The sequence below is a fragment of the Furipterus horrens genome, unplaced genomic scaffold, assembly GCF_987537825.1.
Source record: "Furipterus horrens unplaced genomic scaffold, mFurHor1.1.pri manual_scaffold_4, whole genome shotgun sequence".
In the NCBI taxonomy this organism is placed as follows: Eukaryota; Metazoa; Chordata; class Mammalia; order Chiroptera; family Furipteridae; genus Furipterus; species Furipterus horrens.
The window spans coordinates 41,852,587-41,996,765 of record NW_028327174.1 but is presented as its reverse complement, the minus strand read 5'-3'; the positions used below and the strand labels follow the sequence as shown (position 1 = coordinate 41,996,765).

Sequence of the window (144,179 nt, the reverse complement as noted above, 5' to 3'; positions counted from 1 at the left end):
GTGGTTTAATGGAGGAATTGGGAATTCCAATCAATAATGCAACTGAATGGCAACTATTCACTGAGATAGCTCAAAGCGGGGCTTGAAGTTTGTCCTCCTCCACAACAGCAATTTATTTGGTGCAGTCCCAATTGGCCATTCAGTTTGTTTTCGTGAAGAATATGAAGACATAAAGAGAGTCATTGATCTGTTGCAATATCACAAGCACAATTGGATCATCTGTGTTGACCTTAAAATACTCGGCCTCCTTCTTGGTCAGCAAGGCAGATATGCCAAGTATCCTTGTTTTCTGTGTATGTGGGACAGCAGAGCTCATGAGAAGCATTGGGTGGAGTTGAACTGGCCTCCAAGGTCTGACCTCAAACCTAGTGATCCAAACATTTTACATGAGCCACTTGTTGACAGAAAGAATAGTATATTCCCACCTCTGCATGTAAAACTGGGTCTCATGAAGCAATTTCTTAAAGCTTTGCCAACTGAAGGAGACTGTTTCAAGCATCTCATTTTGGCATTTCCTAGTCTGTCGTTTGAAAAGATAAAATACCTTAATACGTATGTTTGGTAACAGAACTTTACTACTTGTACACAATTTGACTTACAGTAACAATATATAGCCTTTATATGAATAAAATAACTCTAAAAAAACAGTCTATTCAGGTAATTTTTTTTCCTTTGCATGTACATTTTGTATGATTTTTGGACAAAGGGAGGGTATCCTATACCTTAAAAAGTCGATGTGATAGAAGAAAACTGGGGTCATTTTTGGATTCAGATGCCAAAAGTTAGTCAAAAACAAGTGTCATATCTAACTCAACAAAAATTGTGTTCCCCGGCGTACTATATCTAAAAGCCCAGCTTTAGTTACAGCGCAAAGTCCTTCCCACCACTGTGTTTCAGCATGTTGTCTTAAAGTTGGTTTTGGCTGATAACTTCATTATCAGACCATGGAGCTTACTAGCTTTTGCTGTGTTCCTGGAATAGTATTTCCTCAAGGCACTCTATTCTAGCATGAAGGTCTTTTCCCTCTGAGTGTCTCTATTCATTAAATGACAAGTTATGTTTGTTCTCACATTCCTAGGCCTGATCCTATTTCTTCCAAGACTTTTTTTTGCTGTTCCCACTGTGTGCTAATTGCCTTGATACATAAGTAAAACATAATTTGTACCCCAAAATATGTGTTCTTGAGGAAAAGGTCACATAGGTAGTGGTTACTCATAAGTGTACTTTTGTTTGTGTGTGTCAGAGGGTCTTCCATAGGCAACTTCTTTAGATTTCAGAGGTTTTGGAATCCAGTACATGAGCCCACCATATGATCCCTCATGGATTGAGTTGATTGAGCTCTATAACCCACATTTTTTTTTGTTTTTGTTTGTTTTTTTCCTGACAGCTACAAAAACATGGCAAGAAACTATCAATATGACATGTTGGGCAAGCTTGGATGGCTTTTTACATTTATAACTTAGTAATTTTTTTAACACTTCAACATTAAATTCATAGTTACATCAGGATTTTAGCTCCATTCCAGAACATAATATTTAAAGATTGATCTGGGGAAAGAAATTTTTGTGGGTAACACCCCAATATAGGTCCCTGATAGTAAATGTAATTCATCAAACAAGAGCCAACAGAGCCATGTTAGAGCTGTTCCATTTGACCACCATGAGGGTTTCCATCGTCTCATTGAAGTGTCAGTCATAAGTCATCCATGTAGCCATGGTTCTCAGGCCTGCTGCCTCCCTGGTCATGGGATTTTGTATTAGAAATAGCAGCGAATTTGGCAGTGCTTCATACTTAAGTGCTTCACATTTATGGACAGCTGAGTGAATGCTATGAGAGAAAATTATTTTTGCTCTAAAGCTCTCTCAAGGCACCAAAGTTACACTTGATTTTCCATTTCTAACTATTCTTTTGTTGACTCCTTCCATCTGGGCCATTATTCACCTTTTTTCCATTTATTGTTTATTTCAACCCAAACTTTCCCTACGTAGGCATATCAGCTTCAGCCACTAAACTGGTCTATATTTCTGGAATACAAAATGCCTCAACAACTGTATTTCCTGAATTTAGTATCTCATCTAAGGAAGGCAACATTATTATGAGAGCAGATTTCCATTTGATTAAGTCTAGAACCTAGGCACCTAAGAACAACAAATGACTATAGCCTGGCTACTATTAATCAGAGTACTGATACAATGATTTAAAAGAATTATAACAGTATATTATAAAGAACTTAAGCTATTTTAGAGTTGAGAAAATTTTTTCCCATCCCCTCCCCTCCCTTCCCTTCCTTTCTTTTCAAAAAGAACCTAACCAAGTTTGTGGCAGAATTAACAAAATCCCAGAAAGTTTTCTTGATAAATATTCTGATAAGATACGGGTCACTTTAGCATACAACCCATGCAAAGAAAGATGAACAAAAAAATGAATCCCTGCAAGTGGACATGAAACAGAATCCACGGGATGCCCCAGTTGAAACAGAACCCATAGGTTGTTCAGTTATGAGGGGCTTGATTGCCTGCCACCAAAAAGCATAACTCCCAATACCAGAGTTTGGTGAAAAGAAAAGGAATTGTTTATTTAAAAGTTATGCAGATTTAGATTAATGGCGGATTTCTGCCATTAAGTCTTACTTTCTTTAAAACACCCACAAACACATAGTTCTGCCTCCCCCTGCCAAACCAGGCTAGTTTTAGAATAGAAAAGTCAGAGGTACCATTTCCCTCTAGGAAAATAGAAATCCGTGGCTTTGTATTTCCCAGACACAGTTCAGCATTACTGGCAGCTCCCATTCATTTGTGCCTGCTTGGATAGGTTTTGCCTGTGTCACGGTGTTTTTCAACTCTTAATCCAGAACCACGAGGCACCTTCTTACCCACCCAGTCTTATGGCCAGCTGCTGGGGTGCTTTTGCTCTCTTTCAAACCACACAGGTCTCTGCTTAATGGCTGCCGCCTTATTTTTACATGCCTGATTGGGCCTGTGACGCAGTCCATGTGTGGTGACCAGTCTCCGCCACTTGTAGAATTTTATGCAGGCCCTGTAAGCTTTTCATCACCATTCGAGGGTCAAAACCTCTCCCATCTCCTTGACATGTGGAATGGCCATAGCTATTTACATGTTAAGAAACTGGGTATCTCTCAGGAAAATGGCTGTGCTCCGCTGAGTCCCATTCCCATCCCCAAACCATGGGCTGTGGGGAATTTTGGGGATCCCACTCTGTAACAGACAATCCCCTAAAAATGGATGATTACCTTAATTATTTTTTAAATGAAAGTAACCATCCCATCCTTCAGACATGCAGATAGCTGCGGCCAGACTCCCCTATTTACTCAGACTTTCACACTTTCGACCTATGGAATTCCCTAGATTAAAGAAACACACCTGCTTTGCTTTGCTTTACATTACTTCACCTTTCCAAGTTTCTGCAGAAATACCAGTACCACAGCCAAGGCATTATGCACAAATTTCCAGTCTCTACACTGAAGACAGATGTTTAACCAAGTCCTCTAGGCTCTTGTCTGAATATAAGGTAAACATCACAACTTCAAGTGACAACCCAAAGAGAGCATTCAGATTCTCCCTGTGGAAGATAATAACCTGAATAACCATGCTTTAACTGAAGTTTCTAAATATATCCTAACGTGACATATAATTATATTGTTCAGTTTTTAAATTTTGAAAGGTAAAGACATCTTAGGTAAATGGCTACATGAGAGTCTAAAAATGAGTCCAATCTGCTATATTGTAAACAAACAACAAAAACCTCCAAACCCCACAGATGATTCATAGCAGCCTAGGAACCCAGAAACTCAGGGAGACACAAAGGCAGTTCTTGAAACCATGTGTATCATGACATTCTTTGATCCGTATTTCAGTGGACTTTCTAGAACTGCCACGGTGCAGTTTTAGAAATGTTATAAAACATAATTCTTATACATAATGAACATACATCAAAGTTTCATTTAATTCTTAATGAAGGGACCAGACAGTTCAAAAGAGTATAAGATAAACCTATGTATGTATGGTCATAAAAAGAGAAAGAGAGAGGTGACAGGTGGGAGAGGGAGAGGGAGGGGGAGAGGGACCGGGAGAGGGAGAGAATGAATGAGAGAGAGAGAGAGAGAGAGAGAGAGAGAGAGAGAGAGAGAGAATTGGTTAAAGATCTGCAGGGCATTACAAGTATAAACTTTGGGATTATCTTCTCTATCAGATGAAATAATTTGTATTTCTAACCAAGAAAACTTATTTTTATCTTGCCAGTTTTCTACAAATTGACACCTGACATTATAGAATTATAATGTCTGGGTCCTAATCCATGGTAAGTAAAACCAAGTTTCAGTTCTTTACAGTAACACAACACTTAGGCAGGCTTATTAGAAAATCCTTAGATTAACACTGAAGGCAATACAGTCATCTTTTTGTCTTACAAGTTTTGGATAATTTTTCTTAACAACCCACAATGCTCCAGGCAAGCCTGGAAGAGCTGGACTTGTCCCTGTCATGGAGTGGGGGAGATGTACGCCAACGGTAAAGGAAATAGTGCACACTTAGGTGGGGAGTTAGTATTTTCTGTTTTAGGTAAAATTAACCTTTGATTTAATTATTTAAGCTTCAATATCTAGCAAGTAAGTACTATTTCATCAGAATTATAGGCTGATAAAAGGTACATGTTTCTTTAATGGTGAGAACGTAATTTTGTTGTTGAAGACTCTTCCATAATAAAACTGATTACAAATTATGTCATTTCCACTGTTGAGTTTTCCTAGTCTTTCTACAAAATGGCAGATTTTAGCATGGTTTCTAGAATTTAAGTTAAAATTCTCCAAAATGTTTTAATTTTAAATAGAGAAAATAGTAAAATATCATTACTGTCTTTAAATCCTATGGTAAATTATACTTTAGGTTTTTCAATATTAATGAAATCTATAACAATGCAATTCTTTTAAGATTATTTCCTCATATTCTTAAGTGTTAATAAGTTGTGAGAAAAATCGCATGATCATATGAATACATGCAGAAAAAAACTTTGATAAAACCCAGCACCCACTTATAATCAAAACTCTCAGCAAAGTAAGAATAGAGGCAAGTTACCTAAACATAAAAAAGGCCATATATGACAAATCCACTGGCAGCAAAAACTACAAGCATTCCCCTTAAGTTTGGGAACTAGACAGGGATGTCTGCTTTCACCTCTCTTATTCAACATAATACTGGAAATCCTAGCCACAGAAATCAGACAAAAAGAAAAAAAAAAGCATCCAAACTGGAAAGAAAGAAGTAAAACTGTCTTTATTTGCAGATAACATGATACTGTACACAGAGAACCCCAAAGATTCCACCAAGAAACCACTAGATCTGGTAAATTAACTCAGCAAAGTAGCAGGGTACAAAATTAATATCCCAAAATCAGTTGCATTCTTACATGCCAATAATAAACTAACAGAAAGAGAAATTAAGAAAAAATCCCATTCACAGTTGCTTCAGAAAGAATAAAATACCTAGGAATGAACCTAACCAAGGATGTAAAAGACCTGTACTTGGAAAGTTATAAGATACTGAAGAAAGAAATGGAAGAAGATAGAAATAAGTTGAAGCACATACAGTGTTCATGAATAGGAAGAATTAACATCATTAAAATGTCTATACTACCCAAAGCAATCTATAGATTCGATGCAATTCCTATCAAGATTTCAATGATGTACTTTATGAAACTATAACAAATATTTCAAAAATGTTTATGGAACCACAAAGGGCCCTGCATAGCAACAGCAATTCTGAGAAAGAAGAACAAAGTCAGAGGAATCACACTACCTAATATAAAACTGTACTACAAGGCCATAGGAATCAAAACATCCTGGTACTGGCATAAAAACAGATGCGTAAATCAATGGAACAGAATAGAGAGCCCAGAAATAAACCCATACCTTTAATAGTCAATTAATATTTGTCAGAAAGCAAGCATATACAATGGACTAAAGATAGTTTATTCAATAAGCAGTGTTGGAAAAACTGGACAGATACATGCAGAAAAATGAAACTAGACCACCTACTATGCCTCACACAAGAACAAATTCAAAATGGATCAAAGACTTAAATGTTAGACCTGAAACCATAAAAATTCTAGAAGAAAACATAAACAGCAAAACCTCGGACAATGCCCATCGAAGTATTTTATTGGACATGTCTCCCCAGGCAAGGGAAACAAAAGAAAAAAATAAATGAATGGGACTACATCAAACTAAATAGTTTTTGCACAGCAGAGGAAATCATCAACAAAATAGACAACCCACAGAATGGGAGAACATATTTGCTAATACATCTGATGAAGGGTTAATATGCAAAATTCATCAAGTACTTACAAAACTCAGCACCAAAAAAACAAACAACCCAATGAAAAAATGGGCAAAGGACCCAAATAGACACTTCTCCAAAGAGGACATACAGATGGCAAATAGACATATGAAAAGATGCTCATCACTAGTCATCAGAGAGATACAAATTAAAACCACAACAAGATACCATCTCACACTTGTCAGAATGGTTATATCATTTATTAATCAACAAACAGCAAGTGCTGGCAAGGGTGTGGAGAAAGGGGAACACTTTTGCACTATTGGTGCAGTCACTGTGGAAAGCAGTATGGAGATACCTCAAAAAATTAAGAGTGGATCTGCCTTTTGACCCAGGATCCCACTTTTGGGAAGGTATCTGAAGGAACCCAAAACACTAATTTGAAAGAACATAAATATCGCTATGTTCATTGCAGCATTATTTACAATTGCCAATTATGGAAGCAGCCAAAGTGTCCATTAATAGAGTGGATAAAACCACTATAGGACACTTACACAATGGAATTCTACTTGACCATAAAAAAGAAGAAAATTTTACCTGGAAAACTTTATGCTAAGTAAAATAAGCCAGTCAGAGAAAGACAAATACCATATGATTTTACTCATATGTGGAATCTAATGAACAAACTGAACTAACAAGCATCACTGAGACTCAGATGGAGAGCAGAAGATAGCTAGTGGGTGGGATGGGGGGGTTAGAAAGTAGAGGGATTGAGCAAAAAGGATAAAGGACTCATGGACACAGACAAAGTGTGGTGATTACTGGGGGGGAGGGGGGCATAAGGGGACTAAATGATGATGTAAAAAAAAATACAACGAAGATTAAATTTTTTTAAAAACTCCCTTGCCTCCCACAATGATGTGTTTTCTGTCCCTCAGACTTCTCAAGTTCCTTATGCCACCCAAGAATTTTATATTAATCTATTTGAGCTTGGGATACTTTCCTGCATTCTTTTAATGGTTGCACTATTCTTGTAGCTAATGTCTCAGTTCAAGTTAATCAGAGCCTTCTCTGTTCACCCTCTCTCCCGTGTACACCTCCTTCAGTTACTATCACACCAACCACACTGCTTATTTTCTATAATTCGTATCAAACTCTAAAATGGACTAATGTATGCATTTACGTATGTCTCAGTTTGTTTACTTCACTACAATGTAAGTTTATAAGGCAGGCATATTTTCCATTTTGTTCATTTCTGTATTTATAGCACATTGCTTGGCACAGAGGAGAGATTTAGTAAATGAATGACTGTTATGTACCAGGAGGAAGAAAATGATGAGGAGTGTAAAGGGATGAGAGAAAAAATTCTGCCTGTCCACATTTCCTTCCCTAGTCAAAGCCTCACAAAGATGTGTATCTCTGCTTCACCTTTCCTGGCTGGCCTCCCCACAGTGAGTAGAAATGGTTCCACATGTATCAGTGTCCTGCATCTATGTTTGAGCTCCAGTAGCATTTTACTTTTTCATTTATCATTTCAGAGAAGCTCTACTCTCAATGATATCTTTGATTTATGAAGAATCATTGTAATGTCACCAGATTTATGACAATTTTTCAAGTGTTTATTCTTTATCTGCCCCTTCTGCCTTTAAAAATTCAAGCTTGTTTTTTTCTTTTTTTTCTTATAATAGTTTTGATGCAACCTGCATTGTTTCCTTCTGTTCAAATGATTACTTATCATTAAATAGGGGGCATTTTTTGGACCAATTATTTGCTTACTCCCTATTGCATATTTTTTCTGTCTGAACTGCCCATTCTCTTCATGGAGAGCAGGAGCTTAATATCCTGTATTGCTTTGTCTCATTAAGTTCTGAGGCATTGACTCATTTTCTGGTTCCATTTAAAATAATTAAGTACTCCTGAAGCAAGGGAAAAATGCTTTGGTTAGAAGACCATTTTGGTTAATAGAATCATGTCTGATTTCCAAATTGTACAGTTTCAGAATTAAATAAGGACTTAGATATCATTTACCACAAAACTTGACCCATAATATGCATCTTCCACAATATCATAAGCACCGTGAGGACAGAGTCCTGCCCAGTATGTCTGCCACTCTGTCCCCTGGATGCCATCATGATGATGCCTGGTACATAGTGGGTGCTCATCAAACAGTTTTTGAATAAAAAATGAAAATTTTCATTTGGGCAACATAATTTTCAAATTAAGAAAATATAAACAGAAATTCTTTGGGAAAATTTTGGCCTAAGGAAACAAGCACAAAGATGTATACAACCTTTTTCTTGAAAAGCAAAATACTGTGGCAGCATCTGCTGGTAAGAGAATGGATACGTGTTATATTTTCATTGGAAAGAATCTTATATACAGTAGTCAAAGCAGATGAAGTAGTGATACATTCAGCATGGATGAGCTTCAGAAGCATAATTTTGAGGAAGGAAAATAAGACATAGAAGAGTAACTAGGAATTATTCTACTAAATGAAGTTTAAAAAAATGCCAAACTTATAAAATATATGTTTTGGGAGCCATACATATGCAAAAGTGTAAACGAATGCTTGATTATAGTAAACAAGAAATTCAAGGTAATGTTTTCCTGCTGCTGATGCGTATGAGCAGGTGGGAACCACCTAGGAAAGCTTCACAGGGCTCCATGGCAATACTTTATTCCTTAACACTGAATGTTGGGTACACATGTTTTTTGTTTTATTTTTCCTATTCTTTTATATGCTTGAAATATTTCATAAAAGACACAAAACCCCAATGGACTGTAATAAAATTGAACAAGAAGAAGATATTCTTTCTTAAAGAAAGTTGACTATGAAGCTCAGGGAGATAGCCATTGCATATTGGATAGATTCCCTAATGACATAAAGTGTAAATTTTATAAGTAATATATGAGAAAATAATTGAAAATTTTTGTACCTTAGAATTAAACTAGTATAATTTGACATTCAGTATTTTCCCCCTAAATTATTTATTCCAGTTGTTGAAAACATCAGTCACCATCATGCTTTAGTCTTTGAAACTGTTTTTTGAAAGAAAACAAGACAAAAATGCATACAGTAAAATGTAAATGTAGCTTGATGGCTTTGTAAGAAGGCGGAGTTTCTGATAAATTTGCATAGAATTTGAATTATAAAAGTTACCTGGTTAAAGGTAAATTTCTACATTTTATAAATGCTTACATATTTTATAGTAAATATTATAAATTAATTGCAAATATTAACTCATTTAGTCCTCTTTAACAACTGTTTCTATCTCATTTTACAGAATAAATAATTGAGATGTAAAAGGTAAAGTGACTTGTTTAAAGTCATGCATCCCGAAAGGGGTGCAAGCACAGTTGCAAACCAGATTGCCCAGTGCCAATCAAAGTCTACCCACTAACATTAATTTCCCACCCATCTCTAATAGACAATTTGGCAGTGTAGCAGAAAATCGTATTCTTGGAGCTCTTTTAATTGTGATCCATTATAGTTTTGTGAGGAGGAGCTCTCTGAACCCATGCTATGTGCCAGGCAACTTGTCTTTGCTCTACCACTAAATCTTCGTCATACCCATCTGAGGGAAGTGCTGTTATTATCCATGTTGCATAGGTGAGAAAAAAGGGAGGCACAGAGACTAGAAATACATTGCCCATTCCCTCATGGGCATCTTAAGCCTTGTGTGTCAGGGCTATTATCACATACAGAAACAAAACAAAAATGTTTGAAACAGAAACCTAGATTGGGGAAAATACAAGAAGAAGAGGACCTTATATGTAGGGTAGCAAGTGGGACAGAAGCAAGCGTCTGAGTGGTTTACAAATATTACCATTTAAAACTCTAGCCTTCAGATTTTGAGAGTGCATTTCCAGCTCTAGTTTGAGAGCATTGGATCAAGATGGCGGAATATAGATATAGATAACCTCTGAGGTACCTACTCTCCATTGTCTCCTGGTGTTAAAGCGCAGGTGCCGGAGGCAACCATAAGAATGCGACACTTGTGGGCTGTTCAGAATGTGTGTCCTTCATGTCTGGACCCAGTGCCAGACCAGGATACAACCTCCTGTTGTATGTGTTTCGTCTGATCTCCCTGGTGCTGGGTCGTATTTCCAGCCCTGAGATCTGGCAGTCACAGCATGTGAGACTTTAATGGGAAGCGCGACAGGAGCATGGCTCCAGGACAAGTGGAATAAAGCTGAGGCATTCCCTGTGTCTGGTGCTTGAATGAGTATGTGTGTGTGCTCACCCTGAACAGGTGGGCACCCCGCGTCTCCGGTCTCCTGGCTGCCAGGTCATCAGAGTGTGGCTGACTCCACCTGGCTCTGGAGTTCAGGGTGGAGGATGGAAATGACTGGGTACTAAGTGCTCCCTTTGCTGCAGCCCCTTACAGTGAGAACAGCAAGTTGGCTGGTGCCTTTCCCTTCCATTCCAGTTTGAATCGAGTCCCGGCCTGGAGGTGGGAACAGGCAGGGAAAACAAGTAACAAACCAGGGACCCCTCCCCAGAACCTTGGCGGGGGGTGAGGGGGAGTGGAGCGCGAAGTTGGCTGCAGCGCTGTTTCCGCTGGTATTTCCCAGGGTTTGGGAACTGGTTTGGTTACCCAGGCCCACCCGATCGTCAACTACCTGTGGTCCGGGGCCCTCATGGGCACGGATGTGGTAACATCTGCCAGCTAGGGCATGCATGGAGGTGCAGGGATCCTGCCTGTCGGAGGCTGCCTTCTCCCTACCCCTAGCCTTCCCACGGGAGGGGCAGGCAGAAAGGGCCACCCCACCCCAATAGCTCTATGGTGAGTGAGGACCCTGTAGCTGCTGGCCCTCAGCTACCCTGAGACAAAGGTCAATCTCAAGTGGATGGACATGTTCTGGAACCTGTCAAAGTTCCTGGAAACCTCATAGTCCCTGGAATCCACTGCTCAATTTCCCTCACTCATTCTTTAGATCTTCTTTTAACTATCCCACATCCCATGCTTAATACTGTATTGTACAATTAAAACATTTGTTAAGAGGAAACATCTCAATGTTTAAATATTCTTATCACAATGCAACGATAAATTTTTAGTTACTTGACTTTCTCATCTGCAATATCATGGTTCTTATATACAACTAAAACATTATTCCTGGTGCATAGTCAAAGGGATGTATGTACTCCTGGAGCATTGCGATGACTTGTCTATGTTACAGTCTGTGGAAGACACAGTTAAGGATTCCTTTGTACAAACCCAAAGCTGGCTGAGAGGTACCCTGGAAACCAATACATAGTACATGCCAGTGTGTGATTACAAAGACAAATTGGAATGACTGTGGGGAAGAAAGAGATTACGATGGATGATGCCTTCTGGGAACGTGCCAAAGATGGTAGGGACTTGAACGTGGGGCAGCAGGCAGCGGGGATGTGTGCATAAATTGATTCCAGCACCGGAGAGCAGGTCCTAGGAGGATGACCTGTGTGGAGGGGTGACCTTGAACACCATGCATTTGGGTGACTGTAAGAAGGAGTTTGGTCAGAGTGTTTCCTACTCCTCCACAGCCTTTTTTTTTTTTTTTTCCAATTAAAGTTTACATTAAATATTATTTTGTATTAGTTTCAGGTGTACAGCATAGTGGTTAGATACTCATATGCTTTACAAAATAGTCCTTCCCCATATTTCAAGTTCCCACCTGGCACCACACATAGTTATTATAGTGTTATTGGCTATATTCCCTATGCTGTACTTTACATCCTCATGACTACGTCGTGACTACCAATTTGTATTTCTTAATCCCTCTACTTTTGTACCCAGCCCCCCAAGCACCCTCCCCTCTAGCAACTATCATTCTGATCTCTGTATCTATGAGTCTGTTTCTATTTTGTTTGTTCATTTATTTTTGCTCTTTAAATTACATATATAAGTGAAACCATATGGTATTTGTCTCTCTCTGTCTGACTTATTTCACTTAGCATAATACCCTCTAGGTCCATCCATGCTGTTGAATGTTGAAAATGGTAATACTTTATTCTGTTTTTTGTGACCATTGTATGTATCACAGCCTTTTAATCCACTCACCTATTGATGGGCACTTGGGTTGCTTCCATATCTTGACAGCCATTTTTTTTTTCTGGTAAACATTTTTGCTTTGTCCATTTCTCTTTATAGCTGTAATCTCTGCCCACAATCAAAAGCAACTTTACATAAAGAATTTAAGAGGACAAATGGTTATCTTTACACTCTGCATCAGTTCTTGGTTGAAAAAATAAATGTAGCAAGTTGTTCATTGTAAGCAGAAGCATTTTTCAGTATTCCCCTAGGAACTTGGCTTTGGTATTTGTTCTTCAATATTTCCCCTCCATATTCCTTATAGGAAAGCTGTAAAGAGATACAAGACAGAGTAGATTACTGCTTTGGGATAGCTTTTGATCTGTTTGTGGAAACATATACACAAATAACAGATTAATTGTACGACAGCATGTGTGTGTGTGTGTGTGTGTGTGTATGCACATGGTACAGTATAGATTGGAATGTATAAATGGCAAGGGAAAATAAAATAAATGAGTGAACAGAGAAAAATGGATCTGGATGCCAAACTACATTTACCATATGGCTTTCTTTTCTAAAACATCCATCTGGGGTTTGACAATTTGGCCAATTAGAGGTAGTGTGTATCAACAAAGTTTTTAGAGTGGCATTTCCACCCTGCATCAGAGCAGTAAAATCAATGGCCTTGCTTAGATCTCAGCTGTTTGTTTTGTTTCACAGCTCTAGAGGCAGAAAACAAACCAGCTGAAGCAGGGTTTCAAGGATACCAATCAATAACGTGGCTAACAGGTATGTTATCCCAGTACCAGAATTGCCTGCTACACATTGAACTGCTCTCACAGGACACCTCTCCAATTCTTCCCAGCCAACCAAGGTCAGCGAATCCACAGGCTGTAATGTTGGCCATACTTTTATGGGATATTTCCAATTATAAGACATATTGTCTATTTTATTCTTTATTTGCTACAAGAATTTTTTGAAGCAAGTGTAAGGAATACCATAAAGTAATATGGTACTCCCATCACCATTTGAGAAACTTTTCTGTTGAATAGATTAGTGGTTCTCAAAATGTTTTTTCTGGATGAGCTGCATCTTCTCAGCTAAAAATGACATTCAAATTTGTCACTTACAAATTCTGCTTTTCATTCAGCAGAACACATTTCAACTATGTCCTCTGCCACTTTATAACAAGGATTGCCTTTCCTCCAGTTCCCAATAACATGTTTATTATTTCCTTCTGAAACCTCATTGGAAACATCTTTAACATGTGTATTTCTAGTTTCATTCTGTTTATGACAATATATATGTTCTCCAACATGATAGAAGCTTTCTCTACAGCTCTCCAGGGTTCTTTCTGGGCTCTCATTAGAATCTCATTAAATGCCTATGTCTTTACCAACAATTTGTTCAAGGCCACACAGGCTTTCCCTTTAATGTACCTCAAAAACTTTTCCAGCATCCATTCATTGCCTAATTTCAAAGCCACTTCCACATTTTTAGGCATTTGTCACAGGGGCATTCCACTTCTTGCTAAAAGTCTGTATTAGTTACCTAGTGCTGCTGTAACAAAATACTTAAAACTGGGTGGTTTAAAATACTTATTATCTTGCTGTTCTGGAGGTGAGATGTCTGGAATCCAGGTGTCAGTAAGTGGTTCCTTCTGAGACTTGTAAAGGAAATGTGTCACTCCCAGCTTCTGATAGATTGCTGGAAATCTTGGATATTCCTTGGCTCATAAGTAGTGTATCACTTCAATCCTCCACTTTCACATGGCATTCTCCCTGTGTCTCTTCTTGTAGTCTTTCCTCTGTGAACATCTGTGTCTCTGTCCAAACTTACCCTTTATATGAGGACTCAGTTATACTGGATTAGGGGCCACTCTAATTGGATTAGGGTTTATCTTAACTTGACTACATTATAAAGACACTATTTCCAAGTAAGGTCACATTCTGAGGAGCTAGGAGTTAGGACTTCAACATATATTTTGGGGAGACACAATTCAACCCATAACAATATCTATATGTGAGTAGAGCAATGAATCTGCATTAAATTTTGTGTTAAACTTGAACATTCCTCTTTGGAAACTATTGGGATGATTCAGAAGGCCGCAGCTATGGGCAACTGGTGATTGGCAGCTTCATCACAACAACACGCCTGCTCATGCATCACGTCTCCTGCAGAGTTTTTTGGTGAAATATTAAATCACAAGTGACTAAGCCACCCTCGAGCCCAGATTTGGCACCCTGAAATTTCTGGCTTTTCCTAAAACTACAATTACCTTTGACAGGGAAGAGATTTCAGACCATTCAAGAGATTTAGGAAAATATAATGGGACAGCTGATGGCACCTGGGAAAACTGTGTGAGGTCCCAAGGTGCCTACTTTGAAGGGGACTGAAGCATCATTATCCTATTACAATATTTCTTGTATCTTGTGCCCTTTTCAATAAATGTCTCTGTTTTTCATATTATATGGCTGGGGACCTTCCGGACAGATCTCTTGTGTTACAAGTCAAAAAGTACTTATTATAATACTTTATATAATTTTATCTCTTTTAAATGAGCTGAGAGAATAAAAGACAACTAGTATACATATATTGAGTTTGCTATACTAACCTTAACTTCTATTTTTTTGATCCCTTCATTTGTTCTTGTAGATTCAAGTTAAATCTAGAGTCATATCCTTAGCCCAGTACAACTTTGCTCCAGTCCACCCACTCTGTGCTATTATTGTGAAATACATTGCATTCCTATATGTTATAGGCACAATGCAATCATATACACATTTATTTATGTCATTGCTTTTAAAAAAATAGACTATTGTTAATGAAGTTTTAGGCTCACAGCAATATTGACTAGAAGGTACAGAGATTTCCCATATGTCTCTGGACTTCACACATGCATAGCTTCTCCTACCATCAGCATCTCACACCAGAGTGGTACATTTGTTATAACTGATGAAATACATTGACACATCATTATCAATTAAAGTCTATAGTTTGTCTTAGTTCTTTCTTGGTGTTACACATTTGATGGCTTTTGACAAATGTATAATGACATGTATCCACCATTATAGTGCAGTAATCTGTGCTCCACCTGTTGATGACTTTTCTTAATTTCCAACAACTACTGTTCCATAGTTTTGACTTTTTCAGAATGTCATATAGTTGGAATTGTACAGTAGGTAGCCTTTTCAGATTGGCTTCTTATACATAGTAAGAAGCATTTTAGGTTCCTCCATGTTTTTTCATGGTTTGATAGTTCATTTCTTTCTAGCACTGAATAATTCTCCAGTGTCTGGATTTGTTACAGTTCATCCATTCATCTATTGAAGAACACCTTGTTTGTACCAAAGTTGTGTCAATTATGAATAAAGTGGCTATAAACATTTATATGTGCCTTCTATAAATATCTGTGTGCAGGTTTTTGTGTGCCTGTAAGTTTTCAACTCATTTGGGTAAATATCAAGGAACATCATTGCTGGATTGTATGGCAAGAATATGTTTAGTTTTGGAGGAGACTGCCAAACGCTCTTCCAAAGTGTCTCTACCGTCTTTCATTCTCATCAGCAATGAATGAGAGCTACTGTTACTTTACATCCTCCCTAGCATTTGGTGTTGTCAGTGTTTTGGACTTTTGTCTATTCTATTAGATTGTGGTAGCTATAATCGCTTTTAATCAGTTGAGAAGAAACATTTATATTGTCTTTTATAATTACAGTTACTTTAACTAGCCCTCTTTTTTTTTTCCAGTGTGGATTCAAGTTACTGCCTGAAGTTATTTGCTTTCAGTCTTAAAAACTTCCTTTAGCATTTCTAGTAAGATAGGTCTGTTAGCAACGAATTCACCCAGTTTCTGCACAGCAAAAAGAAACAGTCAACAAAATGAAAAGATAACCTATGGAATAAGAGAAAATACTTGAAAATCATATATTTATTAAGGGGTTAACATCCAAAATACAAAAAGAACTCACAGAGCAAAAAAAAAAAAGAGAGAGAAAATGGGAAGAGGAGGAATTGAAAAGACATTTTTCCAAAAAAGACATACACATGACTAACAGGTACACATAAAGGTACTCAACAACATTAATCATCATGAAAATGAAAATTGAAACCATAATTGAAATATTACCTCACACATGTTAGAATGGCTATCATCAAATGACAAGAAATAACCAGTGTTGGTGAGGATGTAGAAAAAAGGGAACTGTTGTGGGAATGTAAATTAGTTGGTTGGAGCCGCTATGGAAAACAGTACTGAGGTTCGGTAAAACAGAGATTTATTCCTTAGAGTCCTAGAGCTGGGGAAGTCCAATATTAAGGTGCTGACAGATTTAGTGTTCTGGTTCATAGAGGACTGTCTTATCACTCTAATCTCACATGGGAGAAGTGGCAAAGGTACTCTCTGGAGTCTCTTTTCTAAGGACATTAATTCCATTCATGAATGTTCTACACTCATGACTTAATTGCCTCCCAAAGGCTCTACCTCCTAATACCATCATAATGGAGGTTAGATTTCAACATGTGAGTTTGGGGGAGAAACATTCACTCTGTAGCTGGCAGTTAGAAGACCACATAAGCAATTGGAGTCACAGCTTCATTTCACTTACAATAATTTGCTGTCATTTTCCCATGCCCATACATGTTCTGCATGTGCTAAAATGGATAATTAATGGAGCATATGACATATTTTACAACACTTGCCATCTTTTAGATTTTTATAATTGCACAATTCTCTGTAGTTCTCTAATTAATGCGGTTGTGGGTTTCTGTTCACTCTTATGATAGAAAAGAGAGTTGACAGTGGCTTTTATAATAGGTTTCACTACAGGCCAGGGAGCCAAGGCTGAAGTATCACTAATTGCTGAAGCTGCCATTCAAACTTCACAATTAGTGAACGCTGTTAGGGTATCCCCGGGTCTACTGTGAGGTAGACTCAGTTTAGAATATTATATACCATCTGGACTCCACAAGCTTCCATTCTGACGTGTGGCCTACAGTGACATTGCAGATTCCCAAGCATTAGTATTGTTTTAGAGCATATAGTCAATAATCCTTAAAAGAGTGTGGAGCATTTCCCTTTTACTAAGGCACGGTTACCCAGATAAAGTGGCCATGCATTCTGTTGGAGAAGGTTAGGAGGACGATTCAAGTGTACAAAATGGTGCTCGTTTCTGGTCTCTTAGTGGTACTCAGCCAGCCTGAATTTAAGAGTCTCTGTGTCTGTGAGTTGACCCAGGACTTACAATTGTTTGAGAGGCAATGACAAGCAGGGTAACTTGATCCTGCTGCTGCTCACTTAGTCTATTTTTTTTTTAACTAATTAAATATGATGTTGGTGATAATGATATCATTCCTCGGGCTTCCCATTTTAGCCAGAATCAGAGATCTCATGTCTAAATATTTGCTGTCATCTCTTACTATACCTGTCCCATTGCCCATTATGTTGATGAAGCCACATGGTTTTAATCATTTTGGGCACCTGTGCAACTGGTTGATATTAGAAAATCCTTTTCATTTGCTGCACTTCCTGAACAGATTACTGTCTAAATACCACAGCTGGTAATTAACATTTAAAAGATGGGTGTTTTCTCCCCAATGTCTTTCTACAGCAAGAATGAATGGAGATTTATTTGGGTTCTAATGCGCAAGGGATAAAGGGCAAATGGGTGAACTGCTCAATAAATCTAGCATTTCAGTCTTTGAAATAATTGAATTCCTTCTACATTGCAACAAAAAATTTCTGGTATGTCACTTGGGATGGCCTAGTATCAGGTAAGGTGATAAAATCAGACTCAGTACCTTCACTGGTATGTTGAATATAGCTTTGGGTGCTTACATCCATATTAATGAATTCAGCTTTACCTACTTAGAATTATATTCAGATTAAAACCAATTCAAAATAGCCAAGATTGTTTAAAAACCATTATCACAAATATTCTCTAGATTAAAAATAAAAACAAAAGCAAAACCCTATCAGTTAGCGGAGTCCTTCAGTTCCTTGTAGACTCCTAGGAGGCTTCTCTTTCTTTGTCTGCATGTCTGTCACTGTGCTATGTTGAGAGATTGTGCTGTGTACTGAAACAGTGGTGAAAGGAGGGACATGAATGGGATTTACATATGTATTACCCTTGAAAGAATGTCAAGATAACTGTAGGCAAAGAAAGCACTGTGGTGTTTCTGAGAAATTTGTGTTTTCGAAGTTCTCCATTGCTTCTAATTCTCTTTAGATGTGGTGTTAAAATTATTAGTATCTTTCTTCTTCCCATTAGTGTTCAAATGTATACGTAAGTGATCTGTTGACATTGTGCTAGTTTACCTGGGAGCAATTTGGAAAACTACAAAATCAGTTTTTGTGTTTGGTTTTCTATAATCTCAGACTTAAAGAGTGTTGGTAAGAGACTTGTACATTATAATAGGGCCCTGAGTTCTATTCTGTGCTTTGAGGGGAGGGTTTTGAGATCAGAACTTTTCATTTTCTTTTCTTTAAGTCCCTTTAAGTTGTTCATATCTACCATTTTTTCCCAGTAGTCTAAAATCTCCTTATGCCCTTTATTTTGGTTAATGGTAGCAGCTATTCTGCTACAGCTTCATACTGACTTAGTTCATTGTCTGAGATGAAGGCACTTGATACGTTCAAGTGTTTTAGTTGTTTTGCCACTTTGTAGCAATGACTACTAGTTCTTCTCCATGGAATGCAAAGTGGGTATTTACTTCCACCCACCTCAGCCCGACAAGTAAATTTAATTCCTACATACATCGCCCGAGGCTCCTTTTCCTGAATTGTACACTGGTATCAATTTCTCTGGCTCTGGTATCTTTTAGATATAAAGAATAGAAATCAATTCTGGCTAAATTAGGCAAAAAGTAATTTAGTTAGAGCATACATGTTTACTAATAGGATAAGAAGGAAATCCGAGCTACAGGGCAGGTCAGGGGATCAAATGGCAGAGATTTTAAAACTATGTCTAGGGCATTTCCTTCAGTTCACTCAACTCCAGCTGCTTTCTCTCCTAATGAATCTTTGCTCAGGGTTCAGATTGGCCTTGACTGAGTCACACCCTCACCTTGTGATTGTGGGGGAGGAGTGGGAGGAGATTGGTCCTTTAATGAGTGACCCCTGTGGCCATATATGGTGTGGGGACAGGTCGTGTCTCCAAAGAAGGGTTCTGAGGCAGACCAAATAAATAACCACCCAGATCACCCATTCATAAATAAGTGATTTGGTCACTTCTATAGCTTTTCTTCTTCATCTTCTTCCTGTTCTCCTCCTCCTCCCATTCCTCCTTTTTCCTCTTCTTCAAAGCAGGCTACAATGGTTTTAGAAGATAATTTTCTTCTTACCAGCTGTGTTTATTTCCTAAATAGAATGGGTAGACTATCTAGAAAAAATAAGCATTCATGCCTATGTAAAAAATACATAATAATTATAACTAATATTGTTATTAATTACAATTATATAATTACATAAAGGAATGTGTGGTTCAACTAGCTTCTTCAATCTTAAGGGATGATGGGGTAAGGTAAGTGAAAATAGAAGCAAAAGCAAATGTTCTTGCATTACAGGGGAAAGATGATTGTTAGACATATTTTAAAAAGTCCTGAGGTTATTAGTGGGGAAGAAAGAAGCTGCTCAGCATGCATGTATTGAAAGTAATAATGATCTCAACATGAGTCTTAAAGGTATGTAATTAGTTTGTGGGAAAAATATCATTTTGACCAGTAGTCTTCAATTCTGGCTGTGTATTAGAATCATCTTTTTAAAAATGCCCCATCACCATGGGAAATCTGCTTGTGGGGCCCAGTAGGACTGCTATGATGCACAACTCCATGGGACTATTTACCTCAAAATTACGTGCATCAAAATTATTTACACCAAAATTCACATTGAAATTATTGCCCCTTGGAGTTGTGCAGTGGCTTGACCATTAACATTTTTGAAAGCTCTCCAGGTGCGTGTGTGTATTTTAAATGCTTAGCCAGACTTGCAAACTCTGAGTTGAATAATCCCTTGTCTCTTATTCATACACCCAGCTTTATGGTTCCTTTTTGTGGTTACTTGTCTAAAGTTCCCTTTGTGTTAAATGTGATCTCACCTGTCTACAATTTGATGGCTGGAATTGGGGGTGCTGAACACACAGAATTATTTGCTTCAGGCTGAACCTCACATGGATGGCTTTGAGCACTGCATCTGTTTCTAAGGCATGCCTGATAACACTGAAATACTCAAATCTGTGAGTGGTAAATGACTAACTTTGATTTATCCGCAGTAATAGCATATGGTAGGAGAAGTTATCAGTACGTAGTTAATCTCTGTGTCTACAACAGCAATTTTCAACTGGTGTTTTGTGGCAGGCACATTGGTATGCCACAAGAAGTTTTAAAATATGTAATACCTAACTATTTAGTCAGGGGCACTGACCTCTTTTCCTTAGGCTGTCAAATAAGAAAATGACAACAGCCAACACAACAATAGCCATTCAGTGTGAATGAATCAAAAGTACACCTATTGTTTTTTTTGTCAGATCGACAAAAAATATATTTTTTGGTGTGCTGCAGAATCTTAGAAATTAGCTTATGTGTGCCATGAGATGAAAAAGGTTGAAAATCACTGCACTGGAGTAAAAGGCACTTCTCAATCCCCTGCACGCGTTTGTAGGCCTTGTGGGGGCAGGAGTAGAGCCTCGGAGAATGCAGCCTCAGTCTCTCTTCTCTGCAAATCTGCACTCTCGCTCCGTCAGTGTTGGACTTAGTGCTAAGACGATGCAGCCTCCCCCAGGCTATGCCTGGGAAAACCTACCATCATTTCTCATGTCCCCCACGTTTTGGTGCCTCTCTGAAGCTGCTGCCCCATCAGACTCATTCAGAGCTGGGCCCGTGAGAGGAAAAGATGCTGACATGGGATCTGCTCTCTCAGTCCCCTGCTGGCAGAGGAAAGCTTTTCTCTTTCACAGTGGCATGCTGAGTTTTCTCTGTCCCGTGTTTCTTTCTGAACTCACTTTTTGCCTGGGTTCATTTTTGGCACCATCGTCTAGGAAAAATTTGAAAAACCAAAGTGGGTAGAAGATTACTGGATGTCCTCCCAATGGAATGCTGAGACTGAACATTTGCATGTGCCTTTCTCTTTGGCTACTTTGCAACTTCAATAATTGAAGAAAACTGAGATTAATTATTCTTGTTCATAGCTTAAAAATTAATTTTGACCAGTTTGGTTTCCACTCCAATTATTCCAAACATTATATTTTATTGTCCTGAAGCTTATTATGAATTTTGAATTTCTTAGCAAATTCATTTCAGCATTTTGATTATCTATGTCTTCAGTTTATCCTTTGAAGCAATAATAACATTTTACTGTTTATCTAAAAATTTAGTAAGTTCAATGAGCTAGTGTAACTGAGCAAACTGGGGCCATCCACGTGCTCCCTTGATGCATGACCCAACAATTAGTGTTGAAGGAAACAGGTTTTTACCTACAGGATTCCAACCTCAGAGGGTCTGAGAACACCCCTACTTGAGAGCTCTATTATCCCAAGAGACTCAGCACTTCCCTTGCTCCCCACAGGCTATGAGCCAAAACCATGCCCAGGAGTTCCCCGTATCCTTATCTGTTCTTAAGCCGGCTGTGCAAACAGGTCTCCATTCCCTATGGAACTACAACTGTGGGTTTCAGAGTCGCCATCCTCTCGCAGCAGCTCTCTCCTTCAGGATCTGGGGTGCGCTGTCCTCAGCCTCCACGTAGTGGTCCAACAAAACATGTGCCATGCGTGTTACATTGGATCATGGTGGAGTCCCAGGAGGCACACGTACCGAGAGAGTGGCTTCTCCGTACGTCCTTCAGAGAAGCAGAAGTCTACATTCCTGGTCACAGTTCAGCTTTCCAGGCATCTCCCATGCATCCGCGCCTGGTTCAGCGGGTCCCCGCACAGCACCATCAGCTCTCTCCTTACACCTCCTCCTCAGCCTGCACGGCTGCCTTCCTCACTACAGACCACATGGCGAACTCCCTTCTACTTCACTGCAGCACGCCGCCTGGCGGGATCCTGCCTACACACTGCATAGCTGCTTGCTGCTTCCTCTCTCAGACCTCGTGGCCGAATCCCCTACTTCATGGCTCCTTCCTCATGGCTGCCTCCTCTTTCTTACTAGCCCAGGCCACTTAGCCAGATTCTCAGAGGAGCAGACGTAGCTCCTCCCTGACTAGATACTGCATGGCAGAATCTCTTTCTCGCTTAGTCCTCATGGCAGACCGGCACTTCTCTACATTCACTCTGTCCACGTGGATACTTCTTCATCCTGGCTGCCCTCTTTACTACAGACCAGCACAGCTGCTTGTTGCTTCCTCACTTCACTGCTCCATGGTGGACCACGTATCTCTCAGCCAGCCCTTATTTTAAATGCTGACCTGGAACTTCCTACATGACCTCATATCCAGCTTCTCCTACAATGAACGACTTTTGCTGGTTCCCTTTATCTTTTACCTTCTTTCAGCTGCCACCTCTAGTCAAGGCAAGCGTTCTCAATGACGCTCTGGCCCCGCCTCCCCTGCCTCTCATGCAGACTCTGGAGGCTCCCCTAGCTTACAGGCCTTTTGCCTGGGGTGGAAGCACAGCTATCAGCTAGCTAGCAACTTGCCATAGTTATGCAAAGTATCTTATGTGGTATCATGCCCTCATCCAAGGGCTATGGGGAATATGCTCTATTTAGGGGACCCCCTCCCCACCTCTCTGCACCCTGTTACAATAATAAGTTGAATAAAATCTTTGGCATGCATATTTTAAATCTGTATGAGAATTATTTTATCTATTAAAATTATATTTTTGCATTATCTCTTACCTTCTGTCACATAATTTAGCAACTCAGTGTCAGTTTCTCTTTTCTTCAATCTCCCAAATTCAGTGAGTAACCAAGGCCAAACAGATCTGTATTTGTAATATTTTCAGATATATTTGTGGTCTCTCCTTTCCATTATCCATTTTTAATGCCGTATTGTTAATTCTAGCCCTCATCTTTTAAATTTAATTGTACTTATATCCCTAAGTCCAATCTTTCTGTTAAAAATCTAAATTTCTAAAATAAATTACATTTCTCACAACCACTCAGAGTAGTCAATATAACATGTAAATTAGATTCTACTACTCCGATGCTTTAAATACTGCTTCTTTTTTTGCTCCAACCTAAGTAAGGCTCCTGAGCAAGGATCACAAAATTTTCCCTGATCTGCTCTTTTACCTCCAATTCCCACAGTGAAAGCTTTTTCTCTCCTGATATCAGTAACAGTGAATTGCATGTATTTATCTGGGAACAAACCTCTAAACTTTCACCAGTATGACATTTGCCATACTTTATTTCAAGTACTGGTTTATTTGTCTAGGTCACCCATGAGACTATAAACTTCAGAAGTCAATAATTGGATATATATTTGCATTTGTTTTGTATTGTTGTATAACAAAATATAACCAATTTAGCAGCTTTAAAAACACACATTTTTTAATTTCACAGTTTCTGTGGGTCAGAAATCCAAGCTTTACTTAATTAGGTCCTCTACTGAGTTGCTCATAAGACTATAATCAAGATATGAGATGGCCTAACTGGGAAAGGACCTGCTTCTAAGTTCCATCAGGTTGTTGACAGAACTCTTCCTTGTGGAAGTAGGATTCAAAGCCAGCAATGGAGAAAGAGCCTCTAGATGGAATCTGCTAGCAAGATGGAGCATCACATCACCAAGTGACATAGTCACTACGTTATATTGGCTTGAAGCAAGTCTTGTAAAGGGAACTGATAATTTCTAGCTTTTGGTTGAAGGTTATTTTAGGGAAGGGTGATGGGAAGAGATTGATCAGAGAGTGATTTGGATTTTTGTTTGTTTCCAGACACTTCCTTGAATACTGTCTCCCAAGGCTATTGCTCAGCACATAACAGAACATCTCCCTGACTCTAAGTGGAACCTTCTTTTATGAGGCATGCATGTGTCTGTGTGTGTGAGTCGGTGTGTGTTTCTTATTGTTTAGCAGCTGGTCAGCAGCACTAGTTGCGCCACTCACCTGTTTGTGCTCAAATCTGTCATACAAGTAATTTAATTGGGGAAGGGAGGATAAAAAAGGTCTACCTACGCGCTTCCTCATTCATCTGCCTTGTCATCTATGGTAGTGTCAGGTAGAGTTCAAAGATATTCTCTCAGCCCGCCCCCATTCCAGGACTTGGCAGTTTCAAAGGAAGTATTGTTGATATATCCCCTGAAGCTATGGAAACTACTTTGGGCATCTGTCAAAGTATAGCTTCCCCTTTCTGCTACCTGCCTTGGTGTAGCTGTGTTTGGAAACCCTTCTTCACAGTTTATAACTGAGTTCAATTATTACGGTGGCATAAAGATGGCTTTGCTCTATTATTTTTAACTGGAAGTCACCCCAAGGATTTTTTGAACACGTGTGGCTACCCTGGTTAACATGTAATGAGCTTCCTCTCTATCTCACACAGCCTTTTCAAGATCTGATCAAGACCGTTCAGCCACATCTCCCTTTACTCCTCCAAACAGATTCTTGCTCCAAAACATACAAAATTTATTTTCATCCATATTCCACTTCCATTTTTAATAGATATTTGAACGTCCAGAACTACTTGCGGATGCCTGAATGTGTGATGCTGTTCCCACTTCACTGCCTGTGTAATGTTCTGCTCAGAATGTCTTTCTCATGTCCTTCCAAAATGACCACTTCAGGACACAGCTCAAGTGTCACTATCAGTAAGGAAACTGAGTTGATTTGGAATTATTTTCCACATTGCACCCATGCTGCGTCCATGTAAAAGCTGTCACATGATGGCTTTCTTTGTCTAGAACCACTTTCTACTGGCTTCTGGTGACAGCTAATCTTTTCTTTGATAATAACTTCTCTTCCCTGCCGCAAGCATATTGTTCTCATAGAGACAGCCAACCTGCCCTCCCCCTCACCCCCAATCTCCTTGCCATGTGGTTAGTCTACATCTCCACACAGAGCAGTCATAAGACACAGTCATATGACTCAACTGGATCCATCAGCAGCCTTCCCCAGGAACTGGCTGGGATGAGGCTGTCCTTCTGGATTATGAGCCTGGCCATGTGGAGAAGTCCACAGACAGAAAGAAAGAACAATAACGAAAGCAACAATTCATTTCTCACATCATGTTGCTGAGATCTAGGTTTCGGCAAGATTTCCTTCCTTTCTTGGGGCCAGCTGCTGTGCTTAAAAAAAAAAAAATCCATGTTTTCCTTAGGCTGGTACATGTTGTATTTCTGTCACTGGCAATTAAATCTTTCCCTGAAGGGCCTTCCTACAGAAGCGGTAGTGGAATCATTTTCTCAGATTTATCTTCGTCAGTCTGCCAGTGTACTGTCCCTCTCCATTTTAACACTGTGGAAATATTCTAACATATATAACTCCTTATCTAATTCACATTTTATAGTTTGAGAAATATGTACAGTGACTTCAAATTTAACTGTGTATTCCCATTAAATGAAAGCTCTTATGTATTAGCAAAAAATGTTGGGAATGGAGATTTAAATTACAAATGATATTTTAGTCTTACAAAATTATTATTAATAATTACAACTAATTCCTTTGAATAGTAGTTTCTGTTCAGATATTTAAAATATTTGGCTAATTCAAACCAGAAATATTTGAATATATTAAATAAACAAGGAAGAACAATGAATTGCTAGATAAAAACAAGATAAAAATCTTTTTCTTTCCTTATATTATTCACAGCTAAAACAATGTTTTACAGACTCTAAGCTCTCTGGCCATGATCATATAGCCAGAAGTAAAAACATATTTATTTAAGCTATAATACAATTCAAGGGGAAAACATTTCAGACATAAAATTGCAATATTTCCAAATGTTTAATAAAATTTAATCTTGAAGAATTAAAAATTTTCTAAATAAGTGAGAAATTATAAAATCCTATTTAAAAATTTGCTCTTATTTTAGATCTATCTATTATATAGTTTTTCAATTATTAGTGACAAACTGCAACCAAGATTTACAAATATAGTGCTGTTAAAATATGTTCACCAGCATATGACTAAGTTAAATAGAAAGAAAAGTACATCTCTCCATTAAATAAAAATAAAGTTTAAAACAGAAAAATCACTGCTATAGCCCTGGCCATTGTAGCTTAGTTCATTGGAATGTCATCTCATAGGCCAAAAGGTCACAGGTTCGATTCCCAGTCTGGGTACCTGCCTGAGTTGCAGGTTTGGTCCCCAGTCATGGCACGTAAGAGAGGCAACTGATTGATATTTCTCTCTGTCTCTCTTTCTTCCCTTACCCCTCTTCCTAAAATCAATGAGCATGTCCTTGGGTGAGGATTAAAAAAAGAAAGAAAGAGAATTGTTGCTGTAGTTAAAAGCATAGAGAAGTGCTGAGAGGATGGGGGGAGCCATGAAGACCACAGGAAGTGAGAGCTTTAAGGCCAAAGACCATTGCCACACCACCTCATTATATCTTTTGCACACGTCAGTGTGCTGTGAGTAGAATTTGCAGCTTTATTTCAATGAAGGTTAACGGACAGGAAAAAAGAGACAGGATATAGAGGCCGGTGCATTTTATAACTCCATTAATTATATAGTGAACATTTCCCATGGTTAGATCATGGACTGGTATCCTTTGTACTATATCCCCATTTAAGAAGAAAAACTACAAAGAAGACACATTTTAGGAAAAAAATATGTGTCTACTCCCCTAATTTTTCCCTTTCTTAGGAGGACATTCCTATATTATTTCAGTTCACAGAAATTTTTTTCAAAAATTCAGTCAATGTTTATTGACTCCTATTTGCCAGGTATAATGTTAGATCCTGGAGAAGAACAATCATTAGATGCAGTGTTTGATTTCCTTCATGTTTAGTTAGAAAGTAGCAATTACACAATTGTGGTATAGCCTTGTAAGCATTTGCTAGGCTAAGTGCAGTTTTCTAGAGAAGGATCTATGGCAGACACTTAATTTAGATTTACATTCCATCTTTGCACTTGGTTATATTACTGTTCAGAGTATCTGTAGTTTACTTAGAAATTCTTTAATTTATGTGATGGATATTGTGTGTGGAATACTTAGGCTAAGCTTCAACTTATTCAAAATATGAGAGCTCAGTCCAAGATTAATCAGCTAAAATAGTATAAGTAAGGCCTGATATCAGAGGTGCCTGATCAAGCAAGCTGATTGATATTTGAAGTTTTGCTAATTGGCATACAATGTCAGAAATCAGTTTTTAATTGGTGGAATTGATGGCTTGATAATTAGAAAGGTAAATGTTACAATGGGCTCTAACTGGTGAAGTTAAGTGTGTATGAGGATTGGCTAAAATATTTTAGGTATACTCATGCATAAACAGCGGGTAGTAACCCAGCAAACCTTGTAACATAGACCTTTAGGAGGTTTGAGCTCTGTGTGGTCCTATGTCCAGCCGCTGATGTGGAGGGTCTCTGGTTATCAGATGCTGCCCCTACAAAAGAATCTTGCTCTGGAATGTTGTTGAGACCACCTTGAGTAACACTTTCATGAGAAGTAGGGTTTGAATATGTAAAGGAACAAACATCTAAGACTTTCTTGAGCTCACAAAACAGATATATTAATTGTTTTTGTTCCTGCTTGCTAAGGAATGTTGATTTAATAAATGTGGCAGGATTTGGTCTGATACTCGCTTTTTTTTTTTTTCTTTTGATTTAATCTTTATTTATTTATTTATTTACTTTCCATGACCATTTAGTCTACTTATACCTTGCTCTCCATGCATGCATGCAGTTCTTAGTGAGAGATGCCTCAGGTGGCTCGGCCATGTCAAAAGAATGGATGCAGGCCGTATTCCCAAAGACCTCCTCTACGGCGAGCTAGCAGAAGGCCAGAGGATGACAGGGCGCCTAAAACTGCGGTTCAAAGACATCTGCAAAAAGGACATGACACAATGCTCCATCAATCTCAACGCATGGGAAGTTCAAGCAGACGACTGCCTAGCCTGGAGGCTCGTGGTCAGGCAAGGTACGTCACGCGCAGAGGCTGCGCGCAACGAGGAGGCGGTCCAGAAAAGATCGAGGCGGAAGCAGCGTCAACAGCAGCAACAACAGCCATCTGCCTTCACCTGTAACAAGTGCGGCAGGGATTGTCACTCCCGAGTCGGACTGCACAGCCATTCTCGGCGGTGCAGATAGACTCTCAGGAAGCTACGCCATCGTCTCTCGAGACGGACGGCTGCCGATGACCTTGCTCTCCAAGGTTGTGGAGCAGAAATTCTTTCTCAGGAAACTACCATTATTTTCTATTTAAAAAGAACTCATATGAGTTAAAGGTAACACTAACTGACAACATATTAAATTAGAATTGCCAGTGAGTTAACACGGAAGTTTATTTCTCACTCATGTAAAATAGAAGTGGTAGTGGAGGCGGGAAAGGCTCCTGCTCCACACAGTCATTCAGCCACCCAGTGTGGAGCACATGGCTTTCAAGGTTCCCCTGGTGTCAATATTCAGTGAGTAGATAAAGGAATCATGTAGGAAGTATTTAATGCCACACATTACCTCTGTTTGTATTTCATTGGCCAAATATAAGTTAAATGGCCTCACCCAGATATAAGGGCACTAAAATAAAGTAGTCTCTGGCCAGAATAATGCCTTTAATAACCTCCTCCAATAACCAAGAACCTTATAGAAAGGGAACACAAATCTTCGGTAGACAGCTCTCTCTGCCACAAAAGCTGAGAAGTGCGCATGACCAACTACTTCAAGTCAGTTCTCAGTATTGCTCTTAGAACTTTCCATTCTTATGGTTTACCAAAACACAAAATTTAGAATCAAGAGCCCGTTTAATTTCTTTATATGACCATAAAATATTAGTGTCATAGTTGCAGCATGATACGGTTAATATGATTTAAATTAATTTGTGCATGTAGCAACCCCACAAAAGGCAGGCTGTATTTTGAAAACATATGTTTATCAACCTCAGGAAGCCCATCCTAAGGCAGTAAAATCATATTTGTTAAACTTGTGCTTTAGATTCTTAAAACTAGGTCCATCCCTTTTTTATATAAAAATGATTTCTCTTCTGATTCAAAAAGAAAAGTTAGGGTTGAGCTCTGTAATGTATCTTCTTTCAAATTCAAACAAGCAACAACTGATTAAATTATCATTATTTTTATAATAATAAGACTTTTGTCTGTTGTATTGGCCAGGAACTAGGAGGAAAATGATGGCACCATGAAGCTCAGTATTGAGGAGTTCAATAAAGGGTCTCTGCAAAGCTGTGAAGCAGAATTAGGTGCATCAGCTGGTGCAGTGAAATGCCCTGAGGCTAGTGCCAGCGAGAAGTTGTTACTTCTAGGCCTGAAGGGGCAAAGGGAGGGGTCAATGGGAAGAACCCACAGAAGATTAGTATATGGAGATCTCTACACAGAGTGGCAAATGGAAGATACCAGCGCAGCTATTAATTTAGATATAATTAAATTTCACCTATGAATTTTTTTATCAACCTCAGAAAAAGAGTGATACATAGCACTACAGTTAAGTTAATGCATCTGGAGCCAGCCTCTCTAGAATCCCATCCTTGCTTTGCACTTAACTTAATTGCTTTGTGTCTCAATTTTCCTTTCTGAAACACAAAATTTATGTCTTGCTGGAAGTTTTAAATGAGTTATGACAAGTAAACTCTTAGTGCAATGTCTCACACATGACAAGTGCCATATAACTTTTACCTATTTTATTGGGTGTCTTGCATTTTTATTTTATTAAAAATAATACACATGGGTACATCAAGTTGTCTCATAATGCCTCAGTCATTTCTCTGTGTTTTAAAGTACATTACTATTGGGTAGACCCTATGAAAGGGGTAGGTTTCTGTCTGTCTGCCCAGTATGTCTTGGGGAACCTCCTCTCCTCAGTTCTCAGATCATTCATGTGGTTTACATTTGGTTGTTCCTTTGCCAAACAAACATTCATATACTCCATTTCATGAGACTGACACATGAATTAAATTCAGCTGACTAGATGCCTCTTTTTGAGTAGTCCTGGAACTATCATTATGTTGAATCCTCTCTTTACTGCAATGGTTAGCTGTAAGGATAATCTATCTAGAATTGTTGATAATGATTTTCCAGGGTTTTTTATTTTTTTGTTTTTTGTTTTTTAGAATGAAGACAACAAAGAGGAAAGCAAGACAGAATTTTCTCATCTTCCTGTCTTCTAGTTTAAATTGAGTATCTCTTATTTTTAATTTCAAAATCCTATCATATTTCATATTTAATACTATGGTCAAAGCTTTCTATTTTGTAGCTATAATATTAGACATGAGATTTGAAGTTCTGTTTGCTGATACCTGGGAGTTCAAATCTGTAAAGATTAAAATGCAACATGAGAACAAATCTGAAAGGTTATTGTGATGCCATTAATTCCTTTTAAAAAAATGCAGACTAACATTTATTTAGTGAAAACTGTGTATGAGGCATCATGTTAGGAAGTTTTTATGAATTAGCACACTTGATTTTCACAAAAATCCTAAGATAGATTCTGTTATACTACTGCTTTGTTTCATGGTGATAACTCTTAGTCTCAAAAGGATTAAAACCAACCCCAGGCCCCTCAACTGTTTTGCAGGTATGTCCGTCAGGAACTGTGCTATGGACTGAATGTTTATGCACCACACCCTAAATTCATATGTTGAAACCTGATCCCATAATGTGATTGTATTAGGCGGTTGGGCCTTGGGAGATGATAAAGCCTTTAGGGTGAAATCCTGATAAATGGAATTAATGTCTTTATAAAAGACACCTTAGAGAGCTCTCTTGCTTCTTCCACCACGTGAGGACACAATGAGAAGTTGGTAACAGAAAAAGGGCTGTCACCAGAACTGAACCATGCCAGAACCCTGATTCAGACTTCTAGCTTCCAGAACCATGAGAATTAAATGTCCGTTGTTTATAAGCTACCATAGGGTGCTTTGTTATATCAGCCTGAATTGACTAAGACAGGCAGAGAAGTGTCCTAAAAGATCATGCTGCACAAGTCCTGTTTATTGACATGGAAATATACCCAGTACATAGTGTTGAGGAAAAAAATACATAACAAATATATAAAGTAGAAGAATCCTATTGCTATAAAATAGCATTTTTATAATTACATATTTATACATTTATACACAAAGAGATATCTGGACAAAATTATGTACATTTATATAATTTACATTTATATACTTTATATAAAGAGATATCTACACAAATTTATGTGTATTTATAGAATTCATATTTTATATATGCATATTTTCTATTAAAATCTAGATAAGTGCTCACTAATACATTATATTTTATATATATGTACAGATATAGCTCTAACATGTATATAAAATGTATAACATAATTATGTATTTCCTTAAGGTGATATCTCAAAAAATGCTCACCAATAGACCTGGTTTGATGGATTTCAAGTTATTTTAAACTATTCTCTGTGTTTTTTGTTCTGTTTGAATTTTTTTTTTTTAATCCTCACTTGAGGACATTTTTTTATTGCTTTTAGAGATGGGAAACGGAGGACAGAGAGAGAGAAAAAAAAACCTCAGTGTGAGAGAGAAACCAATTGGTAGCCTTCTCATACGCGCCCTGAGGGGACAGAACCCGCAACCTGGGTATGTGCCTTTACCAGAAATCAAACCTGTGACCTTTCAGTCTATGGGACAATGCTCCAACCAACTGAACCACACCAGTCAGGGCCTGTTTGCATTTTTTTTAATGAATGTGTATTGCTTTTGTAAAAATAATGCAGCTCCAAAATACCATAACTGCCCCAAACCAATAAATCCTTCATGAATATCACAGCATAAAAAAGGACAAATAAAGTACAAAGTATTAAAACTCTGATATAGCAACCAATGTATTCCCTTATTCAATAAATCCTCATTGCGCAGCAGGTATTGTGGGAGATACCTGGGGTAAAATAGTGAACAAAGTAGACATTGCCTCTAATGTTAATGCATCAGATGCTTCTCAGAGCAAGTTTCAGAGCCCTTAAGGAATTTGAAACATCCAAACACGCATTGGTATGTTAAGGATGTGACTGTGTACCTCTGAGTGCTGGGGGAGATGGGGAAGTAGGAGCAAGCAGAGCCCTAAGACAGCCCATTCCTCAGAGTATTCACTGTTCTACGTGACATCTGTGAGCAGCCGCCTTCTGTAATGTCCTTCTGGATAAGGATCAATAAGGACAGCCACTAGTGAGTGTTTTATATAGGTCCTCATCTCCTCTCTCAGAGACCCAGTTCTGGAACTCTCTGCATGCATGACAATGGGTAGCTTACACTCAGAAGTGGTGGTGTACGTATATGCTGGCCTATGAGTGTGCGTGGACACACACACATACACACACTACTACAGCAGTCCCTCACTATATTGCAGTTCACTTATCGCAGCCTCACTGTATCACGGGATTTTTAAAAAATATTATATTTAATTATTTATTGCGGGTTTTTCACTATATTGTGGAATTTTGCGATACTGTATATGTATGTTGTTAATGTTATGTAGGTTTAAGAGTGTAGAATAAATGTAAGGTTCCTACTTCGCGATAAGTGAGGGAATACTGTACTTCTCTACCCTTTCCATGAAAAGTATTTACCAAACACACTGCATAATTCAAAATAAAAAATGGGGAAATTCATTTCAGAAAGGGAGAAATAAAACATGATTAAGAAAGTTTGAAGTAATTTTCAGCTATTTTGACCATAACCTGAAAAGCCTCGTGGTAAATTTTTTCCTTGTCTGAGTGCTTGGTCTGATTATTTTTCTTTTTTTCCCTTCCTCTTCCATCAACCTGTCCTTATACAACAACTTGAAAATAAACTGTAGCTTGGATCTGAGAAGCAAACCCGTCAGAGCGATAACATGGCCTGGAAGTATGTTCCTGATGCTGGATAGAACTTGGAATGTTTGGAAGAGCTCAGCAACACTCTAGGAATTGTGAGACCCTCTGTAGTGATTACATATTATCCAAAAACATGGATTTGTAGGTAGAAGCGGATTAAGATCAGTTGAGACCCCAGCCACAGAAGAAAATATTGACCCTTTAAAGAAGAGAGAGAGGGAAAATAAAAATACATGTTAACCATATTTTATGCAGTGTAGTAATGAAACCAAACTTGGTGTCATTAGAAAAAAGTGTAAAGTTAGGGTTTTGCGGGGCCCTTCAGAAGTCTGGGTCCAGGGGGCACGCCTGGTGCACCTGCCATTAAATCCAGCTCTGTTCATAGGTAGTTCAAATACCCGTGACCAGAGAATCAAAATTCCATTACCTGGGGTCACTTGGATATTATAAGTATAGAACAAAGTCTATACAAAAGAAGGCATTCCCAGCAGAGGAGGCAAACCCGCGCATGAAGGCAAAGAAGCGCGCATCGATGTGATTTTTAGGGGTCTGTAACTGTTCTGCATGACTGAACTAAAGGCGAGATGGTGGCAGGAGGAAGCATTGTACTGAGCGCATGCAGGGCTAGTGAGATAATTGGGTGGGGCGAAGCCCTCCTATCTGCTTCTGGCACCTGACTGAGGGTGGGACCAGGGAAAAGCAGGTACATGTGCCAAAGAGGTCAAGATGGTACCCTGGGGAGATGCTGTATCAAAGAAACTTCTTAGTCTTGCCTGGAGAAAAGAAGAGACTATTTGGGGGCCACACCCTCCTGGAGTGTGGGGAAGTTTGGGCTAAGAAAAGCACCTGGTCTGGCCCACACGGGAAAGTAAAAATGTATAAACCCAGGGGAAGGAAGGGATGCTCGCACTTGCCTGCCTCATGAGAGTATTGGAAGTCATGTGGCCCATGGTGGCATTGGCCCCACACGTGGATGCCAAGGAGAAAGGCTGAGGCCTGCCTGGACAACCACTTAGAGGCTTCCTGCCTCTCTCAAGGGATGGTACTTGGAATGGAGGAAAGAACTCTGGACACTGCCTTTGCTTCTGGTCTGGCTGAGGGCGGCTGGGCTTTCCTCTGGGTTTCTGGAAGGGATAGGCTTTTGAGACAAGAGTCTTCCCTTCTCCCGGATTGTGCAGCATTTGAATAAAACAAACTCCTTTTGTTCCTCACCAACCTCTGCCTTTGGAATTTGCCTATTGGTGGCAGCGAACAGCTGAACCCCCACTTTGGTTCAGTGACATTATGATGGGGAAGGAGGCAAGATGGAGTAGAGGCCAGGATTCGAGTGGTAGGTAGGTAGGACCCAGCTGGTGAAAGGCCTTGTGTGTGGAGTGAAGGAGTTACGGTTTTATTCTTAAGGCTGTGCAGATCCTTGAGGAATTACTGAAAGACTCTAAGTTAGGAATGACATGTCCAGGGGTTTACTGGGTATGGAGCAGAAGAATTAAATGTAGTAGTTTTCAGTAGGTAAGTGATCATCTCTGGGTGGGGATGAAAGGGTGACAGGAGTCACAAACAGTGGGGTTATGATACACTCTTCTCTTCACCCCCTCCCAGCTCCCACAGAGAAAAGCAGGAAGCAGCATGGAACTGCAGGGGTTCAGTGCCACTTTTTGTCCTCTGTTAGAAAGACAAAAGCACTCCTTTCCTTTCTCCTTGGGCAGGACCATAGAGAACTGGGGAAACTGCCAAAGCTGCTTTGATTTATTTTCTTCACTAAATTTTATCCATCTAAGAACAGAGCTGAAGGGAGCAGGCAGCCCTATAATTCACATCTTTCCCTGAACCCTCTAAGGGGGACCACAGGAAGGGGGAGTACTCTAAAGGTGATGTTTTGGGGATGAATACAGTAAACTACAGAATTTTCCTGTAGTCACCTTGCTCTTTATATTTAAGTGAGGCTTTATTGCTCATGTTGAAAAAGTGAGAGCTTTTATTTTTTCTTCATTCTCTTCCTTTTCCTTTTTTGCTTTTTTAAAATAAAGAAATGTAAAGTATGGAGGAATGTTAACAGAAATAGTTTACAAACTAACTAAACAGGAGAGAGAAGACAAAGCCTGATAGAACATTGAACAAAGGTTATAGAAAGGACAGGTGATGATTCTCTTCACGCCAATCTTTCGCACACCCCCACTATGTTCTCTCACTGTGTATTGACTTAAGGCAAACTGAATCCGCAATGACTTTAAATCTTCATGGGGTTTTTCCTCCCTGTTTTTTTTTGGACAGTGATTGGAAAAGTCCAGCAGCAGTTAGGGGATATTTTGGTTACAGTCCAAAGACAGAGAATCAGACCTTCTGCGAAAAGAAGGAAGCTGGTAATTTGGATTAGAATCTCTTTGTATCCCAGAAATTCTAGCCTTATCCCTGAATGTTCTGTTGCTATGACTTGACCTAAGTGATTTGGTCAAGTACAACTATGAGATCTTTGGTAAACAACTGTACTTAACAATATTTAGAAGTTGTCAGGGTTAACCACACCCTTCCTCTCCAACCTCTCCATCGAGTTATAAAAGGAAGCAAGCCTCAGACCAAATGCTGTCATGCATACGGTCATCTACTAAACAAACATTTATTAACAAGCAGACAAGAAACAGTTTATACAACCCATTCTGTTGGCTAAGTGAATTTCTAGCTCTCTGTTCTTTTGTGTGTTCTGACGAGACCTAGCATGAAATATTGACTCAAGACAAATGGGACAATATTTTAAAGGCAGAAGTCAGTTAGATTTATGATCAGCATCAAGGAATAAGTCTCTTTTAATAAAATAGTTAGACCCAGTTCTTTTATAGAATTAACCTTTGGAAGCCTTTCTAAAAAAATGAAAGGCTCACTAGATTTTCACATTTATTTGAGTGTTCAAATAGATGTAAATTATTTTAGCCAGTCTATGTATTTTTATTTCATTACTGAGAACTCTTATTTTGAACATCTGTTATATGATTAAAAGTCCACAAATTTTCACAAAACTTTTTCCTATCTTTCATTATGTTAATTTGCCAAGCCTTTGGTATTGATTGGAGATAATGATATCAGAAAGGCTTGGAGTAGCAACCTGTGAAGTGTAGATATTTCTGATTAAATGCTACTTAATCAGGCCCAGAGTGTACCTTTCTCATTAGGGCAATAAAATACTCCCAGAGTGTCCACTTAAACTAATATGTGAAAAATATCACATTGTCTGTGCTGAATGAAGTATTTTAAATTATAGAGCTCATAACACCTGCTATTATGGACTGCATGTTTATGTGTTTCCCTTCTCCTCTACCCCATCCCCCACAGATTCATATGTTGAAATCAAAATCGTCAATTTGGAGATGGGGCCTTTAGAATATAATTAAATCATGAGGGTAGAGAACCCATGAAGGGGTTAGAGCTCTTATAAGAACAGGCCAGAGAGCTGGCTAGCTCTCTCTCTGCCACATGAGAACACAGCAAGAAGATGATGATCTATAAATCAGGAAGAGGGACTTTCACCAAGAACTCAACCATTCTGGAGTCCCGATTGCAGACCCCAGCCTCCAGAAATGTGAGAAATAAATGTTTGTTGTTTAAGTCACCCATCCTATGATATTTAGTTATAACAGCCCAACCTGACTAGGTCATCTGCTTTGGTTAACCTCATAGCCTACTAGCCAATGGAAGCCTCACTGAGGTCCTCCCCTGTTGCTGGTCAACTGAGCAGCACAGACTCATACATAAGCATTAAAAATGATATTTCACTGGTACCCCTTTAAAACAATGAGAACACTTACATTAAACCATATTAAAATGGTCTTGTTACTGTGCATTTACACTGATGAACTCATTCGTATTCTTCAGGAGGAAAGCTTTGGTTTGAAAATGGACCAAAATCTATGATGTCAAAGTGCAGCATATATTTAATTACATAATTTGATTAATAGTGCTTTAGAGAACATACTTGACATTTACTTAGGAAATTTGATTCCTTTGGGAATTATCACTAAAAGAGTAATTAAATTTATACTGATGTTATCTCCTAAACCAAAATTGCCTTTCCTTCAGTAAACATATCATGTCAATTTTAGTCATTTAAAAAAATTGGGATTTGGTGAATATTTGTTTGTTGTTATTCAATAAAGCCAGATAAAATATAGGATGAGCATTTCCATATGGCAAGATAAAAGAGCATCTTTCATTGTTGGGCAACATTGCAACTAATTTTTTTAGAAACTTCTATTGAGATCTATGTTTAAAAGATTGTTTTTAAAAATATGAGTAGCTTAGACAACTTACCATGCCTTTAAAAAAAATTTCTGATTAGACTAGCAGTGGTTTTATTTTATTACCTTTTAGTGAAATGTGATAGTAGAACACATAAGTTCCACTTGGATATTACAGAAAAATAATTTTCTCCTTACCAGAGTTTACCATTGAAGTACTGGGATTCCCACCCCTCTCAGTTCATTAGTTTTGTTGGGTAAGTCAACTAATAGACTGTGATCGAATTTGCAAATGTTCCTCAGAACATCCCCTTTATCACCAATGGAAAAGGAAAAAGAGTCATTAGGTGAGACACGTTATCAAATGAGACCTTAATGACATGTGAAGAGCTCTGCTGAGCAATTTGATGTGAGGCTGGGGCTACAGTAGAAATAGCTTGCCCAATAAAATGCAGGGTTCCCACTCTAATTAAAGTTTCAGATAAATGAATAATTTTTTTTCAGTATAAGTATGTTATAAATATAAATATGTGGTATTAAATATTATTCCTTATTTACCTAAAATTTATAGTCTTCTGTAGTTTTGTTTGTGAAATCTGGCAACCTTAGGTAGGAGGTAGGGGAGATGGGAAGTCTACAGTTCAATTTCTATCTTTATCTGCATATTGTAAATTGTTTTATTTTAAATGGTGATCTTAATTGGAAGTGCCTTCAGGAAATCATTTTGAACTGAGATTTAGAGGGCTGCTTTTATTTCTACCTGAAACTGTGACTGTTTCTTTCTGAAACTTGTAAATCAAAGTAATGAGAAATGCAGTCTTTGTTGTTTGGAAATGAGAAACTCAAGGCCATTAAAAGAGGGAAGTGAGATGGACATCAATGCTGGGTCACTGGAGGTTGGTAGAGTTTTTAGATTGTCTGGCATGCAACTTGAACTCTAGGAAGCTCTACATTAGTGTTTAAAGTCAGATACACTTGAGTCCAGCTACAGAACTTTTGACGTCTTTCAGTGTTACTACCTTTCTTAAGATAGTGAGATGAATATAGCAATAGAATTGCGGTACATATTATTTGACTTAATCTTGTGTTGGGGATTAAAGCAAATAATACTTGTAAAATTTTATGACCTATAAAAAAATACTCAAGAAATGGTAGCTTTATTTTTATAAGGCTTTTCAAAATCAAGTATGTTTTGCACAAGATTGGATATATTTTTCCCTAAAAACAAAAAACCAATAAAAATCTTTAGGTTTACTAAGGTCATTTCAGGAAAAAAAAATTATTTGCTGTATAAATTGGGCTAAGGAATAGGCATGAATAAAATTATTTGTTTAAGAGAAGGATCATGAACAATTTTCCCTGTTATTTTTTTCTTCCATTCTTTTATTTTTATTTTCTGCATTCTTTTATTGCCAGAGCTCTAGGAATTATCACCCAACCCACCTTTTAATATTTCAGTATCTTCATGCACAAATATCCATTGTTTATTTAAGTAAAAAGCTGAATTTATATAATCAGAAATAACAATAATCTAAAGGTCTATGATGTTTCAATGCAAAAAAATTACATTCCCAAGGACTTAGAAAATGTTGAGGCTTTTTACCATTATTGTAATAGGTCACTCTCAAAATTTAGTTACTTTAACTTGATATCTAATAATTATTTGAAGACTTGATTTTCAAACTGATATACTGTAGAAATACGATATGTTGATTGTAGATAGGCATGCGATAGATAAATGTGTGATAAAATTGGTAGGATTTTTTTTCCTTGAGTTAAATCAAGCTATAATAACCTGGTAAGTGTAAGTCTCAGATCCCCTGGCTGGTTTGGCTCAGTGGATTGAGCGTCGGCCTGCGAGCTAAGTGTCGCTGGTTCGATCTTCCAGTCAGGGCACATCAGAGAAGGAAAACTCTGACTCCAAAAAACCTCCGCTGCCTTGCGGCATACCTCTTCAGGGGAAAGGCTAAGGGAGTAAACCCCGACAGAAAATCCGGAGCCGGAGTCCCTAAGGCAGTTTGACGTTGTAGTCAACACCGGCAACTCCTGTGGCGCACCTGAAGCCAAGCTGTATTGACTCCGTCTTTCCCTTGGACCCTTCAGCTGCGAAGAGAGGGGGGGTCTGCTGCATGGGCAACAGCAGACCCTCCATATCACCCTGCCCAGGCTCTGTAGCTTCAGCTTCACTGGAGAGGACACTCCAGCGTCATCGCAAGATGTCGATTCAACACGGGAGGAGACAGATACCGTGTCACTCCCGAGTCGGACTGCACAGCCATTCTCGGCGGTGCAGATAGACTTTTAAGAAGCTACGCTATCGTCTCTCGAGACGGACGGCTGCCGACGACGATGTAAGTCTCAGAATCTCTAGTGATGGAATTGCCTTTTGCAAGAACTTAAGCATGGCAGGTGGTGGCTTCTCACTGATTACACCTGATCAAGTTGACTAAACCATTATCTGGTTATTTTAGAGGACATTACTTTATTCATCCTCTGTGGGATGAGAAGGTTTGGTGACTCAGAAGTCAACTTCTTGCTTTTTTTTAAACAATGATTTTTATTTATTTATTTATTTTTAAAGAGAATGGAAGGGAAGAAGGAAAGGGAGAGAAACATCAATGTGTGGTTGCCTCTCACATACCCTCAACTGGGGACCTGGCCTGCAACCCAGGTATATGCCCTGACTGGGAATTGAACCAGTGACCCTTTGGTTTGCAGGTTGGTGCTCAATCCACTGAGCCACACCAGCCAGGGCAGAAGTCAAGTTCTCTTTAATTCCATATTTGAATCCTTCGGTAATTTTTGCCACCTAATTGACAAAGGAGAGGTTTAGGGAAATATTGTCACTTAATAGGAAACATCCTTCCTTTCCTCCTTCCTTCCTTCCTTCCTTCCTTCCTTCCTTCCTTCCTTCCTTCCTTCCTTCTTTCCTTCCTTCCTTCATGACTGGATGGACACAATATTTACTCTTAAATAATTTACAGTTAAAGGGAAATGGACCACCAATGTTTATGGTTGGTTAGAAATAAGTGCATATGAGGAAGAAGAGGGAGATCAAAGAGATGGCCAGGGAAATCTGAGAGGTCAAGCTTGAGGTGGGAGTTGGAAAATTAGGCATGTGCCCCAACACCTTGACAACAACGGGTTCTGAAGAAGAAGAAGAACCACAGCGTGTTGTGGGATTTCCTTGGAAAATTACCTATTTTGGAGATCTTAATAGGAAACAAAATAGGGTGGATTTTGCCTAGACCCAACAGAGTTAGAACTTCTTAACATTTAAAATAAATACTTTTTAAATTGACTAGAATAATAGCAAATGTCTCAGCAATTGATATGTAGCAGATTTAAACTCTACATATATAACCTCATTTAAATTTCACCACAAATCCTTGAAGTATAATTGTTTCCAGTTTTCAAATTATGAAATTGAGTCTCAGAGAAGTTAAAGAACCAGAGTCAAGGCTGAAACTCAAGTTCATCTGCCTCCTTAGTCTATAGTCTGATTTGACCACTTTTTATACTGTTCCTCTTTAATTTAAAGGATGATGGCTTGATATTCTTTTTACATTCAGAAGGCAGAGTAGATAGAAGAAATCAACAAAATTTCTTTAAAATTGAATTATTAGCATGGCCTTTTATGCTGTTTCACCCACACATGGAGAAAATATATACACCGAGATATTTACACAAAGTAAGTACATAAGTGATATATTCTTATTCCCTGTTTTCATGGAATTATCCAGTAGGGAGGAGAAAAACAACAGCAATTCAAATATAATTTATTTGAAGAACTACAGTAGAAATACTTATTTTTTTATTGCTTTGCTGTTTCTAGGTTGGTTTGTTTTTTGTTTATTTTTCCTATTCGGAAAGGAGATTGAAGCTTTGTTGTTAAATACATTGGGTGATGAGGATGACTGAATGTGGCAATTAGGCAACTATATCCAGCTGAATTTCAAGCCCTGGAAATGAAGATAGTTTTCTGAATTCATTTTGTTTTACTTCTCAAAGTGCGTTGTGAGCCCACTTGTGAAAATTCCACTTTGAGAGATAGTATTAGAATAGTCTTCAGTATTTCCACTAGAGGGCAGTGATATCCTCTGCTTACTAGGTCTTGGGTGATGGTAAATGTTCTTTAGTCTGCCGGAATAGTGAGAGGGATTAATTCAGTTAACACTGGATTGCAGGGGTGGATTTGGTACCAAAGCCTAATAAAAGACAGAGCAGCAATATTATAGCAGCAGTTGTAGAGCTACAAAGGATTTTTAACTCAAAGTAACAAACATAATAAATTGTCATTGTTTGTTGAAATGGGATGGTTAATCCTGGAAGATGCTATCAAAGGCCTTCAATGAGACTTGTAAATGGGCATAATCTTTGGTGTCCCATGAAAACATAAGAAGATGATCTCTCAGACCAGAAAAAGAAGTATGAATACGGTATTCCTTCTGAGGAACTGAAATGCCTAAATCACTTAGTCTCGTGCAAGGGGAAGTCTTGTCTCTTACTACACTTGTCTCTCATTCAACTATTGCAGAATGGCTTAATGGAATTAGACATTAAAATGAATTCTAAGGTACAAAGTGCTTATTATGGAGAACACTTGTGGAAGGCAGGGGGAGGAACACAACTGGGCAGAACATAATGTTTAATTGTGAAATAGCCTTGGCATCACCTTTTGGAGCGGGAATTTCCCATTAATGTCCCATGTTATACTGAACTGCATAGCTTTTATGGCCCTTCTCTCATTCAGTCATTGATGTGAATGCACAGAAAGGGCTCAGGAAGACCCTGAAGGAACTGTGAGGTGGAGCCTATGTAAGGACCTCAGAGGTATCTTGCTATACACTAAATGTTTATATCCTCCACCCTGGAAATCCATTGTTGAAACCTTAATCCCTAAATGTGATGGTATTTGGAGGTGGGGCCTTTGGGAGGTAATTAGGCTTAGATGGTGTCATGAGGGTGGGGATCCCTTGATGGGATTAGTGTCCTTATAAGAAGAGAAAGAAATCAGAGCTCCCTCGTGCTCTCCCTTTCTTTCTCCTTCTGTCCCTCTCTCTCTCTCTCTCTCCCCCTCCCTCTGTCCCTCCCTCTCCCTTAGCCCCCTACACCTATCTCTCTCAGCTATGTGAGTATACAAGAAGGTGGCCATCTGCAAATGGCTCTTACCAGTAACAGAATCTATCAGCGCCTTGATTTTGGGCTTCCCAGCCTCCAGAACTGTGAGGAACAAATGTTTATTGTTTAAGTCACCCAGTCTATAGTAATTTATTATAGCATCTCAAGTATATTAAGACAGACCTTTTCCTACTATGACAATGAATTCAGTTTTTGGATGTCAGATTAAGTCTAAAGGAGCTTCTGCCATGTCATTCCAAAAGACTCCTTGGTCAATGCAAGTTTCCTAAAGAGTAGTTCTGCCCTATGATCATGAAATTTTCCTCTTTCATAAAATTATATAGCTGAAAGAATAGAAAAAACTTTCTCAGGTCAACCTACTCATTCTACATATGTGGAATGTGCAGATGAGGTGAGTTAAGTAACTCACTGAAACACAGAACAGTTAGTAGAAGAGCTAGAATTTGGATCTCATTCCAGTACTTAATCGAGCATTCACTTTTAATTTTCTAAGATGTGCCAGTATGGCTGTACATTATTGCCAAGTATCTCCTGCAATCTGCAATGTTAGTAAACTGATGACATATGAAAATCCACCCTGCCCCCATTTTCTTTCTGTTGACATGTTTCTTTCATGCCCAAGTCCATTCTGTTTGGTTGACATTTCCTTCACCTGGGGGAAGGCAGTATCAGGTGATGCAAGTTTCTTCCTGATTGGAAGCCAGCTTGGAGTAGATTTAATAGAACTCTGCATGAGAGCCATTACTACAGGAGGCGAATGAGAGAAAAATAAAAGAGAGAAGGTAAGAAATTGAATAGCTAAGAAAAATTTGAGTTGTGCTTCTAGCTTGTCCTGATAGCATGAATCAATTCTTACATAGAGTAATAGGTTGTTATGTTATACACTATACCTATATTATTACACTTTAATCATTGTAGCCACTGGGTGAGGTTGGGCACTATTGTCCCAACTTACAGATGGGAACCCTTAGGCTGGGATAGGTTAAATTGTTTGAGGATAATCAAACAGGACTTTCATTCTTCCTTTTTCTTCCCTTCTATTTATTCATTTACTCTTTCAACACACATTCATTGCCTATTACATGTCAAACACTAGGATGTACGTGTGACCTACATTGGACTGCTTTGTGTGAAAAGGAAATAAACTTTTATTTCTTAAGCCACAGAGGTTTGGCAGTGGTTGTCTTGCTTTTGTTTTTTTTTTTAAGTCTGTTCTGACTACTACAAAAGTATTAGTCAAAGTCTTTCCTTGTGACTTAATACATTGAAAAAATTGATATATAAGAATTGGTTTCCTTCTAACATGAAAAACGCATTTGAAGTGCTCTGATTGTGGCAATGGGAATGTGTGACAGCAGTACTCACAGCTCTGACACACTTCCTGTGCTATGTGTTGACATATATTATGAAATGTGTTTATTTGTTTATTTTAATATGATACCTTTATTCTATTTGTGTTATATACAGTGTTTTGGTGTTCTCATTTGTAATCATTTTCCTTCTTCTATCTATTTGTACTCTCAATTGTTTTAGTATTTCTTTTAGTTTGGTAATATATTTGATCCAGTCTAAGATGATTCTTGAATCTTTATAATATTTTAGAACTCTTACTTATAGTTTAGTTATTTTTATCCTTCTTATAACTTAAAAACTTTGATTAAGTAAAAGTTCAGTCATACACAGTTTTTGATTGAATACATAAATGTCTGAAACTCACATTTTAAATAAGCTTCAATGTAGTGTATTAAGTTCAAAATCATTGGTGCATGTTTATGGTCAGGACATTGCAAAATCCACTAAAAATATTAAATCAATGCATGTTCAGAAATACATTCAATTTTTAAAACCTGAGAATGTTGACATTTATAATTTATCCAGACTGTCTTTCACTTTTTCACTAGTTATTTGTCTTTTCATTGATAGATGTGATCATTTGAAAATGCACTGAGCTGAATCTGGGAAAATATAGGGTCTAGATTATTTTTTAGGTGTTTTGTTAACAGTGCTATGAGGTTATCATATGAAGAAGAAGTAAAAAACAGAAAGTCAATATTTAATGTTACTTTCTATTCTTAATAAAGCAGGAGAATAAGAGACTTACATATTTGCTGGAAAAATAATTGTCAAAGGAGAAAATTTCCAGAGTGAACTCCAGTGACTTAATTCACTAGTGCAGTTATTGAATGAACTTGCATCAAGACATGCAGATCTACGCCAGAAATGGGCAATACAGAGATCAGTAACACATAAGTCCAGACCTCTAGACATTCATGGATGGACACAAAGAAAATGTGGCAGTCTACAATACAAGCCAGGAAGAGGGGTCTCACAGGCAACCACTCCTGTTGGCACCTTGATGTTGGACTTCCAGCCTCCAAAACTGTTAGAAAATGTTTGCTGTTTAAGTCACCCAGTGTGTGGTTTCTTGTACGACAGCCCAAGCTAACTAATAATACATAGGGCATGTGGTGAGTTTAAAGGTGAGATTCTTTTTTGAAACACTTGAATGAATCTGAAGTTCTTTTGCAAGAACTAAGGGAAGATTTCTAGTGAGCTGATGACTATATCCATTTGAGCCTGGGGAAAGTTCTGGATTGGAAGTATAAATTTGGGGATCATTGGAGAATATACGTAGTAGCTAGGCCTTGAAAATGGCTCCCAAGTTAATATGCTGGTTTATTCATTCATTCAACATATAATTAGTGTAATTAGTGAATATTTAACATATTCCAGGACTTGTCTCTGTACTTAGAGTGAACAAACTCAAATAGTATGATTTTGAGGAGAGGAGGTAGAAAATTGCAAAGGAGATTGAAAGGCTGTGACTGGTGAGATAGGAAAAAAACAAGAAAGTATGGGTCCGAGAAGCTGAGTGAAAAAAGCACAGAAAGGAGGAAGAAGTAAGCAACTGTGTCAAATGCTGCTGATGGGTCAGTTAGGATAAGAACTGAAACAGAGGCTTCCAGACTTTCTTGGATGATGTCACTGTACGAGTCTCAGTACATTTTAATGGCCATTCTTGTCCAAAAGAAATACCTAAGATTTTTGCTTATTATGTTTAACTGGTCTTGCCCAACAACTTAATAAATATTTGAGTCTTATCAGCTTAGGAAAGCTGAAAACCTAACACACACAAATTACAAGGAAAAACACACCCTGTATTTAATTTAATTCTTGAATCACTATAATTATTCTTTAATGGAATGTGTGTATCTGTTTGGGCACTGCACAACTTCTAACCTTGGAATCTCTTTGAACCCCCTCACGCTCATGTCCTGCTCCACATTGATTTCTGCCCAGTCCTTACTTTGTATAACAACAAACACCCAAAACCCAGATTTGCAAAAATGTGACATCATTGAAAGGAAAGCATGCAATCTAACATTGAAACTGTTCAAGAACTTGTGCTAGTACTTGGTGCTATAGATGACAGATGTGTTTCCTAAAAATTTTTAAATATCATTTCAGGCCCAGTGAGTTTGCTGTGATGCTTTAGGAAGCCCCGGAACACAGTGCGAGAACTGCAGACCTGAAGAATGGCCATGGGAGTCTTCAGTGGGAGTCACAGAGAGGGTGACTGCATATTTCATTGTCCAACAGGGATAGCAAAGGTGAAAATGAAAAGGGGCACTCTCATGATTAAGTCGTGACAACTGCAGGTAGCTCGGGTTCTTTGGGGAAACTGGAAACTATCGGTTACCTAAGACATTGGGTGGAATAGCAGAGTGAAACCCTGGGTTGAGTGGCTTTAAGAAAGAACAGGACACAGTGCAATATATAGATTTTGTGTCACAGAAATGTACACGTGAAACCTATATGATCCTATTAACCAATGTCACTCCAGTAAATTTAATTTTAAAAGAAGAAGAAATAATGGGAGAAGGCATATTGGAGACAGTGATACTGAAGAAAACTGGCAGCTGAGAACACAGCATAGTATTTATGGAGCTGATGGAGGAATAAGGAACAAAACGGAGGGAGGAGAGAAGGTAGAGACCAACCAAAAGGGAAGAAAATTGCAAGGTGGTCATGCTTAATCAGATCAAGTACAAAAAGTAAGCAAGATAAATAACTGAAATGTATACATTGTATATGCAGGAGAGACAAGAACAGTTTTTGAGAGGCTGTGGGAGTTAAGCCAACCTTCAGTGGAAGAGCAGAAAAGAACATAATAGATTCCACTTTCTAGAAGAGATGCGTAGATCATTGGAGGGTCTGGATTACTTTAGAATGAAAGAGACTTGAGAATCACCTTACATTTTTGTTTTTAAACATTTGGTGAGATGTGATCTCTCATCTTTGCAACTACTGCCTTGTAACTTTTATAAATGCTTATGATCATTAACTTTATTCCCATGGAAGAAAGTCCTTAGAAACATTTCAAGGACCATTTAAACTCCCATCTCTTTCTTGGTACTTTCAGAAATCCTCTGAGATTTACTCTATTTCATTCTTTTTGAAACCTTGATTGTTTTTGCTTTTGTATTTAGTCCTTGATCTCTTATTTTCAGGGTATATGTGTGGCCTCCACGGTAACTGTAAATTTTCTGAACTGGGACCCTCCCAGTACACATCAGCAGGCTCTAACCTGGGTCCTTGCACTGGCTGTGCACAAGGACTCCCTTCCTCCCTGCTTCACATCTGCACTCAGCTGTCCCCTTTGTAAGGAGGCTGCCCTGCACTCACCCATGTAAATTGCATCCCTTCCTTCCCTCGTCCTAATACCTATATCTCAATCACCCTTACTCTGCTTCATTTTTTTCCTGTAGAATTTTCAACTTCTTACATACAGTTATTAATGTTTCGTGTTCATTTTCTGCCTTCCTCCAAATGAAACATAACCTCTATCTTTTTTGGGGGGGCGGTGGTGGATGACTGTTCTGTTTATTGATGGACCCTAAAGCCCTATACATAAAAGATGCTCAAGAAATCACTTACTAAATGAACAAATTTGTTGTTTGTATGGCTTCTTCAATGCAGTAAGCCTCATCTGTGGCCTCAATAAATCCTTGTTAATTTCAAAGAACTGACTTGTGTTGATTCAAAATCTTAAAAGTTCCATAAATTCCTAAAGCAACAATTGCTACCTTTACCTTTAGTGCCAGAGCACATTTTTCTATCTAGATTGGCCAACCAGAGGTTTTTCTTTTCTTTTTTTCCCAAGCCTTGAATAAAATGTTTGTTGAAATTACATTGGCTGCTTTTAGGTTCCATATTTTTATTTAGAATTTCTTTAATTGATTTTATCTTTTTTATTTGTCTCCCTTTTGTTCCCTTATACTTTTAATACAGCTTGCTGCATCATGATTCTCTTTGATGATACTGGCTTTAAAAATAGAAAACAAATTTTTCTTTTCTCCAAAGAAATAGAAAATTTTCCTCTATGCTCCTAGGAGTATGCAGGAGGAATACAAGCATGAATTCAAAGCTATGACTAAGACTCGGCATGTACTCTTTTTTAGTGAAGCTGGAAAAGTTGAGCTCAGAAGCATTGTTTGGTGTGGTTGAATCAAGTGAAAAATAAAGGCTGTCAGCATTCTTACAGAGAAAATGAATTTTGCTCTTTCCAGAAAAAGCCCCCTCACCTTCTTTTTAAAATGTCCTCAGGTGAGGTAAACAGGGTCTATTTTTGGCCATAGAATTTTCTATTTCTGTCTGAAACGTTCCCCAATCAATAGAAATCAGAAGGATATCTCAACAGAAATAATCATTAAAATGAAGAAGTGCTTTAACTTTTTTATCTAAAATAGATGTTGCTTTTAGGAATTGAATTTAATCTGTTCGCTCTTTCACTTCCTCGGTTTATTTCCAGTTTTTATTTGCAGTTTGTTAACACATTAAATACTTACTTTGGTGTAGGTTGGGTGTATATAATAATTAGATTACATTAAAAATGTGTCTGTGTCAGCGTGTTTCACGTTGCTGTCAGGCCGTTACCTCAGCCAGGAAACGGACCCGCCAGCGTGCTTGTGCGCACCACGTCCCGGATATCCTTTAGAGTTTTGTAGGTCAGCTCATGGCTTTTTCTCTTTTAATTGTTTTTGGACCAGTTTTATGTTCATTGCAAAATCAGTGGAAAGTTCCCACATACTCCCTTTCCTCCTTCTTTCTCTCTCTCTCTCTCTCACACACATACATACACACACACACACACACACACACACACACACACACACAGCCTGCCCTACCATCATCACCCCTGCCAGAGTGGTGCATTTGTTATGATCTATGAAACCTTCATTAACACACTATTATCAGTCAAAGTTTATAGTTTACATTAGGGTTCACTCTTTGTAGTGTACATTTTATGGCTTTATACACAAATTATAGTGATGTATATTCACCATTATAGTATCATACAGAGTAGTTTTACTACTCTAAAAATGTTGTGTTCTGCTTATTCATCTCTTTCTACTACCAAACCTCTGGCAATCACTGATCCTTTTTCTGTCTCCATAGTTTTGTCTTTCCCAGAATACTGCATAGTTAGAATAATATAGTATTTAGTCATGGTAGCTTGGCTTCTTTCACTTACTAATCTGTATTTAGGATTTCTCTGTCTTTTTGTGGCGAGATAGTTCTTTTATTTTTCTTCCTTCCTTCCTTCCTTTCTCACTTTCTCTCTCTCTCTCTCTTCCTCCCTCCCTCCCTTCCATCCTTCCTTCCTTCCAGCACTGAATGACATTCTATTGTCTGGATGGAATAAATAAACCACAGTTTATTTAATCCATTAATTAATTGAAGGACATCTTTGTTGTTTCCAAGTCTGGGCAATTATGGATAAAGCTGCTATAAACATCCATGTGCAGGCTTTCATGTGGACATAAAATGTCAGCTTCTCTGGGTAAATACCATGAGCATAATTGCCAGATCATATGGTAAGAGTATGTTTAGTGTTGCAAGAAATGCCAAACTGTCTTCCAAAGTAACTAACAATTTGTGTTCCTACCAACAATGAAAGAGTTTGTTTCATTCACATTCTCACAGGCATTTGGTGTTGTCAGAGGCCCTCATTTATAGACCATTTTTTAATGTCATGTTAGGACTTCCAGAAACGAGTCAGGAATCAAAGGCCAGGGTTCAAAGAACATTTTTCTCTTCTTTTTATGGGGGTGGGGTAGATGGGCAGGGAGAGAAGGGGAGAGAGAGAGAGAGAGAGAGAGAGAGAGAGAGAGAGAGAGAGAGAGAGAGAAAGAGATCTTTTCTTTTCTTTATAGTATTTATTTGTGAGGTTTCCCTAGGAACTTGTAGACTATTCCAGGAGAGAAAACATATTCCCAAGATTAATAACTATGAAGAAATAACTTTGAAGAGGATAGGCAAGTCACAAGGGTCTACATTTTTGCTTCTATAATAGAAAAATTTTAAAGTATTTATTTTGTAATATAGGATTAGAACTATAAACTTGACTGCATATTCTTCTACTAATTTTTCTTTCTAAATTAATAGCATTCAAATCAGATAAGAGCCTGTCACCATATCTTACACCAATATTCAAGATATATTAAATATTGTAGCACATGTACTGAATGCATTATATTACAACCTTGATGTTTTAAAAAGTTACTGTTGTTAAAATAATAAAAGTAAAATTTATAATCTCATAAACCAACTAATATAAATCTTTCATTTTGCCACCTCCTTTTAATGTGAATGCACAATTTTTGTAGACTCAAATTCTAAATTGTACTATCATACAAGTTCTTTCTAGAAGGTATCCAGCCATGTAATGTGAAAAATAGAGACATTTATTGAAGAAGGTACAAGATACAAGAAACACTGTACACAGGACAATGATGCCTCAGACCCCTTCAAAGTAAGTAGCTTGGGACCTCACACAGTCCTCCCAATTGCCATCAACTGCCCCATCATATTTTCTTTGACAGTCTGAAATCTCTTCCTTTTCAAAGGTGATTTTGTTTTGGGAAAAGCCAGAAGTCTCAGGGCGCCAAATCTATGCTGTAAGGAGGTTGAGTTACATGAGTGATCTAGTGTTTCACCAACAAGCTCTGCATGAGATTTGATGCATAAACAGGCTTGTTGTTGTGATGAAGCTGACAATCGCCAGTAGCCTATAGCTGTGGCCTTCTGAATCATCCAAATAGTTTCCGTGGAGGAATGTTCAGTCTTAATGCAAAATATGATGCAGATTTGTTGATCTACTCGCTCAGTCATTTTGAATGCAATGACCACACAGTGCACATGCTCACTCAGCAGTGTCTACCGTCCCCCCAGTGACTAGTACAGTGAAGTCATCATTGTTCACATATGTGCATTCCAGTCCATTCTCCTTAGCTGCTAGGTTATATTGTTGTCATGCACACTGTTCTCGTTACGTAACAATGGCTGGACTTTTTCCAGACAGACCTCGTATATTGTTCTATTTTTTCCCACAAATGGTTATTAACTCATCAGGAAAAAAAAGAAGTGCAAGTGTTAAAATAGAAGGAAAAAGAAGAGTGAAAAAAATCCTTCAAATTTACCTAAAGCTATTTCCCAGATCTGTGCCTTGAATCCATCCAGTTTTATTCACACTATACAAATATACTTATTCAAACTTTAGAAATACTCTTGCTCTTCAAAACCCAATGGCAAATGGCAAAAGTATAATGTTTATAGATAAGTTGTTTTTTGTTATTTTAAAATAAGCATTTTTTTGTAACAACAATGCATTACTTGAAGATGTTATTTTTAAAGAGCCTATAATCTTCCCCTCTAAAACATTTTGAGACACAATTTATAAGATTTTATTTTGTAAGTATAATAGCCACAAGAGTATAATATATACCAATACTACTTAACTAAAAATGCCTGAGTCCCTTAGGGAAGAATTTTTAAATTCTAATGAAGGACATAAAAGATGTCCTGAATAAATATCTGATATTCCATGCACTTGAACGGGACAAATTAATATTTTAAAAGTGTCACTTCTCCCCACATTATTCTGCAAATTAAGGCAATCCCTAAAAAATTTTCAGTTGGATTTTTAAAAAGAGTTAAGTAAACACCTTGTAAAGTTTAATTGAAAGTAAAAAGATCCATGAATAATTGAATAATCTTTAACAAAGTTTGTAGAAGCTTGCCTTCCCAAATTGTCCTCATTTTTATGATTTTATCTGATATATATATGAGATAAAGTATGAGTAAGTATATATATACTTACTTCAAAGTAAGTAAGGTCATACAAATATATTTTGCCTCTTCATATTCTCATGTGAATGTTTACATTCAAATTCAGAATAACTGATTACCTTTTTGTCATTGATTTTACTGGGAGGCTGGGATAGCTCTAGCACATAAATAAATGACACATGCAAATATTACCAAATTTTAAGGTGTTAACTTTCTGTTTGAATGCTACCTGGTTCATTGACCAGGGTAGTCCAACTAGGTAAGGCCCAGGCAGGAGTGATCTGACCTCGCTGTTGGCAGAGGAGACCTTACACATGTGTTTATATGATGTACACTGAGGAGGGGGGAATGCAAAAGTAAGTAATTCATGGTCCCCTCCCTCATAGAATTCAACAGCGTTAGCAATGCCCAGTTGACTGTGGTTGTGAACTTCATGCCACCCACCCCAGGAAGGTCAAAGGAGCGTGGAGGGGTGTGCTTTTTCATGCTGTATAAAATTCTTACTCCTACTTACGCTTTCTGCCAACCTAAAAGCATTTTTCTAGTGGTCGGCGCAAGAACACGTAAGGACGCTGTGAGGGGACGTGCAGAACTCAGGTCGTGTCTTTGCAACTTTGATTCCCTTTTCTCAGCCTACAGTTATTTCAAAGTTAAAAGTGTTTTATGTAGTATGTAAACGTGCAGCTGAATAGGGTGGTCCTGGTTGCAGGTTATATCTTTGTTTGCTGGACTTCCATGCACTTTGATTTTCTGGAACTTATGGTTGTTTCTAGTTTTGAGGTAATTGTATTCCTTCTTAGTTGTGGGGGGAGACGCCACATGTCTGTCTATGCCTCCATCTTGGCCAGAAGTCCTCCTAGTGAATATTTTAATTGAATTATTATATTCTTCAATTCCTGAAGTTCTGTTTTTTAAGATATTTTCATTTTGTTCATGCATCATTTTCCTGATTTTCCTTAGTTGTCTGTTTTCTCTCGAAGTTCATTGAACTTATTTAAGATGGTCGTTTTTATTTTTGTCTCATAATTATTAGGTCTTCATTTCTTTAAGGTTGTTTCTGTGCTGGCTTAGGGGAGGGGCTCTCATGGGTGAAATAATTTTTTAACCATTTTAATGTAGCTGGTTTTGGCTTTGCACTTTCCTGGGATATTATGACTTTTTAACTGGTTTCTGGAGTTCTCTTAAAGCGTTTTTAGACAGTATATTGTTAAGTTCGTGTCTCTGTGGAAGAACAAAGTGTGGGGCTTCCTATTTTTCTAAAGGATTGGGCTGGCCTGGCAGAGGGTCCCTGGTTTATTCTTTGGGTGTTCTAGAGGGAACAGGCTATGAGGCAGAAGCCTGTCATTCTTCCAAAGTCGTGTAGTTTTTGTATTTTATGCTGTTTTAGTTTGTAACTAGCCCTATAGAAATAAGGTGATTAAAACAGGGGGAAGTGATAGCAGGGCCCAGGTGTTAGAGTTTAGCCTTAATTGATAGGCTTAAGTAATTGAAGCTGTGACTGGATAGACTTTCTTTATCACCAAACCTTTGCTTCTGGAATTTTGCCTAGAGGGTGGCGGCAGGCAGCAGGACCCCAAATTGCTTTTCGGTAGCATAACTACTATTGAATCAAGATTAAAGCATTTCCATCTCCCTAAAAATTATCCTGTGTCTTGTTGTATCATCCTTTCCTCTAGCCCCATAGCCCAAGGCAACCAGTGATCTACTTTCTGTCTCTATAATTTTGCATTTTCTAGAACTTCATGTAGACTTTTATGCTTTGCTTCTTTCACTTAGCGTAATGCTTTTTGAGATTCATTTGTGTTGTTTTGTGTATCAGTATTTTGATCTTTTTTATTGCTGTGGATGTCTGTGACGCGATATTCTAGCGTCCGCATCGTTTAGAGCTGCGACTCAGAACATGGCGCGTTCCTAGAAGCCGCTTTCGGCATCAGTGGGCGGCGGCGCGTGGACTTGCAAGCGTGGGGCGCGGGACCAACCGACGCCACTTCGTGTTGGACAGTGGAAGCTGGAGAGCCTGGCTATTCGGACTGAGCCAATTGGTTTCCATGGATCTCAATAGTGCCAGCACTGTTGTTCTTCAAGTCTTAACTCAGGCCACCAGTCAGGATACTGCTGTGTTAAAGCCAGCTGAGGAGCAGTTGAAACAGTGGGAAACACAGCCAGGTTTTTATTCAGTGTTGCTGGTAAGTTGCTTAAAAATAGTTATTATTTTTAATAAAATGAGACACTATTCTATTGTTTTAAAAACCTACTTGTGTTGGTGGTTTACTTAGTGAAACTGATCCAAATGTTTGGCTGCCATTGCACTGCCATTTACTAATTCGAGGCATGGCACTTGGAGGACATTTAAGAGATGTTTATTGTTGGGTGAGTATACCCAAGCAGGGTATTGGTAGTATCTGCTTAGAAGGTTACACTGCCAGTTTTCTATTTTAGCCTGTAAATGCTGCCCTCAAGACTGTAAAGGAGGAAAGAGGAAGGACATCTCTAAAATCAGAGAAGGAAAACTCTGACCCCAAAAAACCTCCGCTGCCTTGCGGCATACCTCTTCAGGGGAAAGGCTAAGGGAGTAAACCCCGACAGAAAATCCGGAGCCGGAGTCCCTAAGGCGGTTTGACATTGTAGTCAACACCGGCAACTCCTGCGGCGCACCTGAAGCCAAGCTGTATTGACTTTGTCTTTCCCTTGGACCCTTCAGCTGCGAAGAGAGGGGGGGTCTGCTGCATGGGCAACAGCAGACCCTCCATATCACCCTGCCCAGGCTCTGTAGCTTCAGTTTCACTGGAGAGGACACTCCAGCGTCATCGCAAGATGTCGACTCAACACGGGAGGAGACAGATACCGGTTATAAGCTCATCCGATTGGCGAAGGAAACGAGCGCCAGGGGTCTCCTCTGACGGTGGGAGAGGTCATCGCACCTCACTGGACAGCTACCGTCTCGCCATGGCTCGCCTGCCCCACTGGGTGCGTGGGGATCAGAGAGGCGCCTCTCGAAAAGTGGGCCACAAAACACCCGCACCAGTTAATTCCAAGCAAACAACAAGAAAGAAGCCTCCGGCTCTTCGCCTCGCTAGCTGGAACATCAGGACCATGTGCCCCGGACTTACTGCAGACCTTCCGTGGATCAAGGGTGCCAGGAAAACCGCTGTCATCGATAGGGAACTGGCACGACTACACATCGACATTGCGGCTCTACAGGAGACCCGGTTGGCCGACAACGGAACTATCAGAGAAACCAACTACACCTTCTACTGGCAAGGGAAGTCTCCGGACCAACCAAGACAGCACGGTGTTGGGTTCGCTGTGAAGAACACGCTTGTTAACTCCATAGAGCCACCCACAGGAGGCACAGAGAGATTACTTACCCTCCGATTGTCAACAACTTTCGGCCCAGTCAGCATTCTTAGCGCGTATGCCCCAACCCTCTGCGCCACCACCGAAGAGAAAGAACAGTTCTACCATGCACTGGACGAAGCGTTATCCAAGATTCCCAGAAGTAACGCTCTCTATCTCCTTGGAGACTTCAACGCAAGAGTAGGAGCCGACCACATGGCCTGGCCCACCTGCCTTGGAAACTTTGGGAGAGGAAAGATCAATGAGAATGGTCAGCGACTGCTTGAGCTTTTGTGTCACCACGGCCTGTGCGTGACAAACACATTCTTCAAGTGCAAAGAGATCCACCAGGTGTCATGGAGGCACCCCCGCTCCCGCCATTGGCACCAGCTTGACCTCGTCATCACCAGAAGAACGGATATTGGCAGCACCCTCCTCACCCGCAGCTACCACAGTGCAGACTGCGACACGGACCATGCCCTCGTGGTAAGCAAGGTGCGCATAATGCCAAAGAGGTTGCACCACTCCAAGATGAAGGGTCGCCCACGCATCAACACCAGTTGTGCCAGCAACCCAGTTAAGACCCAGCAATTCATCAACAAGATGGAAGATGCACTCGGCGAGGGAGTGGCGGCAGATGACATTATCGAATCCAATTGGCCACGTCTCCGCGACGCCATATACAACTCCGCCATTATTGCTTACGGGAAGAAAGAGCGGAAGAACGCTGACTGGTACGAGGCTCACTGGGAAGAAATGGAACCCGTGATCGAGGCTAAGAGGAAGGCCCTACTGGCTTACAAGGTCACGCCCACTCCCAGTACACTTCAAGCTCTACGGGCTGCCAGGAACAAAGTCCAGAAGACCGCCCGCCACTGTGCCAACACCTATTGGCTAAACCTGTGCAGAAGCATTCAGGAAGCCGCCGATATAGGCAACGCACGAGGAATGTATGAGGGTATCAAGAAGGCAACAGGCCCAATCCCCTCCAAGATCGCCCCCCTTAAGTCCAAGACAGGTGAGGTCATCACTGACCAGGAACAGCAAATGCGGCGGTGGACCGAGCACTACCTCGAGCTGTACGCAACGAAGAACACCGTAACAGACACTGCTCTTAACGCCATCCCAGACCTACCAGTCATGGAGGAGCTAGACACCCCACCTACTGCGGCAGAGCTCGGCAAAGCCATCGACCGCCTTGCTTGCGGGAAAGCACCAGGAAGCGACGGAATCCCTCCAGAAATCCTAAAGAGCGGGAAACCAGTCCTGCTACAGCCGCTCCACCATCTACTCTGTCTCTGCTGGAAGGAGGGTTACATCCCCCAGGATATGAGAGACGCCAACATTATCACCATGTACAAGAACAAAGGAGACCGCAGCGACTGCAACAACTACCGGGGCATCTCTCTCCTCAGCGTCGTCGGCAAAGTATTCGCCCGGGTCGCTCTTGCCCGCCTGCAGACCCTTGCTTCCCGCGTCTACCCAGAGTCCCAGTGTGGCTTCAGAGCTGGCCGCTCAACAGTGGACATGATCTTCTCCCTACGCCAGCTGCAGGAGAAGTGTCACGAGCAGCATAAACCACTCTACCTCGCCTTTATTGACCTCACGAAGGCGTTTGATCTGGTCAGTCGAAGCGGACTCTTCAGCTTGCTACGGAAGATTGGCTGTCCACCACATCTGCTTGCTGTGGTCATGTCCTTTCACGACAACATGCACAGCACGGTGTCCTACAACGGCACAACCTCTGAGGCCTTCCCAGTCAGCAGCGGAGTAAAGCAGGGCTGCGTCCTCGCGCCTACGCTGTTCGGAATCTTCTTCTCCATGCTCCTCCAATACGCCTTTAAGGACTGCAGCGAAGGTGTCTTCATTCACACCAGATCCGATGGCAAGCTCTACAACCTGGCCCGTCTACGAGCCAAGACCAAAGTCAAAGAGGTGCTCATCCGTGAGATGCTCTTCGCCGACGACGCAGCTTTGACATCACACTCCGAAGAGGGACTCCAACAGCTAGTCACTTGCCTTTCCCACGCATGCAAGGAGTTCGGACTAGCCATCAGCCTGACGAAGACGAATGTTATGGCTCAAGGCACGGGGACTCCCCCATGCATCACCATCGACGGATACACCCTGGAGGTTGTCAACAACTTCACTTACCTCGGGTCCACCATCTCGAGCTCTCTGTCAGTCGACTTGGAGGTCAACCGGAGAATCGCCAGGGCAGCCACAGTTATGGCCAGACTGAACCGGCGAGCGTGGAACAATTCCAGCCTCACTGAGAAAACCAGACTGCGCATCTACCAAGCCTGCGTACTCAGCACTCTCCTCTATGGCAGCGAGACGTGGACCACCTACGCAAGGCACGAAAGGAAACTCAACAGCTTCCACATGAGGTGCCTGCGACGCGTCCTGCATGTCGCCTGGCAGGATAAGGTCCCCAACACCGAGGTGCTGAAGCGAGCCAATATGAGCAGTTTGCATGCAGTTCTTAGCGAGAGACGCCTCAGGTGGCTCGGCCATGTCAAAAGAATGGATGCAGGCCGTATCCCCAAAGACCTCCTCTACGGCGAGCTAGCAGAAGGCAAGAGGATGACAGGGCGCCCAAAACTGCGGTTCAAAGACATCTGCAAAAAGGACATGACACAATGCTCCATCAATCTCAACACATGGGAAGTTCAAGCAGACGACCGCCTAGCCTGGAGGCTCGCGGTCAGGCAAGGTACGTCACGCGTGGAGGCTGCGCGCCACGAGGAGGCGGTCCAGAAAAGATCGAGGCGGAAGCAGCGTCAGCAGCAGCAACAACAGCCATCTGCCTTCACCTGTACCAAGTGCGGCAGGGATTGTCACTCCCGAATCGGACTGCACAGCCATTCTCGGCGGTGCAGATAGACTCTCGAGAAGCTACGCCATCGTCTCTCGAGACGGATGGCTGCCGACGATATGTGTGTGTGTATATATATCTCCACATACATGTATAAATAATAAAATCTAATAATACACTACTTTTGTTTGAAAAAATAATATCTAACATTTTTTAAGGAGTATTTTATGAAAACCAATTTAATAGATGATATGACACATTAAACATTATGGAAAAAAGATATCTCCACATATGCCATAACCTACAGTTATAGCATACATTGTTAAGAAATTTCAGCTTTTCTAATGAGGCAAATATTATTTGGACCGCTAGAGTCAACCTGGATGGTATCTATATTTGCTTAGCTAAACTACTATCCTGTGTTTGAATTGAGGTCTCCTCAGTATATTATAGTTCTAGTTTCACCTCATTAAACAGTGACAAGCTTGATTTTCACATGTATGTGTGAATTGCCACAACTTTGATTTGCTAGCAAGGGCCTGGATGCCCTAGTGAGAAATTTCACTGAATGATGTACCTGGGAGCATCAAGTTCTCACTTCAACTAATAAAGTGCTTAATTAGTGAAACTGCCAATGGCAATTTCATTCTGTAAAACACTGAATACTGTTAGACCTTTCACCAGACTAGAAAATGATCTTAGTTGTTTCCATTACAACGCTTTCTCCCTGCCTAATAAGTCCACCTTTTAAAAGTCCTTGCCTTCGTAGTTTCTGACCAAAGGTCATTGACATAAAGAACTTCACTGAGTCCTCTTTTTTAAGGATTTATTTTTATATTTATTCCAAGTGTACTTACTTTATGTATATTGACAGTTATACTGTTCTAGGTTTTCTAACCAAAGAATATAAAAGAAATACTAAAACAAAGTAACTCTGTTAAAAAAAAAAAAGACTTATTTTCTATTTCTGTGGTTAGAAATAAGAAATATTGGGTTGGCCAAAAAGTCCATATGTTTTTTTTCCATAAAATAAAAAACACATTTTTCATTTTCACCAATAACTTTATTGATTTGGGTATTTTGAATATGTCTGCTCCCACATGGTATAACATTTATTGTTCTCAATTAATGTCTCAATTTGATCACTATCAGCTTCAACTGGTCTACCCAACCGTGGAGCACCATCCAGTGAGAAATCTCCAGCACCAAACTTCACAAATCACTTTTGACACGTTGGACCAGTCACAGCACCTTCTCCATACACTGCACAAATCATTTTTGTGTGTGTGTTTCAGTTGCATTTTTACCTTTCTTGAAACAATAAAGCATAGTATACTGAAAATGTTTAATTTATTCTATTTTTATTATTAAAATGGCTACACAAAAATTCACCACTTTGGATAAATTTTTTTTTAAGGCATGCTGATATGACAGCTCTTACAATACAATCTAACAAAATTGTTTCCAATGAAGTTAAAGATAACTAAGCACTACTAGAGCCTTCTTACGGAAAAAAACAAAGTTTTTGGCCAACCCGACACATTTTTATTTTTTAGAAAATGTGCAGAGTACCCTGGCCAGCGTGGTTCAGTTGGTAGGACATCCTCTTGCAAACTGAAAGCTCTCCAGTTTGATGTCCAACCAGGGCACCTGCCTGGGTTGCGGGCCCTGTGCTCTGTTTCTGGTCGGGGCTCTTGCGGAAGGCAAGCTGATTGATGTTATTCTCTCACCTGATGTTTCTCTCCCTCTCTCTCTTACTCCCTTCCAAAATAAAATAAAATAATAATAAAAGATTTTTTAAATATGCAGGTAAGGTCACACATAAATTTATAAATTTGGATGTTGCGAAATATTTCACATCCTCCCTTTTTGCTTAAGATGTATTATAAATATTTTCCCATGTTATTCAAAAGTGTTCACAAATATGATATTAATGGCAAAATAATTTTTCATATTAAAGTACCATAATCTATTTAGCTATTTCCCTTCTGTTGGACATTTGGTACTTTCAATTTTTATGCTCACAATTAATGTTATAATAAAAAATGAAACCATTTCTTTAGTGAGGTGGACAAATGAGCTATTTGCAATGTGCTGGAAAGGTGAAAATGAGAGGGAGGTGTTCTGGACTCTCGTTGTAATTACAATTTGGGGCTAATACTTTTTTACTTTAAGGTGAAACATGGTTCGGAGGCATAGCACGCACACTCATTCAGACTCACATACTTTGGCAAGAATTCATTTAGCCAACTGTCTCTTACCTACCAAGAATGAGGCAGCAGGGCATGAAATTGGTAAATGCAATTGGAGGAAAACTCTGAAACATCAGTTGCACCAAGGAGGGAAGAGCAATTAAGTCCCCAAGTTGCGGCTTTGGGTAGACAGAGGAGGAGGAGTGACTGAAATGGAGGATTTGAAGGACACTATTGATAAATAACTAAATCTTTAATGATCAGATATAACAACTGTAATGTGAATGATTGGAAAGTCAAGTAGACTTTTTAACTTGAACATTATTACCTCTCAATATTGTAAGTTGGCAGTATTCATGGCCCTGATTCATTTTTAGGATTAGTTGTCCCACAGGTTGAAGTAAATATTTGTTTGGTTTGTCAGGTGTTACCTTCCCTCTCAAATGAATAAAAATAAGTACACTCGATCAGTTCATAAACATTTAGATGATAAGATGGGTAAACTGCCAGTTGACTTTGGTGGCAGAAATATTGCCAAATAGATAAACTTTTCTCCTACCTGCTTCTTCCTGGTCCCCAAATACACCAAATACATCTTGACTTAAAAAAACATGACTCCCTGTTATATAAAGTGCTTTTTGTTTGTTTGTTTGTTTTTTTGAAGAATGATCTCAAATGAGTTTTGTGAATCATTTGGCTAAGGAAAGGGGACTATCAGGATTGTTGGTTCAAGTTTGACTAAAGCTCAGTAAAGTTTATTATTTATCTGTGCCTGGGGAGTAGAATAAAAGAGTTATTCCTGGCTAGAGAAGGATGGACAGGATATTGAAAGAGAGGTCTAGAAAGGACCTTGCAACGATTGGAAATGTAAGGTAAAACATGCTAGACGAGACCTCGTAGGACAATTCTCCTAGGGACTCTAAGACCTGGTGGGACACAGTTTCAGCTTTCCTTTGGGCTATGCTCTTTCCTTGGAGACTATAAGAGCAACTGGAAGGATATTCAGAAAAAGTGTTTAAAAAATTGAAAGAGCAGAACAAACATTGCAGTAGATTTTTTCCCTACAAGTTAGATGTGTGATTTGTCTCTTCTCAATAATACCGTCTTACCAATTCTGTATAACACAAATGTGAGCTGCATTAGGTATGTATTTGTGTCTTCTTAGAAGCATATTCCATAACATTTATTCCTCTGTCTTTTTTTCCTACATTGGAAATTTGTAATGAAATTTGTAATCCATTTTAGTGACAGTGTCTTTTTCAGCTAGGAATCGACAAAGGAGAACAGTTTACTTTCAGTCAATGTCATTTCCTTTTTTTTTGTTGTTGTTAAAATAATTGTTGTGTTTGAAGAAAATTCAAGCAAGATATCAAGAATCGTAGCAACAGCTTTAAAACTTAGACAGAAAGATAATAGGAAACCACTAAGTACCAAGTGAAAGTTTGAGTCTGTCCAGAAATACATTGATGCCTTGATACTATAACCTAATTAAACCCCCTGAATGTTACTGGACAGAACTGTGCCTTGTGGATGGGGTGGGTCTCCTGTCCCTCCCACTGCTCCCAGGAGGTCCCTATTCATGGCACTTATCACCCTGCTTGGTCTGTGAAGGTAGGATTTGTGTTGTGTCTCCAGTATCTAAGCAGAATTTGACCCACAGTAGTTGCTTAGTAAATATTTATTGAATGAATAAATGCACCTTTCAGAAATTTGCTTTCTGACCAGAAACCACACCCTTAGGGAACAGCATAATGAAAACTATATATAAATGTTATGAAGAGGATCTTCAAGTTGCATAAGGGTCTAGAAAAGACAAACATGTATGCGTGTTCATGCTGTCCCAGATTGATTATATTATTTACATAAACATGATAAATGAAATGCTGTCAGCTGTCTGCTTTCTCATTCCTCCATCACCAAGTCACTGGTATATTAAGGGAAAAGTCTGAAGAGATGACTGATTTAGCCCTGATCTTCTTTCCCCATATCGGTTGCATTATGAGATCCAGCTGTTTTCCTCATGGGACTATCTCCTTAATATTTCACTTCAATATCTTTCTTATTTAAAGTTAATATCCAGAATGCTCTCACAAGCAGGTTTTCCTGCTTAAATATGCTGAACCCTAGAAATTGATAAATGTTTTTGATCTATATGTCAATGTGAAAAACGAGAGATACAGCACATTGAGATTTCTGGTTATATATGCTTAAAATAGCGACTCACTGTTAACTTGTATAAAAAAAATCGTGTTTTATATAATCAGCATACTCTGCTGATGAGATTGTCAGAAAGAAGTGATTATAATCAAGTGAGTAAATATGTACCACAGCAAATATTTAAGATATTAAATTTTTATTTTAATTGGAATTTTAAGATAAATTATTTTAATAAACTTTTGAGGAAGGATCTGATTTGTCCTTAGGCTTTCATATTATAAACAGTGATTAAAACAATATACAGAGATTGCAAAATTATGCAATTCTTTATCCTAAGGAATTAGGAATGTTACTGCAACTAATTAAGGATGATCATAGCATAGATTTATTTTTACACTTCACTTCCTTTGAATATATTAAGCAAATAGAAATAATAATTAAAATATGTAAATACAGCTTGAAAATCTAAGTAGAACAGTAGAGTAAAGGTAAATTAATATATGTGTACATATAATTTTGCTATCTAACAGAAAATATACAAGCTAAATAGTTATGGAAATTTTAAGTTTATGACAGGACATTTAAACAAATGGTCTTATTACAAGTCACCCATTATTTTATTTTGTTTTTAAAACCAGTTTAAATTTATACATATATAATACCAAATATACAAATAGTATTTCTAGGCCTATATTTGAATTTCAGCCAATAATCCAGATTTCGAAGATTCTTTTTTGAAAACACAGTGAATTTGACCCAAGCACAGATTTAAAATTTTAGCAAAATACGTGCTGTGAATAAATGTATAGTAAAAAGTACTGACCATTTTCTGCTTCGAAGTTGAAAGTTGATGATAAAGATGTGGGCCACTGTTCTCAAAGGTCCTGGTTGGGTCTATCTCAGAGGAAAAAATAAATATGATTAGTTTACCAACAAAAATATTCAACTGGATGATAAATGTGATGCTATACTTACTGGATTTTTAGATGTCTGTACCCTGTGGGGCTTATAATTCCTTTAGAAAATCTCCCTTGTATGTTCTAGTGATGCAGAGGGATGTATGTCATCCATGCCTGCCTTTGTAACCAAAGATTCAGCCTTTTAAGGCTTTTTCCTGCCAGCTGGACTTAGAAAAGATGGTACATAGTCAGATTTCTTTCTACCCACACTTCAGCATGTATTGTTCAGCTTTGGTTCAGATCTGGATCTGGGCCCTGCTCGGTTTTTGTTTTTGTTTTTTGGTTTTTTTTTAAAGATTTTATATTTATTTATTTTTAGAGAGATGGGAAGGGAGGAAGAAAAAGAGGCAGAAAAACATCAATGTGTGAGAGAAACAGCGATAAGTTGCCTCTCTTACGCATCCCAACTGAGGACCAAACCTGCAACCCTGGCATGTGCCCTGATCAGAATTGAACCAGCAGCCTTTCACTATGCAGAACGATGCCCAGGAGCCTTCACTTTGTGGAATGATGCCCAACCAACTGAGCCACACCAGTCAGGGCTGCACCCTGCTGTTCGATGCTGGGATTCTCAACTCTTCTATTCCATTCTGAATAACAATGTGTCCAGGCAGAATGTGTTACAAGGAACTGAGTTCTTGGGCAGCTACCAAAGGAAGTATCACAATATTTACCAACAGGTTAAGTTTCCCGTTAAGGTGATTAAGTGATTCTTTTGTAAAAATGTGAGAAACAAGTTTGTCTTTCCCTTTTCCCTCTCTTTGCTTTTCACTGTTTGATGTCAGCTGCGCCCGTTTCCCTTTCCTCATCACTAGATTTCAGGCTTCTCCTTCTCGTAATTAACCAGCCCAGTTATTGTAGTTGGACTAGTGGAAGGTCCTTTGCTTTCTCCTTCCAGGATCCTTCCTTTCCAGGTAGAAAAAAAATTAAACTGTTTCTTTCCACTTTATTAAGGTAAAATTGCTTCCAGTAGAAATACAACTCTTATCCCTGGTAACCCTGAAGCTGAGACTTTCTGGCTGAGAGAAAATGTCTCATGCTGTGGTTTGTTAGTGAGGGGAAAGAACACTAGAAGATATCTTCCTAAATTTCACCACATATGTAGTTGCCCACTTACTTATATGTAGGATGACTAGGCATTGTTGAATGTTGATGGGTTATAAAAGCTTGTGACTTTGGTGAACCTGAGTTGTCTTTCCCATAAACTCTTTTTCCTAACACTTGTATACTGACTCTTAACGTACAGTGACTGAACTTTTTGCTCAACTAGGAACAGCTTAAAATACCCACAGAACTGGGAATTTTAAAGTTTATAAAGAAAAAATTGCAATTCATTTGCAATTTCTCTTACCTAGTTCTTAATTCCTTCAGTAGGCCATGGACCTAAGTCACGTCAGATGAGAAGCTGACTTTCCACTGAAGTTTGCCTTTTTACGGTAATGTCTTATGATCTTCATTCCAATCCCATGTAATAAGCAGGGTAGGTATTATATCCATTTTACAGATGAAGACAGCTCAGCTCATAGAGGTTGAATGACACATTCATTACCACAGCCAACAGAGGGTTAGATAAAGCTCCAGGCCAGCTGTATGCTAACCTTGTGTTTTTCCATTACTGGGAGTGCCAGCCACTGGTAATCTTGTGGGAAGACTTTCAAGGAGTTGTTCTTGGACTCACTTCTCTGCAGAAAAAAATTCAAGGCCAAACAATTGTTCAGATTGTCTCATATAAATACATTACCTGCCATGAACAAGTGTCAGTTTCTGGGACCATGGAGGCCATTGGACTTCTCTGTTTTTGTTCCATGGTTCTGGCTGGTAAGGAACTTAACTTTGGGTAATTTTTATTTTAACAAATTTTAAATAAAAACTTAATTTAAAAAGACATGGTAAATCAACCAATCTAATTTTAATATTTAATATCTCTTGTCCTTGATGGATTTCCCAAAGTAATTTAAGGGATTTTTATTTATTAATAATAATAATTATTTTAAACACATGCCAGGTTATTGTGCTAAGCACTGTATATGTAAAGCGACAGCTAACGTACCAAAAGGGATGTGCCAGCTGCTAAAAATCTTTACATATATTAACTGATTTAATTTCTCAAAATTCCACAAGGCAGGTGCCAATCGTATTCCTGTTTTGCAGAGCAAAGTAAAGTACTTTAGCCAGAACATAGCTAGGAAGTGTTATAACAGAGATTTTAACATGGATCATGTTAGCTCTAGGGTCAGTCCAGGCCCTTAATCATGATATCTACGTATTACATATTACTATATATTCTACATTAACTTAGTGATCTAAGAAAGAGGAAGTTAGCTCAGAACTTATGAGCTAAGCTTTGTCACTGCTATTTAAATATGATGGAACAAAAGTTTTGTCATTGCTATTTTAAATATGTGTCTTATCTAGAGTTATATAGCTCCTAAGGTATCAGAGCCCTGGGTGCCCTAGGAGCAAATCCCTGAGTTCGCACAGAATAAGAAAGGAGAACTCAGATAGGACAGTAGGGCAGTGATGAGTCCTTCAGTGACAGGCAGGAGAAATTTAATAGGGAGCTCAGATAGACAAGAGAATAAATAAAGTGATAATGAGTACAGAGTGATATGATACACTTTGAGGGTAAGCTAAGATGATGCCTAGATATCTGTGTGTGAAGTGGTTTATTTAGTGATGTTATTTGATTGGTTCGAATTTTGAAAAACAAAAGTGAGATAATGAGTTTTTCCATTTGTTGGAATTGGCATTTTGTTATGTGGAAAATTGTAAGGACCAATTAAATTATGGAATATGGAACAGTAGTCTTCTCAATGTAGTTTACACGCTCCTGGGCATATGTGATTCCTGGCAGTAGGTTGGTACACATAGTTTTGGAAGGGTTATGAACATTTGTGTATGAGTATGTGTGTGCCTGTGTGCACCTGTTTATGTACCTATGAGTAACCTGGTGAAGTATAACAATCGTTTCTTGGAAGACTTTTTAAGTGCATAAAACAAAATACATAGGATTGTAGATTAAAGTAACTATATTGAAAAATTCTTAAAACAAGTATTTTAAAAAATTTGTGATACACCAATAAATGTGCTTCTTTATTAATGCATTAAATGACAAGAACCAGCATCTGGTCTCAAAATGACCATAATTTCAAAGTTATGATTATTTTAAATAATATTATCATATATATACATGACTATAATATGGTTTCAAAAATATCTGAAATATCTGATATTAATTTGTGATAAACTAGTGTGTACTTTGAATGATGCTATGGTTTGTTGCCTATTTCATAAGTGAAGGATATGTGAAATTTTAGTTAGAATTAGTAGAAGTAGATATAATTTTTTTACATTCAAGTTCATAAATCTCATTACGTTTAGTTGTTTGGGCTCTTAAGTCTTTTATTCAACAGCAGTCTCTTCTACCACTGTCTTCCTTTCATGCCATTGATTTGTTAGGCAAATAAGGTTATTATTTATTTTAAAGAAAGTCCCACATTCTGGATTTGGCTGATTACTTCTTCATGGTGGTGTCATTTAAATGTTCTTCTATCCCCAGTATTTATTCTGTTTTATTTACTTTCTATAATTGGTCATTATTTCTAGAGAACAGGTTCATATTCAATAATATTTTACTGGAATATTTCACAAGTTTTACCATGAAATTCTGATTGCACCACATGAGGAGGCACATATTTATTGTTTTCCCAGTTTCAGTGATGCTAGGATTTATCAGTGTATGATGTGTATGATGTGGTGGCACCCAATCCTTTATTATATAGTCTCTATCAGTTTCCTTTTTATGGTTTTACTACTCATTGTTGACCATTATCTATATCAATTATTTCACTAAAAGTTGCAAAATAAGGTCTAATTCTATAACTTGTAAGACATTTACTATCTGAGATTTAATTTTTAAAAAACAATTTTCACCATCAATTACTTGGTAATCTTATAATAGCGTTTATATTAGAAACACAGGATAATGTATGATTCTTTCTCTTAAGTTATCAGTTTTCAGTGTGATCAATATTCAACTTTTACCTGGGCAACTACACACAAACACACTATCCGTTTGTGTGTCTATCCATTGAAGTGTCCTTTATCTTTGGGATTATTCCCTCTAATGCCATTGAGAATCACTTCAAGTTGGTGCCAGTAAGGTGTGATACTTTTCTTTCTTTATTTCTTGAACATAAAGATGTCCTTGGCTCCTCTTCTACATTCCTTACTCTAGATGGAGAATGAGTCATTTTCCCCAAGGAATGAGTCCTTTCCTTTTAATGAGCAGTGGCAGCTAGAGGATGCAGTGTTGATGGTACACTAGCTTCTTGCTAATGGGTTGTCATTGCTTCTAGTTTTCTCAGTGGACAGAGCTAGGAAATACGCATGTTTATGAAAGAGTATGAATAATCATTATTTCATGCTAATTTCAAATCAAATTCTGATTATTTTAAATTACTTTAAAATTTTACAGTTACACTTTTCTTACGCTGAAATATTGTGTCTTAGAAACAGTAACATAATTACTTATTTGCTTTAGACTATAATATATTTTATAATAGTCTCAAAATTAAAATGTTAGTATTTATAATAACAATATGACCACTGGATTCATGTTAAGATTTCTTAGTGGTTTGCCATTTAAATAAGTAAACATATATATAGCATTAGAGATATAAAAATATTTGCTTTTTTGTGTGCAGACATGATACCAACATGATAAAATAAGCAGGCATGTGCATTTTAGTATGTGTTCAATTTATGGCAATTTTTTAAACATTTCTTTTGAAATTAATTTTGTTTTCTTGAAAATTCAATTACAACAGCAAAATGTCAAGACAAAACTATATAACAAGATACAGCTAAAGAGTAAGCCTTGTCTTCTTCACCTCCTTCCTTCTTTTCTTGAATATGTAACTATTTTTGTTAGTTTTTGTTTTATCCTTCTATTGTTTCTATTTGAAATGGTAAAAAGATACAAATATATATTGGTATCTCCTACCTCATTTTTACAGAAAAGGTACCATTCAGAAACACTGTCTTGAACCTTGTTGGTTTTTTCCCCCTACTTAATGTAGTCTGGAAATTACCCTCTATAATATATAAAAGTGTCCTTATTTCTTTTTATAACTTCTCTGTCTTTATAATTTATTTCATCAGTCCTTTATTGAAGGATTTTATACATTATTTGCCATTACAAATGTTGTTTTACTCAATAATTTTTTTGATAAATCCCTAAAAAGTAGCATTTCTGGTCAAAATGTGAAAACAAAACATGTAATTTGTGAGATATTATAAAATTCTTTTCAATAGCAATTGTGCAATTTTGTGTCCCCACCAGCCATGTACTGACGAGAATGCTCACTTCCCAAAAAAGTGTATTTACCAATTTGATAGGCAATTCTGAGGCAAGTGTTCCATGGACCTCACTTGCAAAAACATAGTTAAGGAATCATTTAGGATAAAATGACAAAGATCACAATGAAGAGGTGAATTGTATCTGTGATCAGATATTTTATCTAATTTATGGAGAAAAGGATCAATAATCCATGACATTTACTGCATTAGTACAAGAAAACTCTCACAAATACCAAAAGTGACAACACCTTCTGCAACACAAACCTAGAACTTATAAAAACAGTAAGCCACAAAGGAAAGAGGATGAAAAAATACTCTAGTATTGTGGCACTTTTGAGGGTCTAATATATGATAGGGAAAAAATGGACTTATTTGAAATACAGTATTGGAGGAAAGCTCTGTGGATTCCCTGTGTTATGGATGGGGAGAGGGAGAGACCTGAGTCAAGAGGCCCCCTCCCCTGCCTGGGTTCTTGTCTCACTTGCCAAAGAGTAATTCAAGTGAGAGACAACACGCATAGTGGAAATGAGATAGTGAGTTTATGAAACACATACGAGCACAAAGCTGCAAGCAGGCACCCAGCTAGTCTGAATGTCCCATGTATAGAGGAAATAAAGTTGTTAGTAAGTTTGTTAGTAAGTTAGTGAGTTTGTTCTACACACTTAAGCTGAGGCTACAAGTGGGTACTCAGCTAATCTAAGTATGCTGACCTTTGGGGTTCAGGGCTTATATATCTCAGCTGGCTTCTAGGTACCCCCCCTCCTCTCCCCTTGAGAATAATGTACAGCTACAAAGGCTTTCTTTTTCAGTTAGTAAAGGCTCTTTGCCTTAGCTAGTGAAATTCTTACAGAGGCTCCCTTTCTTAGCATAGAATCTCAAAGGACTACCTTGTCCACCCCTTCTGTACAATTCCTGCTTATGACGTTCAGGAAATCGGCAATCTTAGTAAGATTGTTACAGAAGTTTACAGAAGCTCCTTTTCTCAGCTCAGTCTCAAGGACTCTCCCCTCCTCCTGTGCTATTTTGCTTGTAATGCTCTGGACACCTGACAATCTTATCAAGCCGAGCTCAGGACTGCCGAGTTAATTGGTGAGACATGTCTCTCTTTTGCTTCTAGCCTTACTGTATTAAGTTCTTTGTTAGATTGTAATGGCGAGCGCCCTGCCTTTATTTCCTAGCTGCTGCCTAACACCTGGACCATAAGAAAGATGAACACGTGGGTCCCAGGGCAAACTAAGCTTGAAATATCTTTGGAGGCAAAAATTTCAAAACTGAAGCTGTCCTACTTCAGGCACATCATGAAGAGGCAGGGTTTTTTAGAAAAGACAACAATGTTGTGAAAAAATAGAGGGCAGGAGGAAAAAAGGAAGATGAAATATGAGATGGATTGACTTAATAAAAGAAGCCACAGGCATGACGATGAGGCTACTGGAGCTGAGCAGGGCTATGGATGACATGACATTGGGAACATCACTCACTCATGGGGTTGCCAGGAATTGGAGTTGACGCAACAGCACGTAACACACACAATACCTAGGTCATTTAGATACTGCTGCACTATTATTTTAATTAGAGGACTCCTAACTACTATCCAGTCTATAAATAAAGGAAAATATAGCAAACAGAAAAGGCAATTTTATTGGCTTTTCTGAAATTCATTTGCTAAGATTGTGGAGAAGGTAATGAACATGCAGGCTGAGACTATTAGGAGTGAGAAAATAAAACGTTAGTGCTGCATTTTTAAGGGACAGGTTTTTTGCTTTGCTTTGTTTTACCTAGGCTGACAAATACATAGAACTGTTTAATATCTACTAACTATTCCATTCAAAATCTTAGCACTTTGAGAGACTCTTTTTCTAAAGTTCTACCCAAGTATCTTAATGATAATTATGTTGTCTAGATATTTTTGCATTCACTTTGCCCTGTTTTCCTTCTTGGGTCAGTTCTAGTCCAACCTGCTTGTTCAAGTTCATGCTTGGCGTCTCTAGCCCCCCAACTCCGTAAAGACTGTCACCCTGATTCTGGAGCTTCTGAAACCAGTTGCCTGGCCAGGAATTGCTGCTGGTCTCCATGGAAAACCCCAGGCATCCCTTGGTGTTTTGAGAAGGTTGATTCGTGTTCTATAGTACCTGAGTCCCAACGAATTGACTGTCACCCAGAGTCAGGGGCAAATGAAGCTGCCTGTATTAAGCGGGGCTGTCACTGGTGTGCTTTCGAGAATACCACTGCTCCATTTTGTTTCTATAACTCCAAAGAAGAAGCTACTTGTTCTGCAATAGTTCCCATTCAGAAACGCATCGATTGCCATCCTCAACCAGGAGCGTCTCAAGAAACCTGTGAAGCTAAAGGTTGCATCTGGTGTTCTACAACCATTGCCAACGTTCCCTGGTGCTTCTACCCAGCTGATGGGCCACATGGCTACATTATGAAAGATGTTCCTCAAAAAACAGCTCAGGGATGGAGGTATATATTTTCTAGAGCTTTTAATAACCATTTCTACCATTTAAATTTCAGATCCAGCCACACTGGTTTGTCTGGTACACATATCATCTCACGGATTTCATTCTATTTTTATTGGCTATATCCTAAGAAATTTAAGCCTTCATGGGGAATGAAAAAGCCAAAACTACATGACTTTTTTCTTCCTAATTATTTTGAGTTCTAAATCATTGCCACAACTCCCCTGTTGAAGAATAGCTTACACCTCTCTTTCTTGTTTGTCAATCAATTGTGTGGGCTCTGCCAGATAGCCAGAAACACTCAGTATTTTGTGTGCTGGGATGATTCATTGCAAACAAGTTGAGCTAAGGTAAAACTCTGGTATTTTATGATATCATGACAATATTTTAGAAAGAAGCCTCCTCTTCTTTTTGTTGCATATCTTTTGTGAAGCATGGCATAGCACCTAATTTTCAGAGAAAGGATATAGAATATTGGAATGAAAGATTGCCCTGAACGGCAGCTATTTCAGAACATCAGAAATTATACTTTAACATCATCAGAGTACTTCCTCTACTTAATAAGTACAAAAATAACTTAATCACAAATGATAGACTTAACTTTTATAAAAAGAGCAAAGTAAATTATCATTTTTCTTTCATTAGAGTCTCAAGAAAAAAAAGCCACGTTTACTAGGTTACGTCTCACTTTAAAAATGTATTCCTGTACTGAATTTTAGAGACTAGATCTTGATTTTGAAGATACTTTTGAAGATTCCATGTTTGGAATGTATAAAATTATGGCATTTACTTAGTTCGAGCTCAGTAGAGTGTTGTGGAAGTTGACTTTACTTCAATTTTTATTTGGAATTTATGAGCTATTTCCTCTTTACATTGCAAGACCAAGGCTTGAAAACTGTGTCAAAATGTGTTTTCCATTTATGATTTTTACCAGAAAGTGATATAAAATTTAATGATGATGTTTAGGAGTAGGGATTTGGACGACTATTCTTTTTAAAGACAGAGACAGGAAATGATTGTTAGGACACTGGGTAGAAGCAGAAGGGTGAGAAACTGATTTATGTCAGGATGGGACATGGTAATCCCAGAAATACAATGAATTCTAAGTTGAAAGAAGAGAAAAAAAAATATCATTACATTTTGTTTTTAATGCTTCTGGACCTTGAAAATGCTCTGCATTGAAGACACCAGCCTATATTATGGGCTCAAAAACAGAACTTGATTGAGCTAACTTACATTATATGCTATTTTCTTTTAGTCTAAATTTGCCCTTCATTTGAGTTTTTACAGATTTTAGCAGAGACCAATATGGGAAATGTTTTGAAAACAGATTAAAATCTGAATTTAAAATAAAAACAGCTCAGGATGAATAAAAGCAGTGAACCCTAAAATTAAATAAATAAATATCAGATAAATTAAATTATAACTATATTAAATTCTGACTGGGAACGAAGATTATACAGAAAGGGAAATTGCAAGAGAAGCAGAAACACTCTGAGCAATTCATGAAGACTCCAAATGTCAGTGTCTTCACCGTCTGGGCTGCCTCTGGCTTATTTGTAATGTGCACTTAGCCTTGCACTTAACTCTGGGCTGGGAGATCTCATTATGTCTCAATTTGACCATCAGATCATTTTGCTTGCTGAACTTATACAACTCCTCAAATATTGATAGATTCTTTGTAAATCGGGAAAGAATGTTCCACAGCAAAACAATGTCATAAGTGGTGCTTTTCCATGCTAGACCAAAAATGGTGGACCTAACCAATAACGTACCTGAGGGAATGGGCCCCTCTCACTGAATCTAGCATTGGAAAGCTTGGTTGGAGTGGTTGATAGTGGGAATAGCATTGAATAGGAAAGTCTAGCAGCTGGGTGTGTTTCACACACATTTGTGCAGGGTGGGGAGGGAAAACAGAACTGGGAGGAGAGAGGCTGTGCCCAGAGCTTTGGGTACATGACTGCCCATTGATTACATCTGAGCCTGGATTTTAGAAGTCATTGACAGCCATCCTGATGGAACATTCTAGTACAGGGCAGATTATATCAATATTGACTAAGTCAAGTGACCATGTTTTGTATATTGCATTTTGTTGTTGCAGTTTTTCCGATGTTTAGTGATGGATTAGGAAGGAAATTAGTTGATTATCCTTGTTACCATTCTGATGTCTCACATCTACTCCTCAGTGCTTCTGCTCTGAGGAGAGCACTTCTTATCTGAACCTTCTTTTCCTAGAAAGTGAAGTTGTTTATCTGCCTGTTAACATTCTTTTTATCTAAGGAATTCTGCTCATTTGTAAAAATAAATATGCTTCATTTAGTTTAATAAAACTGGTTTATCTTATAGGTTAACGTTAAACAAACATGGTACTGTTTCCCTGTTTGGAAATGATATTTCCCCAATTGTAATGGATGTAGAATTTCACACTAAGGATCGGCTACGATTTAAGGTAAGTATAACTGATTGTATTTTTCATGACTATATAGCTTAATTAATGGCAACTTTTAAATGCCATAACATTATTTGATTAAACACCTCACATAATATCCTGTTTTGGAGGAACTATAATTTATCATTTCATTCATTGGTAACATTTCAGATAGAGAATTTTAAAAATTAATACACTCCTTATTTTCTCTAACCTGTTTTAGATTTATGATCCTAATAATAAACGATTTGAAGTTCCACTCAATATTGATTCTTCCTCAAATGTGTCTGTTGAACCCAACTATGATGTTGAATTTATAAATGGTACAGACCTTCAATTCAGAGTAATAAGAAGAAAGACAAGAACAGTATTGTAAGTACTACTCACCTTAATATGTTCTTAGTTTTGTCCTTAGAAACAACACATGGAAAAGTTATGGAGGAAATGGGATGATTACTAAACCTAAAATATTGGAAAGATGGAGTTTAAGTTAAAGCTGTGTTTTAGGTTAGAGTATAAAAATATTCATTTAGCCTCCTTTAAAATTTTGTATTTAGGAGAATTAAATTATGAAGAATTGAATAATAAGCTATTTGCAGTTTTAAAATCCGGTGTTCCCTTTCAAAATTGAATTTAGTTGGACTGGTACATGGTACATATTCTGCTAATATTAGTTGTTATTATATTTACTGTTTTTGCTATTAATCACTGATGTTACTTTTAAGCATTATGATAATCAAAAACACATGCCTAATCATCTAAAGTAATATTATTTTTATTAATCTTGGTCTTGTCATTATTATGCAAAAGAATATAGTGCCAATTTTTGCTTTGGATTTCCAGCTATATCCATGTCATCCTGACCATTCCATTCCTTTCAATATATTGGCCTTGAATTAACATTAATTATAATGAGGATATGTCTATACAGAAAGTAAAGCTGTCCTTGGTTCAAAGACTCAGATGGTCAGCTTCTGGTTCTAACAGTGCTGCAGCTTTCAGTGTTAATGCCTCCCACTTAGCCATCTCTATTCTATGAGGCCACACTGAGTGCCTGTCTGTGGTGGGTTTTAAATGGCCACAAATACTTTGTAGCCCTTCCCAGTCAAGAGATGAAAGCTACATACAGAAACAACCCTCAGTAATTTCATCTTTTCTCCTTATCTCATTTGTCTGCACTCTCTCTCGTTAGAATACCATGGCTTTTCTGCCCACTTCTCTTCTGCAAACCTCCGAGTCTCTGTTTCGACCTTCAACTTGTTGCAATTCCATATTGTCAGCTTCCTGTTAGACAAGAGGAACTTTATTGTTCTTCTAATCCTTCAGCCTTACAGTGCTCAAAACTTAACTTCATGCTTCCACACCCTACCCAAGTTTCCCATTGTCTTCCTTTAAACACTCTACTTCAAGCCAAACTGGATTACTGCCTTGTTATTTCTGGGACCTACCCTGAACTTTTCATCCTTTCCACATTTATTCAGACTATTTTCTCTTTCTTGAATGCCTTTCTCTCCTGCCTCTGCTTATCAAAATTCTTCCCAGGTGTGATCTCCTTTCTATATAAAGTTTGCCCAATTACATTTCCATACATGGAAGTGACCTTTCTTTCTTTTTAACTTAAAAAAAAACCAAAATGTACTTTTCTTTAAACTCATACTATATTTCAAATCATATTCATTTCATCTTACTATCTAATCTCCCTCTAGATATTAATTTCCTTTATGGCAGAATCAATGTCTGGTTCATTTTTATCATTTTTATATATTGAATCATGCAGCAAATGTTCAATAATTAAATATCAGCGAATACTTGTCCACTCTCCTGTAAGTACATTTTAGGTATGCTCAGAAATAGCAAGACACAATTAGACTGAAATTAGAGATATATAGTGTTTCTTCACCTAAACTGAAGAGGATGCAAAAAGTGTCTCAAGAAGGAAGATGTGAACAATTCCAACAAATGCTGCTGATAGATTAAATTAGATGAAGACTAAGAATTGAACATGGGTTATACAAGCATAGTTCATTGCTCATCTTAAAAAAAGAATTTATTGTGGTAAGAACACTCAACATGAAACCTATCTTCTTAACAAATTTTTAAATGTACAATATATAACGTTGTCTGTAGGTACAATTCTGTACAGTAGATCTCTGGAGCTCATTTTTCACCTTGACAACAGCAGCTCCAGTAGAGTTTTGTGGAGGTTAAGTAAGAGTTGGGAGAGAAATTGGAAAGACTGAGGGTAAACAACTGTTTTGGAAAGTTTAATTTTAAGGAAGAGAGAAATGGAGTGAAGTGAGATCAGGAGAGAGAATGTGAGTTTTCTTCCCTTAAGATGATAAAAATAACAATGTGTTTCTATTTTTATCTGAAAGACGGTGTAAAAAAAAGTAGAGAAAAGGCTGGAGTCCAGTCAACCCCTGAAGGAGTTAATCTGAGGAGCACAGGCACTTCATTCATCCTAACAGACAAGGAGGTTAAGTCAGAATACACAGGCACAGAGCAGCAGACTTGGTGGCTGCTCAAGGTTTAAGACCTAATTCTTTTGAAATTTCATAGCTACCTGTGTGTGTTCGGGGCCCAGTGCATTTAAACTGAGGGCTAGAAAGAGTGATGAGGGTCTAGCTTGTTTGGCCAGTCTTTCCACATTTTAAGCAAATGCCCCAGCTGCCTGAGGTCTGGTTGTTGAGGCTATGGGTAGGAACGTTGCTTTGACACCCTCTCTGGCTGAATGGGGGTCTGTGGTGCCCTGTTGCCCCGATGCTCTGGTGTGTGCTGCAGTCCATGTGGTGGTAAACATCTCCTTCTCTATCTCCTTACACCCCCACTCCCATCAGAGAGCTTTGGAGAGAGGGCTTTCTCCAGGGATCTGGGAATTAGCATGCACCCAAGGGAGAGGGAAGCATTGAGCTTCCTATCACTCTGTATTAAACCTTTCCCATAATAAATACTCAATACGTTTTGTTGCACCTTATGTTTTCTTCAAGTATATATCAAAAATAATATTTTTCCAACATTCACTTGGTGTTTGTTATTGGGAATAAGGAATAATAAAGAATATACTAACTGCTGTCCATAGGGTTAACTAGAACAGCAGAAGGAATGAAAGAAATGCAAAATGAAGGTATGAGGAATGGAAAAGGAGATTTAAATTCTGACAAGAAGCATGAGATAAAACTTCAGAGAGGAGTTGGTTGCAGTGAAGCCTTTTTTTTTTTTAAGGGAACTATATAAGAAAGGCATGAAGGAATAAAAAGACTGGGTATCTTCTGGTTTAAAGTACAAGGAGGAATTATGAGACGGTTTTACAATTTGTATCAGTATATAGCTTATGTGACAGTGTAAGGGAGGAAAAGTTTTCTTCGACCCTCTTAGGGTTCCTGGCTGGGTCTGAAAATTAAACTGACAGATTAACAGGAGAAAAGTATAAAGCTTTTTTTGAATTTGTATATGTTACATGCGAGCTTTTGCAAAAGAATGAAGACCCAAAGAAGTGACCAGAGCAGGAAGCTTTTATACATTTTAGACAGAGACAATAACTTTGTGAAGAATTGACGAGACAGAGGGGTTGGGACTAGGGGTAGCAAACGGTGAAGTAGCTAGGAAGATAAGGGTCATTTTAATGAAGTTTGTTTATGTAAATTTTCTGGCCCCAAATTCCCTGTCTTTGGTGGTAAGAATGTCCTCCTTCCTCTAGGTACAGTTAAGGTGTTTTTCACATGGGGGATTTATGACTCATTTCAGGGAAGACCAGTGAGGGGGAAGAGGTTAGAGTGACTTTACTGCTTCTAGCACTTTTCAAACTCTTTCAGCTTAAGATATGCAGTATGCCCAGGTATCATATTTTGAGTCAGCATGTCCTGAACCTCATCAATAGAGGATTAAGAAAGAAGAGGTGGTGAAGGGTCCTGCATGCCCTGTTACCCTGCTTTCTTCAATCCTCACTGACTCATCCAGGGCTGGCCTTGCAGCCATTGTTTGAACTGCTCTAACTCTGGTGGAAACATTCTTTTTTAATCAACCCTTCAGGGCATAGTATTCAAGAAGTCCTTTTTCCCTCTGTTCACTCTTCTATCAGATGTTTATTTGATACCTATTATATGACAACATACTCATTTTTACTAGCTATACAGCAATTTTAATGGTTTGTTGGTGACAGAGGTTTATTCCTATTTTAAAGCATCAACCCTGAGTTAGAAAATAATTTCTTTAAATGTATTGAAGAGAGAGTTTTGGGGGTGAGATGAGGATGTTGTAGTGCTATTGATAATTCTTTTGAAGTTCTAGGGAGATCCTTCTACTTTAAATTAGCAAAGACGGCTTCTAAAAGTTTATTTCATACCAATAGCTTTTATAATAAGTAGGTTTGAACATGCCAATATTAATTTAATAAATGGCAATATGCCAACATTAAAGCTTAGGACATTGAGCATTATGAATAATGTGATTGTAGGCATTCTAAAATATACTCAATAATATTAATTTTAATTCACCACGTGCTGAACTAATTTTTAATAATTTGAGTATAATCTTTTGTATACCCTTTCTGAATGGTGTTTTAGAGTTAAAATCTAGGTGATTTTTAAAGTACTATTAAAATTTTTATATAATGTTTGAGCAGATTCTTCATAGTAAAAATAAGAGTAACCCCCTCATCATTAGTATTTTTAAACAATCTGAAACAAATGATTACTGTTAATATTGTTAGTTAATCATAAAGTATTCTGGTAGCATTTTGGTCTTTATTTCATGTCTTTGTGGCTAACTGAAAATTTTAATGAGTTTTTTTAGGAAATTATACTTTGAGGCTTTGATACTTAACAGGAGAGACTATGAGAGAGATGTTGTTCCGAGGCTTCTGATGACCTGAAAAATTAAATGCGTTTTCTTGTTTATTAGGGTCTGAAAACCCTGTATTCAACTAAGAACACAAGAAAAAAGATAGTAAAAGGTTTTTCCTATGGGGAACAGACCACATACTATTACTCTTCATACACGGTACCTCCCCTGCTCACAGTATTTCCCCTGAGCCGCCAGCTTCTCACGCTGTGACCTGTGCCCTGCTCTGCTCCTATATCGACATGCGCTTGTTTATCTCCACGTATCCTGTTGTGTTGGAAATACCCAGTTGTTCCGGGCTCATTCCTCTGTGCGCTTCTCCAGTGCCCGTGCAGGGCACTCGGAAAATCATCCCTGAATGAGAGGGCGACGGAAAAGAGAGTGGGAGAGAAAAACACCAAAAAAGCAACAATTTTCAACACACAGTTAAGTGTTGCTACTCAGCAGCAGTCTCCTGCAGGGCGCGAGGAACTCTCCGCCGGCAGGGAGGCTCGGAGCACCCACCTGCCTCCCCTGCGAACAGGGCTAGGAACTGGAGCACAGCAGAGGCTCCGACGAGGTCATGGGTCTGTGAGCAGCACTGGGCCCTCGCACCTGTGACTGCTGTGCTGTCGCTGCCTCCGCCACCACTCTCTCCTTTCCCTTTGACTTAACCTTGGCTTTCACAGTGGAAACAGATATTCTAGAACGAAAGATTTCAGAAAATGCCAGTGCCATAGCTCTCGGAGATTCATTCTGTATTGCTCCTTATTACAAACTCTGAAAAGAGTCCTACAGAAAAGAAGTCTAGCTCAGTTTGGGTCATCCAACATTTCCCAAGTTTTATTTGAACACAGCTACTTTTATTTCAAGAAAGACCTACTTCCATCTCAACAGATAAAATGCACAAAAATTTGAGCAGCAAAACTGACTGAATCCTGGCACTGTTATTGGGGTAATTTCAGGCAACTTATGTAGCTTTACTCCTTCTGAGTCTCACTTTCTTCATTTACAAAATGGAATAATAGTGCCTTCCCACAGGGATATTTGTGAGGATTAAGTGAAATGCCATATATATTATACCCAACATTTAGCAAATAATAAACATGAATTACCATTCCCTCACGTCCCCACATCCCATTTTTATTTTCTCATCCCCCTTTAAGCTAACTTGACAGGATATCTGTTGCACAGGAACTTAATGGAGCAAAGAGTTTTTATTAAAGTTTTATTAAAATTTCCATAAAAAGGCCACCTAGTCACTGTCTTTCTGCTTCTCTGTCTGGTGCAGGTGGGAAACAACTCTCGGAGGCCTGATATTTTCTGACCAGTATATACAAATGATGACTTCTGTCCCATCCACGTCAATCTATGGCTTTGGTGAACATGAACATCCATCCTTTAAGCATGACATGAATTATGTTAGATATGGAATGTTTTCCAGAGATCAATCGCCAGTGGTAATGTGTGACTATAGATTCTTAATACTAGGAATCTGTTTATTGAAAAAGTGGGCATGAATAATAAGAATGATGTTCTATACAGTGCTATAAATTTACTCTCAGGAATCATTTTGGTTTACACTATATTGCTTGTAAAGACAAATTTGGAATTTTATGTCTACTCAGGTTTTCACTGGTTTGCCTTTTACCCTCATAACATATATTACATATTTTTTTCTTTTTTAGCATGTCACTAATTGCTACTGGATCTCATTGAGATAGGATAATAAAAATTCTAATAAATCATAAAAAATACAGTACTTCTTTTTGCGTTGTAGGCATTTAGCAATCTCTATGGAGTTCATCCTTTTTATATGTGCATTGAGAAAGATTTTAATGCTCATGGTGTTCTTCTCTTGAATTCCAATGCCCAAGGTAATGTGATTCTCTGGTTAAATCATAAATAAGCAAATGCATAATTTAAATGCTATTTTTTTGCCTTTCTTCCTTTAAAAAATTCATATTAATTTGAACAAAATAGAGCAAGAGATTGTCCACAACTTAATATTTTCTTTCAAAATGGGAAGTATTTTTAATGAAAAAAAAATGCCATCCTAATAGATTGCAAAATACTATTAAGACATATAATACTGAAGACATACAAGTTAACAAACCAGAAGCTCTTGAACAAGCAACTTTAGAAATTTCATGGTAATTCAGTGTTGCTGGAACTGCCATATAATCTCAGTAATCTAAGCATTGCAAAGGTCTCCTTTCTGCACTTAATTAGTCTAGAAATATTTGAAATGTATTACCTCTGCAGCAGCTTTTCTTTATAGTGTGCCTCAGGTTTAACCTCTAACTCCCTGTCTCTCTGTCTCTCTGTCTCCCTGTGTCTCTGTCTCTCTCTCTCTGTCATTCATGTGTGTGTGTTTGTATGTAAATGCAATGCAATATGAAACTGATTTGATGAACTCTTCAGAAAAGAAAACTGTCAACACACAGAATCGGCACATCTTGGCAGACACTTAGATGTTATCAGAGCTATTAGTAGTGCCTTATTATTAGATAACCAGACTAAGTAGCATCTAAGTGGTAAAATATTAAAATAGTGATCTCTGCCACTTATATTATTTGTGCTTATTCTCTATTTTGCTTTATTCTCTTCAGATGTCACTCTGAGCCCATTACCTTCTTTAACCTTCAGGACTATTGGAGGAATACTTGATTTCTACATGTTTCTTGGCCCCACTCCTGAAAATGTTATCCAGCAGTACACAGAGGTGAGTACAGTACTGTAATTCACATTCAAGTTTTCACCACCCTGGCTCTGAGGAAAGGAGGAACAATTAACAACCAGTCCTTTAGCTTTCTAATCTCCTGGCTAATTGTTTCTACCCTTAAGCAAAGGCTTCTGACTTGGTTACAACTTCATCTCAGCTCCATTACTTCTGATTCATCATACCCTGTGCCACTTGACTCTTCTCCCAAAGGATTCATCTCCCAGCCACCTGGTTCCCTGGGACTCAGTAGAACTGGGTTTTCAGGAATCAATGTTTGGAGGAAAACCTCCTGATGCGACAGAACTCATGGGTAATTTTGCAGTGACCTTGGCTCATCATCCACACTCACCTTTCTTTTTGCCCTTCTTCCAGATCTGTCCTTTCTAGATCTAGGTGGAAATATTCCACCTCTGTGCCCCTCCCATATATCTACCAGGCACTTGGTACACAGATGTAGCCAAGGTCCACTGCCAGTTTGTTGCTCATCCCCATCAAACTGTCATTCCTCAAACTATTTCTCTAGGGTGAACTAGTCAAATACCAAAATCCACAGGGATATCTGTAGTTCCATGTAGGATACTTGGTAACTCTGAATAACTGTCTAAAAAATAATTGTAGGCTTTATTCTAGGTGGATGGGAAAGGTAGGGTGGACATGTTTTGGGCCAGGGAAGTGCTGGTAGCAGAACTATTTAAATAATAATTACTAGAATGATGCCTTTTGTTATGGCTGTCCCTGAATCTGATCAGCAGGCAGTTCAAAATGCAATGACAAAAACCTTTGCTGTGATAATCATGGGGAGAGAAAAGAGACCTTTCCTATCAGGAGATTGCCCAGTTCTCTTAAAGATTGGGGAGTGCCTGTGGGCCAACCTGGAACAAGGCTTGCACTGAGTTTTGTGGTTTTAAGGGATCCCATAAAGATGCATCACTCCTCATTTCCCACATCTACAGAAGCTTCTCCATGGGCTCTAGAAAAGACAAGATTGAGAATGGAGACAGAGGGGGTTGAGGACAGGGCTGCATAAAGCTGACAGTGATAGTTATCCTGTTTCTTGTTGCTTTCTTATTTTAGACCTTCTTCCTCCCAGTGGCACCTACAGCCGGGGTACAGGGGGACGGAGTGGTGACCACCCACCCAGCCCCTCTGTCTAGAGTAGCAGCGGTTTGGTTCTCAAAGCCTTTAGAGTAGCTGGTAAAGGTGGGGACGAGGGTCAAGCAAAAGTTACTCCCATTTACCTTGTCTCCTGAGCAATCTCACTTCCCTGAAGAACTGACCCAAGGCTGGCAGCTTAAAAAACAAACAAACAAACAAAACCACTTCTTTCTTTGATCGTATTATCAACCAGTTGTTGACAATATAAACTTCCCTTAGCCCACTTAGTACTCTAGGGAAGGTGATGACTGGTTATATATGTCTGTATAGCTTGGATTTGTAGTAAGAACACCCCTACAGATGGCCCGGGTTTGAATCCTGTCTACTACTGATGGGCTGTGTGATCTTGGGCAAGTTACTTAGCCATCCTGTGTGTCTCATTTCCTGCATCTGCAACATTGGGATAATTATAGTTCCCATTTTGTAGGGTGCTGTGAGAATTAAATGTGATATAGTAAACATAAAATACATCTAAATCACCCATGAAGCTCCAAAAATTCTATACAATAAGCACTTATCTTATTAAACTTCTCTGTAGCTGCTGACGACTATCCTTGAAATTCACTTGTTAGTCTTTTGAAACAGTATTTCCTGGTTCACCGCTAACCCCTGTGACTTCTTTTCCCTTATCTCCTGGCAAACCTTTTATTCACTCAATATGTGTCAGTATTCCTCAGAGATCTGTACTCTTCAAAAAGAATGGTTTTTCAGCAATGACATCATTTGCTATGCACACACTGATGAATCACATGTCCCTATCTCTAATCCAAGGTTTTCCCTGAACTCCAGCATATTGTTTTTTGTCTATTGAAAGCATATACTTCAGGTCCCAGAAACATCACAACGTATTTTATACAGGATTAACCATCTCGTCCTAAACTTCTTACTTCAACTAGATCTTCCTGTGATCATCTTCCGAATTAATGGAATCATCAATAACCCAACCATCCAAACAAGAAAGTTCAAAATTACCTTCTTCTCTATCCTTCATTGTCTTACAGCCCATGGATTGAGTCTGTCCTTTTCTTTTTTCCTCCAGCATTCTTGCCATAATAAGCTTTCATCTTTTCTCCTCAGAAGGTTATAATAACTGGGGAGCTGATTTTCCTACTTTTGTTTGGTTTTCCTACATACCATTCTTTTCTCACACTTTTGCCAGGGACATGCTTTTAAAAGGCAGACTCTCTCACTCCTCTGTTAAACACCTAATCATTATCTGAAAATGTCATTGTCAAATAGAAATACATGTATTGCAAGACACATTTGTATTTAAAATTTTTTAGTGGCCAATTAAAAAATGTAGAAACAGGTAAAACACATTTTAATAACATACCCAGTCATTATTATTTCAACATGTAATCAGTCAAAAAATAACCATGAAGTATTTTATATATCTTATTACACTAAGTCCTTGAAATATAGTGTACATTATTTTACACTTAATATCACGTCTGTATCTGGGCTAGCCATATTTTGCATATTTACAGCCACATGTGGCTAGTGGCTCCCAAGCTAGTCTACACAAAGCTAATGGATAAAACATCCAAATTAATTTGTATGGCTTGTGATGGTTCTTAATTAACTGCTTCCATCCTATATCAACAACATTATCTCCCATCAACCTATTTTCAAACTCTATACTCCAGCCCTACTGAAAATTTTCAACATCTCCTGTATTCTTACCATCCATGCTCTCCCTTGGCTTGGAAGAACTCCCATCCCGTCTGCTTGGTGATCAGCTTGCACTTTGCACCGTCTTCTCTGTGAAATCTTTCTCCTACTGCTGAAGACCTAGACTCCCACTCTGCTTGCACACTCCTGGTTCACACACAGTATAGATAGAAGCTTCATTACCTACTGTCTTCTCTTCCTGACTGTCCAACCAGTCCAGGTCCTCTCTCTAGTCCTATGAAATCAGAATTTACCCTTGGCTGGAATAATGAAGAAGCATATTTGAATCAGTTTTTTTAAAATTTTCCTTGTTTTAAATCATGTTCTTAGCAATTGATTTTTGTTATTTTGGCTATAATTTTCAAACTACATTTTTCTAACATAAACATTCAAAGCCACATGGAATTATATTATTAATGGTTATTTTAAATTTTTTATAATGCTAAAATCTCAGCAAAAGTAATCTTGAGGAAAGGAGACTATATCTAATTTCAATTAATTAACTTACTAGTCATTCTTTACTTAATTAGTTTTTTTTTAATTCTTTAGCCATAACACAAATGACTTATAACAAGATTCTAGCATTCTGGGACATTTTTTAAAAGTTCATTTATATTGTTTAAAAAAATCTGTATTTCTAAATAAACACGCCCTTCATATCCTGGGTTGTTTAAAATGAGGTAAAGGAATATTTTTCTGAGTAAGTTTATTTTTAATTGCATATGTACTATAAAAATTTGTTCTCCATGTAAAAGCGTCAAATGATACAGAAGTATATCCTCCAATTCTCCTGCTTTTAGCAGTAACAACCACTTTTAACAGTTTTTTCAAATATCCTTCTAAAACTTTACCATAAATTTATACATATATTTATATTTTCCATTTCTGTATAAATCGGATCATACTAGAACTATTTTTTTGTGTGATACAATCTCTTGATTTACCTCCGTTAGAGAACTTTCCATAAAAGTAAATATAAATCTACGTAATTTTTTAGGATATGATATTTTAGAGCAGTTTTAGGTTCATAACAAAATTGAGAGGCAGTACAGAGATTTCCCGTATACCTGCTGCCTCCCCGCATGCATAGCCTCCCCCATGACAAACATTACTCACTAGAATGGTACATTTGTCACCAGGGATGAACCTACTTTGACCCAGCGTAATCACCAGAGCCCATAGTTTACCTTAGGGCTCTCTCTTGGTGTTGTACATTCTATGGGTTGGGAAAAATATATATTGATATATATCCATCATTATCATATTATACAAAGTATTTTCACTACCCAGAAAATCCTCTGTTCTCTTTCTATTCATCCCCCATCAGCAGCCATGTCTCCCTAGTTTTGCCTTTTTCAGAATGTCGTATGGTTGCAATCATACAATATGTATGTAAGCTTTTCAGATTGGCTTCTTTCACTTAATAGCATGGATTTAAGATTCCTCCATGCTTTTTCATGACTTGATAGTTTATTTATTTTAGCATTGACTGATATTCTATTATATGAATATACCACGGTCCATCCATTCACCTACTGAAGGACATATTGGTTGTTTCCAAATGTTGGCAATTGTGAATTAAGCTGCTATAAATATTCATGTGCAGGTTTTTGTGTGGACATAAGTTTTTAACTCCTTTGGTTAAATACAAAGAAGTACAATTCCTGGAATATATGGTAAGAATATGTTTAGTTGAGTAAAAAATTGTCAAACTGTCTTCCAAAGTGGCTTCCAAACAAGCAATGAATGAGAGTTATCGTTGCTCCATATCCTCGCCAGTAATTGAGGTTGTCGGTGTTTTGGCCATTCCAATAAGTGTATAGTGATATCTCATTGTTGTTTTATTTGCATTTCCCTGATGACATATAATATGGAATATGTTTCAGACTTATTTGCCATCTGTATATCTTCTTTGATGAGGTGTCTGTTAAGGTCTTTGGACCGCTTTTTAATCAGTTGCTTATTTTCTTACTGTTGAGTTTTAAGAATTCTTTGGATATTTTGGGTAACTGTCCTTTATCAGATGTGTTGTGCAAATATTTTTTTCCCAGTCTGTGGCTTTTCTTCTACTTCTCGCAGCATTGTCTTTGCAAAGCATAAGATTTAATGTTAATAAAATTCACCTTATCAATTATTTCTTTCATGGATCATCTTTGGTGTTGTATCTGTCTTCTTTTTAAAAGCTCTACTGACTGACATTTTAATATTTACCAACTACAGAGAGTGGAGCAACAAACGTTCTTGTTCAAATGTCTTTGGGCACATGTATACTTCTGTAGAATATATTCCTAAAGCTGAAATGACTGAGTGAAGAATATGTGTATTTAACATTTCAATAGATATTACTAATATCCCTCCAAAAAGACTACTAATTTCCATTTGTTTCTAGAATATGAAGGATAGGAACTGGACTTTAAGCACTGCAATGTGTTGGTGGCAGGAGCACTGGGTTCAAGCGTTAGGAGAGCAGGTTCCTATCCCCCTTTCAGATGCTCTAATTAGCTTCATGACATGGCATGAATCGCCTAACCTTCCTGTCTCACTGGGTCCTTTAAACCCTCAAAAATGCTAGTAGATACAGCTTCTAACCTTGGCTTTCAAGCATGTAGCAGAATTCAAGAGACACTATGCAGTTTATTAAGACTGCATTTCTAAATCAATCTGAAAAATCTCTGCTTGCCTAGATTTGTTTAGAATAAAGCCAAGTGCAGAGAGAAGCTAAGACCTCTGAGACCCACGCACTCAAATCCTCGGAAGCCATCTGTGCACTTGGTGCTTTGCTGCCCCGGTGCTGCTTTGGCTCAGAGCCCTGCTTTTGGCTGAGTGTCTAAGGCTGGGAGTGAGCCCAGGCAAGCAGCAGACAATCAGTTAGAAAGAGAGGATCAGGGCCAGGGTGAGGCACAGGTCCATTCTCGACAAGCATTCTGAGATAAAATGCTGTGTTGCCAGACTAACCTGTTTCTCAGTATTCACAGGTGGAGATTTTCCATAATAATTTTTTTCATAATATAAGGATTTTATTTCCCATGCTTGTGCCAGAACAGGATTCAACCAGTGACTCAAGTAAACACTGTCTTTTACCAGTATTACTAAATATTACTGTAAGTTTTTATTTGGTCTAACTACAATAGTACTGCAAGGTGGTAGAGGCAAAATCAGCTCCTTAGGTGAATGTGAGTCCAGGTTTTTCTGGAAAAGTGAGAAAGTGAATACTAGGTCAGCTGCACCTATTTTCTTTCTCCCTCTCAAATACACATTTCAAAGGGGAAAAATGAAAGGCTATTCAAACTAGAATTCTGAAATGTAACTGAAAGTAAGATTGCTAAGCGATACCAGTGATGGTGAATATTTTCTAGGCTAGTAGTTCTTCAGTGTTGCTGTACATTAGAATCAACTGGTGAAGAAAACCATTGACATGAGGCAGACGGTGGGGGATTGTGGAGATGGACTCCCAGAAACTCTGATTTAATTGACCTGGGGACTGGCCTGATGTTAGGATTTTAAAAATCTCCCCAGGAAATTCTTATGTATAGCCCAGAGAGCCAGTGTTCTAGTCTAAATGACTACATGACAGCCACTAGCCCCAGGTGGCACAGAACACTTGAAATGTGTTCACGTGGACTTGAGACATGATCAAAGACACTATAGAAAAAATAATATTACCAATTAAAATATCATTGATACCATATTTTAACATCAATCATATATATTACACATTAATTTACTATTATATTAATAACAATATTACTAGTATACTAATAACAATATTAACAACAATAAAATAGTATTTTATATGAATCACATGTTGAAATAATATTTTGGATAAAATATATTATTAAAATTAAAATTTACCTGTTTCTCTTTACTTTTTAAAATGTACTAGAAACTTTAATATTACCAGAGCAGCTTATATATGTGGCTTGCATTATGTTGCTGTGGGACAATGCCATGTATCATCAGCTTAGGCGAGATCCCCGAGGCTGCCCATGCATTCTTATACTAAGAAAATCCAGGACACTGATTAGAAGGGGTGGGAATAAGTTCCACTTCATGTTTGGGGAAGTTCATATTTCTCATGACCACAAGAAATCTTTTTCCCAATAAAAGTTAGTTAGCCACTTTGGAAATATAATTGTCAATCTAATGTCATCTGTAAACTCTTTATTTCCCTGTTGTAATGTCAAAGGTAATTCATCACATTTTTTGTTTGTTTTTATAAATAAGGTTAAAAATTTCAAAGAAGATTATTCTCAAAAAGTCTTCTTCTATGGCTAAAGCTCTCTACAAAATCACTGACTCTGTAGAAAATGTAATGAGTGTGGAAAGAAATTCACTGACTTCTCCAAAGGGGAAGAAAATTCATGTGATTTTGAATCCCAGGGCATCAAATAGACTTTTTCTTTTTCATAAAATTTTTATACCAAGGGAGAATTTGAAAGGCATAATAGTCATCAATATTGAACCAATGTGCTAGGAACTTTAAACTCACCATTTTTCTTAGCAGTCAGACCTATTTTCTAGCAGTGAGAAAGCCAGAAAGCAAAGTTTTCTAAGAAAAATTTTATAGGGATAAAAGATTTATCTAAAATTTATCTAGAAAGGAAAAGTGAAATCCTCCCTTTTATTAGATAATTAGTGCATTCCTTTATAAAATTTGAAATTGTAATAATTTTTACCTTGCTCTAAGTATTTGCTTACCCATTCTTTCAGGTTAGGCTCTGAGAAGCTGTATATGAAATGATTGTATGTTCTCTGCCCTTCACATTTCTTTCTTGCTCTGCTTTCCTCTTCCTTCAATATCTCTTGAACTAGAAAATGAGAAAAGGCACAAAGCAGATAGTTGGGGGGGGGTGTATACTATTATCCATAGTCCCAATTTTATAGCTTTAAAAAATTACCTAGCATTATAAAATGGAAGCTTTAGTTCACATTTATGTACATAATCGAAGGGCCACAAAATTGCTGAATTTTGTGACACAAAGGAAAAATCTTAAAGGGATTGTTTGAACTGATCCACTTTGTTTAATGGTCAACAAGAAAATCATTGTTAAAGACATCAGGCAGGCTTTAGAAAACCAATAGTAAGGCATGTGACCGTATATCAGTTGCCTGGCACCTAAGTCCTCTGAGTATTTTTGATTTGCGATCCTTTTCTCATTACAGATGTGATCTTGGAAGCCTAGATATGAGAAATCTTAGAATTTTAATAAGATTATACTCCAAAAGTCCCTTTTGAACATTGCTTTAAGTGGGCTGTGATGCTACATGGGAAGTATTAAACCCTTGACCTACATCTATTAGACAGTTAGATTTTCTGACATATTTACAGTTTCTACCCTAATCCTCCATACTTATTCACTTTTCACTTTTTGGTATGTATGTAGCCCAAGAAGATTTGAGTATTCCATATGCCTTAGTTTTGTGTGAGCTTGCAGTGACTGTTTGGAATTTTCTAGAAGGCAAACCTAGGCTGTTCAATGCTACATTTAGACAGACCTCAATTGTTGAATCTTTGTTTTTCTCTATATGACTCACATGAATTAGGTCAATTGATGTACCTGTCTGAGCTTTAACTTTCTTTATATTTAAATTCAGGTTATAACTTTCTCAGGATTAAAGGTATCTCTGTGTCAAGGTAAGGTTATATTGGGCTGGCCAAAAAGTCCATATGGTGTTTTACATGAAATAAAAGAGACATTTTTCATTTTCAATGATAACTTTATTGATTTGGATATTTTGAGTGTGTTGACTATCTCCCATGTGGTATCATGTTGATTGTTCTCAATTAATATCTTGATTTGATCTCTATCACTTTCAACTGCTCTCCCTGACCATGGAGCATTGTCCAGGTAGAAATCTGCAGCACGAAACTTCGCAAATCACTTTTGTCACATTCAATCAGTCACAACACCTGCTCCATACACTGTACAAATCTTTGCGTTTCAGTTGCTTTTCTATCTTTCTTGAAATAATAAAGCATAATATGCGAAAAATGTTGCTTATTTTCTTCCATCTGCAATATTGAAGCCATAGCTTCAATATTAAAATGGCTACACAAAAATTTACCAATTCTGATAAGTTTGTTTTAAATACATGCTGATATGACAGCTGTCACAATACAATCTAACAAAATTGTATTGAATAAAGTTAAAGACAATTAAGCACTACTAGAGCCATCTTAGGGAAAAAAACAAATGAATTTTTTGGCCAACCAAATATACAAGGTGTATAGTAGGCCAATGAGTGGTGACTCTCATTCTTATTATGAGGTAGTCAATGTTTGTCAGAAATGCAGAATGTATTGTGCTTGTACTTTTTTTTTTTCCTGAACAACACTGTTCTGTATGAGAGAAGGAGTTAAATATAGGACACTGACCCTGAAGCTAACTCCCTAAGTTTAAATCCTGTTTCTGACCCTTATTGTTTGTAAAATGTTGGGCAAGTTTTTAATCTCTTGGCCCAAGTTTTCTCACCTGAAAAATAGATTATTCATAGTACCTACCTGATAAGATTATTGTAATTATTAAAAGAGTTAATACATACGAAGACCCTAGAATACAGTTCTTGACTTACAGAAAAGATATATAACTATATTCAACCTGGGGTGCTCTAGATATATAATTGGATCATGGACAGAGAGAGCATTTTAATGACAGTTTGGGGGGAAAGGAAGAAAAGCTTTTGAATTTCCCTAAAACACAAAATGTATTGGGTTATGATTGGATAAGAATACATCAATTGGAATAATGAATATTTGTTATCAAAATTAAGGAAATAATCCAACCTGCATTTTTCGGAAACTTTAACATTATTTTACAAGTTGTTGAAAGATATTCAGGACAAACATTGCTATCTCCATTTTAAAATTGAAGAAACTGAGCTTGAAGAAGTTGAACTGAGTTGCCTAGGAACACATAAGAGAGGAGAGATCCATAATCATGGCTTACAAATTTGGTGATTTTCATCTTCTAATTTTGGTTATTTTGATCACCGTATCATACCTTCTGCATATGAAATGGTATTGGGAAATGGCTGTATTTCCTGGATTTTCCAACATGTTCATTTAAATTTACTGTTTAATCCCTTCCCAAAGGAATCTACAACTTAAATAGATATATGTTTGAAAAGACTAAGTATTAGTTCTTTAAAGCCATAGCTTTAAATTTTGAAGAAATGAGGAACATTTTTATCATAAGAAGTTTTGTAGGCAAAGCTCTTGGGAGTGTGTAGTTTTAAACCATATATATATATATATATATATATATGGTTTAAATATTTTAAATTGCGAAAGGTTAATTTCCCCTGAAGCCATACTGACATCAGGGATAATGACATTTCTATTTTGCATAACATTTCTATTTTGCTTAATTTTCACCTTCATTTGAGAATTTGCATAGTTATGCACAAATTAGATTAATATTATTATCATCTTCATGTTCATTGAGCAAGCCATTAAACAATTTTAATGAAAAAAATCCCTCTTCTTTAATTTTCAGGATCTTTAGGTTAGGTTTACACTCTTTAAGTGTACGTATCTTAGTATCTTAAAAATCAGATATTTTGTGAATTGCCTCTGTAGTGTTCTAATTTAGGCATGGTTTCAGAATATTACTGAATTTATTTTATTCACTTTAAGTTTGTCAAGTTATCAGTTTCTATGTCATAGGATATTTGGCTGCTGTAATCTGAAATCTCAACAACTGTCTTGTACAGTCAGCTGGCAGGGGTTTCCTGAACTTTTGTTGCTATTTGAGTTTGAAGTAGGGTCTTGTCTCTTACACAAGCAACCATTTATAATTTGTTGAAAGGTTGTGCTTCAGTTAAGTCATTTTCTCAGAAACCACATGAACACAGAAACACAGGGGACTTAAATAAACGGATTTAAAAATAACCCAGGTACTATTTTCTCTAACTGAAATTTCTTTCAGTCTAATAGCATCTGCTGCTTTCCCCTACACGCTTCTTCAGGAGATGGATCAACCAATCTTTGCAGAAGCTCTAAGAGTCCTCCTATACAAATCTTTCTGTTTATTGCTCCATAGCTCCCACAGTTATTTTTGGACCCAGAAAATCAAATTATTGGTTTAGAAAAGCCAAAGGTGAAGGCCAGTTTTTCTATCCCTGGGACACTGCAGTTCAGCCTGTCACTTGATCAACAGAAAAACAACAGAAGAACAAGTGATGTTTTTGTTAGAGCCCATTGAAATTCATTGCACCCTTAAAGACCACACACAGAGAATGTCCACTGGTCTTCCAGTGCAGGGATCACAACTCAAAGGCTTATGAGTCTAGGCTGCTAAAATAAACAAGTAGAGTGGGTGGTGGAGAGAGTGGCTACCTGGAGAATAAACACTCCCGCCAAGAACAGGAGGGTGGGGTATGTGAGGAAGCTGTGTTCCTGTATGAGACGCTGTGATTGTTACTTTTATTAATACTCTAGACCTAGGAGTTCCTCATTCCTGTGAATGTCACTAGCCTCCTGGAACCTCACTTGCTTCCCCTACTCATGCCTCACCTCGGAACAAATGGCTCTGTTGCTCACGTGTGGTATTTTTGTTGACATGGGGCAGAAATGTAGAAAAACTAGTCCACCTAGTCTCTTTGTTGCTGGCTCCAGAGCCCAACATCTGACCCCTCTATGCTCAGGGAGTGCTCATAGCCACTTCCACTTTTGGCAGGAGCCTCTTGAGTGTTTTCTTGTCTAATCAAATCCCTCTGCTTTCTCTTTCCAGGATTTCCCTTTGGTTAATGTTCACCAAGGGTACCTCTTGTAGTTTTCAAATGATAAATTAGATTTATAAAAAGTATCTTTTCTTTAATGGTAAGAGATTTGAGGTAGGACATAGAGGTTGCAGGAAGTTCGACATCTTGATTCAGAGCTCTCATTCCTATTTTATAGACAGTAGTCAGATTGTAAAAGGATAGAAATATGCTGGGTATGGAACTCATGTCTCTTAAATAATCTTTTTTTTTCTTAGCTAATGCCTATAGACTATTTTGTTTTGGTATAGCCCTAAAGCCCATTTAGTGAGCTCCTCATTTTTTCAGTTGGCCTTTTTCTTTAACTGTTATTCCTGGCATTGCACAGTCTGCAATGTCTCCCAGCAGTTTTTTTTTATCCCCACCCCTAATCTTATTCTACTTGAGTGCCTGAGATCTGAGGGAAGTAGAGTGCAGAACTAGTACTTTAAAATTAAATTTATGCCTGCATGCTGATACAAAAGTACTGAGTGCCTAATCTTAAAACTCAGAATACAAAAAACACCGAGATTGAGAGGGTAGCGTATAACACAATTCAAGACTTATGTGGAGGGAGGTAACAAAGCTGTACTCAAAGGAGCTCTAGCTATTTGCTACCTTTAATTTTCACCTTTGGAAATCTGAGATCATGAAGAATAGATCTGAATATTGTATGTTCATGGTTCACATCTTTGTCTTATTTCTATTTGTGTCCCCAGAGTTTATAACCGCTACTGATATGTAGTTGGTGCTCAATTAATGGTCATAGAAAAGGATTAGAAAACAACAAGCCTCTGCCCATCCCTAATAAGCTGCTTCCTTTCTCGCCTGGGAGTTTCCTAGCTGGCAAATAAGCGTCCAGGGATATCACAGGGACAGCATCAGCGGCTTTATCTTTTCACCTCCTGCACACACAAACCTGGGATACTTGTCAATAATTTAATTTTGTTATTTCGACTCTCTGGGGAATTCACTCTGGTGCAACTAAACTTAAAGTGATCATGTCATCAATCACACACAGACACTGCAGGAACAACCAAGAGGATGGTTAGGCGAAAGTCAGGCTTATGAAAAATTCAGTGGGTAAAGCAGGCAGAGTAGCTCCTGGTTCAATTTTTAGAGGCCAGTTACCAGGGAGTTGATTTTTATAGTGTCTCCTTGCTCAGCTGTTGGAAGATGTTTTTATTATTCTTTCTCTGAACGAAAATTTTCACTGGGTTTAACACTGCAACATGGCACTATATAGACTATATATATAATAGTCTTCTGTAAACGGTTGGAAAGGAAAGTGATGTCACTCAAAGGGGAGAGGAGCTGTCCAGAGAGACTTTGTGCTTTTGGTCACTATTCGATCAACAGGACTGAGCCCTGAAAAACTGTAGAGCTAATTATTCAGTTTACACACACACAAAAAAAATAAAACCAAGCACCCGTACAAATGGATCTCAAATGAGATATTCTTACCGAATCATTTTTGGGAATTTACTCAGGCACCCACATCTCCCTCTCACACTGGTTGCAGGGACTTGACTAACTTGCTTAACCCTTGTGAACTTTATATTTCCCTTATGCAGAGAGGAACCACAATGCCAGGCCTGTCTGTCACAGACTTCCTGTGTCCATCTCATAAGATAATAAACAAAAAATCCTCTGGACAACTCTGAGATGCGATTGAATGTGAGGTAGCAGTAGTGGTATTTGTATATCTTTGTCTTAAAACTTGACAGCTGAACAGTTTGTTAATCCTGTTTCCTTTTAGGTGTTTCTCCTGGCAATTTAAGCTGGCTGAATTTACTTATCTCAGCTGAAGCTGAACACAGATGTCTATAAGAAATCAATTCTCTCTAATTCCAATTTCTTCTACCATTGATCAGTTGATTTCATAAGCTTAGCAGAGCTGGGGAATATTTAACAACAGAATTCTGATATTGGGAGGAGCTGAGTTCTTTGATTATATTATAATTTATTCTAAAATCCTTGATTTTTTAATTGCTTGTGATTTCTTTTCTCATGGACATTTTTCTGGCTCAAAGGAAATTACAAACTAATTTTCTGTCCTGTACTCCAAATTTGGTCCTCTTTCAGTTTGACTCCTGCACTTTTAACTTGTGAAGCTATACTTTACATTATATGGTAGAGAACAACGAGCCTTGTATATCTGCGGAGTGTTGCTTCAAGCTTCTATGTAATTTAGGTTTCCTGTGACTAACCAGTACCACTATTGCAGCTAATTTAAGAACATTTCTCCCACTCAGCTGTTTATAGCTCCCTCCTACATTTGTTATTAAGAAAAAAATTTAGGCAAATATCACATCTTGAGTCATGAAGTATGTATCTCCTTAGAAGTTCTTGAATTTCAAAGGAAACTTGGTGGTATATTCATGTAGACACTCCCCACCATCTTACCCACCGCCCACCTCCCTCCACCCAGTTTATCAAGCTGAAAAAGTGAAAAGCATTTATTTAGCTTTTGAACTTTGAATTAAATGGCATTGTGTTTCTAAGGTCTACACATAATTGGTATAAGGATCAGTGTAGCCAATCAGAGAGAAGGAAATTTAGTGCGAATCCTGCGCAGTCTGTTTGTTAATTGAATGAGAAAATAGAGCTCTGGAGAGGCTGGCTGGCTTTCTTAAAGTCACACCGCTGGTGGGTGGGTGCAGAGCTGGAGTCAGTACAGACCTTCAGCCCTGAGCAATGCCCCTTCCACTACTTCATGAAGCCCACTTTAATTTTTTTTGCTGTCCCATGAGCCAAGCCTTAAGACAGCTAAGAATTCCAAGAGTTTTGCTCGTTTGAATACTTCATTTCTAGATGAAGTCTTGTCTGTTTGACAGTGTGAAAATGTTAATCAGTGGAGATGTAACTAAATTCACTTCCTGCTTTAAAAAATGCAGTCAGACCATTCAAATGGTTACTAAATCAAATCAAAGGAAAAGAAAACCTTTCCACCTCAATAAACAGCTATATTGTGAAGTGTCAACTTGAAAATAAATTTGTTACTTTATGAAAAGCAAATTAATTCTTTCTGCTTCTTAGAACTGACTGTTTTAGCCTCTGTATTAATTGCATCTTTCTAATTGAATGATGTGGGTAGAATAAAGAATCTGATGATTTGTTTAACAGTAAGAATTAGCCACATCTTTGTTCAGATCCCAAGTTCTTGCTTAGCACTAATGAGTTTTTTGGTTAACAAGAATGTTTTTCTTTCTAATTAATATATACAAAGTTATGAGAACAAAATAGATGTCGGTCGATAGAAAAATGGCATAAAACTGTGAAGCGGTTACTTTTTAGTAGCCCTCTGCTCTCTCAGCACTTGCAGGTTGACTTTCTGCTCTGAATCTTGCCCTGATGAGGGTTTACCTATGGACCCCATCCCTGGTAACAGCCTATGCATCCACAGTGGCAGCAAGTTGCATCCTAGATGTGATTAACGCACACATTGGCATCCGCAGCCCTAAACAGTACTCTGTAGGAGTTAATCATTATTGGTTTTCAGTATCTGGTTCAAAGCTGGAGATACACACTGGGGTGGCCGTTATTACCTGTTGCCTGTGAATGAATTTTTAATGATAGCCTGACCTGGGGATGTGAACAAATGATTGAAATTCACATAGTTCATAATAAATACCCTTTTTTTTGGATAGGCTAATAATATATGCAAGATGAGGCTGGAAAAGACAACACAATTTTAATCAGAGAGTTCACAGAGAGTCATAGTGAATTAATTCAAGACTTATTTTCTACTATATTTGATGTATACTTATTAGGTCTTTCCTCTCTTCTATTAGCAGATGAAATAAAATGTTTTATTAAATTTTGATTGGATTCAGTGCTAGGCAAGGGTGATAGTAGTATCTGTTGGAGGGCGGAGGAAAAGCAGTTCAAGTTTCAAGCTGTATGTCCTTAGTTTACTTAGAATTCAGAGTCTGTAGCATTTTTTTTTCTAAGAAAATGTTTTAAAATAGCTCAGAGGATGATTTGGCCATCAAATTCAAGAACTTGATGAGTTTGGAGTGTACGAGAATGAGACATTTTTACAATGAAGCATTTTGTGAGAGATCTCAGCTTGCAGAGCTCTTTCTATTGGAGTCCATTAGTAATTCCCCATAGAAATTGTATGCATTAGGCCTGGACTTCTTCAGTTCAGAAGGAGAAGCTGACATAGAGATGATAGTGGAGTATTAATCAAATTAGTAACACAGGAAGAAAGCTTCTAAATCATGTACTTTCCAGTCTGTTGCTGAGCTTCCTGAGTTCTAATTTCTTCCTTTCAAACTTTCCTATAAAATATACACATGGGTTAAGAATAATTAATTATAATTCTCCTTTCAGTTGCTATAGCAATGTTAGTTTCTTAATGCATCCTGTGTTCTTTCATGCCCTCTGAATTAATTTGGCACAAAGCAGCTCAGTTTTAGAAACAAGGTCCTTTGAAAAGGTGTCAAGTATTATTACGGGGATTTTATGGTGTCCAGATGAGAGAATAACTATAGACTTAATGAAAATCCCTGGCTTTGTGACTATCTTAGAAGGTAGATTCCTCCTCCACTGGGCCCCTCTGCCCTGTGATGGACATTTTATTTTGAGAGAAATCAGTGGGAGTTTAGGTTAAGAAAGGTGTAGAATAATATTCAGAATCCTTTTTTGTAATTGTACACTAAAAAATGGATTCAAAATCTGCGTATTTCCCCCCTCTTTCACACTCCCTTGTTTCTTTAATCTTTCTGTTTTCTAATTATGCTTAAGGGGAAAATAGGAATATTAAAATAATTTTATTTGAAATGACTTCTAAAGTGCTGAAAAGCAAAGATTATTCCTGTTGGCACTCAGTGTAACTGTAATGTAGTCAACGATGGGCAATCTGGCCATTCTAGGAGATAAGCACTTTTCTTCAGTTGATAATTTGTTCCTACTGTGTCTATAATTAATATTTGAAGTAGAATATATTTTAATAATGTATAATATTTCAGATGTTTATGTATTTATAGATAACAATTTATTGATTTAAAACTTAAGTTAATAAATTAGTAAATTTTTCTTCTTTAGGAAAAAATAGTTTACATTTTGTAAAAAAAAATTGAACCAAAAAATTTGATGCTGCTTATTAGCACATGAGAAAATTTTAATATAACTGAACAAAGTCATGTATTATCTCTCTCTGATATGATCATACATAATTGAATAGCTTAAGGAGTTCAACCCATTGTGTTCCTTCCATTTAACTGTGTCAGTAAGGGTTTCCACAGTGAAGCAAAATCACTAGGTGACATAAATTTGTTACAGGATTTGGCCTTATGCTTATGTGTGAACTAGTTAGTCCTCCAAATATCCCTTAAGAGCATCTGTTATGGTCCACCCTAACCAGAAACGTATAGAAAAAGGAATTCTGGTAAATGTAGTTCAGCCTACCCAAGTTGACAGGTGACAAAACCACCACCCATGTTTGAGATTTAAATACTTTCTTTAGCCTTTAGGGATTTTAAAATATATATTAAGTGCCTCAACTTACCTCAAGCTTCTTGCAATTGATCTTATTAAATGTGAATTTAAAAATCAACCATTTCCACTTTAAATAATAATACAAATTATAATCTGGCATAAACTTGCCAAACAAAATACTACCTCTTAAAAGTAATGATCAATGAAACATCTATTAATATAAACCACATGTATATGCCCTGGTTTTATTAAACAATATAAACAAGATCGTTGAAATCTGACACTTGGGGGAGTTTGAATGCTGGCTCTGTAAACTGCTAGCTGAGTGAATTTAACCTTCATTTCATCCTGTACAAAATGAGGACAATCATACCCATCTCTTAGGATTGCGAGGAGGTTAGTTGAGGTAATGTATGTAAAGCTCTTAGTTTTGCACCTGGGATACAGTGATTGCTCAAAATTATAAGCATAATTATTATTAACAGAATAGTCACCATTATTTTGTAAACATTTTTCTGCTTTTATATAGAGAACAGTGATTGATAGCTTTGACTCGATTTTGTTCAAATGGAATTCCTGACTACACTATGCCGAAAGGTGAATATAGAGGTACTAAGATGTGTTTATTTCACATTGAGTTTTTACATGTGTTTTTTTTCCACACTGGTTTTTCAAATCTATACATTTTAAATCCCCAGTGCTGAAATGAGCGTTCTGCTCTCACTCAGGGCTGATTTGTTTAGAATCCAGTGGGTAGCAGAGGAAAGCAGCTGGTAGGCTGTGAAGCCGTGGAAACTTCTCTGTTCGGACAGAAGGCTGCTATTTACCAACACACACTTTTCTTGTCCTTGTCATTCCTGTGCAAAGCTGTTTTGTTTGCAGATGATCAAGAGCATGAAGCCAAATAATAAGCAAAAGCAATTAGGGGAAATGGAAGAAATTTCCTTATGTAAGACAGAATTTTCTTTACTCCTCAGGCTGCAGAAATTGTAATTGTTTGTAGCAGGAAGTAATACGAGCAAGAAAAATTATTCTGGCTCTCTAATATGAAATGAGTGAAGGAGGCAATGTGTAATCCACAGTGGATTTGTTTCATCTGCCTGGTGGAGAAATAAATACTGCGTTTGAGTGGTCTTTTCAGCCATGAGGATGAACTTAAGTCTCCTTCTTGTCAACAGTATCTATTCTAGGAGAGCCTTTCTACACTAGGGAAACAAATCTAAAATTTGGTTAGGATAGAAATAGCTTTTATAAAGCTTATCCATACACTAAAGCATTTTAAGACCATCAGGCTGTACAACATAAGGGAAATGGTGATGAAGGAGAGAATTCTATCCCTTACCTTCTCACCAACTCTCATCAGGCATTCCTAAAGAAATACTTAAAAACTGAGGTGACTCCAAGGCATATTGTTATTTTTTAGGTCAGCATTTATTGTCTATAGCTAGTAGAAAATGCCTTTTATTTAATCTCATCTATATGTATCACATGCTATGTATAAATATTATTTATAATAATTATATGTTACTTAAAGTGACCTTGCTTCAAATGTCAGGCCCTAGATACCAAGAGAATTCTGCAAGAGTGTATGGTAGAATGGCTGTTCTGTGCTCTTAGTTTAGTATGAGGAATGTTTCTCAACATATGTTAGAACTTATGGTATGGGAAAGCTAGTACACACATAATTTCAGAGACTGTGAAACAATACAAAACGTATTTCCTTATGTTCTGCACTGCTTCCTACTGTTCAGTGTGCCTTTGCTTTTTTCATTTTTACTTGAGGCTCACCACCAGTGGGAACTGCATGCTCTCCATGGCTCGGGTTTGTAGTCCTTAAAGCATATCTTGCTCCCATCCCTTGTATCCTGGCTGCCTCCTCCTCCTCCAGTGTTTTCACTGTCTTTTAGGGGAGACGTTTGCTGTGCTATTGAGAAGGTGGAAATAAAACACCCACCACTTATTACAAGGTGATAATGAAAGAAAATTAATTTAAAAGGTAGAAGCAGAGACTAACGTGGTGGTATAAGAATCACTTGGCTACAGACTTAGGAGATCCAGCTGGTAAGGTCTTTGGTATGCAGAGGAGACAAGCTATGTCCAGAGATGGAGTTACAAAGGACAGATCTAGTTCCTGCTCCCCAGTTGCTCACTATCTAGCCTTGTAATTCTTAAGCTTCTCTTTGCATTAATTGTACAGAGGCCCTTTAAAATACAGATGCTTCAAGTCCACCTTCCAAAATTATGATTGAATTTTTCTGATCAAATTAATCTATAGTGGGTCTTATATGATTTTAACATTCAGCCAGATTTGAGAATCACGGTTCAAATCAGTTCTGGTTTTAGTCTTTTTATGTGGTGCTGTTACAGAACCCCTGGGCTGCTCCAATTGAAAACAAACCCACGGGCTCTTTAGTTAGGGGTCCAATTGCCCACCGCCAGAATTACAACTCTTAATACTTTAGTTGAGTGAAAAGAAAATTGTTTATTTAACAGTTACACATATCCTTGCCTTCCCCCTACCAAACCCAGCCAGTTTTAGGAAGGTCAGAAACACCGTTTCCCCACTTTCTAGGCACAGTTCAGCTTTACCAGCGGCTGCCAATCATTCAATCTGATCGGGGAGGTCCTTTCTGTGCTGTGGTGCCCTCCAGCTCTCAATACAAAACCGCTGGGATTCTCAGCCTCCTTGCAAACTGTCTTCTTTCTGTACACCACGTGGATCTCCTCTCCTTCTCCAGAGCACCCCTGCGAACACCCGCCAACGAGGGAGACAGCCCCAGGGCACACCATCCTCCCTAAAGTGTTCGCAGCTACCTATATATCCCTGACTGCATCCTCTGACGCAGTGGGTGTTGCCAACAGTTCTGACCATTCACAGAACCCCACGCAGGCTCTGTGTGCTTTCCATACCTTCCCCTGGTTCAAGACTCCTCCCATCCACCTGAGGCATTGGAAGCATCCAAGCAATTTTGCATAATGAAAGACACTAGCCGCCAGCCTCAGGCATGTGGAGGCATTCTGAAAGCTGCTTCCTGCTCCCCATCCCCCAGCAGCAAACTCCGGGGATTGTTTTTGGACTCCCCTGTTTCTGTAACAGTGCCAGAGTATAAAAGTCACCAAAGCTTCTTTTTGACTCAGTGTCCCAACTGTAAAACATGGATGATATCATCAGCTCTTCATTCATTCATGTCATAAATACACATTTATAAAATTTGTATTCTGTGTTAAACATTATAATGGGTCAAAGGGAGAGGTGAGTCACAGTACCCACTGGAAAAGGGTTTACAGGAAGAAAACTTTAAAACAGCAAACCTGAACAACTTCTGACACCAATTCGCCGTACACAGCAGGCAGGCACTTTGTGCTAATTTATTAATGGAAGCAGCATCTGCTCCTGAGTGACTGAGAACTTGTGGTCAACATCACCTTATTGTGCTGACAAGTCTCCCTTTACTTAACCTCCGGGTACTAAATGCCCGGATGAGGTTGTTTACAACCCACTCACAGAGACTGTTATTTCTCACTTTCCCATCTAAAACCTCCAACACCACCCCACCCAACTTTCAGCTGTTGATGCATCTTATTATTTCACAGAGAAAAACAGAAGAAATTAAGAAAGGAACCCATTGCTTCCCAAATACAGAATCAATCAATTTACCTGCAAACACGCCCATATATTTTGCCTTTCTCCTTGTTAAAATGGTTCCTGCTCATTTCTAAGTGTAGCAATTCTTCCTGTGCTCGAAAGCCACCTCTGCTATCAGCTCCAGAAGCTCTTCAGTTGTCTCCATGCTCCACTGCATCATCGATCTACCCCTCTATGCCAGGTCTTTCCCATCAACAAATGTACCTCTATAGCACCTGCCTGAATAAAACTAAACAAGAATATCCTAAGAACCCACATTGTCCTACATCCCTTTGCTCCTCTGCTCTGTGCAACTTTTAGAAAGTATCTGTGTGACCTGTCTCTACTTCCTCACTTCCCAGTTTTCTGCCACATTTCAGTTGGGCTATAATCCCCACCACTCTCTATAAAGGTCTTATCAAAGTCACAAGATAAGTCATCAAGTCTCTGTTCTTATTACATCAGGTAGTATCTTCTAGAAACAATGGCCACTTGTAGAAACACTCTCTTCTCTCACATCACATTGACTTGGCTATTCTGCTACAACATTGATGGCTTGTTTTCATTCTCCTTTGCTGATGTCTTTAAAGGTTGAGTCTCCCAGAGGTTAGTCGTAGACTCTCCTTTGATTGCTGAGTTCTCTTTTGCCATGTCTCAGACTTCCATGACTCTAAATACATCTGTCATTGGATCACCCCAAGTGCATACAACCATGTATCTCAGTCCTTCTCTCCCCACAAACCTGCTCATGCTCCTTCTTCAGTCTTTCCCATCTCAATGAATGAAATTAATTGATCTATCGTTCTACCTCAAAACCAATGCCACCTCTATTTCTTTCTTTTTTTCATTCTGCTATATCAAATCCATTAGAAAGTTCTGTTAGTAATGTCTCCAAAATGTATTCCAGTCTGACTTTTTCATTATCACTATGAGACCTCCTTTGTTCTAGCCACTCTCATCTCCACCTGGGCCATGTACCAGCCTCCTATCTGGTGTCATGGTAACCACCAGTGCTCCCCTGTAATTTATTTTCCAGAGTTGTCAGAGTGACTTTAGAAAAAGTAAGTTCGGGTATATTGCTTGTTCACTTTAATGGCTTCCATTGAAATGAGAATATAAATTATTTCAAACAAATCAACTGTAAAAAAAGACATTTTTGAGAAAAAATAAAAAAATTTGGATGAGCATTTCATGATATTAAGGGGTTGTGGTTAATTTTGTTAGATGTGGCAATGATATTTTGGTTGTGTAAGAGATTGTCTGTATTTTTAGGACTATACTTAGGGGTGAGATGAAATGATTTCAGAAATTTTCTTTAGAAAAGCTAAAGCAGCCTATTTCTCAAAAGAAGGGAAAAAAAGATAAAGATATGTAGCAAAATGATAATTGTTGATTCTGGTTACATGAAGGTTTATTATACTATCCTTTCTTGCATGTGCTTGACAATTTTCATAATATAAAGTTGGAAAAAAAAGACAACTAACATTTTCAGCTCTTTGTCATGGACCTTTACAATGGAATATCTGCCTACTGCTTTTGTGTTCCACTTCCCCTTCTGTTTACTGTAGCTCAGCCACACAGGCCATCTTAGTTTCCCAGAACACTTCCAGCCTGGTCACCCTCTGGGCCCTCTACCTGGTCTTACTACCAGAGAGATCTCCCTAACATTCCTCCACCCCACCCCACACTCTCTACTTCTGAAAATTATCCTACTTTGTTTACATGTTTATTGCTGGTTTTCTTCTACTAGAATTTAAGCTCCATGAGGGAGGGACCTGGGGTCTGAAACAATGCATGGTGAACACTTAATAAATACTTGTAAATGAACAAAGTGGATACCACTCATTACATTATTTTATAAACGGAGAAACTAAGGCTATAGAATTAAGTAATTTTATTAATGCCACATATACCAGAGGTAGAACTAAAAGGCAAACTCAAGTTTTGTTTTTGTTTTTGTTTTTTAACTGGGAGCCTATAAAGCTCTATTACATTACTTCCTAGTGGAATGGATTAAGAGGGGTTGGGGGGAAGAGTCCAGGGGGGCATGCTCCCTCACTCACTAAATTGAAATTATTGCTTTTGTAGGTATATGCTTTGGGAGGGAATTCCATGACTTTAACTAAATTCTCCAAAGAGTTCATGAGACTCCAAATTTTCATCATTATTTGTTTGGTTGTGACTACAGGCAACTTACAATGTCATTTGCTCATCACAGTATGAGAAGTTGAAACCGAAACATTGTTATCCAGTCCTGAAGACCCCACACTTGTGGATATTTGGCAAACTTATTCGGATTTAAATACTTTCTTTTTTACAGGCTATTGGACGTCCCTTTATGCCTCCATACTGGTCTCTGGGATTTCAGCTGAGTCGATGGGGCTATAATAGCATAGATGTGCTGAAAAAAACGGTTGAACGTTTAAGACAGTATGATATTCCTCATGTAAGTGTAACCAAACAATATAGGGGGAATTGATAGAAATAAGTAAATTAGAAACTATAGTGACTAGACTGTAATACATATAATAATATATATTTGTGTTACAGTATTTTGTTCTTATCCTCAGAGAATATATTCCAAGACCCACTGTGGATGCATGAAATAGCAGATAGTACCAAACTCTATGTATACTATGTTTTCTTCAACACATGCCTACCTTTTCATGTAAATGAAGCACTATATGACTTCTCTTTGGTATATCTGAATTGGCAGCATCACTATTCTTGTGCTGTGGAACCATTATTAAGTAAAATAAGGGTTACTGGCACACAAGCACAGTGAAACTGAGACAGTCAATATGATAACCTAGCTGGCTACCAAGTAACTTAACAGGCGGGGATAGATATCGCGTGGACAAAGGGATGATTCACATCCCTGGCAGGAGAGTAGGATAGCAAGAGATTTCATCACACTACTCAGAAAGGAATGAATTTAAAACTTATGAATTATTTCTGGAATTTTCCATTTAATATTTTCAGACTGCTGCTGACCATAGGTAACTAAAACACAGAAGGGGTTTTAAAGGGGTAGGGGGATTGCATTTTCTCAGTTTCCAATAAAAAGATCATTTTCATTTGCGTTTCTTATAGGATAACCTGAAACTAGCACCATTTAAATTTCCAAATATATACATACATTTATTAGCTATTTATGAGTCTTTGACAATATTTGTCTGTTTTTCTAATGTTTGAAGGATATGTCCATACTGCTCTTTTGTACAGGATGTTCAGTATGGTGATATTGACTACATGGAACGTCAGTTGGACTTCACATACGATAAAGTTAACTTTGCTGGTCTGCCTGAGTACATTAAGGAACTGAAAAATGATGGAATGCATTATGTCATTATTTTGGTAAATTCTTTTGAAGATCAAACATACATTATTTAAATTCATATATTCTAAGCATTTCTAAATATATATATATATATATATTACAATTAATTTAGCAAAAAGAATTTCCAGTACTAAAGTATTTTTGAGGAAGAAAATTTTATTTACTATATAATAATAAATATTATATGTTATTAAAAGATAGTAAAATATAAGCAAGTTTTTTATTATTTAGTGATACCAAAAATGTCATCAATAAGTAATAAAGGAATTCAGTAACAATTTTTAAAAATTAAAGAATTCTTTCTTTTAAAAAATTGAATTATGGATAGAAGGCAAAATATGGTTTTCCATGGGTCACATGATTTGTCTCTCAAGATTCGAAGACTTGGTCATAAAAATTCTAAACAAAGAATAACATACTTATTGAATAAATGCAATGAACTTAAGTTAAAAGAATCTTTTCTCTATGTTGGGTTGTGACATTATTTTTCATCTAGTATTATTTATAATATAAAAGAAATGTCATCTTCATAACTACTTCTAGGATCATGAGTGTTACCAAAAGTTGCTTCATAATGAAATGTTTGTCTCACTGCAGTTGAGACTCTAAATTTAATAAAATAATTTTTCTTTCTGTTATCTTAATGTAATAATAAAAAATGTCAATATGTGTTATGATTCCTGTATGACTTAATGGTGCTAGAGGTTTATGGGCAGAGGTTTTATTTATTTATTAAAGAAGATACATTAAAAAAATGCAGGTGCTTAAAAAATTTACTTATTTTTAGAAAGAGAGGAAGGGAGGGAGAAAGAGTGGGTGAGAAACCCCAACGTTTGAGGGAAGCATCAGTCGGTTGACTGGGCACCTGGCACCCAGTCCTGACCATGAAGCGAACTGGCAACCTTTTGGTTGGTAAGACAATGCCGAATCCACTGAGTCTCAGGAGTCAGGGCTGAGCAGAGTTTCTTTTTTTAAAAGATGGTTTATTATAAATAAAACTTATCTATTTATAATCCTGAGATAATTTATGAAGGATATTTGAAGGAAAGTATTTAAATATAAATATATTATGATAGTAAAATATTTAGCAAGGGAGACAGACTTGGAGTAAGGCCAAATATTTTTGAAAAATGTGGAAAATAGAATCATAGACATTTTTCTTCTTGATTCATTTTCAAACTTGACTTTTAAGAGGGGCAGTGACTTTAAGAATTTGCTAACTACACTGTTTCATTTTGTGAAAGAGACACTTGTGCCCTCTTAAAATTAAGTGGCTTAACCAGGCTGTTTGTAGAATCCAAATTTCTGGATTTCTCCATACAGGCTTTTTTGTTTGTTTGTCTTACAATTTCACAACCTTATATAAAAAGCAGCAAACAAAAGGACAGGAAAGGTTCTTTGCCAAAGTAGTTAAGTATTATATTTATGTACTTACATAACTTTTAAAGTAAAGAAAATTAGAGATTTTTATTAGAAGCAACTGCCTACATTGTTAAATTGACATCACTTAGGTCCACATTTTGCAGCAGTAAAAATGAATGAAAAAACCTGGCTGCTGTGGCTCAGTGAACTGAGGGCCGGTCTGCAAGCCAAGTGTCGCCGGTTCGATTTCCAGTCAGGGCACATGACTAGGTTGCAAATCAGGTCCCCATTTGGGGGCATGAGTGAGAGGCAACCACGCAGTGATGTTTCTCTCACTCTCTTTCTCCTTTCCCCTCTCTCTAAAAATAAATGAACAAACAAATAAATAAAATATTTTAAAAAAATGAATGGAAGTAGATAGTTTTTATATTTGCAACCAAACTTAATAGCTGGGAACATCTTAATGTATGCAATATAATAAAATGTATTGTGTACATGAGTAATACTTAAATTTATACGTAAATATCCATTTATACTTAAATATCAATTATCAGGCTATTACCAATTGCAATGTTCTTGGGAATTTGCAGGATCCCTTTCTGACAAAAGATGAACCACAAGGTACTTATGAGCCTTATGAACTTGGACAGGAATTGGGCATTTGGGTCAATAACTCTGATGGAGTCACACCAGCTGTTGGCAAGGTAAGCACTTTGAAGAATACATGAATACCTCCTTCTATATTGAGTAGTTGATTAAATATATCACAATTCTTGCAGTAGCAGTGAATTGGTTTCACCTGAATTCAGTTCAAAAAAATTATGTATCACTTCTCAAGCTGAGTATTTGAAGAATTGGTCTGGATATTCTGACTTTTAAAATTATTTAAGTCCAATAGAATTGGTATGAAATTCAAAGGACATACTAATACACACTGTAACATTCTTGAAAAGGTGCATTTTAATAAGTATGACATAATTGTAATGTTGATTGAAATTACATTGAAAAATTAAGTTCAGGTAGATTGAGGAATAACATAAAATATTTATTAAATGTAAGGAATTTTCTCACTTTTTTCTTTTACACAATGGAAATATCTTTAATGCTTTTGCTGGTAATCAAAGTACTACAATATTGTAAGAAAATTATATAATACTCACATAAAAAGTATAAAGTGACAGTTATAATTCTCCTGAAATATACAGTTTATCATTTAGTGTATGTATAGTAGTCCCTCTCTGTATCACGGTTCACTTATCATGACCTCACTGTATTGCGGGATTTTAAAAAATATTATATTATTTATCGCAGATTTTTTGCTATATCACGGAATTTTGCAGTACTGTATATGTATGTTGTTAAAGTTATGTAGGTTTAAGAGTGTAGAATATGTTTAAGAACATAAGTAATGTTTATAAAAGTGTGGAAAATGTTAATAAGGAAGTGGGAAAGGTTAATAAGGGATTAGGAATGGTTTATAAGTGTGGGGGAAGGGTTTATAAAGCCTTAAAATATATATAAATACTAAAATAAATGTAAGGTTCCTACTTTACGGATTTTCACCTATTGCGGGGGGCAGGGGGTGTGTGTCTAGAATGTAATACCCAAAATAAGTAAGGGAATACTGTACATTCCTCCAGATTTGAAATACATGCAGGCATATTTTTACATATATGGGAAATAATACCATATGACAGTTAAAACTTTTAAAAAACTGTAACAATATTGTAAATATATTTCCATGTTAATATATGAAACTATCTTATCTCTTTAAATAGTTATGTGATATTCCACTGTTCTCATGTGAGGAAATTAGTTAAACTGACTTCCAAAGATGAAAATTTTCTTGTTTATCATATATTAATGTTATAAGGAAAGCTGCGACAAACATGTTGATACATAGTGTTTTTTATTCTTGTCTTTTGTCTATATGTTTTTTTAATGTAATTAATATACCTAAAAATTTACATTCCAATTTGAAGTGACTTGACATCTATACAACACTGAATCTTCCCATCCATAAACATTCTCTCTCTCTCTCAATTTATGTCTTCTTTTGAGTACTTCGTGAACATTCAGTAGTTTTCATTAAAGTATGTTTATGGCTTTTGTTGACACCATACATATATAAAAGTTTTGTAGTTATTAAAAATGTAATTTTTACATTTTCTAATCCTTGTATTGGTATTGATATAGATCTATGTGTGAAGAGAAGTGGCTGAAATAAAAAGAATGAAGCAAAATATTTCACTGTTGCGGCACTGAACAAGGATGTGGATTCTATTATGTTATGTAGTTTTACTATGTACTTGGTTAAGTTATTTAATTTCACTGATACTCAGTTTTTATTTGTATGACTCAAAATGCAAAATAAGGGCCAACTATAGCTACTGCATACCATATTATTCCATTTGACTTACCTTTCCTTTGTAGGCCTGGCCTCCAGGAGATTCAGTGTATCCAGATTACACCAACCCCCAAACAGCACAATGGTGGATACAGATGTGTATGGAATTTAAAAACATCGTTGATTATGATGGGATCTGGATTGTGAGTCTGATTTTCTTATTTATTTATTTCCCCCTGGCGACAAAGTAAAATGTTCACCTATTTCTCTTTTCACACTTTATAGTAAGTTGAAGACAGTTTTTTCCCTCCTGTTTCTTGATAGTCTCTACCTTAACTGCTCTAATGCACCACTGGAGGGGAGAACTACTTCCTAAAACAGTTGCAACATCTTGCCTGCTATCTTTATTTGTGCTTTATCTTACTCTGGATGAGGCTGGTTTATGCATTCATTACTGTTTAGTGCAGGGCACTGGGGAGGCAATGGTTGGGGAGATAGGCTGACAAGTAAGCTCTTTAGTGGCCCTGACAGAGCAAGTACTGGATACAATAGCTACATAGACAAAGGACGTTGAACTCAGGTCAATTGAACTCAATTCTGGAAGTTAAGACTTAACCAATAGAGGTGATGGTTAAGAGGAGAACTGGCCAATGAATGGGAGTTAGTTAAGTGAAGCTGGTGTGGGTGTGGGTGGAAGTGTTTCAGGTAAGGAGAACAGCATATGCAAGAGTGCAGAGGAGAGAGACCCTAGGGTGGTGCTGATTAGTACTATTGGGACAATTGCAATTTATATGCCTGATAGGCCCCACACTGCCAGAGAGACACTTGCAAACAGAATCATTTGACTGGAAGGTTGAGTGAAGGCTAGACAACTCTTACTACTCAACAGAGGGGTACTTTCCCTTACATGCAGCATAATTTGTTATTTCTGTGTCTTTGCTCATGCTTTCCTTCTCATTTTTCCTCATTTCTATGTGTTCAAAATCTATGAACTCATTAACATGTAGCCTCCACATCAACTTCTCTGTGAAGTCTTCATTGTTATTCCTACTTGTAGTAATTGTTCCTTTCTCTTAGTTCAAAAAACACTGATTTTGAGTGCTTAGTTTGTGTCAGGAGGCGTCAAGGATACACTTAGAAAAATTCTTGCCTTCAGGGAGCTGACATTTTAGTGGACGATATAGACATAAATAAGATAAATAAGTAAAATATATATTATGTGAGATAACAGTAGTTATTAAAGAGAAAAATTAATCTGGGAAGTAGGTAGCTTAGTTGATTCAGGTTACTTAGTCCATTCAGATTGATTAGTTGACCAAAAACAGACATTGATTTCTCACAGTTCTGGGGGCAGGTAGTCTGACATCAGGGGCTGGCCTGGTTGGGGAGGGCTCTCTTGCAGTCTGCAGACTTCTTGCTATATCCTCATTGGTGGAAAAATCTAGGGAGTTCTGTGGGGTCTCTTTTATAAAAAAGAATCAGGGAGGCCTTCACCCTCATTACTTAGTTAGCTCCCAAAGTCCCCTCCTCCTAGTACCATCACCTTTGGGTGTTTGGATTTCAACATGTGAATTTGGAGGAGGGGCACAAACATTCAGACTATAGCAGAGGGGTAGGAGATTTAGGAACTTAAAAAAGTTTAGAGTCTAATCAGAGTGGTCAGGGGAGGTAATTACTGATGACAAAGACCAGAGGCTGAGCCCTGCAGATATCTAAGAGAAGACCATTGAGGCAAGGGAACAACACATGAAAAGCCCTGAAAAGAACATGCTTGGTGTTTCCCAGGAGTAGCAAGGAGGCCAGTGTGACTGGAGCAGAGTAATCAGGGGGACAATCAGAGAGCAAAGGGCAGAGGAATATTGCAGCAGTATGACAAAAGGCATTGTGGACCAACTGTAAAGTCTTCAGGTTTTACTCTGAGTGAGATGGAAAATCACTGAAGGATTTGGAGCACAGGTGTCAAAGGATCATTCTAGTCACTACATTGTGAATAGACTACAGGAAGGAAAAAATCAGAATGGAAGGAGAAATGAGTCCAGATTTTATGGAGCTTTATAAAATTTTGGCAGCTCTCTGGAAGAAAAATTGTCAAAAATTACAAATAGAATTGGAGGTATAGAATTATGAAGGGGTTGTGCAAAAAGCAACCATGAAACTTAAGTTTTGAATAACTGATCCATGGACATGGACAACAGGGTGAGGATTGACTGTGGAGGAAGGGATGGGGTGGGGGGAGCAATGGGGGACAAAGTGGGACAACTGTAATAGAAAAACTATAAATAAATTACAAAACAAAACAAAGCAAAAACTTAAGTTTCTTTAGGTTTCAAATAAATCTACCTCTGGGCACATGTGGAAGAGAGAGGCCAGTTCAGAAGCTATTGTGACAATCCAGGCAAAACACAATGGTAGTGTAGCTTGGCAGTGCAGTGAATAAGACGTGGCCAGATTATGTCTATATTTTGAAGATACAGTTGGCAGGATTGACTGACAGATTAGATGTGAGCTACAAGAAAAAAATTAAGAATAATCTGTGTCTGCATCCATTGGAAGTTTGGAATTACCTTTCACAGAACAGAAATGGTGGTATCTATTTCTGTTCTGTGACATTTATATATTTGTGAAACTTGCTATATACCTTTGAGACCAGGGACACTAGCTTGTTTATTGCTATGCCACACAGAGCTCCTAGCTTACCATCTCACACCTTTAGGTACTCAAAATATGTCTGTTGTATGGATAAATGATGTTCATGTGTGCTGTTTTCCTAATGGAAAGTAAGAAAACTGTGCCCATTATTACTCATTGAGTTTCTATTTTTATGTAAGGATATGAATGAACCATCCAATTTTCAAAATGGCCAACAGCCAGGATGTGAAGAGAATCACCTAAACTACCCACCATATGTGCCTGGTAAGTACATTGAAACTGTCAAATGATTTTGAAACACTTTTATATTTCATGGGAAAAAGTCTCTTTAATGTCATCAGTTTATTTTAGGAAAGTATACATTTTCTTTCATAGCTCACGGATCTAGGAATAATCCAGGAACTTTAGAACCTGTATGAGTACCTACTCCATTCCTTTGGTGGGAAGACCTTAGAATGCTTGTGAGTTGTGTCCTTACTTCTCTAAGAAGGACCAGAAGACTTCCTTCCTTGGTTATTTTTATAAGAATGCAGGGAGCTAAATTTGTTGGTGTGGTGTCGCAGCTGATACTTGTGAGTTCTGGCCTTTGGCTACAAGGTGTTTGCAATTGATAATTTCCACAGTTTTTGCTATTTCTATAATTAATCACATACAATAAAAAATGCTACGAAGTAGGAAAGCTGTGACGATTTAATTGAGAAGTAGAGTTTTGCAGTCAGACTGAGGGGTTTATCCTTGACCGCAGACTTCTAGATTGAGTGATTGCAGCACTTCATTTGCATTTCCCTTGAAATTATAGCCATTTGCAAGTAGAGTGATTCTGTTCCCAGTGAAACTGAAACAAAATGGAAAAGCAAAAACTGACATAAAATTCACTTCCGAGACTGGTAAACCCTAAAGTCTCACTCACATTCCTTGAATCCATAAGATACTGAAATCCCTCCACACATTACTTGCTAGGTAGAAGAAAGGGTATTCAAAATTTTCTCCCTTCTCTCATTGTTTGGTGAAATACCTAAAATGAAAATAGCAAGTAGGTAGTAGGATGTATAAATCTGGAGGGAAGAAATCTGGGCTTGAGATAAAAAACAAGTGGGAATTACATGCAGAGAAAAATGGTGTTTTAACCCACAGGGTTGGATGCGTCAATGTATAGAGAAGGCAGAGTGTAAAAGATGAACTCGACAAATGGGCCCTCCAACCCTGAGCCCTGAATAGACCCATACCGCAACATTTAGGCTTTAGACAGAATAAAAGTTCAGCTAAGAAGACCAAATGGAAGCAATTGAATAGGGATGAGGGAAGACAGGGAGGAGGGATGCCTTATGTCCCAAATAGGGAGACTAAGAAACAATAAAAACATATGACATTGTCTATTCTGTCCAATGGTGTCAAAAAGTTAAACAAGATGCGTGCGGAACGTGTCCAGTTCAGCAATATGGAGACCGGAAGTACCGACAATATTAGTGTTAGTGGAGCAGCAGGAACAGATACCAAACTACACTCCGAGTGAAAGGGAGTGAGGAAGTGGAGACCAAGGTGTAAACAAACCTTTCGCCGGTTTGACTCTGAAAGGGGTAGACAAATGGGGCTGTAACTGAGAAGAATGTGAGTACAAGGGGATGTTGTTTTATCGTCACTTTTTTTTACAAAACGAGAGCTACTAGAGTGTGTTTGTTTGCTGTCAGGAATGAGCCAGTAGATCAAACAAAGTGGCTAATGCGAAAGAAAGAAGAGGTCATTCAAAGATTGAAGTCATTGAGAAGAGAGTCTGGGAGAGCATTAATTGTGAAGGGACGCAGCTTTAAAAGAACAGGCAGACTTTATTGTTGCTGGAGGAAGAAGATGCACACGGATGGATGGGTTAGCTGGTGGGAGGCTGAAGAGTTTCCCACTAGGAAAGTTGCTATCTTGAAGGTTTGTTCATCAGTGGAAGTGATAAGGAAAAATGGGCTTGAACTTCAGGAGTGGGAAGTTTGAAAACATAGAAGGTCTGCCTCAGTCGTGTCAGACAGTGGCAAAATGAGTTTATGTCAGAAACACAATGGGATTCCCAGGCAGTAGTGAGGATTCATTTGTGGTTTGCATTCTTGAAGCAAAAGGTGAAGAACAGGGAGAATAAAAGGTCAGGGAGACGATGGAATCACACTTCATACAGTAGTCCCTTTCTGTATTGCGGTTCACTTATCACGGCCTCACTGTATCGTGGGATTTTAAAAAATATTATATTTAATTATTTATCGCGGATCTTTCACTATATTGCGGGATTTTGCGGTACTGCATACATAAATTGTTAGGTTTAAGAGTGTAGAATATGTTTAAGAGCATAGTGTTTATAAAAGTGTGGAAAAGGTTAATAAGGGACTGGGAACAGTTTATAAGCATGTGGGAAGGGTTTATAAAGCCTTAAAATATATATAAATACTAAAATAAATGTAAGGTTCCTACTTTGCGGATTTTCACCTATCACAGGGGGGATCTAGAATGTAATACCTATGATAAGTGAGGGAATACTGTAATTCCAGCAACAAGTCACCTGTGTCCCATCCAGCCTAGTGGTATGGAGCACACCCCCAGGAAGGCAGCCCCTTGGAGGATGGGCAACAACACAATAAATGTCATATTGGCTCCAAATCCCAACTTAATCCTTTTCTGGGCTGGTCAACCTTATTTTGGCTGTAAAATGGGAATATGAATTCAAAATTTGCAATGTAATGATGTAAAACATGTTACATAAAGCTGGTGAGTGACATGAAATAGAAGTTCAAAAAAATAGCCGCTATCGTGTCTATTACCATTTGGCAGGATTCAAATTTAACTCCAAGAGCTCTGCAAAATACTGAAAATAAGCAATTAATAGAGGGAGTGGTTATTATAACAGTTTTCCATCATTTTTATTGCTTCAGGGTGTGAAGCAGAATTAGCTAAAAGAGCCCTCACTTTAATCTGACTGGGGTCATTCTTTCAATAATGATGGCCTAAGGCTTAGCTACCTTTTTCCTGGTTTTTATTCTTTTAAATGATAAGTCTATCACTGTGTGAATCTTAAAAAAAAAAAAAAAAAAAGGAGAGAGTATGAATCAGAGAAGAAAGTGACTGTTAATACCAACTTGGGACATGAACAACAGAAACAAGACCAGTCAGGTTCTCAGGTGCATTCTTTCTAGAATCGATGATTGTAAAAGGCGTTGAAGAAATCTGCTTGTAGTCAGGGTGAGTGTTACCAAGATACTGAGTCTGATGACTAAAGTCTGATGCTGCATCAGACAAATAGTCTTATTCCCTGTGCTATTTTTAACCAATGTTAAATTTCCTTTTTTCTCTTTTTCAATTCAACAATCTAAGACAGCAATTTTCAACCAGTGTGCAGTGGCAGACACACTGATATGCAGCAAGAATTTTTAAAACATGCAATACCTGACTCTTCAGTCAGGGGCACTGACTTCTTTTCCCTTAGCTTGTCAAATTAAAAAAAAATTACCATAGCCAACACAATAGCCATCCAGTGTGAATAAATCAAAATTATACCTATTTTTTGTCAGATCGCAGAATCTTAGTAATTAGTTTATAAGTGCCATGAGATTAAAAAAAGGTTGAAAATCGCTGATCTAAGGTTTTACCATTTTGTATAGTCTCTTTGATTGGTAACTGTTTCTGACTGTATAAAGTTAGGCTTTTGAAATCATTAGGAGTTACACTCTGGTTAAAGTACAGGAGTTCCATAATTACCCACTGCATTCCAGTGGATAATTATATATATTTGTTCCAGTTTTTTTGTTATGGCTGGACAAGCTGGCTTTATTATGATATAGTTAGTACTTCAAATGTTCTCTTAGGAGTGAAAGAATATGATGAGGCTGCTGCCTTTATCTACAGGGATAAGAAAATTATTACACAATATCTAGATTCCTGTGTCACTGTTTTACATGTACTAAAAATAGCTTTAACTTGAGCCCAGCTATGTATGTAGTTAAATTTAAGCCAAGGTAAGGTGATGCAGTTGTATTTTACATTTCAAAAAATTATTAAAAGTTTCATCGGGCTTATTCTCAAACACATAGATTTAGAAATTAAATGTCAAGAGGCTCTACATCTCTTTAGAAACACACATTCTTTTCAAAATGATACAGGTTGGGAGAACTTTTTACTATAGAAACAAAAATGCTTTAAATGGACGTGATTTTCTTGCCTCCACCCCCCCTTTCCAGGGAGACCAAATCCTTTTAGTATTTAACATCTTGTGTATCTCCAATCTATCATAAAGACAGCTTTGAAATGACATTAAAATATCAATTTTGAAGATCTAAAAGAGAGGCAAAAATTTCAAGGCAGAAGAATCTGGATTACAATTAAATTTACTTGTGTATTAGATTCCTATCCTTACTGCTATGTTGAACAAAATGCATTTTAAAAAGTCATAAAAACTGAAAGTAATGATTCAAGGAGAAAAAGCCAAGAAACTACAGAAATATAAGGGTAAGGCCACTCACAGAATGGATCCCTACAAGAGAACCCCATTAACAAAGGGCTATCTCTCAGTAGATCAGTTTTAAGTTAAGCCTTTATGATACATTCTGTATATATTTTGAGTGGTGTGATTTGGTTTACTTAGTGAAACTGATCCAAATGTTTGGCTGCCATTGCACTGCCATTTACTAATTCGAGGCATGGCACTTGGAGGACATTTAAGAGATGTTTATTGTTGGGCGAGTATACCCAAGCAGGGTATTGGTAGTATCTGCTTAGAAGGTTACACTGCCAGTTTTCTATTTTAGCCTGTAAATGCTGCCCTCAAGACTGTAAAGGAGGAAAGAGGAAGGACATCTCTAAAATCAGAGAAGGAAAACTCTGACTCCAAAAAACCTCCGCTGCCTTGTGGCATACCTCTTCAGGGGAAAGGCTAAGGGAGTAAACCCTGACAGAAAATCCGGAGCCGGAGTCCCTAAGGCGGTTTGACATTGTAGTCAACACCGGCAACTACTGCGGCGCACCTGAAGCCAAGCTGTATTGACTTTGTCTTTCCCTTGGACCCTTCAGCTGCGAAGAGAGGGGGGGTCTGCTGCATGGGCAACAGCAGACCCTCCATATCACCCTGCCCAGGCTCTGTAGCTTCAGCTTCACTGGAGAGGACACTCCAGCGTCATCGCAAGATGTCGACTCAACACGGGAGGAGACAGATACCGGTTATAAGCTCATCCGATTGGCGAAGGAAACGAGCGCCAGGGGTCTCCTCTGACGGTGGGAGAGGTCATCGCACCTCACTGGACAGCTACCGTCTCGCCATGGCTCGCCTGCCCCACTGGGTGCGTGGGGATCAGAGAGGCGCCTCTCGAAAAGTGGGCCACAAAACACCCGCACCAGTTAATTCCAAGCAAACAACAAGAAAGAAGCCTCCGGCTCTTCGCCTCGCTAGCTGGAACATCAGGACCATGTGCCCCGGACTTACTGCAGACCTTCCGTGGATCAAGGGTGCCAGGAAAACCGCTGTCATCGATAGGGAACTGGCACGACTAAACATCGACATTGCGGCTCTACAGGAGACCCGGTTGGCCGACAACGGAACTATCAGAGAAACCAACTACACCTTCTACTGGCAAGGGAAGTCTCCGGACCAACCAAGACAGCACGGTGTTGGGTTCGCTGTGAAGAACACGCTTGTTAACTCCATAGAGCCACCCACAGGAGGCACAGAGAGATTACTTACCCTCCGATTGTCAACAACTTTCGGCCCAGTCAGCATTCTTAGTGTGTATGCCCCAACCCTCTGCGCCACCACCGAAGAGAAAGAACAGTTCTACCATGCACTGGATGAAGCGTTATCCAAGATTCCCAGAAGTAACGCTCTCTATCTCCTTGGAGACTTCAACGCAAGAGTAGGAGCCGACCACATGGCCTGGCCCACCTGCCTTGGAAACTTTGGGAGAGGAAAGATCAATGAGAATGGTCAGCGACTGCTTGAGCTTTTGTGTCACCACGGCCTGTGCGTGACAAACACATTCTTCAAGTGCAAAGAGATCCACCAGGTGTCATGGAGGCACCCCCGCTCCCGCCATTGGCACCAGCTTGACCTCGTCATCACCAGAAGAACGGATATTGGCAGCACCCTCCTCACCCGCAGCTACCACAGTGCAGACTGCGACACGGACCATGCCCTCGTGGTAAGCAAGGTGCGCATAATGCCAAAGAGGTTGCACCACTCCAAGATGAAGGGTCGCCCATGCATCAACACCAGTTGTGCCAGCAACCCAGTTAAGACCCAGCAATTCATCAACAAGATGGAAGATGCACTCGGCGAGGGAGTGGCGGCAGATGACATTATCGAATCCAATTGGCCACGTCTCCGCGACGCCATATACAACTCCGCCATTATTGCTTACGGGAAGAAAGAGCGGAAGAACGCTGACTGGTACGAGGCTCACTGGGAAGAAATGGAACCCGTGATCGAGGCTAAGAGGAAGGCCCTACTGGCTTACAAGGTCACGCCCACTCCCAGTACACTTCAAGCTCTACGGGCTGCCAGGAACAAAGTCCAGAAGACCGCCCGCCACTGTGCCAACACCTATTGGCTAAACCTGTGCAGAAGCATTCAGGAAGCCGCCGATATAGGCAACGCACGAGGAATGTATGAGGGTATCAAGAAGGCAACAGGCCCAATCCCCTCCAAGATCGCCCCCCTTAAGTCCAAGACAGGTGAGGTCATCACTGACCAGGAACAGCAAATGCGGCGGTGGACCGAGCACTACCTCGAGCTGTACGCAATGAAGAACACCGTAACAGACACTGCTCTTAAAGCCATCCCAGACCTACCAGTCATGGAGGAGCTAGACACCCCACCTACTGCGGCAGAGCTCGGCAAAGCCATCGACCGCCTTGCTTGCGGGAAAGCACCAGGAAGCGACGGAATCCCTCCAGAAATCCTAAAGAGCGGGAAACCAGTCCTGCTACAGCCGCTCCACCATCTACTCTGTCTCTGCTGGAAGAAGGGTTACATCCCCCAGGATATGAGAGACACCAACATTATCACCATGTACAAGAACAAAGGAGACCGCAGCGACTGCAACAACTACCGGGGCATCTCTCTCCTCAGCGTCGTCGGCAAAGTATTCGCCCGGGTCGCTCTTGCCCGCCTGCAGACCCTTGCTTCCCGCGTCTACCCAGAGTCCCAGTGTGGCTTCAGAGCTGGCCGATCAACAGTGGACATGATCTTCTCCCTACGCCAGCTGCAGGAGAAGTGTCACGAGCAGCATAAACCACTCTACCTCGCCTTTATTGACCTCACGAAGGCGTTTGATCTGGTCAGTCGAAGCGGACTCTTCAGCTTGCTACGGAAGATTGGCTGTCCACCACATCTGCTTGCTGTGGTCATGTCCTTTCACGACAACATGCACAGCACGGTGTCCTACAACGGCACAACCTCTGAGGCCTTCCCAGTCAGCAGCGGAGTAAAGCAGGGCTGCGTCCTCGCGCCTACGCTGTTCGGAATCTTCTTCTCCATGCTCCTCCAATACGCCTTTAAGGACTGCAGCGAGGGTGTCTTCATTCACACCAGATCCGATGGCAAGCTCTACAACCTGGCCCGTCTACGAGCCAAGAACAAAGTCAAAGAGGTGCTCATCCGTGAGATGCTCTTCGCCGACGACGCAGCTTTGACATCACACTCCGAAGAGGGACTCCAGCAGCTAGTCACTTGCCTTTCCCACACATGCAAGGAGTTCGGACTAGCCATCAGCCTGACGAAGACGAATGTTATGGCTCAAGGCACGGGGACTCCCCTATGCATCACCATCGACGGATACACCCTGGAGGTTGTCAACGACTTCACTTACCTCGGGTCCACCATCTCGAGCTCTCTGTCAGTCGACTTGGAGGTCAACCGGAGAATCGCCAGGGCAGCCACAGTTATGGCCAGACTGAATCGGCGAGTGTGGAACAATTCCAGCCTCACTGAGAAAACCAGACTGCGCATCTACCAAGCCTGCGTACTCAGCACTCTCCTCTATGGCAGCGAGACGTGGACCACCTACGCAAGGCACGAAAGGAAACTCAACAGCTTCCACATGAGGTGCCTGCGACGCGTCCTGCATGTAGCCTGGCAGGATAAGGTCCCCAACACCGAGGTGCTGAAGCGAGCCAATATGAGCAGTTTGCATGCAGTTTTTAGCGAGAGACGCCTCAGGTGGCTCGGCCATGTCAAAAGAATGGATGCAGGCCGTATCCCCAAAGACCTCCTCTACGGCGAGCTAGCAGAAGGCAAGAGGATGACAGGGCGCCCAAAACTGCGGTTCAAAGACATCTGCAAAAAGGACATGACACAATGCTCCATCAATCTCAACACATGGGAAGTTCAAGCAGACGACCGCCTAGCCTGGAGGCTCGCGGTCAGGCAAGGTACGTCAGGCGCGGAGGCTGCGCGCAACGAGGAGGCGGTCCAGAAAAGATCGAGGCGGAAGCAGTGTCAACAGCAGCAACAACAGCCATCTGCCTTCACCTGTACCAAGTGCGGCAGGGATTGTCACTCCCGAATCGGACTGCACAGCCATTCTCGGCGGTGCAGATAGACTCTCAGGAAGCTACGCCATCGTCTCTCGAGACGGATGGCTGCCGCCGCCGCCGCCGCCGCCGCCGCCGATTTGATTTTGAGAATCTCTAAATCTGTGCACAAAGGAGATAGGCAGATCAGACTTTGGAATGCTGGCACTCTTGTTCAAATATTAGGTACATCTGCAGGGCTTATGCATTCCCAGCAGCAACACTGTTAGAGGTATATCACCTGCATCCAAATAGTCCCTTTAACTGCTTCCGCTGTAAGGGTCAGTGTAGGATTGCTGAACGATAAATCTTTGACCAAGTGTTGCAACTTTTGCTTCAGAGCTGCATGAGGTAATGCTACATGGCTCAGCATGTAACACACCCTTTTCACCAGGGTCTTTTAGCAGAGTCTCTCCCACAGTGCAGGTTTTTACACCTATACTACTTCTTTGGAGGACTATTAAGAACATATGATAAGAATAATTTCCATATTATGGGACCTTGTGTTTTAGTAGGATATGATTGGCATGTATAGTCAAATCCGCATCTGATTTACTTGTTTCAGGTGTTAAGACAGTGATAGAGTTAGGGAGTTGGGAGTTTTTATGAAGAGTAATTGAATCTCAACTTAAAAAAAAGTTGGGGAGACTGAAAATAAACCAAGAAACAATAAAATATTAGTGAACTATTTTAAAAGAAGTTGTACTGAATGCAGTTTTTTTTTTTTCACTTGAAATGAGCACTTTCCAAATCAGAGAAATGGCAATCTGAAGTTACCTCTCCATTACCCTATAATTGGTACCATACTCGTCGTCGTCAGCAGCCGTCCGTCTCGAGAGACGATGGTGTAGCTTCTTAAGAGTCTATCTGCACCGCCGAGAATGGCTGTGCAGTCCAACTCGGGAGTGACACGGTATCTGTCTCCTCCCGTGTTGAATTGAGATCTTGTGATGACGCTGGAGTGTCCTCTCCAGTGAAGCTGAAGCTACAGAGCCTGGGCAGGGTGATATGGAGGGTCTGCTGTTGCCCATGTAGCAGACCCCCCCTCTCTTTGCAGCTGAAGGGTCCAAGGGAAAGACGGAGTCAATACAGCTTGGCTTCAGGTGCGCCACAGGAGTTGCCGGTGTTGACTACAACGTCAAACCGCCTTAGGGACTCCGGCTCCGTATTTTCTGTCGGGGTTTACTCCCTTAGCCTTTCCCCTGAAGAGGTATGCCGCAAGGCAGCGGAGGTTTTTTGGAGTCAGAGTTTTCCTTCTCTGATGTGCCCTGACTGGAAGATCGAACCAGCGACACTTAGCTCGCAGGCCGACGCTCAATCCACTGAGCCAAACCAGCTAGGGGAAGGTACCATACTATTAGTAGGAATACTTAGAACTCTTGCTGGGTAGGTTAGTTTTCTATTGAAGCCATTCCACATTATCACAAATTCAGTGGTTGGAAAATCAACCCAAGCTTACTATTTCACAGTTTTGCAGGTTAGAAATCTGACATATGGGTGGCTCACTGGGTTAAAAATCAAGATGTTGGCAGAGCTGCATTCTTTTCTGGAAGCTTTAAGGAAGAAAACCTTTACGTTTCCTTTCCAGCTTCCAGGTGCTTACTACATTCCTTGCCTCATGGCCCCTTTCCTCAATCTTCAAAGTCAGTGGTGTTGCATCTGTTGTTAACTCTTCTTCTACCACTGACATCTCTCTGAACACAGCTGGCAAAGGTTCTACCCTTTTAAGAATCTTGTCATTAGATTGGATGCACCTGCATAATCTGACCTACTCTTCCTATCTCAAGGTCTTTAATCTTAATCGCATCTGTAAAGTCCCTCTTGACAGGTAGGTAACATATTCACAGGTTCTGAGGATTAGGATATAGACAGTTTGGGGGACCACTATTTTACCTACCACTTCATGATCCCATTTTATATCACTATCTAGTTTTCTTTTGCTAATATTCAGATTCAGTTTACTTTCTCCTTACTTTGGTACCAAATTGTGCACAAATCTTTTCTCAACCAAATTATTACATTTCTTGGACTTGATCATTTTCACAAAACCCCTCTTCAAAATTTTCCTATGTAGCTTGATAAGTTTCTTACTTGCAAATGCTCTGGATTTCATAAGCATCTTAAAGTAAATCATGGCTATACAGGAAGTATTGCATGACTTTATTCCCTTTCGAACAAATAAAATGTTTCTCAGCTCCCATCTCAGCCTTTCCAAATGGAAAAATCTTTCTAAGTCATTACTAGAGCATACTTCTCTCTAGTTTTCATGTCATGGAAAGATCTTAATAATCTTAGAGAAAAACTATTTGAGGAAGATCGTTTAGTCTTTGGCTTCTGCTGAGAAGCAAGGCAAGTCCAGTTGTCCAAGCCCAATGTCTGCCTCAAGTCTGGTTCTTTTGTTATTTCCCTGAATATACATGGGTGATCTTTGCAATTCTTGGGAACCTTGGATTCTACAGATCCAGAAAGCCTCCAGAGGTACTCCACATACTTGTAAATGTCTTCTCTAGGGAAGAGAAGAACACCAGCTCTCTGTCTCTCCTAATCAGTACCTCCTGATACGTAAACACCCTTTTCTCTTGCCCCTTCACATACTTCCCTTAAAAAGAAAGGAAATACATTTTTGGAGGCAAAACTTAGAAGTAAATTTGTCTGCTGAGAAATAATTCTTTTCAGAAACCCTTCAGAAACGTCTGTTGAAATCAGAGACATCTTGAAACAAAAGGAAGAAAAATGTTGCTAGAATGAAACAAAGGTTAATATCATGATAATGACTCCTCCGTGTTACATTTTACTTTCTATTATAAGTCTCTGTCATTCCAAAGCTGATCTTATTGTTCTTCAGGTAGATGTGCACAGCAGCTTCACTCCAAGTTGTAATAAGTGTCCTGAGATTAGGCTCCATAATTTTAAGCTAAATAAATATACATAAAGCCCTAGTAGGAAGGTTAAGACTAAACTTAAAAGGTCTAAACTGTACAAGGAGAACATGTAAAATAGAAAATATTTTTATTTCATATAAAGTAATAACATTTAATAGTAATGTTTATTATTAATATAACTATTAGTAATAAATGTTTATTATTGATAATATAAACAAAATATTAAGTAATAACATAAAAGACTCATTATTTATATTAGTTATTCATTTAATTCTCACAAAGTAAAAATGAAAAAAGAATTATTATTAATTTAAAAATCTGCTAAACATCTCCATTGTGTCACACAGTATTCTAAGGTTTGGTAATGACATTAGAACAATGAAATAAGGAAGAAGTCTTTTTATAAATCTTATTAAAATTTACTATTCCCCTCATCCAAGATGAAGAAACTGAGGCTCAGGATAGTGAAGTACCTTACTCAAAACCAGGGGTTAGTGTCAGGATGTGAGGCCAGCTCTGATCTGTTTAGAACTGTGAAAATTCAAAGTAGCGGTATAAGGGGAGCAAGACTATCACATAGTAGAAAAAGTTTAGGTTTGAAACTGACCCTGGAAACTGAGCTTTCATCTTTAATTGGAGTTTGTTTGACAGAATTTACTGCAAGCTGGCAGACAGGTATGTACAACCATGTCAGTCTTGCTCATTTCTATAAGCTCTGTCAGTTTGAAAACCTCTTAAATTCATTACCATGTTACTGAACAAATACAGATTACATAGCAGGACAAAAAGGCAAATCTTTTTCATGCTTTTTTCTTTTGTATTATAGTCACTATTGTTGAGTTTATATACCATACTGTCCCAAGCATGGAGAAAAATAATTTTCAAATGAAGGCAAATTTTTCTCTAGACTTAAATAAAATGATGACGTTTGCTACATTAAAAAAAAAAAAAAACAACTTTTTTACAAGTGCTTTGGAAAGTCTATCCTTAGAGAGTATATCTTTTAGTAAGCTTTCTGAGTTATTCTCAGAGAAATTTTCAGCAAGTAGAGAATGCTAGTGCTGCCTAGTCTTTCCTCTATTTAGCTATGACAATGCTCAAATTTTCTTATGTAATTGTAGTCTTTTCTGTTTTTAAAAAATCTTCAGGAAGAAAGTCATTATTTGGTTTGGATTTTTTTAATGTTTAACTAAATTTTTATACTTTAAAATTATTTCCTCTTTAATTTTTTTGTAGAAATGAGATAATTTCCTAGTGCTGTGTGAAAATTCTTTGTATATACTGCTGATGAACGATGTTTTGCTCTGTTATGCACAGTACAAGATGCTAGGTACCCACCATCTATGTCATCTGCCTAAGGTTTTGGGCAGAAAATCCCAAGACAGCTGTTCCTAATAAGCTCAGAGTCTAGTGAAGATGACCAATAAATGTGAAGTGAAATACAATCAGAGACTTCTATGTGATGATGACAAAATGAAGCCACACCCAGAACTTCAGATATTAATGAAGTGGCGAGAAATCGTTAAAGAGCAAATTTTTATGCATAGCAATAATAAAAAAAAAATGGAATTCAATCTTACTTCATTACCTTCAAAAGTGTCAGAGGATGTTTCAGCCCATTTCCCTCCAGAAAACAGAGCCTGAGGCAAAACTTATCTGGGAATGATGGGTTCTTTTGGGAGGGGGAGGGAGTGGAGGAATAGGAGGCAAAGGAATCCCAAGGCAAGAAGGATAAGGGAAAAAGTGAAATGAGACAGGGGAGCAAGGAAAGCAAATACAAGATGGCGTTTTACTGAATTGACCAGAGCTTCACAAGAAAATAGAACCAGTTGCTCAGCCAACATAATTTTTTGTTAGTCTGGTGAGTGTGAAATGTCAATTCATTATGTGTTTAAGTGCATACATCTGATTATAAATTAGATTAAGCATTTTTCCTCTTCACTGGCTTTTCAGGTTTTATTGACCTGTTTGATGGTTTTTCCTATTTTTTTCTTTTGAGCCATTAGCTTTAGTTGTATGTGTTAAAAGTATCTCTGCTAATTTCTAGCTTATCTTTTCACTCTTCTTTTAATATCTTTTGTTGAACAAAAGTTCCTAACTAAACTATTGTCCAATTTATCAATTCTTTTCTTTATCAGTTTGTAAGTTAGGAAATACTTTTGAACCTGAGGTCATAAAGCTATACAGTTGTTAAAATATTTTATAGTTTCTCCTTTTCATATTTTTGTCTTTAATCTACTTGGAATTGATTTTGAATGATGTGAAGTAACAGTCTAACTTTATTATTTTTTAATACGGAAAAAAATTATTCCAGAACCAATGAAAGGTCTATTCTTTCCCCACTGATCTGTCATACTTATTTTTCTTATGATAGATATCTATATATACTATGTGTTACTTCTAGACTGCTATTTATGTTCATTGATTTTTCTTTCTCTTCACCAATTTGACACTGTCTTAATTTCTATTGATTTATAATAAGCCTTGAAGGAACGTGAGAAATAGAGCTTATCTCTTTGGCCTTCTTCAAGAATGTTTTGGCTGTTAGACATTAAATCCATAAATTAATTTGGGAAGGATTGACATCTTGTGCTGGCCAATGTGGCTCAGTTGGTTGGAGCATCTTCCCATAAACTAAAAGGTTGCTGGTTTGATTCAGGGTATATGCCTAGGTTGTGGGTTTAGTCCTGGTTGGGGTGGGTATGGGAGAAACACCCTCCCCCCACCAACTCTTTGGAATGAAAAAAAAATGAATTGACATATTTATAATACAGAATTTCTAATGGGATGATGAGTATGCTACTTCCCCACTTTATTTGTCTTTTAAAATTATTATTCATAAAATTTTATATCTTTATGAAGTTTTAAACTTATTTGGTTAATCTTGTTTCTCTTGGTCCTCTGTATTTTTGATACTATTTTATTTTTATTTTTATTAATTATTTATTTTTAATTTTATTGTTTTTCAGTTACAGTTGTCCCAGTTTTCCCCCCATTGCTCTACCCTGCCCTACCCTCCCACCCCTGCTTCCACAGTCAATCCCCACTTTCTTGTCCATGTCCATGGCTCCTTTATACTTGTTCCTCAACAAAACCCTTCCTCTTCTTTCCCGTTATCCTCCTCCACCCTCCCCTCAGGTCACTGTCACTTTGTTCCTTATTTCTGTGTCTCTGGTTCTGCTCTGCTCATTTGTTTGTTTAGTTCATTAGGTTCTAATTAAAAGTGAGATCATATGGCATTTGTCTTTCACTGCCTGGCTTCTCTCGCTAAGCATAATACTCTCTCCAGTTCCATCCATGCTGTTGCAAAGGGTAGGAGTTCCTTCTTTCTTTCTGCTGCATAGTATTCCATTGTGTAAATGTACCACAGTTCTTTAATCCACTCATCTACAGATGGGCACTTAGGCTCTTTTCAGCACTTGGCTACTGTAAATAACAGTGCTGATATATCTCCTATGGCAAGGAATATAAAGGAAAGAATAAACAAATGGGACTACATCAAATTAAAAAGCTTCTGCACAGCTAAAGAAAATATCAGCAAAATGAAAAGGGAAACGACAGTATGGGAAAACATATTTGCCAATGATACCTATTTTTAATACTATTTTAAATGCCTTTTTAATCATTTCACTTTATTTTTGTTGCTTATTTATAAAATGTAATTGGTTGAGTTTTGTATATTAATTTTTAATACAGAAAAATATGTTATACTATATTAATTATTGTAATTTAATCTGTTGATTATTTAGGATTTTCTTCCTATGTAGACACCCACATCATGTGTGAATACATACAACATTGGTTCTTCCATTTTAATCCTTTTACCATTGATTTATTTTTCCTAGTACAGGACTGAACAGAATTGGTAATAACTGGCACCTTCTTGCTCCCAATCTCAATAAAATGTTTTTAATATTTCACAATTGTACATGAATTTGGCTATAGGTAATTTTGTAGATAACCTTAACAAAGTTAAGGAAGTTTTATTTTATTACTATTTTACCAAGATTTTGTCATGAGTAAAGTTCAATTTTTTTCAAACACTTTAAAGCATTTTAGATATGATTTTGTGCTTTTACAAAATGTTAATATATAAATTATGTTGATTGTGTTTCTAATGTTAAACTAACCTTGTATTTCTGAGAGAAATCTACCTTAGTCTTGATACTATAGCCAACTATGTCCATAAAATCAAAGTACAAGTAAATAATTTCATCATGTTATTGTAGTAACACTGTTGTAACTGATTGAAAGACATTTAGTATTTAGCGAGGGTGACCAATATGTAAATGAAGAAATAAAATACAATAAGGGTATTTATATTATATTAAGAATGAATATTTATCTTGTTTCATTTTTAGATATCACAGGTGGATTACTGTCTGAGAAAACATTATGTCCCGATTCCAAGACATATCTGGGATATCATTATGACACACATTCTCTGTTTGGCTGGTCACAAGCAAAATCTACTTTCTAGTGAGTAGTTTGTAAATCTCCTTGAAATGTTTTGTTTTAGTATCCACAAATTTTTATTAAAATATCCTTTAAGAAATAGGAAAATTTTGTTTAAAGCTGATGTTACATGTTATTGTTCCTTAATTTTTTCAAGGTCTAGTAAGTAACCGTCCTCTTCTAAAACTTTATCTTGCTGATTTATCATTTTTACTAAATGTTTGCATTGATTTTTCAAATATTTTAACAACCTGTCGCAATAGCACAAAAGCAGGGCAGAATGACCTTGTTAGAAGCATAAAAACTTGCAAAGACCACTAAAGCTAAAATCTTGATTTCGGATCAATGTTAGAGACAATTTGGGGACAATTTTATAATGTAGGAAGTAATTGTTAATACACTCTAAGTTGTGCACCAATACTGCCTTTATCTTACTTTATCCCCTCTGAATAGAGTCATTTTAAGCCTGTTAACCATGAATGTGTAAAGTCCCCACCACTGGAAACCAAAGTCAGGATTTGTGCTGCCATATGTTTAAGACACCAAGCGCAATATGCTGAAAGCTTGGCAGACATTTTCTTCTCTCCTGGAATTAATAATCCCAGGTCTTACAGCATCCTCTCAGTGGCCTCTGATTTATGCTAATCCTCTGAGTTCCACCTTTTCTGTCTTGTCCTGTGTATATTATTGGGAGACTCTCATAGCCTGCATTAGTAGAATTAGTTAGGTTCAGGGGTTTCAGGTACAGAACACTGTGTTTCCATTTACTGCATCCTTGTCTGTCTGAAAGAGGTGTTCATTACAATTTGGGTTCATTAGAGTATTTTAACAATTTGTCATAAGCATAGGCAAAATATATATGACCCACTGAGTCAGCTTGTGTGATTTATAAATTGAACTATCAGAAATACTGGGTTTTTAAGTTATCAGAATAGAATAGAACTGATTATTTCAGTCATATACAAATACATTCCATTGGTGTGTTTTGTAATATATCCACTTCTTAGAGCTATGAGTTCAGGGGACTTAGTGAAATTTGTTTAGTGAACACGAGAGAGAATTACAGAGCTGAAAAAGAACATAGGGCCATTTAACCAGAGTCTGCCTTACTTATTACTGAAAAATATTTAGGTCTTAATTTGACTGAAAACAACACTTAAAAATTTATAGTAAACTTGATAGACAGCATTCTGAATATATTTTTTAATGTGGCTAATTAATAAAAACAGAATCAAGTGGCTTACAACTATTTGAGGTTTATTTTTTAATTTATTGAACTTATTCAGGTGACATTGGTTAATAAAATTATATAGATTTCAGGTGTATAATTCTATGATACATGATCTGTATATTGCATTGTGTGTTCACCACCATACGTCGAGTCTCCTTCCATCACCATTAATCCCTCCTTTACCCACTTCTACCTCCTCTGCCCTCCTTTCCCCTGGTAATCACCATACTGTTGTCTGTATCTGCGATGTATTTTTTTCCCTTTGCTTAGTTCTTTTACCTTTTTCACTCTTATTTTACTAAGCCATTTCAAATTTGTATTGAAAAGGCAAGGAATCAGTTCTGTAGATTTTAGGATGTCCTACTCATACCTCGGTTACCGAAGAAACTGTTAACTGTGTTTAACTCATCAAGGAACTTAGGCAAGAAGAAGATAAAGAAGGAGGAGGAGAGAGAAAGAGGAGTAAATGTGGACATGTATTCCTCTCCAGTGTTGAAAATTATATCTGAACACTTTTTATATCTCAAGGATAAAAATGAACATGACTTCCAAATTCTGAACTTAATGAAACTCAGACAATGAAAATTACTTCCCAGAGGGCATAAAACTAGTTTTAAGTGCAAGCATTAGCAAACTTTATGTAGAGAAGGCATAAAAACTGTTTACTGAATTTATTAGTTTAATCAAATAATTTAACATTTCCCCCCCTCAGTACTTTACCCCCCAGAAGCAAAATAATTTGGCCTGGAACTCTTGGTAAATAAATAATGGCTGAAACTGAAATTTAAGTTGTCTAACAAGGGTGAAGCAGACCTGGGGCTGTAATTGCTAGGCACAGTTTAGAAAGTATAGGAAGGGAATGAGCCTTTACTAAGCACTTGTTATGTGCTAGCTGGGGGAGATGTGCTTTCATAATATAAGTTGTCTTCATTTAAACGTTATAATAACACTGTGAAGTTAAGCATTATGAGCCTCACTTAATAGCAGTTAAGTAACATTCTCAAAATTACATGTACTTTATATTGACGAACTGGATGAAGTTTAAACTATATCTCTTTGATTGCAAAACATATTTCAATTAACTTTATTTATAGGTTAGATTTTAAGGTTGTACACTAATATTGCCTTTAAACAAGCACCAAATAAATTCCAATGTCTCCCTTAGCTATAATTTAACTCTAACCTCAGTGTATGAAAAGAAATATTAGGAGGTCCTTACACAGTCCTTATTCTGGAAGTGAATGATATGAGAAAAAAAAAATCCTTGATTTTTTTCTTTTGACTCTCACAGGGAATACCTCTGTGACTTTGCCTAGGTAACTCATATTTGAATTTTACCAGCCCTTACAGAATGTAATTAACTATATCCTTCAAAACCTATTACCCTGTTATACAACAGAATTGAAAGTATGAACTTGTCCATGATATGAGTCTCCATTCTCAATGATAATCATTTTTTAAATTTATATTTCTTTTCCTGACAATTAATTTCAGAAACTTCATCTTTATTAGCCAAGGCTAAATGATATTTTTCTTTACATATCTAAATATAAATTAACATTCTAAAAAGTTTGTGAATTAAGATGGTATGACTTTCATCTATTCCAACATCCAAAAAGGTATTGAAAATTATCTTTTCTTGATGCTTTCAAAAAGTATTTATGGAGGACTTACTATGTGGCAGGCATTGTTCTAGGCACTGGGGAATATATCAATAAGCAAAACAGAAATAAGTCCCGGCCTTCAAGGAGCTTTACATTTCACTAGATTTTAGGAGTCTTACAGCTCAAAAAGAGATATATCAATTTTGTACATAAATCAGTTTTGATTATGTATATTATACATATGTGTATTGAAACAACTGTCAGAGTTTTAATGAAGTTACAGGATGGTTTGATATAAGAGGCCAAAAGAAATGCCAGAAGAGTATGAATTGCAGCCAGTTAGGGATGAAGTTGAAATAGAGAGGAGACCAGATGTAGATGTTAAAGAAAAAAAAAAAAAAAGGTCAGACATACAAGTTAAATTCAAACAAGAGAACAACCAAAGCAAAAACTTATAATAATGATACTGAATATCTACACATATATTATTTTTCATATACATGTATGGTCTCACTAAGAAAATATAATCAATTATCAAACAAAAATTACTGGCAGTTTCAACATTAGTATAAAAGCCACCATTACTGCATATTAAAAATCACAATCAAAATGTTGATACCCAGAGCCCATTCCTATATAGTCTGATTTAATTGATCAAGGATGATGCCTTTTTTTTCTTTTAAAGCTCTCAGATGTTTCTAATAACAGACATGGTTGAGATTCACTGTACTACCTGCACTACAATAAAACTCTTAAGAAAAGTTTAGTGTGAGAGAATTTGGTCTGGATGTTTAGCATTGGCTTTTAGCAGCTGTTTCATGAAATGTGTAAAATGGTTTACATATGGTAAGTTCTCCTTTTATTATCTTCAGTCCCTCCCTTTCATGCTCACACAGATTTATACCTTTGATAAAATATTTAAATTACATGAAATAGGAATTTGTTCATACACTTTAAGATCATGTGGAGTTTTTTTTGGGTGGGGGGGATATTTTTGGAATAATACTAAAGAAAGTTTTTCCTGTTTTCTCCAGTGCTTCTCAGAATGCGACGGGAAAGCGAGCATTTGTTTTGAGTCGTTCAACATTTGTTGGGAGTGGGAAATACACTGGCCATTGGCTGGGTGATAACTTTTCACGTTGGAGAGATATGCATATGTCAATTATTGGAATGCTAGAATTTAATCTCTTTGGAATTCCATACGTAAGTTTTAAAATTAAACATTCAATTAAATTAAGGCCTATCTACCAACCAATATTATTTGGGGGTGCCAAACTACTTCTATGAAGATAAAATGTGCTAAAGCTGTATTCAAGACATTATAAATAGTACACTTCATACAGCCACAGTAGAACTGGCCTCAACATATGCAGATGTCCAGAGGACCATATATTTCTTAATTATTTTTATTTGTTTTACGACATTAAGATTCTTGGTCATGGTAAAACTGGAGATGTTTATTTCCTTTATCATTCATGTCTGTCCGTACTGCATCCACAATTCTTCTACAGCCTATTACTATGAGCTCTATAGATAACAGATGAGAAAAGAAGGGACAGACAATTAGGTGTCTCTATCTTTTAAAAAGGGAGGAAATGAAATATTAAATCAGCAAAATATTTCAAACATACATCAAAATACTTTCTTATCTGAGCCCTAGTGATGAACAATTTAACTGCTAAAAAATTTGCTATGTTCACAAATTTGAAAGTTTTATTGTACTAGATTCCCCATATCCCAATGATTTTTTACAAGAAATAATATAGAGCAATATTTGTCTTATTTTGGAAAGCTTCAAATAAAATTGTTGTAAACTCAAATTTAGTGAGAATTGCATTTGCTGTTCAAGTGATGGATGAGGTGCTTTCAAAGAAGAATTGCTTAATAAATATTGAAAATGAAATCCAGCTTCAAGTTTTGTCTGGACCAGAAACTGACAGGCAAAACTTATAAGCAGCCTCAGGGAGGAAGAGAGTGTGACCCAGTTTCCTCCACTGAAAATCTTAGAGTTTTAGCAGAGTAGATGACAAACCCAATGTTTGGGGAACTAACATTTTTATTACAAGTGACATGTTTTATGAGTCCATGCTTTACTTCTTCACGATATTTTTGCTTACAAACTTAGACATTAACTGAGTTTGGGGGTTAAAGATTGTATTTCTGAGAGAAGAAGAGTTCTGGAATAAAACAATTTGAGGACTAAGAGAGGCCTCCATTAGCTATAAGGAAGCAAATTATCTGTAACTTTATAGGACAAAAAAGAAAGCACAGTCGGTGCAATAATCCTGGGCCTTTTGTTCCGTCCTGAGTGCTTGCTTAACCACAAAGGTTTTGGATTAGCTAAATATTCTATGTCTTTATTTCTCATACTGTGACAGGCAATTTACAGTACTGTACCTGGAAAAAGAAAAAAGCATTTGTAGGCATATTGGATGACCTAAAGACTTATACTGTGATGTAGTGCATAGCAGTTTTTTAAAATCAAGGCGGACAAGAGGGAATTGTCACTATTTTATTCCAAATTCCCTTCTTAAAGAGAATTTTTTCACCTTCAGATTCCACATTAAAAATTAGAAATAATATACTCTAAAATATTTCAGTGCAGGTTTTATGGCAAAATTAGTAAATGATATTTTTTTTAAGTCACAAAAATCTTTCCCCAGATTGGAGCTGATATATGTGGGTTTAATGAAGAGACAACTTATGAACTTTGTCTGCGTTGGATGCAACTTGGGGCATTTTATCCCTTTTCCAGAAACCATAATGCAATTGGATATACGGTGAGTGAGAGTAATGTAAAATGATAGCTGCTGTACCTGTATAACATGTAAACTTTATAGAATGTGTTTAATTAAGAAAAGTTTGCAATAACCTACTACAGTGAAAAGCTTTCAAGTTGAAAGAAATATTTCTAAAATGTTCTGTTTCTCCCTAACCACCAAAGAGAAAAAGTAGTAACACTTAAAATTTCGTACTTCAGGTAATAAGTCTATTGAAATGTTTCTCTTTTATAGGAACAAGACCCTGGGGCATTTGGAGAAGAGTTTGCTGCGATCTCCCGTTCTGCATTAAGGATTAGATACTTCCTGCTGCCTTACTTGTACACCCTCTTTTACCATTCTCACGTCAGTGGAAATACAGTGGTCCGAGGACTGATGCATGAGTAAATCACATTTAATAACTGTTCCAGTCTTAGGTTTTCCGCCACATAGATCCTAGAAGCCTCTATGGGAGATATTTTGGAGCTAGTGCAAATTAGTTTTTCCCCCACTGACTATGATTAGATATAATTTACAGATTTGAAGAATTTAGTTAAGAAAACACTTTCAGTCATTTAACAAGAGCAAAGGTTTTGTCTTGTGGTCTAGACAGTGAGGAATACAGAAAAAGAATGAAACGTGGTCCCTGCCCACAGAAGACTGGGAAGATCGCAACTAACAGATTTGAAGGAAACTGAGTATAATGTAGAATGTTATACATTTATATCCTGATTATGAGGCACAGCCTATAAAAATTCGAAGAAAGGTAGGGTGAGTGTGAAATGAAATGGACAGCTTTGTAAAAGAGGTGGGATTGATGCCGAATCCTTAAAGGCGGATGCAAAAAGGAGCAACAAAAATTTACAACAATTCGATTGCTTCGCACTGTTTTGACCTGAGCTTTAATGCCCATTTTATCTTCTGGTCAGGGAAGACAACTGATTCCCTTGCTTTACCTGATGATAAGATTTTGTTTCCTTAAGACTGCTTGTACCTTAAACCTTTCCCTGTTATCTTTTCGGTTTTCTTTGTGAACTCGAAGTGGTTAAGTAAGGCTTTAGTTACTTATGCAACAACATTAATTTGACTAAATTAATGGTTTTTCACCCTAAAAATCCAGATTTACATCAGACCCTCAGACTCATGAAATTGACAGAGCGTTCCTTTGGGGGCCAGCTTTAATGATTGCTCCAGTACTTGAAGAGGTAAGTACCATAATTTTATATCAGCATGATATAATAATTATTATTTAATTTACTGAGTTTAAAGAGAAGGAAGAGGAGGAGGAGGAGGAGGAAAAAGGGAAAGAGAGAGGGGGAGAAAAACATCAATTTGTTGTTCCACTTACTTATTTATTCATTGGTTATTTTTTGTATGTGCCCTGACTGGGGATCAAACCCACAACCTTGGAATATTGGGACAATGCTCTAACCAACTGAGGTACATGTCCAGGAGTCGAGTCGGCAGCCGTCTGTCTCGAGAGACGATGGTGTAGCTTCTTAAGAGTCTATCTGCACCACTGAGAATGGTTGTGCAGTCCGACTCGGGAGTGACACGGTATCTGTCTCCTCCCGTGTTGAATCGACATCTTGCGATGACGCTGGAGTGTCCTCTCCAGTGAAGCTGAAGCTACAGAGCCTGGGCAGGGTGATATGGAGGGTCTGCTGTTGCCCATGCAGCAGACCCCCCCTCTCTTCGCAGCTGAAGGGTCCAAGGGAAAGACGGAGTCAATACAGCTTGGCTTCAGGTGCGCCGCAGGAGTTGCCGGTGTTGACTACAACGTCAAACCACCTTAGGGACTCCGGCTCCGGATTTTCTGTCGGGGTTTACTCCCTTAGCCTTTCCCCTAAAGAGGTATGCCGCAAGGCAGCGGAGGTTTTTTGGAATCAGAGTTTTCCTTCTCTGATGTGCCCTGACTGGAAGATTGAACCAGCGACACTTAGCTCGCAGGCCGACGCTCAATCCACTGAGCCAAACCAGCCAAGGTTATGTCCAGGAGTATAACATAATTATTCACAGTAGTTTACCTTGGTGCCATTAGATCCTTAGAACCAATCCAGGCTTGCCATATTCTCCTGTTTTTCTTACACCACTTTTATTCTTTAATTTGAAAACAATGTATTTTTATATTTATTTTACTTTATATAAAATATACCTCATGTTAAATAAATCTCAACAACTGAAATTCATGCTTCTGCTATTCAGAGATTCCCAAATTAATCACAAGATATTTTGCAGAATTAAGTGATTGACCCTGAAAAATATGCTACATTAAAAAAATTTTTATTACTTTCTTCACCTATGCCAATGTATTAGCAAAATGTCTATTTTGAGAATATCAGTTGCTTCATTAACCTTAAAAAAAAAAATTCCTGTTTCAAACTCATTTTTTCCTTCTCCTTCAGATAGCTGTCTTCCTCATAGTTGAGTCACAAAGGGAGTGGTAACATGACTAATCTGAGAGAATTGGGGTGAAAGTCACTTTTACAGGAGAATAGGCAGGATGGGTACCATGTGGATGCATTGACAACAAATCTGTACAAAATTTTGGGACTAAATCTTAGAATTCCCAGGGATAGAAAAAACACTTTCAAGGCTGCCTATTTATTGTGTCAGATTTCACTAGCTTTGATGAACTTGTCATAGATACATAAGAACTGACACTGGGCCTTTATGGGATTTTTTAAAGCAACTATTTTCTGTATTTCTGGACTGTTGTTGAATTCACCACAGCTGTATTCATGCACATGCACAAACATACACAAGTATAATAAAGATCTATTTATATACATGCGTATATATATAAATATGAAATTTAGACAAAATAATATAATAGAACAAACCTGTACTTAGTTCAGAACTAAAAAATAGCTTTTATTTTTAAAAACATTTTATTTATTTTTAGAGAAAGGGGAAGGGAAAGAGAAAGGGAGAGAAATATCAATTGATTGCCTCTCCCACGCGCCCCGCCAGGGACCTGGCCTGCAACCCAGGCATGTGCTTTGACTGGATATCAAACCAGTGACCTTTTGGTTTACGGGAGAATGCCCAACCCACTGAGCCACACCAGTCAGGGCTCAAAAAAGTGTTTAAATGAATTTATAAGTATTTCATATTTTACATTTTTAAATAACTATATCACAATTGCCATGAGCTAAAATGCCACTAAGCAATTTCGTGGTTAGTAATAGAATATGTTATCTATGTTATACTAAGTCTTAATGTTCTGAAATATGGTAAACCCAATTAGGCTTTTTAGAAAATATTATCAACGATGTACATTAAAAGTTCATAATCTAGACATGAAACATATTTTCTGATAGATCGTGCATGTTTCATGGACAGTCTCTAGCTCTATTGCATAATCATATATGAGTTGACTATTACTTGCTTTTAATGCTAAATACAATAGGAGTCAATATCCTAGGAGCCAAATGTATTTTTACTGAAATATTTTAATACTACAAAATATTTTGAAAAGTCAAATGTTTTCTTTTTTTCAAAGGGAGCAAGATCTGTTTATGTGTATTTTCCTGAAGCATCCTGGTTTGACTTCTATACAGTATGTATTTTATAGAAACAATAGTATAAATATATAAACTCAGAGATTTATATGCTATTTTTTTCACTATTTTTATATGACTTCTAGAGCATTGGACTGTATAGTTCTGATGACTTGGTTCTTTGTGAAACCTTTTGTTAAGAATTGTTTGCTCTCCTCAAAAATTGTAAAATTAGGCCATATGTAGATAGGAAAATATTTGAGATGAAATATTAGTAGAATGAATATTTTTAGGAGTAGACATTTATTTTATGTAAACACTTAAATTCTTAAAAGCAAAAGACTCTACATAGTGATATTTCCTTGTAGCAAAGTGAAATAGATATAATTCATGAATCAGATACTTTATCTTGCAAGAAACAGAAACCCATTCAAGCCTACTCACATGGCGGGTTTATTACAGGGATACACATGAAATGACAAAAGAAATCATATAGAAATCCAAGAACAGCAACTCTGATAGCACTGGATTTCCTGGAGAAGTTCAGGATTCAGCTGCAAGTTTGTGAAATTTCAGCCCATGTTGTGCCATTACCAGGACTCAGCATTCCATGGGACAATTTTGTTTTATTAACAACTGACTTCCAAAGGGCCTCAGCTTCTAATGAACTTTATATTTGGACTTATTTTAATACATACTTTGTGCATTTGTGATAAGTGGCAGGCTCTCTTTCCATGTTTTATAGTTCAAATTCCCAAGAAATATAATATTGATCTAACCAGTCTTTTCTACATAAGCTACACCTAGTGTGTGCAGTGGGAGTGATGGGTTCCGTGAGCGGGGAGAGTAGAGGAATGTGAGGAAAACAGTGTGACATCTCTCCTGTAACTGAGTTCTCTTCTCCTATTCTTGCAGTATATTTTGATGAGCATTAGCTAATTTTGCCCAAACTTCAAGAAATTTTTATAAGAATAAGTTTAGATGTTAACTAAAGGACTAATACCACATTTGAAGAAAAGATATGCAATCTATTTTCAAAGTATCAATTTGTTCTCACTGGGAGAAGCGGTATTAAGAATTCTCCATTCTCGTGGTCAGATTATTATAGTATTTTAAACAATTAAAGTAATGGTTTTCAAACTGTATTCTTTGGAGATGCTTCATAAACTTCCTGAAATATTTGCATTAATTTTCACTTCTTAATATAATAGAGTATGATAAAAATGCTTACACAAAAGTGTTATTAGATCAGATTTTAACACTTTGGAGCCCAAAGCTAACTTGCATTCTTGTCATTTAACTTTTTAATAAGTAAGTGTGGTTATAAAGTTGAATGTCTGAAATAAGTATATGCTAATGAATGCTGCTTTTATGTGTTTACATACTGGAGTTTATGTAAATTTTTTTTCATTTTTTTAACACTGATACAGACATTTAAGTCACCCTTCTACTATTAGTGAATTCCATGAGTGCTTTGTTGTATTTAAACAGGAGTTAGGATTTTAACTTCCTGTGTCTCCTGAAATCTCTTAGTTGTTACCAGTTATGTAATTGGAGGTGTTAACTCCGGCTTCTTCTGTGCCAGGGGAGGCAAGTATCACCTTCTTGGCTGAAGAAGTCTGTTGAAGTTCCTGCTCCTCTGGATGTAATTCCCCTTTTCATTCGTGGAGGATATATTCTGCCAACACAGTTTCCAGCCAGAACCACAGTGTTGAGGTAACAGGCGTGTTCTGTCAGGAGACTTCACATTGAGCTGGGGATTCAACCTTGCGGTTGTGGTCAAAATTCTTATTGGGCAGGGTCTGAGGAGGGGCTGTTTGTGAGCAGGAGGTTAAGGACCGAAGGGTCGCTCAGTCAATACTGCAATTTGGTCTATGTGTGTGTTTGTACATGTGTATGTGGGAGTCAGTGTGTTCATGTGTGTATATGACAGAGAGAGAAAAAAGAGAAGGAAGAGAAGAAAAAAAAGAGCGAGAAAGATTAACAGATGATATGCTTGAGCGTTTCATGCAGTTCTCAGCTATCCTGCCCTAAGTATCTTCTTGTTATCATTTTTTAAGACAACCAGTGATTTATAATCCATGAATTCTTTCCCAGGTTTTATATGAAGGCCAGGTCAAGGTCCTTATGCTTTTATTTGTTTAGGTTATGTTTAATTAGTCTTTTTATTTCTCTATAGATATGTAATCAAAGATTTTGCCAATTAAACAAGCAGCATATTTTAGCAATAATAATTATCTTATATTTCAATTTTAAAGATTCATAATAACAAATAAGAATCTCTAATAGACATTAATTGAAAATAAAATGAGCTAAAAATATGCAACATTATTAAAGAGAAGTTTAGCTAGACATTTTTGAAATATTGAAAAGTCTGTGGGGACCCCTTGAACTATATATATATATTAGAACTATAGTTTCTAAGCACAAACTTGAAAAATAGATCCATTTGATTTTAACTTAGTATATTATTGTTCATTGCCAAGAAAAGAAGAAAGGGTCACATGCCTAACTTTTCAATTCAATAGAGAAAAATTTAATGAAATAAGTATATTGTACATAAAACCAAAATATTTTCCTTAAGGAATTCTCACTGTAGCTCAACTTCTCCAAAAGTAAGATTGTTTTATCGCTTGCACTGTGCAGTTCTTTTCTCTGTGTGATTTTGTGTTGCTAAGTGATTAAGATTAAATCCTTGAGTCCTGTCTCCATTGTGGAACCATAAAAGAAGGCACATGGATCCTGCCATCCTTGCTCCTGAGATGTTAATACAACTTCCAGCAGAACACACTCTCTGAACTACTACTTAAGTTTCATTTCCCTGAAATCCTTTTGGTCATACTTTAAAATCAACTCCTGGGTTCCCAGATCCAAAGATTGGCAATTTTGTAGATAAGCCAAAGAGAGTGGTGGATGTACTTCCCATCAGCATGTTATACCAATTAGTTTATCACTTTATTAATTACAAAAACCTTTACTTTTTTTTTCAGTTGGGACACATTTAAGAAGCCTGTATTAGGGGAATCACATCTTTTCCTCAGATTGAACAGTTCAGGGCAGAACTGGGTTAGTTATGGATATTTTAAGTTTCCTATCACTGAAGGTATTCAAGGATAAACCAAGTGGGAATTTGGTAAAGATGTTTATAAAAGGACTAAACATTTTTCTAGGTAATTCCATGAGATGATAAGAATTAGACCCTACTAACTCTGAAAATACTGTTTTTACTCTTTTTCTCCAGCCGTCTGAATCCTTTTAACCTCATAATTGCCCTAGATGAACAGGGAGAAGCATCTGGCTCCCTTTTCTGGGATGATGGTGACTCTATTGGTAAGTAGACCAACATGTATAACAGCTGAAATGTTCTGGATTGATTTCAGTATGACTTTACTTAAAATTAAAAATTGGAGACCTAGACCAGTGAAGTAAGATATAATGGACACCATAGCAAGATTCTACTTTCCCCAACATTACTGTCCAGGAACCTGAAAATTTCCTTATATCTGGCTCCTCATCTGGGTTAAGCAACACAGGTAAAACAACTATCTCCAGGAAGGTACTAACAAAATACATTATATTTATACACTATCTCCAAGGAGGTACTGACAAATTACTCCATGGTTACCTGAGAGGACAGAGCATTGACCTATTAGTATGCTAATATAAAATTTTTCTCATTAGTTTACTCTCACTTAGGAAGGAGCGGTGATTCCAGTTTTAAGGAATCAAACTTTTGATATATATTTACAAGAACTTGGCTATGGTGGCATAAATGTTAGGCTACAGGAAGGAAGAACTATTGAGATTTTATGGTGAAGAGACCTGGACCATCGTTTGAAGAATTATGTATGGTAGAGGAAGGGGTTATGGTTACGGTTATGGTTAGGGTTAGGGTTAGGGTTAGGGTTAGTTTGAACAGAGAACATTGGTCAAGATTTAGCTGGCTAAGGCACAATATCAATGGTTTTGTTTATTCATTTTTATCTTATTATCCCCATTTTCTCCTTTAGTCTAATCTCATAGATAAGCAAAATATAGAAAAGGCTTTCCCTGGAACAGTAGAAAGTCACAAACAGGTTTACAAGAAAATGGATGCTATTCAAAAGAGATGATAATCTCTGTGTAGTTACTGATGAGAACATTTCTTCTGTCACCATATTAGTTGACTTGACATCCATTTTTCTTTCCTTGCTCCTCTTTCATAAGCAAGAAAGACAGGGAAGGAAGAATCATTTACATAATAGAGATGAAAGTGTAGGAAAAGAGAATGTGAAAAAGAAAATGGAAAGGTAAATAGGAAGATACTGAGAGGGTACAGGGGTTGCTAGTGCTTGTACTTTTATGATAATCAACATTCTTTTATGTCCTTTATCCTTTTTTTTTCTTTTTTTTCAGTGAATTATCTCAGGAAATACTGATTAAATCTCTATCATTTGACAGATTGTTCAAATTTTAGAGGAAAGGGATTGAAATCAAAAGAGAGCCAGGGAGAAAGATGTCTGGCTGTGATAGTGACCTTGTGTATATGGACAATAAAGAGAACTGTGGGAGGATGTTGTATACAAAGTTTTAGTCAAAGAACACATATGAATGACCTGTGGGCCATTCCCATGGGGACTGATTGTGGGAGTTGGGGGCAGGCTGAGTGGAGTGGAGCAAAGAGCACAAAAAACACCACCAAATATTCTCACTGCCTTTAACAATATACTCTGCAGTTATGAAAGCAAAACAATTAATTTAAAAAATTAAGCAAAGCTCTTTTCTCTTTATTTTTCCATAAAGTAAGGTTGGAAAATGAGGGGAAGGTGGGAGGCCTGATAAGATGATAAAGTTTACTTCACCAGATTAACTATTTTTTATTTACCAAAGACCATCATGAAAAATGTAAGGTTGAGGCCAGTGAGTCTTCACATTTTTTTTTTTTGCTCAACAATTGCTAGATAGTTTAGAGTATTCCAAGCACAAGGTTTAACCAACACCTGTGGACTCAAGAGTTTAATTAATCAGAATTTAAGTTAAAAATAGTAAAATGTAAAATTCACCTTTATTTTATAATGTTAATACTTATTTTTCAGATTCTGTTGAAAGGGAAGAGTACTTCTATGTTGAATACAAATTCAGCAACGTAAGTTTAAACATTCAGTTTATGTTGTGACATAATCATTTTTATGAAGAAAATATATTCTAAGAGATATTGAAAGTATGAAGGTTTTAAAAGTATTGGTAATTCTTCATACCTTTGGGCCCTAAACTTCTGTACATTATTATTATTTGTTTAACATTCTTTTCTCTCATCCTTAACAACAGAGAACTCTGAAAACAACTATTATCAAAAATGGCTACCATGGAATTACTACTCTGGCATACAGCACTGTTCAGATCCTTGGTTTCACTTCAAAGCCAAATGTTATTTTTATGAATGGGAAAACCATCACAAGCAACAGAATGCATTATAATTCGAATGGGGTAAGTTTTAAAACACTACTGACTTAAAAGGCAAACCTTCCTTATTAAATCTCTAGGACTAATAATTGAATTTTCCCAGAATGTTACTTCCTTGCAAAAGACACAGATCACATTTCTAAAATCACAACTTGCATGTTTATGAAACTCAAGGAAGAAAAATTAGCACAGAGTAATATTTCCAGATAAAAGTATTCCCATATCAGGTCTAGAAACTTTGTTGGATTAAATATCACAAAAGATATCATGCAAGGCTGATGTGTTCCTTGGAAAATGTAACAAAGAAGGATAAGATGGTTGGCTAAAATAAATAAGAATACAAGTTTGTAGGAAATTGGGAGTTGAAGGTTCTGGAAGGATTCTATATTTCAATTCCTTAATTTAACAGATGAGAAAATTGGGCTTCCAAGGAGATTAAGTTACTTATCAAGGTCATGTACTCTAATAACTGACAAAACTGAGTCTTGACATTGAAACTCCTGAAATTTCACAGCTCTTTCCTTCTACTCTTTTCCATATTTATAGAGCTTCTAGTAAGAGTTTGAAAGTGTGTATTTGCTATAAAAACATGCTTACAGATATAAGAAATGATTTCCACCCCTGAAGAATTTAATGTCAAGCAGAATAGACACCAAAGCCCTAAAGAGGAGGAGGGATCTATAGATTTCGGAGCCTCTGAAGCCCTCATTTCATTTCTAATACCTTATGACATGATACAACAGAATGATGGTCTAATGCTTATTTAGAGCAGTGACACAGAGCTTAAGGAACTGAATTTTCATTTCCTTTTGTAAAATTAAGAAATAGTTGATAACAAAGTCATTCAAATAATAATCTATTCAAAACTTACTCTTCCCTAATTGGATTTTCAGTCTGGGGAATGTTGGTAAGCAAGTTGTTTGATATCTTAATCATAGTAGCAATTCTTTTTTTGAAGTTTTATGATTTACAGAAGACTTAGGAAAATGAATCTGTTTGATTCTCAGCATGCTCCTGGACATAGATTTGTATGGCCAATATTATCATCCAGATTTTAAAGAGGAAGAAACAATGTCTTAGAGGGATGTTGTAGTTAGTAAGGAAACTGGAGCTGTCCTTCCTTTTCCAGAACTCTTCCCTCATTCACTTTTATAAGTTCCCGATAGATGAAAAGTGACTTGTAGGTTAAAAACAAACAAACAAACAAAAAACAACCAGAACGGCTCTGCTGGGAAATTAGTTTCACAAACATTGGTTTCATGTATGTGTGTGGCTGATCTTGAATAAGAGAAAAAAAACCCAGAAGAACTTGATAAAGTTCTGTGGAATACAAAGATAGATCTCTTTTGAATAAAATATGTTGCTTAATTGGAGGATTCCATAAACTTATATTGTTGGAGTCTGTGAATCACTTGATAACTTTAATTCACTCCTATATATTATGTATTGGGTATATTATATATAAAATACAAAATACACAATACATATTACATGTAAATACTTAAGGCCTCTCAACACTTTATTGCATTTGATTATCTTTATAAACATCATTTGTTAGTTCTAATAACTTCAACTGTACTAATTTATTTTTTATCTCATCTGTTACAGAAAATCACTTTACAGATATCTGCACCCCTTTTCCAGGAGCTGACCATTTCATTTGAGCATTGAAAAAAAATTTAAATGACAACCAAAACAGGAAGAGTAAAAAGTAATTTATAGAAGTTATTAGAACAATTAAAATTATTTGAATAATATGGAAATAGTTTAATTTGAATAGCAATACAATTAAAGTATTTTCATCTGTGTGTTGTCTGTGTGTATTGGCTATTGTAAATGCTGTTATGTATTAACATAGGGGTGTGTATTCTTTTGAACTGGCATTTCAGGATCCTTAGGATATATTCCCAGAAGTGAGATCGCTGGGTCAAAGGCAGTTCCATTTTTAATTTTTAGAAGAAACTCCAAACTATTTTCCACAGTGGCTGCACTGGCCTGCATTCCCACGAACAGCACACTAGGGTTCCCTAGTGGGAGACAGATATTTCAAGAAGCTCTTTACTTAACTTTTCAAAGCACTGGCATAATTATTTATTGTATCAAGTTAATTATTCAATAGTGACTAGGGTATTGAGGTAGGTGGAAACCAAGACAGTTTAAGGCCCCAAAGCCAAGTAAAGAATGTCTTCTGTGACTTTATGAAGGGGAATGAGTAGATTTCTGGGTAAAATGCCATGGACAGGTCAAGTAAATAGGCACTGAGAAGTGACCATTGGGTTGGTCAAGGTGGATGTTGTTGGTGAGCATGTCAAGAGGGGACCAGGTGAACTGGGGTAGGTCTAAGAGAATATGAAGGAGGAGTAAGCGCAGACAAATCTTTAGAGGAGCTTAGGTATGTATAAGGGGCAGCAGAGGTGAGGCAGTGGTTGGAGGAAATGTGGGTATGAATGTGTTGTGTATGTAGAGTTTTTTGTTTGATTTAAAAATAAACTGTAGGCAATAATTGGCTGATGTCTAAAA

General features: G+C 37.8%; 1 protein-coding gene across 1 annotated transcript; it reads left to right on the top strand.

The window, feature by feature from the left end:
* The first annotated feature begins 64,902 nt into the window (after positions 1-64,902).
* Positions 64,903-143,467, top strand: LOC150011586 (sucrase-isomaltase, intestinal-like). Its single transcript, XM_090275512.1, has 23 exons — positions 64,903-64,948; positions 70,435-70,954; positions 73,297-73,399; positions 73,602-73,750; positions 79,488-79,656; positions 79,977-80,073; positions 80,809-80,921; positions 103,877-104,002; positions 104,782-104,913; positions 106,849-106,962; positions 108,692-108,808; positions 111,434-111,518; positions 127,027-127,144; positions 130,990-131,158; positions 132,619-132,735; positions 132,970-133,118; positions 133,835-133,919; positions 136,220-136,276; positions 137,803-137,933; positions 139,459-139,547; positions 141,293-141,342; positions 141,525-141,683; positions 143,268-143,467. The coding sequence occupies exons 1-23, from the start codon at positions 64,903-64,905 to the stop codon at positions 143,328-143,330; spliced, it is 2,958 nt and encodes a 985-aa protein (XP_090131638.1). The 3' UTR covers positions 143,331-143,467.
* Positions 143,468-144,179: the final 712 nt, after the last annotated feature.

Excerpts from the sequence above, each read along its gene's own strand:
- LOC150011586 (XM_090275512.1), top strand. The coding sequence starts at position 64,903 with ATGGAGGCCATTGGACTTCTCTGTTTTTGTTCCATGGTTCTGGCTG. Across the intron at positions 79,657-79,976 it reads CCAGAGATCAATCGCCAGTG|GCATTTAGCAATCTCTATGG; the intron begins GTAATGTGTGAC and ends TTTGCGTTGTAG. Across the intron at positions 131,159-132,618 it reads ATCTCTTTGGAATTCCATAC|ATTGGAGCTGATATATGTGG; the intron begins GTAAGTTTTAAA and ends ATCTTTCCCCAG.